This window comes from Anomaloglossus baeobatrachus, chromosome 11, assembly GCF_048569485.1.
Source record: "Anomaloglossus baeobatrachus isolate aAnoBae1 chromosome 11, aAnoBae1.hap1, whole genome shotgun sequence".
Taxonomy (NCBI): Eukaryota; Metazoa; Chordata; class Amphibia; order Anura; family Aromobatidae; genus Anomaloglossus; species Anomaloglossus baeobatrachus.
The window spans coordinates 191,824,441-191,968,619 of NC_134363.1; positions in this window are offsets into that span (position 1 = coordinate 191,824,441).

Below are 144,179 nucleotides of genomic sequence, written 5' to 3' on the forward strand. Positions count from 1 at the left end.
TATCTCCACGTACCAATTGCTCCAGAGCATCAGCGCTTCTTGCGCTTCGCCATAGGAGACGAACACCTTCAGTTCGCGGCACTGCCGTTCGGCCTGGCGACAGCCCCAAGGGTTTTCACCAAGGTCATGGCTACAGTAGTTGCGGTCCTCCACTCTCAGGGTCACTCAGTGATACCTTACTTAGACGATCTGCTGGTCAAGGCACCCTCTCAAGAGGCATGCCAACACAGCATCAACGTTACTCTGGAGATTCTCCAGAGTTTCGGGTGGATCATCAATTTTCCAAAGTCAAATTTGACACCGGTCCAATCGCTGACATATCTTGGCATGGAGTTTCATACTCTTCCAGCGATAGTGAAGCTTCCGCTGGACAAACAGCGTTCACTACAGACAGGGGTGCAATCTCTCCTTCAAGGTCGGTCACACCCCTTGAGGCGCCTCATGCACTTCCTGGGGAAGATGGTGGCAGCAATGGAAGCAGTCCCTTTCGCGCAGTTTCACCTGCGTCCACTTCAATGGGACATCCTACGCAAGTGGGACAGGATGCCGACGTCCCTAGACAGGAACGTCTCCCTCTCTCAGGCAACCAAAGCTTCCCTTCGGTGGTGGCTTCTTCCCACCTCATTATCGAAGGGGAAATCCTTCCTACCCCCATCCTGGGCGGTGGTCACGACGGACGCGAGTCTGTCAGGGTGGGGAGCAGTTTTTCTCCACCACAGGGCTCAGGGTACGTGGACTCAGCAAGAGTCCTCACTTCAGATCAATGTTCTGGAGATCAGGGCAGTGTATCTTGCCCTAAAAGCGTTCCAGCAGTGGCTGGAAGGCAAGCAGATCCGAATTCAGTCGGACAACTCCACAGCGGTGGCTTACATCAACCACCAAGGTGGGACACGCAGTCGGCAAGCCTTCCAGGAAGTCCGGCGGATTCTGCTGTGGGTGGAAGCCACAGCATCCACCATATCCGCAGTTCACATCCTGGGCGTAGAAAACTGGGAAGCAGACTTTCTCAGTCGCCAGGGCATGGACGCAGGGGAATGGTCCCTTCACCCGGACGTGTTTCAGGAGATCTGTTGCCGCTGGGGGATGCCGGACGTCGACCTAATGGCGTCACGGCACAACAACAAGGTCCCAACATTCATGGCTCGATCTCAAGATCACAGAGCTCTGGCGGCAGACGCCTTAGTTCAGGATTGGTCGCAGTTTCGTCTTCCTTATGTGTTTCCTCCTCTGGCACTGTTGCCCAGAGTGTTACGCAAGATCGGGGCCGACTGCCGCCGCGTCATCCTCGTCGCTCCAGACTGGCCGAGGAGGTCGTGGTACCCGGATCTGTGGCATCTCACGGTCGGCCAACCGTGGGCACTGCCAGACCGACCAGATTTGCTGTCTCAAGGGCCGTTTTTCCATCTGAATTCTGCGGCCCTCAACCTGACTATGTGGCCATTGAGTCCTGGATCCTAGCGTCTTCAGGATTATCTCAAGAGGTCATTGCCACTATGAGACAGGCTAGGAAACCAACGTCCGCCAAGATCTACCACAGGACGTGGAAAATATTCCTGTCGTGGTGCTCTGCTCAGGGGTTTTCTCCCTGGCCATTTGCCTTGCCCACTTTTCATCTCAATCAGGACATCTCCTTACCCTCGTTTTGTCCTCATCCAGTTCACCAATGTGAAAAGGATTTGCACTTGTTAGATCTGGTGAGAGCACTCAGACTCTACATTTCTCGTACGGCGCCCCTGCGCCGCTCGGATGCACTCTTTGTCCTTGTCGCTGGCCAGCGTAAAGGGACACAAGCTTCCAAGTCAACCCTGGCTCGGTGGATCAAGGAACCAATTCTCGAAGCTTACCGTTCCTCGGGGCTTCCGGTTCCCTCAGGACTGAAGGCCCATTCTACCAGGGCCGTGGGAGCGTCCTGGGCCTTGCGACACCAGGCTACGGCTCAGCAGGTGTGTCAGGCGGCTACCTGGTCGAGCCTGCACACTTTCACGAAACACTATCAGGTGCATACCTATGCTTCGGCAGATGCCAGCCTAGGTAGGCGAGTCCTTCAGGCGGCAGTTGCCCACCTGTAGGACGGAGCCGTTACGGCTCTATTATGAGGTATTATTTACCCACCCAGGGACTGCTTTTGGACGTCCCAATTGTCTGGGTCTCCCAATAAGGAGCGACAAAGAAAAAGGGAATTTTGTTTACTTACCGTAAATTCCTTTTCTTCTAGCTCCAATTGGGAGACCCAGCACCCGCCCCTGTTTTTGTATACACATGTTGTTCATGTTAAATGGTTTCAGTTCTCCGATATTCCTTCGGATTGAATTTACTTTAAACCAGTTTATAATTTTTTCCTCCTTCGGGCTTTTGCACCAAAACTGATGAGCCCGTGGCAGCACGGGGGGTGTATAGGCTGAAGGGGAGGGGCTTTACACTTTTAGTGTAATACTTTGTGTGGCCTCCGGAGGCATAGCTATACACCCAATTGTCTGGGTCTCCCAATTGGAGCTAGAAGAAAAGGAATTTACGGTAAGTAAACAAAATTCCCTTCTTATAATCCAGGTATTCATAGGACGGGAAACCATTACTGTCTGTGATCTGAAGCCACACGTGGTGCCCATTCATCCTGCACTGCACCCCACATGTACAATACAGCCCAACATATAAAATACAGCCACAATGCAGCCCCACATGTACAATGCAGCCCCGCATGTACAATGCAGCCCCACCGCGCCCCACATGTACAATACAGCCCCACCGCACCCCCACATGTACAATACAGCCCCACCTGTACAATACAGCCCCACCGCACCTCACATGTACAATACAGCCCCACCACGCCTCACATGTACAATACAGCCCCACCACACCCCCACATGTACAATACAGCCCCACCGCACCCCCTCATGTACAATACAGCCCCACCTGTACAATACAGCCCCACCTGTACAATACAGCCCCACCGCGCCTCACATGTACAATACAGCCCCACCGCGCCTCACATGTACAATACAGCCCCACCACACCCCCACATGTACAATACAGCCCCACCGCACCCCCACATGTACAATACTGCCCCACTGCACCCCCACATGTACAATACAGCCCCACCTGTACAATACAGCCCCACATGTACAATACAGCCCCACCGCACCCCACATGTACAATACAGCACCATCATTAGCCAGCACCATCTTGTCACAGATTACGCCTGCCGCAACAAACTTCATGCAGCAGAGACCAGAGCTCAACCCGTCATAGGAACGGGTCGAGTATGCGCTATGGGGGCCTCGTCCTGTGTGTGGGGGGGCATTGTGACTGTCATCTTCTGTGGGGGGATATTGTGACAGGTTGAACTATGGGAGGGGCTATTGTGACGGCCTCGTCTTGTGTGGGGGGGCCATTGTGACGGCCTCGTCTTGTGTGGGGGGGCCATTGTGACGGCCTCGTCTTGTGTGGGGGGGACATTGTGACGGCCTCGTCTTGTGTGGGGGGGACATTGTGACGGCCTCGTCTTGTGTGGGGGGGACATTGTGATGGCCTCGTCTTGTGGGGGGGGCATTGTGACGGACTCGTCCTGTGTGGGGGGGACATTCTGACTCTTCGTCCTGATTGGGGGGGCCATTGTGACTCCTCGTCCTGTGTGGGGGGGACATTCTGACTCTTCGTCCTGATTGGGGGGGCCATTGTGACTCCTCGTCCTGTGCGGGGGGGCCATTGTGACGGCTTCGTCCTGTGTGGGGGGGACATTCTGACTCTTCGTCCTGATTGGGGGGGCCATTGTGACTCCTCGTCCTGTGTGGGGGGGGGCATTGTGACTCCTCGTCCTGTGTGGGGGCGGGCCATTGTGACGGCCTTGTCTTGTGTGGGGGGGACATTGTGACGGCCTCGTCTTGTGTGGGGGGGACATTGTGACGGCCTCGTCCTGTGCGGGGGGGACATTGTGACGGACTCGTCCTGTGGGGGGGGGACATTGTGACGGACTCGTCCTGTGGGGGGGGCCATTGTGACGGACTCGTCCTGTGGGGGGGGGACATTGTGACGGCCTCGTCCTGTGCGGGGGTACATTGTGACGGCCTCGTCCTGTGTGGGGGGGACATTGTGACGGCCTCGTCCTGTGTGGGGGGGACATTGTGACGGCCTCGTCTTGTGGGGGGGGGGCATTGTGACGGCCTCGTCTTGTGGGGGGGGGGACATTGTGACGGCCTCGTCCTGTGTGGGGGGGCCATTGTGACGGACTCGTCCTGTGGGGGGGCCATTGTGACTCCTCATCCTGATTGGGGGGGCCATTGTGACTCCTCGTCCTGTGCGGGGGGTGACATTGTGACGGCCTTGTCCTGTGCGGGGGGGACATTGTGACGGCATCGTCCTGTGCGGGGGGGACATTGTGACGGCCTCGTCTTGTGGGGGGGCATTGTGACGGCCTCGTCTTGTGGGGGAGGGGCATTGTGACGGCCTCGTCTTGTGTGAGGGGGCCATTGTGACGGCCTCGTCCTGCGGGGGGGGGGCCATTGTGACGGACTCGTCCTGTGGGGGGGGACATTGTGACGGACTCGTCCTGTGGGGGGGGGGGAACTTGTGACGGACTCGTCTTGTGTGGGGGGGGCATTGTGACTCCTCGTCCTGTGTGGGGGGGCCATTGTGACGGCCTTGTCTTGTGTGGGGGGGACATTGTGACGGCCTCGTCTTGTGTGGGGGGGGGCATTGTGATGGCCTCGTCTTGTGTGTGGGGGGGCATTGTGACGGACTCGTCCTGTGGGGGGGGGACATTGTGACGGACTCATCCTGTGGGGGGGGCCATTATGACGGACTCGTCCTGTGTGTGGGGGGGACATTGTGACGGACTCGTCCTGTGGGGGGTCCATTGTGACGGACTCGTCCTGTGGGGGGGGACATTGTGACGGACTCGTCCTGCGGGGGGGGACATTGTGACGGATTCGTCCTGTGTAGGGGTGACATTGTGACGGACTCGTCCTGTGTGGGGGGGACATTGTGACGGACTCGTCCTGTGTGGGGGGGACATGGTGACGGCCTCGTCCTGTGCGGGGGGGACATTGTCACAGCCTCGTCCTGTGGGGGGGGGACATTGTGACGGCCTCGTCCTGTGTGGGGGGAACATTGTGACGGACTCGTCCTGTGTGGGGGGGACATTGTGATTGCCTCGTCCTGTGTGGACGCCTTGAAGCGATATCTTACTGTGTGAAAATGAACAGGCTTTCCTAGCAGCACTTTTCAATTTGGCGGCTAAAAAGTAAAAAAAACAACAAAGTGCACAGTTAGGGATGTGACTGAACGATAGAGAAATTTGCAGTCGCCCTTTGACATCAGGGACCGTCCTGCTGCGGCTGACCGGCAGTGGAGATTCCTCCTGGCTGCCTCCGGTACGGGTCACAGTTGTCCCTCTCATCCCTACAATGCAGGGAGAAGGAACTTCCAGGCCTGTTTAGTGGGAATCCACGACGACTGAGCCCGCAGCCGACGACTGAGCCCGCAGCCGACGACTGAGCCCGCAGCCGACGACTGAGCCCGCAGCCGACGACTGAGCCCGCAGCCGACGACTGAGCCCGCAGCCGACGACTGAGCCCACAGCCGACAACTGAGCCCGCAGCCACCTGTGACAGTTTCCATTTGTGCAGGTAGCATTCTGACTTTTACTGGTCCATAGTGGGACATGAGGATAGTGGTGGCATTTCTTGTGGCTCTTTGTCCTTTCCCTTTGGTGTAACTCATAGAGCAGCGTGCAGAGTCTGGCACATGAATATTGGCGGCCATGACACCTGAACCTGCCAGTCACAATACTGCTCCTGTTGCCTACCCTCAGGTTTTACAGCCACCATTATCCTCCTCCGTGATTGTGTCCTGCCCTCGTAGTGATCAGTAGCCGTCTGTATCTATTGCAGACAGTGAATTTGGACACAGAATGAATACGAGGAAATAATGAAGCTGTTCCAATGCCGCTCTGCAGCTGCCCACATCGCTGCATACCATCGGCCAGTTAGTACATTAAGGATTTGTCCTAGCGGGAGGCTTCCCAAATTATGTGCAGGCAGACATACCACTACAACAAACCGCAAAACAGCTTCCCAAATGATGTGCAGGTGGATATACCACTACAAAAAGCAAGGCAAAACAATAGCAATTAATTGATCTGAAGGAAAATCAAGTTTCTGCTTTTATCTCCATAAAATACATATCAGAGGGGTGAAGTTAAATGGATGCAGCTATGCCTGATGCTACCGATGTAGCAGAGTCAAACCCTGAATACACCGTCACCTGATGCTACAGATGATTTAGAGCTGAACCCTTTATACACTGATGTTACAGAGCTGACCCCTGAATACACCGTCGCCTGATGCTACAGATGTAGCAGGGCTGACCCCTGGACACACTGGCACCTGATGCTAAAGATGTAGCAGAGCTGACCTCTGGATACACTGCCACCTGATGCTACTGTGACGCCCCTGGACTAGTCAGGTCGTCACAGGGTACTGCACGCTCTTTATCTCTTAAGTGCAGGACTGGGACCAAAAGCACGTCGGGGTACTGTACCCTTGGTCGTGGAGAGGCTTCAAGCAACCCAGCAATTAACATGCGGAGGACAGGGCCTTTATGGACTGTCCCCACAAAGCTCAGAGGTCGGGGGCACTAGCGCAATGAGGGGGATAGGGCTTTCCAACCAAAGCAGCCCACTGAAATCCCAAGTGTGAACTCCTGAGAGCACAGCTCCTTCACACCAAAAAGTGGGGAGCGGGGCCCGGACAGCTTCAAGTTTATGGGCCACTTGGACTACTAAAATCTGTGCACAGAGGCAGGCTCCGGACCATAAGGCAGTGCTGCAGGGGACGGGCCCAGACGAGCTCCCCCAAGAGGGCAGCGGCACCCAGAGGCTTGGTTTACCACGCTGTCAGCGTCTGCTTTCCTTCTGAGTGAGTACCTGATCATCCCTTACCCCAACGAGCCTGTGCTCCCCCGCAATCCAGTTCCAACCATCCACAGTCCCGGGGCCTTCCCTACCCGTGAAGGGTAACGTCATCTGGTTGCCCCCATTCCATCACCCCGGGTACTCCCAACGGCAGCGGCGGTACTCCCTGTTACTGCACACCATGGGTGGCGTCACAAACTATTTAATCCCCCTGTAAATAACCCCCCATCACGTTTTCGAGTGACCCTCGAGCCACGAGCAGCGACACCCGGATCCGAGCGGTTCGACCGCTGCTGGGGCGGTACACTACAGATGTAACAGAGCTGACCCCCTGGACACACTGCCACCTGATGCTACAGATATAGCAGAGCTGACCCCTGGACACACTGCCACCTGATACTACAGAGATATAGCAGAACTGACCCCTGGATACACCATCGCCTGATGCTACAGATATAGCAGAGCTGACCTCTGGATACACCATCGCCTGATACTACAGATATAGCAGAGCTGACCCCTGGATACACCATCGCCTGATGCTACAGATATAGCAGAGCTGACCCCTGGATACACCGATGCCTGATGCTACAGATATAGCAGAGCTGACCCCTGGATACACCGATGCCTGATGCTGCAGATATAGCAGAGCTGACCCCTGGATACACCATCGCCTGATACTACAGATATAGCAGAGCTGACCTCTGGACACACTGCCACCTGATGCTACAGATATAGCAGAGCTGACCCCTGGACACACTGCCACCTGATACTACAGAGATATAGCAGAGCTGACCCCTGGATACACCGATGCCTGATGCTACAGATATAGCAGAACTGACCTCTGGATACACCATCGCCTGATACTACAGATATAGCAGAGCTGACCCCTGGATACACCGATGCCTGATGCTGCAGATATAGCAGAGCTGACCTCTGGATACACCATCGCCTGATACTACAGATATAGCAGAGCTGACCCCTGGACACACTGCCATCTGATGCTACAGTTATAGCAGAGCTGACCCCTGGACACACTGCCACCTGATACTACAGAGATATAGCAGAGCTGACCCCTGGATACACCGATGCCTGATGCTACAGATATAGCAGAACTGACCTCTGGATACACCATCGCCTGATGCTACAGATATAGCAGAGCTGCCCCCTGTATACACCGATGCCTGATGCTACAGATATAGCAGAGCTGACCCCTGTATACACCGATGCCTGATGCTGCAGATATAGCAGAGCTGACCCCTGGACACACTGCCACCTGATGCTACAGATATAGCAGAGCTGACCCCTGGATACACCGATGCCTGATGCTGCAGATATAGCAGAGCTGACCCCTGTATACACCGATGCCTGATGCTGCAGATATAGCAGAGCTGACCCCTGGACACACTGCCACCTGATACTACAGAGATATAGCAGAGCTGACCCCTGGATACACCATCGCCTGATGCTACAGATATAGCAGAGCTGACCCCTGGATACACCGATGCCTGATGCTTAAGATATAGCAGAGCTGACCCCTGGATACACCGATGCCTGATGCTGCAGATATAGCAGAGCTGACCCCTGGATACACCATCGCCTGATACTACAGATATAGCAGAGCTGCTCCCTGGATACACCGATGCCTGATGCTGCAGATATAGCAGAGCTGACCCCTGGATACACCATCGCCTGATACTACAGATATAGCAGAGCTGACCCCTGGATACACCGATGCCTGATGCTGCAGATATAGCAGAGCTGACCTCTGGATACACCATCGCCTGATACTACAGATATAGCAGAGCTGACCCCTGGACACACTGCCATCTGATGCTACAGTTATAGCAGAGCTGACCCCTGGACACACTGCCACCTGATACTACAGAGATATAGCAGAGCTGACCCCTGGATACACCGATGCCTGATGCTACAGATATAGCAGAACTGACCTCTGGATACACCATCGCCTGATGCTACAGATATAGCAGATCTGACCCCTGGACACACTGCCACCTGATGCTACAGATATAGCAGAGCTGACCCCTGGATACACCGATGCCTGATGCTGCAGATATAGCAGAGCTGACCCCTGTATACACCGATGCCTGATGCTGCAGATATAGCAGAGCTGACCCCTGGACACACTGCCACCTGATACTACAGAGATATAGCAGAGCTGACCCCTGGATACACCATCGCCTGATGCTACAGATATAGCAGAGCTGACCCCTGGATACACCGATGTCTGATGCTGCAGATATAGCAGAGCTGACCCCTGGACACACTGCCACCTGATGCTACAGAGATATAGCAGAGCTGACCCCTGGATACACCGATGCCTGATGCTACAGATGTAGCAGAGCTGCCCCCTGGATACACCGATGCTTGATGCTACAGATGTAGGAGAGCTGCCCTCTGGATACACCGATGCCTGATGCTACAGATGTAGCAGAGCTGCCCCCTGGATACACCGATGCCTGATGCTACAGATGTAGCAGAGCTGACCCCTGGATACACCGATGCCTGATGCTACAGATGTAGCAGAGCTGACTACTGGATACACCGATGCCTGATGCTACAGATGTAGCAGAGCTGCCCCCTGGATACACCGATGCCTGATGCTACAGATGTAGCAGAGCTGCCCCCTGTATACACCGATGCCTGATGCTACAGATGTAGCAGAGCTGACCCCTGGATACACCGATGCCTGATGCTACAGATGTAGCAGAGCTGCCCCCTGTATACACCGATGCCTGATGCTACAGATGTAGCAGAGCTGAGCCCTGGATACACCGATGCCTGATGCTACAGATGTAGCAGAGCTGACCCCTGGATACACCGATGCCTGATGCTACAGATGTAGCAGAGCTGCCCCCTGTATACACCGATGCCTGATGCTACAGATGTAGCAGAGCTGCCCCCTGGATACACCGATGCCTGATGATACAGATGTAGCAGAGCTGCCCCCTGTATACACCGATGCCTGATGCTACAGATGTAGCAGAGCTGCCCCCTGTATACACCGATGCCTGATGCTACAGATGTAGCAGAGCTGACCCCTGTATACACCGATGCCTGATGCTACAGATGTAGCAGAGCTGCCCCCTGTATACACCGATGCCTGATGCTACAGATGTAGCAGAGCTGACCCCTGGATACACCGATGCCTGATGCTACAGATGTAGCAGAGCTGCCCCCTGTATACACCGATGCCTGATGCTACAGATGTAGCAGAGCTGCCCCCTGGATACACCGATGCCTGATGATACAGATGTAGCAGAGCTGCCCCCTGTATACACCGATGCCTGATGCTACAGATGTAGCAGAGCTGCCCCCTGTATACACCGATGCCTGATGCTACAGATGTAGTAGAGCTGACCCCTGTATACACCGATGCCTGATGCTACAGATGTAGCAGAGCTGCCCCCTGTTTACACCGATGCCTGATGCTACAGATGTAGCAGAGCTTCCCCCTGTATACACTGATGCCTGATGCTACAGATATAGCAGAGCTGCCCTCTGTATACACTGATGCCTGATGCTACAGATGTAGTAGAGCTGACCCCTGGATACACTGATGCTACAGATGTAGTAGAGCTGCCCCCTGTATACACCGATGCCTGATGCTACAGATGTAGCAGAGCTGCCCCCTGTATACACCGATGCCTGATGCTACAGATGTAGCAGAGCTGCCCCCTGTATACACCGATGCCTGATGCTACTGATGTATACACCTGACCTCTAGATACACCAATTCTACAGATATAGCAGAGCTGACCCCTGGATACACCGATGCCTGATGCTACAGATGTAGCAGAGCTGACCCCTGGATACACCGATGCCTGATGCTACAGATGTAGCAGAGCTGCCCCCTGTATACACCGATGCCTGATGCTACTGATATAGCAGAGCTGACCTCTGGATACACCGATGCCTGATGCTACAGATATAGCAGAGCTGCCCCCTGTATACACTGATGCCTGATGCTACTGATATAGCAGAGCTGCCCCCTGTATACACCGATGCCTGATGCTACAGATGTAGCAGAGCTGCCCCCTGTATACACCGATGCCTGATGCTACTGATGTAGCAGAGCTGCCCCCTGTATACACCGATGCCTGATGCTACTGATATAGCAGAGCTGCCCCCTGTATACACCGATGCCTGATGCTACAGATGTAGCAGAGCTGACCCCTGTATACACCGATGCCTGATGCTACTGATGTATACACCTGACCTCTAGATACACCAATTCTACAGATATAGCAGAGCTGCCCCCTGTATACACCGATGCCTGATGCTACAGATATAGCAGAGCTGCCCCCTGTATACACTGATGCCTGATGCTACTGATATAGCAGAGCTGCCCCCTGTATACACCGATGCCTGATGCTACTGATATAGCAGAGCTGCCCCCTGTATACACCGATGCCTGATGCTACAGATGTAGCAGAGCTGCCCCCTGTATACACCGATGCCTGATGCTACTGATGTATACACCTGACCTCTAGATACACCAATTCTACAGATATAGCAGAGCTGACCCCTGGATACACCGATGCCTGATGCTACAGATGTAGCAGAGCTGCCCCCTGTATACACCGATGCCTGATGCTACTGATGTAGCAGAGCTGACCCCTGTATACACTGATGCCTGATGCTACTGATATAGCAGAGCTGACCCCTGGATACACCGATGCCTGATGCTACTGATGTAGCAGAGCTCCCCCCTGTATACACCGATGCCTGATGCTACAGATGTAGCAGAGCTGCCCCCTGTATACACCGATGCCTGATGCTACAGATGTAGCAGAGCTGCCCCCTGTATACACCGATGCCTGATGCTACAGATGTAGTAGAGCTGACCCCTGTATACACCGATGCCTGATGCTACAGATGTAGCAGAGCTGACCCCTGGATACACCGATGCCTGATGCTACAGATGTAGCAGAGCTGACCCCTGGATACACCGATGCCTGATGCTACTTATGTAAAACAAGAAGTAACAAGGCACTCCCAAAGTGTGATGAAAAAGTGTATTTATTGTGGTTGAAGAACGTTTTCGGTCCAAATTGGACCTTCCTCAGTAGCACTAAGCATAAAAATTAAAATATATACGAAGGAAGTGCCGTTTTCTTCTTCATATCTGATGCTACAGATGTAGCAGAGCTGCCCCCTGTATACACCGATGCCTGATGCTACAGATGTTGCAGAGCTGCCCCCTGTATACACTGATGCCTGATGCTACAGATATAGCAGAGCTGCCCCCTGGATACACCGATGCCTGATGCTACAGATGTAGCAGAGCTGACCCCTGGATACACCGATGCCTGATGCTACAGATGTAGCAGAGCTGCCCCCTGTATACACCGATGCCTGATGCTACAGATGTAGCAGAGCTGCCCCCTGGATACACCGATGCCTGATGATACAGATGTAGCAGAGCTGCCCCCTGTATACACCGATGCCTGATGCTACAGATGTAGCAGAGCTGCCCCCTGTATACACCGATGCCTGATGCTACAGATGTAGTAGAGCTGACCCCTGTATACACCGATGCCTGATGCTACAGATGTAGCAGAGCTGACCCCTGGATACACCGATGCCTGATGCTACAGATGTAGCAGAGCTTCCCCCTGTATACACTGATGCCTGATGCTACAGATATAGCAGAGCTGCCCTCTGTATACACTGATGCCTGATGCTACAGATGTAGTAGAGCTGCCCCCTGTATACACCGATGCCTGATGCTACAGATGTAGTAGAGCTGCCCCCTGTATACACCGATGCCTGATGCTACAGATGTAGCAGAGCTGCCCCCTGTATACACCGATGCCTGATGCTACAGATGTAGCAGAGCTGCCCCCTGTATACACCGATGCCTGATGCTACAGATGTAGCAGAGCTGCCCCCTGTATACACTGATGCCTGATGCTACAGATGTAGCAGAGCTGACCCCTGGATACACCGATGCCTGATGCTACAGATGTAGCAGAGCTGACCTCTGGATACACCGATGCCTGATGCTACTGATGTAGCAGAGCTGACCCCTGGATACACCGATGCCTGATGCTACTGATGTAGCAGAGCTGACCCCTGGATACACCGATGCCTGATGCTACAGATGTAGCAGAGCTGACCCCTGGATACACCGATGCCTGATGCTACAGATGTAGCAGAGCTGACCTCTGGATACACCGATGCCTGATGCTACAGATGTAGCAGAGCTGACCCCTGGATACACCGATGCCTGATGCTACAGATGTAGCAGAGCTGCCCCCTGTATACACCGATGCCTGATGCTACTGATATAGCAGAGCTGACCCCTGGATACACCGATGCCTGATGCTACTGATGTAGCAGAGCTGACCTCTGGATACACCGATGCCTGATGCTACAGATGTAGCAGAGCTGACCCCTGGATACACCGATGCCTGATGCTACAGATGTAGCAGAGCTGACCCCTGGATACACCGATGCCTGATGCTACAGATGTAGCAGAGCTGACCTCTGGATACACCGATGCCTGATGCTACTGATGTAGCAGAGCTGACCCCTGGATACACCGATGCCTGATGCTACTGATGTAGCAGACCTGACCCCTGGATACACCGATGCCTGATGCTACAGATGTAGCAGAGCTGACCCCTGGATACACCGATGCCTGATGCTACAGATGTAGCAGAGCTGACCTCTGGATACACCGATGCCTGATGCTACAGATGTAGCAGAGCTGACCCCTGGATACACCGATGCCTGATGCTACAGATGTAGCAGAGCTGCCCCCTGTATACACCGATGCCTGATGCTACTGATATAGCAGAGCTGACCCCTGGATACACCGATGCCTGATGCTACTGATGTAGCAGAGCTGACCTCTGGATACACCGATGCCTGATGCTACAGATGTAGCAGAGCTGACCCCTGGATACACCGATGCCTGATGCTACTTATGTAAAACAAGAAGTAACAAGGCACTCCCAAAGTGTGATGAAAAAGTGTATTTATTGTGCTTGAAGAACGTTTTCGGTCCAAATTGGACCTTCCTCAGTAGCACTAAGCATAAAAATTAAAATATATACGAAGGAAGTGCCGTTTTCTTCTTCATATCTGATGCTACAGATGTAGCAGAGCTGCCCCCTGTATACACCGATGCCTGATGCTACAGATGTTGCAGAGCTGCCCCCTGTATACACTGATGCCTGATGCTACAGATATAGCAGAGCTGCCCCCTGGATACACCGATGCCTGATGCTACAGATGTAGCAGAGCTGACCCCTGGATACACCGATGCCTGATGCTACAGATGTAGCAGAGCTGCCCCCTGTATACACCGATGCCTGATGCTACAGATGTAGCAGAGCTGCCCCCTGGATACACCGATGCCTGATGCTACAGATGTAGTAGAGCTGCCCCCTGTATACACCGATGCCTGATGCTACAGATGTAGCAGAGCTGCCCCCTGTATACACCGATGCCTGATGCTACAGATGTAGCAGAGCTTCCCCCTGTATACACTGATGCCTGATGCTACAGATATAGCAGAGCTGCCCTCTGTATACACTGATGCCTGATGCTACAGATGTAGCAGAGCTTCCCCCTGTATACACTGATGCCTGATGCTACAGATGTAGCAGAGCTGCCCTCTGTATACACTGATGCCTGATGCTACAGATGTAGTAGAGCTGCCCCCTGTATACACCGATGCCTGATGCTACAGATGTAGTAGAGCTGCCCCCTGTATACACCGATGCCTGATGCTACAGATGTAGCAGAGCTGCCCCCTGTATACACCGATGCCTGATGCTACAGATGTAGCAGAGCTGCCCCCTGTATACACTGATGCCTGATGCTACAGATGTAGCAGAGCTGACCCCTGGATACACCGATGCCTGATGCTACAGATGTAGCAGAGCTGCCCCCTGTATACACCGATGCCTGATGCTACTGATATAGCAGAGTTGACCTCTGGATACACCGATGCCTGATGCTACAGATATAGCAGAGCTGCCCCCTGTATACACCGATGCCTGATGCTACTGATATAGCAGAGCTGCCCCCTGTATACACCGATGCCTGATGCTACAGATGTAGCAGAGCTGCCCCCTGTATACACCGATGCCTGATGCTACTGATGTATACACCTGACCTCTAGATACACCAATTCTACAGATATAGCAGAGCTGACCCCTGGATACACCGATGCCTGATGCTACAGATGTAGCAGAGCTGCCCCCTGTATACACCGATGCCTGATGCTACTGATGTAGCAGAGCTGACCCCTGGATACACCGATGCCTGATGCTACAGATGTAGCAGAGCTGCCCCCTGTATACACTGATGCCTGATGCTACTGATATAGCAGAGCTGACCCCTGGATACACCGATGCCTGATGCTACTGATGTAGCAGAGCTCCCCCCTGTATACACCGATGCCTGATGCTACAGATGTAGCAGAGCTGCCCCCTGTATACACCGATGCCTGATGCTACTGATATAGCAGAGCTGACCCCTGGATACACCGATGCCTGATGCTACTGATGTAGCAGAGCTGACCTCTGGATACACCGATGCCTGATGCTACAGATGTAGCAGAGCTGACCCCTGGATACACCGATGCCTGATGCTACAGATGTAGCAGAGCTGACCCCTGGATACACCGATGCCTGATGCTACAGATGTAGCAGAGCTGACCTCTGGATACACCGATGCCTGATGCTACTGATGTAGCAGAGCTGACCCCTGGATACACCGATGCCTGATGCTACTGATGTAGCAGAGCTGACCCCTGGATACACCGATGCCTGATGCTACAGATGTAGCAGAGCTGACCCCTGGATACACCGATGCCTGATGCTACTGATGTAGCAGAGCTGACCTCTGGATACACCGATGCCTGATGCTACAGATGTAGCAGAGCTGACCCCTGGATACACCGATGCCTGATGCTACAGATGTAGCAGAGCTGCCCCCTGTATACACCGATGCCTGATGCTACAGATGTAGCAGAGCTGCCCCCTGTATACACCGATGCCTGATGCTACTGATGTATACACCTGACCTCTAGATACACCAATTCTACAGATATAGCAGAGCTGACCCCTGGATACACCGATGCCTGATGCTACAGATGTAGCAGAGCTGCCCCCTGTATACACCGATGCCTGATGCTACTGATGTAGCAGAGCTGACCCCTGGATACACCGATGCCTGATGCTACAGATGTAGCAGAGCTGCCCCCTGTATACACTGATGCCTGATGCTACTGATATAGCAGAGCTGACCCCTGGATACACCGATGCCTGATGCTACTGATGTAGCAGAGCTCCCCCCTGTATACACCGATGCCTGATGCTACAGATGTAGCAGAGCTGCCCCCTGTATACACCGATGCCTGATGCTACTGATATAGCAGAGCTGACCCCTGGATACACCGATGCCTGATGCTACTGATGTAGCAGAGCTGACCTCTGGATACACCGATGCCTGATGCTACAGATGTAGCAGAGCTGACCCCTGGATACACCGATGCCTGATGCTACAGATGTAGCAGAGCTGACCCCTGGATACACCGATGCCTGATGCTACAGATGTAGCAGAGCTGACCTCTGGATACACCGATGCCTGATGCTACTGATGTAGCAGAGCTGACCCCTGGATACACCGATGCCTGATGCTACTGATGTAGCAGAGCTGACCCCTGGATACACCGATGCCTGATGCTACAGATGTTGCAGAGCTGCCCCCTGGATACACCGATGCCTGATGCTACAGATGTAGCAGAGCTGACCTCTGGATACACCGATGCCTGATGCTACAGATGTAGCAGAGCTGACCCCTGGATACACCGATGCCTGATGCTACAGATGTTGCAGAGCTGCCCCCTGTATACACTGATGCCTGATGCTACAGATATAGCACTTAGCACTAAGCATAAAAATGAAAATATATACGAAGGAAGTGCCGTTTTCTTCTTCATATCTGATGCTACAGATGTAGCAGAGCTGCCCCCTGTATACACCGATGCCTGATGCTACAGATGTTGCAGAGCTGCCCCCTGTATACACTGATGCCTGATGCTACAGATGTTGCAGAGCTGCCCCCTGTATACACTGATGCCTGATGCTACAGATATAGCAGAGCTGCCCCCTGTATACACCGATGCCTGATGCTACAGATGTAGCAGAGCTGACCCCTGGATACACCAATTCTACAGATATAGAATTGTAGAATATATTCTACAGACCCCAGGATACATCGCTGCCTGATGCTACAGATGTAGCAGAGCTGGCCCCTGTATACACCGATGCCTGATGCTACAGATGTAGCACAGCTGGCCCCTGTATACACCGATGCCTGATGCTACATATGTAGCAGAGCTGCCCCCTGGATAAACCGCTGCAGGATGCTACAGATCTAGCAGAGCTGACCCCTGGATAAACCGCTGCAGGATGATACAGTGGCCAAGGGACCGTAATGGATATATACAGGTGTAATACCAGTATATCCTCTCCCCAGAGGACTATAATACTCCCTCTAGAGTTTAGTATTGGTGAATCCGATCATCCGGTCAGCAGACAGCTGTAACGTTACCATGGGACGGAAGGGTTTGTTTGGTGCAATGTGATGTGTAAACCCTGAACGCCATGAAGCACGTGACTGGTCCCTAAACCCCTGCCCAGCAATAGTCTCCACAGTCCATATATAAATCAGTTCAGCATCACGTTACATATTATCCATCCTCAGGGGCGCTGGATTGTTACACTAGTGTATGGCCACAGTGTCACCATTTATAATACACATTTCTAGGTGTAATATTTACACAGGACTATAAGATCACCGTATGACCGCAGTGTTTGTATGTGACTATGGGGCTGTAAGGAAGATATGTTTGGCTATGAAATTACCTTAGGACTATAGTACGGTTTATATGGTCCGGTGATCTCAGTATAGGACCGTAGTGTGGCTGTAGGGCTATAATGTGAGTATATATTATGTATGGTCCTGTGAGCTCAGTACAGCACAGTAATGGCAATGTGCGACTGTAAAGTCAATATACAGTTAGGTCCAGAAATCTTTGGACAGTGCCACAATTTTGGCGAGTTGGGCTCTGCATGCCACCACATTGGATTTGAAATGAAACCTCTACAACAGAATTCAAGTGCAGATTGTAACGTTTAATTTGAAGGTTTGAACAAAAATATCTGATAGAAATTGTAGGAATTGTCACATTTCTTTACAAAAACTCCACATTTTAGGAGGTCAAAAGTAATTGGACAAATAAACCAAACCCCAAAAAAATTTTTTAGTTTCAATATTTTGTTGCGAATCCTTTGGAGGCAATCACTGCCTTAAGTCTGGAACCCATGGACATCACCAAACGCTGGGTTTCCTCCTTCTTAATGCTTTGCCAGGCCTTTACAGCCCCAGCCTTCAGGTCTTGCTTGGTTGTGGGTCTTTCCGTCTTAAGTCTGGATTTGAGCAAGTGAAATGCATGCTCAATTGGGTTAAGATCTGGTGATTGACTTGGCCATTGCAGAATGTTCCACTTTTTTGCACTCATGAACTCCTGGGTAGCTTTGGCTGTATGCTTGGGGTCATTGTCCATCTGTACTATGAACCGCCGTCCGATCGACTTTGCGGCATTTGGCTGAATCTGGGCTGACAGTATATCCCGGTACACTTCAGAATTCATCCGGCTACTCTTGTCTGCTGTTATGTCATCAATAAACACAAGTGACCCAGTGCCATTGAAAGCCATGCATGCCCATGCCATCACGTTGCCTCCACCATGTTTTACAGAGGATGTGGTGTGCCTTGGATCATGTGCCGTTCCCTTTCTTCTCCAAACTTTTTTCTTCCCATCATTCTGGTACAGGTTGATCTTGGTCTCATCTGTCCATAGAATACTTTCCCAGAACTGAGCTGGCTTCATGAGGTGTTTTTCAGCAAATGTAACTCTGGCCTGTCTATTTTTGGAATTGATGAATGGTTTGCATCTAGATGTGAACCCTTTGTATTTACTTTCATGGAGTCTTCTCTTTACTGGTGACTTAGAGACAGATACACCTACTTCACTGAGAGTGTTCTGGACTTCAGTTGATGTTGTGAACGGGTTCTTCTTCACCACAGAAAGTATGCGGCGATCATCCACCACTGTTGTCATCCGTGGACGCCCAGGCCTTTTTGAGTTCCCAAGCTCACCAGTCAATTCCTTTTTCCTCAGAATGTACCCGACTGTTGATTTTGCTACTCCAAGCATGTCTGCTATCTCTCTGATGGATTTTTTCTTTTTTTTCAGCCTCAGGATGTTCTGCTTCACCTCAATTGAGAGTTCCTTAGACCGCATGTTGTCTGGTCACAGCAACAGCTTCCAAATGCAAAACCGCACACCTGTAATCAACCCCAGACCTTTTAACTACTTCATTGATTACAGGTTAACGAGGGAGACACCTTCAGAGTTAATTGCAGCCCTTAGAGTCCCTTGTCCAATTACTTTTGGTCCCTTGAAAAAGAGGAGGCTATGCATTACAGAGCTATGATTCCTAAACCCTTTCTCCGATTTGGATGTGAAAACTCTCATATTGCAGCTGGGAGTGTGCACTTTCAGCCCATATTATATATAGAATTGTATTTCTGAACATGTTTTTGTAAACAGCTAAAATAACAAAACTTGTGTCACTGTCCAAATATTTCTGTACCTAACTGTATGGGATATAAGACTAGAATATGGTCATTGTGGTCCTGTATTTTCAGTTTAGTTATATATGTGTAGGGCTGTAACGTTCACATAGGAGAGGACGGTTGTGACATTATTCTGGTCCGGTAAAAGGCTGTAATGGAGTATAAAGCCGCCATGTCAGTCCGGGACGATGTCGCCACCACATGATTACGGGTTGAAGACTATTTATCTCGTCTTCCTTCCTTTTTTTTTCCTCAGTGATGGCAGCATGGGGTAATTTCCTAATCAATCTGCCGGAGCCCATACACAGAATGCTGCTTTAAATATCTGCGACTTTGTGTAAATCTGTTCACAATCCTGTGCAATGTTCCATGTATACAGTGATTTCTGCCACTTCTTGTAATATTGTCAAAATAAATCTCTGCGGCTAAAACAGCAGGGGACGGAGATGTGAATGATCGGGAGGAAAGCAGCACGCCTCATGCAGAATATTTAAAGACAATATGTTTCTCTTATTTTCGGATGTGCACGTTCGGCTCTCCCTGCCTCTCGGATGAGACCTCGTGCTGAGCACCTCAAACATCTGGAAAAATATGGAAAACTTTTTTTCTCCTTTTTACCCCAGATGTTTTATACAGTAGACAAGGAGTGATAAAACAGATGTAGCACCCAGCGTAGAGAAGGGGTTTTGAAATGAGCTTTTGTTGATGAGATGACCCCTGTCCACAAGCTGCTTTAAAGGAAACCAATCACAAGGATTTTCCTATATAACATAGTGCCAGTATCCAACTGGCTTTATCAAGCTGACTCTCTATACATACAGTGCTATACTGGCTTTATCAGGCTGACTCTCTATACATACAGTGCTATACTGGCACTATCATGCTGATTCTATACATACAGTGCTATACTGGCACTATCAGGCTGATTCTATACATACAGTGCTATACTGGCACTATCAGGCTGATTCTATACATACAGTGCTATACTGGCGCTATCAGGCTGATTCTATACATACAGTGCTATACTGGCGCTATCAGGCTGATTCTATACATACAGTGCTATACTGGCACTATCATGCTGATTCTATACATACAGTGCTATACTGGCACTATCAGGCTGATTCTATACATACAATGCTATACTGGCACTATCAGGCGGATTCTATACATACAGTGCTATACTGGGACTATCAGGCTGAGTCTATACATACAGTGCTATACTGGCACTATCAGGCTGATTCTATACATACAGTGCTATACTGGCACTATCAGGCTGATTCTATACATACAGTGCTATACTGGCACTATCAGGTTGGTTCTATACATACAGTGCTATACTGGCACTATCAGGCTGACTCTCTATACATACAGTGCTATACTGGCACTATCAGGCTGAGTCTATACATACAGTGCTATACTGGGACTATCAGGCTGAGTCTATACATACAGTGCTATACTGGCACTATCAGGCTGATTCTATACATACAGTGCTATACTGGCACTATCAGGTTGATTCTATACATACAGTGCTATACTGGCACTATCAGGCTGAGTCTATACATACAGTGCTACACTGGCGCTATCAGGCTGAGTCTATACATACAGTGCTATACTGGCACTATCAGGCTGATTCTATACATACAGTGCTATACTGGCACTATCAGGCTGATTCTATACATACAGTGCTATACTGGCACTATCAGGCTGAGTCTATACATACAGTGCTATACTGACACTATCAGGCTGAGTCTATACATACAGTGCTATACTGGCACTATCAGGCTGATTCTATACATACAGTGCTATACTGGCACTATCAGGCTGATTCTATACATACAGTGCTATACTGGCACTATCAGGCTGAGTCTATACATACAGTGCTATACTGACACTATCAGGCTGATTCTATACATACAGTGCTATACTGGCGCTATCAGGCTGATTCTATACATACAGTGCTATACTGGCACTATCAGGCTGATTCTATACATACAGTGCTATACTGGCACTATCAGGCTGAGTCTATACATACAGTGCTATAGTGGCACTATCAGGCTGAGTCTATACATACAGTGCTATACTGGCGCTATCAGGCTGAGTCTATACATACAGTGCTATACTGGCACTATCAGGCTGATTCTATACATACAGTGCTATACTGGCGCTATCAGGCTGAGTCTATACATACAGTGCTATACTGGCACTATCAGGCTGATTCTATACATACAGTGCTATACTGGCGCTATCAGGCTGAGTCTATACATACAGTGCTATACTGGCACTATCAGGCTGATTCTATACATACAGTGCTATACTGGCACTATCAGGCTGAGTCTATACATACAGTGCTATACTGGCACTATCAGGCTGATTCTATACATACAGTGCTATACTGGCACTATCAGGCTGAGTCTATACATACAGTGCTATACTGGTGCTATCAGGCTGAGTCTATACATACAGTGCTATACTGGCACTATCAGGCTGATTCTATACATACAGTGCTATACTGGCACTATCAGGCTGATTCTATACATACAGTGCTATACTGGCGCTATCAGGCTGATTCTATACATACAGTGCTATACTAGCGCTATCAGGCTGAGTCTATACATACAGTGCTATACTGGCACTATCAGGCTGATTCTATACATACAGTGCTATACTGGCACTATCAGGCTGAGTCTATACATACAGTGCTATACTGGTGCTATCAGGCTGAGTCTATACATACAGTGCTATACTGGCGCTATCAGGCTGATTCTATACATACAGTGCTATACTGGCGCTATCAGGCTGATTCTATGCATACAGTGCTATACTGGCGCTATCAGGCTGATTCTATACAAACAGTGCTATACTGGCACTATCAGGCTGATTCTATACATACAGTGCTATACTGGCACTATCAGGCTGAGTCTATACATACAGTGCTATACTGGCACTATCAGGCTGATTCTATACATACAGTGCTATACTGGCGCTATCAGGCTGATTCTATACATACAGTGCTATACTGGCGCTATCAGGCTGATTCTATACATACAGTGCTATACTGGCGCTATCAGGCTGAGTATACATACAGTGCTATACTGGCACTATCAGGCTGATTCTATACATACAGTGCTATACTGGCGCTATCAGGCTGATTCTATACATACAGTGCTATACTGGCACTATCAGGCTGATTCTATACATACAGTGCTATACTGGTGCTATCAGGCTGATTCTATACATACAGTGCTATACTGGCACTATCAGGCTGAGTCTATACATACAGTGCTATACTGGCGCTATCAGGCTGATTCTATACATACAGTGCTATACTGGCGCTATCAGGCTGAGTCTATACATACAGTGCTATACTGGCGCTATCAGGCTGATTCTATACATACAGTGCTATACTGGCGCTATCAGGCTGATTCTATACATACAGTGCTATACTTGCACTATCAGGCTGATTCTATACATACAGTGCTATACTGGCACTATCAGGCTGAGTCTATACATACAGTGCTATACTGGCGCTATCAGGCTGATTCTATACATACAGTGCTATACTGGCGCTATCAGGCTGAGTCTATACATACAGTGCTATACTGGCGCTATCAGGCTGAGTCTATACATACAGTGCTATGCTGGCGCTATCAGGCTGTCTATACATACAGTGCTATACTGGCACTATCAGGCTGATTCTATACATACAGTGCTATACTGGCGCTATCAGGCTGAGTCTATACATACAGTGCTATGCTGGCGCTATCAGGCTGTCTATACATACAGTGCTATACTGGCGCTATCAGGCTGATTCTATACATACAGTGCTATACTGGCGCTATCAGGCTGAGTCTATACATACAGTGCTATACTGGCGCTATCAGGCTGAGTCTATACATACAGTGCTATACTGGCACTATCAGGCTGATTCTATACATACAGTGCTATACTGGTGCTATCAGGCTGAGTCTATACATACAGTGCTATACTGGCGCTATCAGGCTGATTCTATACATACAGTGCTATAGTGGCAGTATCAGGCTGATTCTATACATACAGTGCTATACTGGCGCTATCAGGCTGAGTCTATACATACAGTGCTATACTGGCACTATCAGGCTGATTCTATACATACAGTGCTATACTGGTGCTATCAGGCTGAGTCTATACATACAGTGCTATACTGGCGCTATCAGGCTGATTCTATACATACAGTGCTATAGTGGCAGTATCAGGCTGTGTCTATACATACAGTGCTATACTGGCACTATCAGGCTGATTCTATACATACAGTGCTATACTGGCACTATCAGGCTGATTCTATACATACAGTGCTATAGTGGCAGTATCAGGCTGATTCTATACATACAGTGCTATACTGGCGCTATCAGGCTGAGTCTATACATACAGTGCTATACTGGCACTATCAGGCTGATTCTATACATACAGTGCTATACTGGTGCTATCAGGCTGAGTCTATACATACAGTGCTATACTGGCGCTATCAGGCTGATTCTATACATACAGTGCTATAGTGGCAGTATCAGGCTGTGTCTATACATACAGTGCTATACTGGCGCTATCAGGCTGAGTCTATACAGTCATGGCCAAAAGTTTTGAGAATGACACCAAAATTATATTTTCACATGATCTGTTCCCTCTGGTGTTTAATTGTGTTTGTCTGATGTTTACGTCACATACAGAAATATAATTGCAATCATATTATGAGACCAGAAGGTTCTATTGACATTAGAATGAGTTAATGCAGCAAGTGAATATTTGCAGTGTTGACCCTTCTTCTTCAGGACCTCTGCATTCTCCCGGGCATGCTCTCAATCATCTTCTGGAGCAAATCCTGACTGATCGCCGTCCATTCTTGCATAAGCAATGCTTGCATTTTGCCAGAATTTGTTGGTTTTTGTTTGTCCACCCGTCTCTTGATGATTGCCCACAAGTTCTCAATGGGATTAAGATCTGGGGAGTTTCCAGGCCATGGACCCAAAATCTCTATGTTTTGTTCCATGAGCCATTTAGTGATCACCTTTGCTTTATGGCAAGGTGCTCCATCATGCTGGAAAAGGCATTGTTGGGCGCCAAACTGCTCTTGGACGGTTGGGAGAAGCTGCTCTTGGAGGACATTCTGGTACATTCTTTATTCATGGCGGTGTTTTTAGGCCAGACTTTGAGTGGTGCGATTCCCTTGGCTGAGAAGCAACCCCACACATGAATGGTTTCCGGATGCTTAACAGTTGGCATGAGACAAGACTGGTGCTAGCGCTCACCTCTTCTCCTAATAAGCTGTTCTCCAGATGTTCCAAACAATCGAAAAGGGGATTCATCTGAGAAATGACTTTACCCCAGTCCTCAGCTTTCTTCTTGATTGAAGGTTAAATTCATCTCCGTCTCCCATTGTAAACATTTTTAAGAGTTGTTTTACCAAAAAGCGGAATGGTTGTTCTTAATAATTTTACATAAAGAAAAAACTCCAGGGAAAAACCTGGTGGTGAAGACAGTAGATGTGCGGTTACCGCTCGATCACAATGATTAGGGTTCTCGGGGGTAACGTGTTGTTCCCTGGTTCACATGTAACTATTCTCAGCACAATGGAGCCCCCAGCGAGGATACCCCCGGATCTCCATCTGACATGCACCTTGGATTCTTGCTTTTTAAAAAGGTTTTTACCGGAACAGTTTCTTTCAGTTCTTAAAAGCTCACCTACTGGGAAACTTCAGTGTATGTTTAATGTGACACGAACAACGTGGAGCAGGGTGTTACAAGCAGTTTCTTTCCTATATGTGCCTGTGACTAATATCTGGCATGTAAGATCACCCGTCAGACTCAAATAAAATAAAGCGACCCCTACTGTCAGCCAAATGGAGAACAGCAGGAGAGCACCTCTTACTGCTGAATGGGAAGGAATGTTTTCACTTTATATATGGGTTGTCAAAGATAAGAAAAGCTGTAAGGTATGATGGAGCGGTGTGCACACTGGTTAGTGACGGATGCTCAGCACCACCGTACTGGATGAAATGCTAAGGGGTTGTCAGGGCCTTTACCATTGATGGCCTGTTCTTCGGAGAGGTCAGCAATGTCTGATCAGTGGAGGTGTGACACCTAGAACCCCTGCTCATCTGTAATCGGTGCTGTCTCCAGCCGGTACTGCCACATCTGTCCCCGATTCTAATCAATAGTGGGCGGAGGTGCAGTCCCCGGCTGCGTCCACTATCCCGTCAATGGATCTGTGTTGTGCAGCTGCGCAATTGAGAACTTGTGGCCGGTGGTGGCATCGGAAACAGCTGATCGGCGGGGTGTCGGGTGTCTCACCCCCACTAATCAGACATGACCTATCCTAAGGTCATCAATATTAAATACCTGGACAACACAATTAAAGGGAGTCTGTACCTCTCACTGTTGTGCATACTGTGCCTTCAGTATATGAAAAGCGTGTGGGTCCTGCTGACACAAGGGATCCTCCAATTTATTTCTATAAAAGTAGCATATTATATTGATGAACAAAATTGTATTAAAAGTTTCAATTTCGGTCCAAGATCTTCCACTGGCATGTAACTTCATGTTACAGGATCTCCTCTGTGATATTCCCACTAGTCAGCAGGGCCTGATATCCGTCACAAATTAACCTTCTTCTCCTTTTTCCTTCATTTTAACCCCTGGACTGGTGTTTGGCTATCGAAGTGATTGGATGTTGTCCGACTGTAGATCTGCATTACCTGTTCACATGCTCATGATGTAAAAGGTTTTATTGTTTCGCGACTGCCCCCGTATTCTCTTGTTTTTAGGCATTTTTGTTTTATATATATATATATATATATATATATATATATATATATATATATATATATATATATATATATATATATTATATATTTTATACACTAGTCTGACACGACGGCTTGAGAAGCTGCATGCTCGGAGTTTAGTGGGTGTTCTCTGTGAAGCTGGATGTGTTACCTGTAATTACACAAAGAAAATGCATCTACGGGGTCACCCCAGGAGTATAACCTGTGTGTGATGATCCCCCAGGAATATAACCTGTGTGTGATGATCCCCCAGGAATATAACCTGTGTGTGATGATCCCCCAGGAATATAACCTGTGTGTGATGATCCCCCAGGAATATAACCTGTGTGTGATGATCCCCCAGGAATATAACCTGTGTGTGATGATCCCCAGGAATATAACCTGTGTGTGATGAACCCCCAGGAATATAACCTGTGTGTGATGATCCACAGGAATATAACCTGTGTGTGATGATCCCCCAGGAATATAACCTGTGTGTGATGATCCCCCAGGAATATAACCTGTGTGTGATGATCCCCCAGGAGTATAACCTGTGTGTGATGATCCCCCAGGAATATAACCTGTGTGTGATGATCCCCCAGGAATATAACCTGTGTGTGATGATCCCCCAGGAATATAACCTGTGTGTGATGATCCCCCAGGAATATAACCTGTGTGTGATGAACCCCAGGAATATAACCTGTGTGTGATGATCCCCCAGGAATATAACCTGTGTGTGATGATCCCCCAGGAATATAACCTGTGTGTGATGATCCCCCAGGAATATAACCTGTGTGTGATGATCCCCCAGGAATATAACCTGTGTGTGATGATCCCCCAGGAATATAACCTGTGTGTGATGATCCCCCAGGAATATAACCTGTGTGTGATGAACCCCAGGAATATAACCTGTGTGTGATGATCCCCCAGGAATATAACCTGTGTGTGATGATCCCCCAGGAATATAACCTGTGTGTGATGATCCCCCAGGAATATAACCTGTGTGTGATGATCCCCCAGGAATATAACCTGTGTGTGATGATCCCCCAGGAATATAACCTGTGTGTGATGATCCCCCAGGAATATAACCTGTGTGTGATGATCCCCCAGGAATATAACCTGTGTGTGATGATCCCCAGGAATATAACCTGTGTGTGATGAACCCCAGGAGTATAACCTGTGTGTGATGATCCCCCAGGAATATAACCTGTGTGTGATGATCCCCCAGGAATATAACCTGTGTGTGATGATCCCCCAGGAATATAACCTGTGTGTGATGATCCCCAGGAATATAACCTGTGTGTGATGATCCCCAGGAATATAACCTGTGTGTGATGATCCCCCAGGAATATAACCTGTGTGTGATGATCCCCCAGGAATATAACCTGTGTGTGATGATCCCCAGGAATATAACCTGTGTGTGATGAACCCCAGGAATATAACCTGTGTGTGATGATCCCCCAGGAATATAACCTGTGTGTGATGATCCCCCAGGAATATAACCTGTGTGTGATGATCCCCAGGAATATAACCTGTGTGTGATGAACCCCAGGAGTATAACCTGTGTGTGATGATCCCCCAGGAATATAACCTGTGTGTGATGATCCCCCAGGAATATAACCTGTGTGTGATGATCCCCCAGGAATATAACCTGTGTGTGATGATCCCCCAGGAATATAACCTGTGTGTGATGATCCCCCAGGAATATAACCTGTGTGTGATGATCCCCAGGAATATAACCTGTGTGTGATGATCCCCAGGAATATAACCTGTGTGTGATGATCCCCAGGAATATAACCTGTGTGTGATGATCCCCAGGAATATAACCTGTGTGTGATGAACCCCAGGAATATAACCTGTGTGTGATGATCCCCAGGAATATAACCTGTGTGTGATGATCCCCAGGAATATAACCTGTGTGTGATGATCCCCAGGAATATAACCTGTGTGTGATGATCCCCAGGAATATAACCTGTGTGTGATGAACCCCAGGAATATAACCTGTGTGTGATGATCCCCAGGAATATAACCTGTGTGTGATGATCCCCCAGGAATATAACCTGTGTGTGATGATCCCCCAGGAGTATAACCTGTGTGTGATGATCCCCAGGAATATAACCTGTGTGTGATGATCCCCAGGAATATAACCTGTGTGTGATGATCCCCAGGAATATAACCTGTGTGTGATGATCCCCAGGAATATAACCTGTGTGTGATGATCCCCAGGAATATAACCTGTGTGTGATGATCCCCAGGAATATAACCTGTGTGTGATGAACCCCAGGAATATAACCTGTGTGTGATGAACCCCAGGAATATAACCTGTGTGTGATGATCCCCCAGGAATATAACCTGTGTGTGATGATCCCCAGGAATATAACCTGTGTGTGATGATCCCCAGGAATATAACCTGTGTGTGATGATCCCAAGGAATATAACCTGTGTGTGATGATCCCCCAGGAATATAACCTGTGTGTGATGATCCCCAGGAATATAACCTGTGTGTGATGATCCCCCAGGAATATAACCTGTGTGTGATGATCCCCAGGAATATAACCTGTGTGTGATGATCCCCCAGGAATATAACCTGTGTGTGATGATCCCCCAGGAATATAACCTGTGTGTGATGATCCCCAGGAATATAACCTGTGTGTGATGATCCCCAGGAATATAACCTGTGTGTGATGATCCCCAGGAATATAACCTGTGTGTGATGAACCCCAGGAGTATAACCTGTGTGTGATGATCCCCCAGGAATATAACCTGTGTGTGATGATCCCCAGGAATATAACCTGTGTGTGATGATCCCCAGGAATATAACCTGTGTGTGATGAACCCCAGGAATATAACCTGTGTGTGATGATCCCCCAGGAATATAACCTGTGTGTGATGATCCCCCCAGGAATATAACCTGTGTGTGATGATCCCCAGGAATATAACCTGTGTGTGATGATCCCCCAGGAATATAACCTGTGTGTGATGATCCCCAGGAATATAACCTGTGTGTGATGATCCCCAGGAATATAACCTGTGTGTGATGATCCCCAGGAATATAACCTGTGTGTGATGAACCCCAGGAGTATAACCTGTGTGTGATGATCCCCCAGGAATATAATCTGTGTGTGATGATCCCCAGGAATATAACCTGTGTGTGATGATCCCCAGGAATATAACCTGTGTGTGATGATCCCCAGGAATATAACCTGTGTGTGATCACTGATGATCCCCCAGGAATATAACCTGTGTGTGATGATCCCCAGGAATATAACCTGTGTGTGATGATCCCCAGGAATATAACCTGTGTGTGATGATCCCCAGGAATATAACCTGTGTGTGATGATCCCCAGGAATATAACCTGTGTGTGATGATCCTCAGGAATATAACCTGTGTGTGATGAACCCCAGGAATATAACCTGTGTGTGATGATCCCCAGGAATATAACCTGTGTGTGATGATCCCCAGGAATATAACCTGTGTGTGATGATCCCCAGGAATATAACCTATGTCTGATGATCCTCAGGAATATAACCTGTGTGTGATGATCCCCAGGAATATAACCTGTGTGTGATGATCCCCAGGAATATAACCTGTGTGTGATGATCCCCAGGAATATAACCTGTGTGTGATGATCCACAGGAATATAACCTGTGTGTGATGATCCCCAGGAATATAACCTGTGTGTGATGATCCACAGGAATATAACCTGTGTGTGATGATCCCCAGGAATATAACCTGTGTGTGATGATCCACAGGAATATAACCTGTGTGTGATGATCCCCAGGAATATAACCTGTGTGTGATGATCCCCAGGAATATAACCTGTGTGTGATGAACCCCAGGAGTATAACCTGTGTGTGATGATCCCCCAGGAATATAACCTGTGTGTGATGATCCCCCCAGGAATATAACCTGTGTGTGATGATCCACCAGGAATATAACCTGTGTGTGATGATCCCCAGGAATATAACCTGTGTGTGATGATCCCCAGGAATATAACCTGTGTGTGATGATCCCCAGGAATATAACCTGTGTGTGATGATCCCCCAGGAATATAACCTGTGTGTGATGATCCCCAGGAATATAACCTGTGTGTGATGATCCCCCAGGAATATAACCTGTGTGTGATGATCCCCCAGGAATATAACCTGTGTGTGATGATCCCCAGGAATATAACCTGTGTGTGATGATCCCCAGGAATATAACCTGTGTGTGATGATCCCCAGGAATATAACCTGTGTGTGATGATCCCCCAGGAATATAACCTGTGTGTGATGATCCCCAGGAATATAACCTGTGTGTGATGATCCCCCAGGAATATAACCTGTGTGTGATGATCCCCCAGGAATATAACCTGTGTGTGATGATCCCCAGGAATATAACCTGTGTGTGATGATCCCCAGGAATATAACCTGTGTGTGATGATCCCCAGGAATATAACCTGTGTGTGATGATCCCCAGGAATATAACCTGTGTGTGATGATCCCCCAGGAATATAACCTGTGTGTGATGATCCCCAGGAATATAACCTGTGTGTGATGATCCTCAGGAATATAACCTGTGTGTGATGAACCCCAGGAATATAACCTGTGTGTGATGATCCCCAGGAATATAACCTGTGTGTGATGAACCTGTAAAGTGTAAAAGTCTACACCGTGTGCAGAATTATTAGGCAAGTTGTATTTTAGAGGATTTTTTTATTATTGATCCACAACTATGTTCTCAATCAACCCAAAAGACTCATAAATATCAGCGCTTAATATTTTTGCAGTTGGAGGGGTTTTTAGATTAGATCTTAGGAGGATCTGTTTGTGCAGGTAACTATTACTGTGCAGAATTATTAGGCAACTTAATAAAAACCAAATCTATTCCCATCTCACTTGTTTATTTTCACCAGGTAACCAATATAACTGCACAACATTTAGAAATAAACATTTCTGACATGCAAAAACAAAACCCAAAAAAATGAGTGCCCAATATCGCCCCCTTTCTTTCTGATGACACTCAGCAGCGACCATCCATAGATCCTGTCATTGCTTGATCTGTTTACGATCCACATTGCCTCCAGACACCGCAGCCTCCAGACACCGCAGCCTCCAGACACTGCTCCCAGAGGTGGACTGTTTTCCCTCCCTGTAGATCTTACATTTTATGAGGGACCACAGGTTCTCTAGGGGGTTTAGATCAGGGGAACAAGGGGGCCATGTCATTATTTTTCATCTTTTAGACCTTTACTGGCCAGCCACGCTGTGGAGTAGTTGGATGCATGTGATGGAGCATTGTCCTGCATGAAAATCATGTTTTTCTTGAACGATGGCGACTTCTTCCTGTACCACTGCTTGAAGAAGTTGTCTTCCAGAAGCTGGCAGTAGGTCTGGGAGTTGAGCCTCACTCCATCCTGAGCCCGAAAAGGTCCCACAAGTTGATCTTTGCTGATCCCAGCCCATACCAGTGCCCACCTCCAGCTTGCTGGCGTCTGAGTGGGAGTGGAGCTCTCTTTACTGATCCAGCCTCTGGCCCATCCATCTGCCCATCAAGAGTCACTCTCATTTCTTCAGTCCATAAAACCTGTGAAGAATCAGTCTTCAGATATTTCTTGGCCCAGTCTTGAGGCTTTATCTCATGTTTCTTGGTCAGAGGTGGTGGTTTTCAGCCTTCCTTACCTTGGCCTGTCCCTGAGTATGGCGCACCTTGTGCTTTTTGATACTCCAGTAACGTTGCAGCTCTGAAATATGGCCAAACTGGTGGCAAATGGCGTCTTGGCAGCTTCACGCTTGATTCTCCTCAATTCATGGGCAGTTATTTTGCGCATTTTTTGCCCAGCACGCTTCTTGCCACCCTGTTGGCTATTTGCCATGAAACGCTTGATTGTTCGGTGATCACGCTTCAAAAGTTTGGCAATTTCAAGACGGCTGCATCCCTCTGCAAGACATCTCACAATTGTGGACTTTTCAGAGCCAGTCAAATCTCTCTTCTGACCCATTTTGCCAAAGGAAAGGAAGTTGCCTAATAATTAAGCCCCCCTTATATAGGGTGTTGATGTCATTACACCGCACCCCTCCTCATTACAGAGGTGCACATCACCGGATTTACTTCATTGGTAGTTGGCTCTCAGCCTATACAGCTTGGAGTAGGACGACGTGTATAACAAGCATCATGGGATCACAATACGCATTTGCCTAATAATTCTGCACACAGTGTATGCGGCCGGCGGTCAGACTATACATGGGATTGCTCGTAGTCCGTTATTCATGAAGACGCACAGATCTTCATGCTTTATAGATCGCTGATAAACACTTTATACATTTTACATGAGTTGAATCAAAATAAACAAACAGAATCAAAATATAAACAACAATATTTAAATTAAGAAGGCATATTATATTACACCAGGAGGCGGACAATGGAGGGTAGCATCCCAGTGATGGGTTTATTTCACCTTTCCGTGTAGGACCCATCTGTGCACGTCACTGTATCCCCTTAACCCGCCGGTATCACAGGCTAATAACTGTGGATATGACGTGGCTCGTGCCTCGGTGGGGAGACATTTCAGGCTGACTTATATCTCATGATCCAGAGTTATAGCGCGGTGAAGAGGGGACATCCCCGCGAGTGTGTCCAGACCCCACGAGTGTGTCCAGACCCTGCGAGTGTGCACAGGCCCCGAGACAGGTCAGCAGCACAAAGCACGCTCTCAGGATGAGGGGAGATATTTTATCCTCTTCACATAAATAACATTTGTCTATGGCATTCATTGCCGTTGATTGATGGAGATGTCGCAGTCGGCAATATTGCCAAATACAATATTCCCTCATGTGGAGAGGGTGAAGTTTATAAACTTCATGATTTATGTGGCTTTTTTTGAAGAGACATCCCAAAACTCTTAAGAAGTGAGTTAAATCCATGGCTGAAGTCTTCTGCTCTAGAGCGACACATTATATTTATTTTCCCATGAATTCACTGTGCCTCTCTGATGGGGGAAACTACATGTAAAGTCAATTCTTCTCCTCCGTGGATGCCTGCCACGTCCATAGCATTAGAGGCTGCTATAAACCCCTAATGATGCCTCATTCAGGTGTCTTTACAGTGCTATTGATTTTGGCTATTATCTGTTAAATGTTTTCATCCAGGTGGAAAGGACTTTGTAACCAATCAGCATCACTAGTCTTCCCAGCAATGCTAAGTGACTGGACAGGTGTCTGCTCCCAGTATTCCTCCCACTTGTCCATTCCAGCTGGATGCCAGGCCCAATATTTCATGCAATAAATGATAATAAGCAGCAGTACAGGTGATGACACCTGAGAGGGGGCGATCGGGATCCCATTATGTGTCAGATTAGTGGTAGAAGACGTCTCATCAGCTTCTGTTGCTTATGAAAGAAATGATTTATATAGCTTGATGCTAGATGCTGAGCGCATACATGTTGTATATTCATCAGATGCACGCAGTGCAGGGACTATAGGATTTACACATATACATATTTATACATCTCATGAGCTTGAAAGCTTTGGATGTGCAACAAACATAAAAAGCCGCCAACTGCATCCTCCACCCATTATAGCACCATTCACCTGTCATCTCTTGTTATTGAAAATAGTCATAAAGCTTGTGAACAAACACTCTTCAGCTACTGTAAAGCGGAGGGGGTTTTTATATATATATATATAGATATATATATATATATATATATATATATATATATATATATATATATCTGACTGTACAGAGCCTGATGTAAAGATGGAAGCAGATTTCAGCTCTGCATGTAGAAGTGCAGCTCTGCCACATAATACAGGCTGTAACTCCGGGTCAGTGCAGTCTATGGCTGAATACACATGTCCTGTAATCGGCCGTTACAAAAGATCCTGCAGAGATCCATTGGCAAAATTATTTCTGCCAGATACGTTTTTTAACATGAGCCTATGGAGAACGGATCCCTTAACGGATTGCTATTTAGTATCCATTTGAAGCGGATCCTGTAAGAAAAAAACAGATCCTTTCCAAATGCAAGAAAAATGGCGGCTAAATAGCAATCACATAAAGGATCCGTCCTCCATAGACTTCAATGTTAAAAAAGCAAATCTGGTAGACATCAGTTATTTAACAACAGACAAAAGTTGTTTTTGCAGAACTTTTTTCCCAACGGATCTCTGCAGGATCCGATCTAACACCTGGAACAAAAGGAACCTGAAGACCCACCTCTTCCGACAAGCCCACAACCTGCCGTAACCCTCAGTCTGATACAGCGCCGCACAATCAGCACTACCCTCACCTACTGTATCCTCCTCACCCATGCCTTGTAGACTGTGAGCCCTCGCGGGCAGGGACCTCTCTCCTCCTGTAACTGTCTGTGCCTTGTATTGTTTATGATTATTGTACTTGTCCCTATTATATACACCCCTTTCACATGTAAAGCGCCATGGAATAAATGGCGCTATAAATAATAATAATGATTACTAGACATGGGAACTCAACCTAAGTAATCTATGTAGCTAGACACCAGCAGAATAGTGAGTGCAGCTCTGGAGTATAATACAGGAGGTAACTCCGGATCAGTAATGTATGTACACAGTGACTGCACCAGCAGAATAGTGAGTGCAGCTCTGGAGTATAATACAAGAGGTAACTCCGGGTCAGTAATGTATGTACACAGTGAGTGCACCAGCAGAATAGTGAGTGCAGCTCTGGAATATAATACAGGAGGTAACTCCGGATCAGTAATGTATGTACACAGTGACTGCACCAGCAGAATAGTGAGTGCAGCTCTGGAGTATAATACAGGAGGTAACTCAGGATCAGTATTGTAATGTATGTACACAGTGAGTGCACCAGCAGAATAGTGAGTGCAGCTCTGGAGTATAATACAGGAGGTAACTCAGGATCAGTAATGTAATGTATGTACACAGTGACCACACCAGCAGAATAGTGAGTGCAGCTCTGGAGTATAATACAGGAGGTAACTCAGGATCAGTAATGTATGTACACAGTGACTACACCAGCAGCATAGTGAGTGCAGCTCTGGAGTATAATACAGGAGGTAACTCAGGATCAGTAATGTAATGTATGTACACAGTGACTGCACCAGCAGAATAGTGAGTGCAGCTCTGGAGTATAATACAAGAGGTAACTCCGGATCAGTAATGTATGTACACAGTGACTACACCAGCAGAATAGTGAGTGCAGCTCTGGAGTATAATACAGGATCAGTAATGTATGTACACAGTGCCTGCTGTTTATAGAGATTAATTTACATTAAACTGGTTCCATATAATGGATGTAATCGCCGTCTTCTCCGCGGCAGTGACTGACACAACATTTCTCGCTCTTTGATGACTGTGCTTGATTCGCTGTCTGATTTCCTGCTGACAAACAACACATTGTAGATTTATGAAAACACCAAAGTTTCCTTTCCCCAGTGTTTGTCAGCAGATTTCTTCCGAGGCTCCTGTCCCCCCTGCATTAGAGACCCCTCATTTCTGGGAGTCGTGTTGTCTGATAGACCCGGAGAACATAGTGTTTTTGTGGTGAAATGAGTTTGTTCCAGAAGCGAGTTTCCCTCAGGTCTCCTCTTCCTCATGTTTCGTTCCTCGCTCCCCGCTCTGCTTTTATGTCAGCCGGGCGATTCGCCTGAAAATCGGAGACAAATTGCAACAGAACCGTCAATAAGAGCTGCATTAATCTCGTCGGAAAGAGACAGCTCCTCGTCTCTGCGTGTTTTTTAAACTCCATCAAAGGCATGTTTTAGGTTTCAAAATAGGTTCCACTCATTCGATAATGAGGAATCTTCCCCGGCAAAGACGCTTTCTCGAGAATGGCTCATTCTTTCAAGGAGAGTTTCATATTTACACTTAAAAGCAATGCTGTAACCTCAAGGAGTGGAGAAAAAACTATGGCAAGAACAAAGACGTCCCTATTTGAATAGAAAGAGTGTTGCGAGAAATCATATTTCCTTCAGCTACATCATTATCTGCTAAAATAGGTCCTAGCTTTTAACCCATTGGGGAAAATGTCTGTGTGACGCTGTACAATGGGAACACATCCTCTGTAATCAGAGTGAGACTGAGTGTAGCGGGGGTCTAGCTCCTGCCTCAGCCCACCTGATCACACCCAGCACGCGGGTACTGGTGCCATGACCGGGCTCCATATGTGCACTCTGCTTCCAGTACCTCCTTCACCCTCCTGGGGAGATTTTCTACAATATCTTGAAAGTATCTGTTGCAATTTTTGCTCCTTTAGGCTACTTTCACACATCAGTTTTTTTCCATCAGGTACAATCCGGAAAAAAACGGGTTAAACGGTTCCGGTACCGCATCCGTTTTATCCCCATAGATTTGCATTGTTACCGGATTGTACCTGATGGCTTTGCGTTGCATCCGTTTTTTTCCGGATACGGCAAAATTAATCAAAGCAGCGGCCGGAGGCAACGTGTCTTGCAACGTTTTTTTGTCCGGCAAAAAAACCGCATCGCGCCGGATCCGGCGCGATACGGCGTGTTTTACAATGAAAGCCTATGGACGCCGGCGCAATGCGGTAAAAAATGGATGCGGCTACCAGATCCGTTTTTGTAAACTGTGCATGCACCAAATTAATTAAAAAAGCTGATCCTTCAAAAAACCGGACAAACCGGATGCAAAAACGGATGCAAACCGTATCCACCGGATCCGGTTTTGTACGCATCCGGCATAACGGATCCGTTAAAAACCGGATCCGGTGGATACGGTTTTACATTTTTTTTGCCGGATCCTTTGGATCAGGAAAAAAAAGGATGTGCCTGAATGCAGAAAACTGATGTGTGAAAGTAGCCTAATCCGGACAAGGATTTGTGAGGTCAGACCCTGATATGGGGAGAGACCGAGCTCACATTCTCCATTATTGGAGGTGGATCAGTCTGAGGTCCAGGCTCTTGTGAGACCAGTCAAGTTGTTCCACGCCAAATTCCCCCCACCACGCCACCGCCACCACGCCACTGCCACCACACCTATACAGACCTTGTGCTTATGGACACAGTCGTGTGGCATAGAGAAGGCCCGTCCCCAAACTGGAAGCTGCAATGACCATAATGTCTTGTGCGTAGCCTCATATAGGGACACGTCTGACACAGGACGGAGCCTCATATCCAGACATGTCTGACACAGGACGGAGCCTCATATCCAGACACGTCTGACACAGGGCGGAGCCTCATGTACGGACACGTCTGACACAGGACGGAGCCTCATATCCAGACACGTCTGACACAGGACGGAGCCTCATATCCGGACACGTCTGACACAGGACGGAGCCTCATATCCGGACACGTCTGACACAGGACGGAGCCTTATATCCAGACACGTCTGACACAGGACGGAGCCTCATATCCAGACATGTCTGACACAGGGCGGAGCCTCATGTACGGACACGTCTGACACAGGACGGAGCCTCATATCCAGACACGTCTGACACAGGACGGAGCCTCATATCCAGACACGTCTGACACAGGACGGAGCCTCATATCCGGACACGTCTGACACAGGACGGAGCCTCATATCCAGACATGTCTGACACAGGACGGAGCCTCATATCCAGACACGTCTGACACAGGACGGAGCCTCATATCCGGACACGTCTGACACAGGACGGAGCCTCATGTCCAGACACGTCTGACACAGGACGGAGCCTCATATCCAGACACGTCTGACACAGGACGGAGCCTCATATCCGGACACGTCTGACACAGGACGGAGCCTTATATCCAGACACGTCTGACACAGGACGGAGCCTCATATCCAGACATGTCTGACACAGGACGGAGCCTCATATCCAGACACGTCTGACACAGGACGGAGCCTCATATCCGGACACGTCTGACACAGGGCGGAGCCTCATATCCAGACATGTCTGACACAGGACGGAGCCTCATATCCAGACACGTCTGACACAGGATGGAGCCTTATATCCAGACATGTCTGACACAGGACGGAGCCTCATATCCAGACACGTCTGACACAGGACGGAGCCTCATATCCAGACACGTCTGACACAGGACGGAGCCTCATATCCGGACACGTCTGATACAGGGCGGAGCCTCATATCCAGACACGTCTGACACAGAACGGAGCCTCATATCCAGACACGTCTGACACAGGGCGGAGCCTCATATCCAGACATGTCTGACACAGGACGGAGCCTCATATCCGGACATGTCTGACACAGGACGGAGCCTCATATCCGGACACGTCTGATACAGGACGGAGCCTCATATCCGGACACATCTGATACAGGACGGAGCCTTATATCCAGACATGTCTGACACAGGACGGAGCCTCATGTACGGACACATCTGATACAGGACGGAGCCTCATATCCGGACACGTCTGACACAGGATGGAGCCTCATGTACGGACACATCTGATACAGGATGGAGCCTCATATCCAGACATGTCTGACACAGGACGGAGCCTCATGTACGGACACATCTGATACAGGACGGAGCCTCATATCCGGACACGTCTGACACAGGACGGAGCCTCATGTACGGACACATTAGACACAGGACGGAGCCTCATATCCGGACACGTCTGACACAGGACGGAGCCTCATATCCGGACACGTCTGACACAGGACCGAGCCTCATATCCAGACACGTCTGACACAGGACGGAGCCTCATATCCAGACACGTCTGATACAAGACGGAGCCTCATGTATGGACACGTCTGATACAGGACGGAGCCTCGTGTATGGACACGTCTGATACAGGACGGAGCCTCGTATACGGACAAATCTGATACAAGACGGAGCCTCATATCCGGACACGTCTGATACATGACGGAGCCTCATATCCGGACACGTCTGACACAGGACGGAGCCTCATGTATGGACACATCTGATACAGGACGGAGCCTCATATCCGGACACGTCTGACACAGGACGGAGCCTCGTGTATGGACACGTCTGATACAGGACGGAGCCTCGTGTATGGACACGTCTGATACAGGACGGAGCCTCGTGTACGGACACATCTGATACAGGACGGAGCCTCATGTACGGACACATCTGATACAGGACGGAGCCTCGTATACGGACACATCTGTGCAGGACGGAGCCTCATATCTGGACACGTCTGATACAGGACGGAGCCTCGTATCCGGACACGTCTGATACAGGACGGAGCCTCATGTATGGACACATCTGATACAAGACGGAGCCTCATATCCGGACACGTCTGATACATGACGGCGCTTCGTATCCGGACACGTCTGATACATGACGGAGCCTCGTATCCGGACACGTCTGATACAGGACAGAGCCTCATGTATGGACACATCTGATACAGGACGGAGCCTCATATCTGGACACGTCTGACACAGGACGAACTCTCCTATCCGGACACGTCTGATACAGGACGGAGTCTCGTGTATGGACACGTCTGATATAGGACGGAGCCTCGTGTACGGACACATCTGATACAGGACGGAGCCTCGTGTACGGACACATCTGATACAGGACGGAGCCTCGTGTACGGACACGTCTGATACAGGACGGAGCCTCATGTACGGACACGTCTGATACAGGACGAAGCCTCATATCCAGACACGTCTGACACAGGACGGAGCCTCATATCCGGACATGTCTGATACAGGACGGAGCCTCATGTACGGACACATCTGATACAGGACGGAGCCTCATATCCGGACATGTCTGACACAGGACGAAGCCTCATATCTGGACACGTCAGACACAGGACGGAGCCTCATATCCGGACACGTCTGATACAGGACGGAGCCTCAAGTACGGACACGTCTGATACAGGACGAAGCCTCATATCCAGACACGTCTGACACAGGACGGAGCCTCATATACGGACACATCTGATACAGGACGGAGCCTCATGTACGGACACATCTGATACAGGACGGAGCCTCATATCCGGACATGTCTGACACAGGACGAAGCCTCATATCTGGACACGTCAGACACAGGACGGAGCCTCATATCCGGACACGTCTGATACAGGACGGAGCCTCAAGTACGGACACGTCTGATACAGGACGGAGCCTCATATACGGACACGTCTGATGCAGGACGGAGCCTCATATACGGACACATCTGATACAGGACGGAGCCTCATGTACGGACACATCTGATACAGGACGGAGCCTCATATCCGGACATGTCTGACACAGGACGGAGCCTCGTATCTAGACACGTCTGATACAGGACGGAGCCTCATATCCGGACACGTCTGAGACAGGACGGAGCCTCATATCCGGACACGTCTGACACAGGACAGAGCCTCATATCGGGACACGTCTGATACAGGACGGAGCCTCATATCCGGACACGTCTGAGACAGGACGGAGCCTCATATCTAGACACGTCTGACACAGGACGGAGCCTCATATCGGGACACGTCTGATACAGGACGGAGCCTCATATCGGGACACGTCTGATACAGGACGGAGCCTCATATCCGGACACGTCTGAGACAGGACGGAGCCTCATATCCGGACACGTCTGAGACAGGACGGAGCCTCATGTACGGGACATGTCTGATACAGGACGGAGCCTCATGTACGGACACGTCTGACACAGGACGGAGCGTGATATCTGGACACGTCTGATACACGACTGTCGCCCAGCCCTCGTCATTTTTTGTGCTAGATCCAGGCCGGCACTAGTTGCACCTTTCTGGATTTTTCAGCATTGGGCAGGCCATATATTACCAATATTATAGTAGCAGTTATACTGCACATTACCATACAGAGGCGCATTGTTTTCTTCCAGTTATGTGATTACTTGGATAAACTGTAAGGCAGATACAAAAGCTGAATGAAGCAGTAAACTTCGGAACACGTTGTTATATAAAGAGCGACAAGAGCAGACTAATCAGATGCAGGATACATGACATAATGAGGATGGTAGTGATGCGGGCTCCGCAGGGACAGCATTGCACTTGGTCTGCTCCGGTTCAGCAGCACAACAGCTTAGACTCCCTGGAAACTGCTGTAAATTGTCGGCAGCTATTATAATGTGAGTGTTTACATTTGCAGTTGCTTCGGGGGCAAATTTCCACAATACTTTCCGAAATGAGATGCATGTAGCAGGGAGGACGTGAGCCTGCGGGGGTCTAATCCTCTGCTGGTTCCTGCAGTTCACAGCACAGAGCTTCTCTGGCGTCTCCGGGCTTTCTCTGTGTGTTATATCCTGATACCCGGTAAAGGCCTAATGAACGTGGTTCTCAGTCCTCGGTGCCCGGCTGCCACATCTGTGGTCATTTACCATACACAGTGTGCAGACCCGCAGTGTCAGTGCTAGTTCTCATATTAAGGGAACAGTCCTCTATGTGGAGGACGGCTCCGTGTCAGTCTATGCATGCTTCTGACCTGGTTTAGTTCTCAAAATTGTATGTCATGGTCAGTTCGTGGACCCCAACACCCTCTCCCATGTTTCCTAATGAAGAGCTGGTTATATTTTTAAATAATTTTTTAAGATAATATGAAGTTGTCGTATCTCGTATTTTTAATGATCTCACGAGACATGGTTTTCAGTATCAGTCAAAGTTTTGGACACACCTGTTCATGTAATGATTTTTCATGTTCTTATTGGAATGTGCACGTTATAGATTCAGACTGAAGGAAGCAAAACCAAGAAAGAAGAAACGGATATGAAAACAAGGAGTAAAGAAATGTCAGAACCCAGAATAAGTGTTAAACCTGTCTAGCCGTCTAAGTACCCATCTTATATTCTGATGATGACTTTGCACCCTCTTAGCCTTTTCTTAGTAGCTTCATCAGGTCGTTGCTTGGAATGACTTCCAGTACTCTTGAAGGATTTCTGGAGATACTAAGAACTTATCAGCTGGTTTGCTTTGATGGTGGAGGCCATGTCCTCTGACACAGCCTCCATCCCTCTCCTTGGTCACATTGCCCTTACATACCATGGAGGTACTTTGGGTCATTGTGCTCTTACACAAATGATGGTCCCACTAAGTGCAGACACGATAGGATGGCAGTCACCGTGGTTGCCATGTCAAATATAATATTGTGAATTTGGAATAAATCACCAATAATGTCACCAATAGATATTGTCTCTCCCCCCCCCATCCTTCCTCCCCTCCATCCTTCACAGTGGGCATCACACTTGTAGAATCCGTCCGCTCACCTTTTCTGTGTCTCACAACAAGGACATCATGGTTGGTTCTAAAAATCTGAAATTTTGACTCCCTTAATGCGGCTTCTCGCAGTCTCCTCCAGAGAGCTGATGTTCAGATATGTCTGCTCCTTGATGTCTGTGCACCATTTTTAAGGGCTGTTATCAGAGCTGCTGTCAGCGTTTTCTAACTCTGGTAACTCTGATGAACTTATCCTCAGCAGAAAAGGAATTTATTGGTCTTCCTTTCCCTTGAACCAGTTTCATCATAGCGATCGATGAATTTCATGACACTACTTGTGGATACCTTCAAGGTTATTGCTATTTACCAGACTGAATGATCTTCATGTCTTACAAATATACTATAGAGATAATCAGGTCAGCATTCCTGCAATGTGGTGCACATATCCTAGGGTGGCAACCCCACATGTCCATATAGAGAAAAGATCAGCGCCCAATGTAATCTTCAGTTATTGTTCTTTTATTCCATGCTTCAAAAATTCAAAGTGACGCATTTCAGCTTAGAAAATCAAGCCTCTCAAACATTATAGATATTGAGAAAGGCTTGTTGTTCTAAGCCAAAACGCATCATTTTGAATTTTTGAAACCTGTAATAAAAGAACAATAACTGAAGATTACAGTGAGTGCTGATCTTTTCTCTACATGTCTTACAATAAAGATGGCCTGTTTTATCTCTTACTTGAGTATTTCTTGCCATATTCTTAGAACACTTGGTGGCCACAAACCCTTTATAAAGGCCTTTGATTCTGCAAATCGGCTCTGGACGAGGTCACCTGTTGTGAATGTCATCCGAGGGGGTCATGGTTTGGAGCGCCCTCTGGTGGTCAGGACTGGGGTGAAGCTGACTGTGACTCAACAGGTGTGGGAGTTAATTGGGAGTCTGGGAAGCACAATTGCAGATCAGCCTGGGTTGTATAGAAGAGCAGTGTCTGCTGGCTGTGGCTGGTGATAGATGTTGTTCCTCCTTCTCTGAATTGGCTTGGAATTTGTCCTTCCATTTATCCTGTGCCTGTACCATTCCAGATAAGTTGCAAGTTCTTTGCTTTATTGCCTGATCCACACCTAAGGGTGTTTGTTTTTATTTTGCTTAAAGTCTGTTTTCTTGCAGGAGAGGAATTGTCTTTCTGTTTTGATGAGCATTGCAGTTCCCCCTCTGCAGGCCCCACTGAAAGAAAAGGGAGATTCCCCCTGTTCTATTTGATTATTTGCACTTTTGAATTTCTTGTGCTTTTTTTGGTATTTTGTTTCTCCCATTATTTTACAAGAGTACCTAATATAGTGGGGGAGAGTTCGTGTGGTCTCAGTATTTTTTTATTATCAGGAGATTAGTATTTTTTACAGGGTTTTTTGCTGGCTGCAGTCAGTTATCTGTCCTGTCCTGTTCGATCTAGGAAGTTGGGCCTCGGCTTTGCCAATCTATATTTCCTAACTGTGTATTGTGTTTTCTTACATCACCATTGGCTTTATATGTTGGGGGCTTGCTATTCCTTTGGGGAATGCTCTGAGGCAAGATAGGTTTCCTCATTTCTATCTGTGAGGTGTTGTAAGTTTCTCCAGCTGTGACGAGGCGTCTAGGTGTGTTTAGGAACGCTCCACGGCTGCTTCTAGTGTGGCCTGACAGATAGGGGATTGCGGTCAGCCCAGGTTCCAACTACTTTTGTGTTTTTCTGCTGATGGGATTTTTGTGACCGTCCATGGTGACCAGATCATAACAGTGACTTGTGCATTGATCTATTCCAAGTCATGATGTGATGAAGCTGCGGAGGGAAAAGGGGGTGTAAAGATGTCAACAATCAGGTGGTCACCAGGAGGAATCCGAGGTAACATTCTGGTCTGTGTCACATGTGTTTTTTTTCCTCCTTGTTCCCATATGTGCTCCTTTGTGGTATTGTTGCCTTCAGTGTAAAGCTAGACTATGGGCGTTTTCTTATTTTTGGAAATTACACTTCTTGCAGAACACAAGCTTTGGGTGTAGTATTTTTTCCCAATGTGCAAAATAAAATGGTGTGAAGAAAGGCCGGGTTATTACTCACTGCAGTGCGCTCATTCACATTGTTCTTATTAGGACAATGTATCTCCTTTTTAGATTGGGGTCAGAGCCGTTTCCACCTGGATAACGGGGAAGATGCACATTACCTTGTGACTATCTGCTGCTGTTTGTGCGGTTCTGGTCTCGTATCCTGGCGCAGGCCGTACAGTGGTCCCGGCCTATTTGTCCTCGTGCTTTGGGCAATGGCGGTGCATACATGTACATTGCTGATTCCTGCAGCCTTCACTCTTTATGAGCTGCTCTTGGGTTTTGTGCTGCTTGTGGCTGCCTTTCATGATAGTTTCTCGCTCCATTGTCTCCTGAGGTGCCTGTGTGGGCGTCAGGGAGCACTTGAAGGATTAGTTTTTATAAAACAAATCCTTATGTTCCTCCATGACCATATAAAACACCAGAATGAATGTACAGAGCGGGCAAAGCCTGTAAAATATGTGCACGGAGAGAAATTCTGTATGTAAAGAAAGAAGTTGTCGGGTCATGAAGGCTGGAGAACCATGACCCATGGCTATAATCCTACCTCATTACAACCTCTTCTCCTGTGCTGCACATGAGCTCTGAATTCCTCTACCTTGGACTAGCATGCTGACTATGCACCTGCTCAGTGATGGTAACCTTTCTGCTATGAGGTAGGTGCCTACAATTTCCCCTCTTTTTGACAAGCATGCAAAGTTCCCATAAGTATAGCGTGGTGATGTCCTCTGTGATCCTTTGCTTTCAGAGGACGCCTGATCTGCTTGTCTCCCGTTTTTCCATTCACTGCTTGGCTTTTCTCTGGGCGTCTCTACTGTATAGAGCTGCTCAGATTTCAGCCATGTTTACTGACACTGTCCGTGCGGCTCGCCAATCTCTCCGCCATCCTGATTGTGCCAGTGTTTCTTCTCTAGATGCCCAGTCTGATGAATGGAATGACTTTGCCATGTCCGTCTGATGATTCCTAATGAGAAATGTGTCTGAACAAGGCCTAAAACTCTGCTTAAGTTTCCCAACCCCGGCCCCCATAGCAGAGGATCTGAGGCCGGGACTGCAAGTCTAGAATGTCCATCCCAGACGCCATGTTTTCATGTACTTCCGCCAGTCTGTGTCCTGGTAAGGGCAGTCCTGGTCCCGCCTCAGTTTTCCATTAATATTTTAGCTATTTTTTGCCTTTCCCGTGGGTGACACACAATGTTCATAGCCGTGAGATTTACTGCACAATATTTTCCTGACCTCCCGGTGTTAACACTTACTCCTTAAGTGCGGCGTCCTCCGAGGAGAGCATGAGGCCGATCTACGCCGACATGTAGTAACCTGGAAATAAATGGGACAATATGTTTATTAGTCGCGGCATTTCAGATGAAGAGACCGTCTCCCAGTTGCGCTTCCAGGTGGCCAGTTCTGGTGCGGCCCTGCTGCCGGTGAGACTGAGCGGCCGCACGTCTCATCCCTCTGTCACCAGTGTTTACGCTCATTTATATGAATTACTAATGCAACTTGACACAATAAGGCCACAACCGTGAGAAGCAGAAGCCACTGCTCAAATATTAATGGGATAAAAGTAGTACAGGCCGTAACCTGCTCCTTTTATGTTATTAAGCGTGAATAATGGGCGTCCGTGCCCCACGAGTGCCGCTATCCGCAGAAGACGAGGAGATAGCCATCCGCTAATGGAAATTGATTGTGAAATATATTCATATTTAACGGCCTTTAATTAACTTTTCTTGTATGTTAAGTCCACAAACTTCATTATCCCATTAAAAACTATTGCAGGACGGAGCGAGGAGCCAGGCGGTGGCCCGCGGTGACCGTCACCGGCTGTCATGTCTCATGCAAGTCCAAAGCCCAGCACAAACCTTAACCCCAATTTAGCGCGGCTTTTATTGGCTGCGCGATTACAGCGGATGACATTGTTCTGTAATCCCTCGCAGTGGCGGCATGTGAAGCAGAACAGATTGTGTAATAACGCTGAATGTCATGAAGATGGTGGAAACTGAATTACACAAGTCCATATCCTAAATTAGTGTCGAGGCTCCTGGTCTGCGTGACTCCAAGAAGCCGCGTTGCCACGTAACACCACAAGTGCCACCAGATAAAGACCTTACATGTGTCGTGTGGATTCATCATTCTCGGCTGTGCTCAGCAATCGTACGGGTCTAACGAGTCCAAATCAAACGGAGAACGAGGAGTTCAGATTCTTAATGCCTTTCTAGCTGCACGCTGGAGGTAATAAGCGTAGCACAAGTTTACTGATTCTCTGAAGATCGGGCAAATGAGATTTATATCATTACTTGGAGTAGATACAGTGTTAAAGCTTAGGAAAACACACAAGTCGCTCGTACTGCTCTCTTCCAGGAGCTGACGGCGGCGTGTGATGTTTAGAGATATCACTCGGATAAAATACCAGCGCATATTAACGCCCTCCATCCAACCAGATCGGAAAATACCACACTGCGCACATGGTGTCCTCGTCGGTACAGAGCCGGTACTGGACGGTCGGGCGACATACGCAGCCGTCTACACATTGGCGCCTCTGGTTTGGTGCATGGTAGTTATATTTCTAGGGAATTTCATGGAACACAATCTTCAGTAAATATATATACGAATATAAATTTGCATTAAAGGAGAAATCTTACACAAAATATTCAACAAGATGGAATTTATGGTAAAAAAAAATTCACTCCGAATCTTAAAATGTTTAATCCTTGATCAGTTATTTATCTAGTTTTAAGGGTAATATAGAGGAATCCTTCCGTATTTTGCAATTTTAGAGTTAGACAAGTTTATGTACAAAAATGTACAAAAATACAACTAAAAGTTAAGCCAATTTCAGAGCTCCTTTTCCTACACAATTCTCCTCCCTTTGTTTCCTCCCCTCCCCCCTTCCTGGATAAAATGTTAAACTTCTATAGACTCGACTATAATTTGCTACTTATTTTGCATTTTGTCAACATAACTTGTAAAAATTGTATTTCACTTTACGTTATAAAAATCAATAAAGTATACACAATCTTCAGTAAAGTATTCACACCCCCAGATGACTCCTGCTCCACTCTCAGAAGCTGCAGCTGCATCTCCCTCCTCCCCAGTCTTCCATGTTCTGGATATATTTACTAACAAAGTTATTACAGGAAGCAAACGTGGGACCACAGCCTCGGGGAGGGGAGGGGGGGAGGCGTGAGCTGCCATTCCCAGAGATATATTGCATCATTTAGTTTCTTCACGTTATTGGTTTAGGTAAGACTAATAATGATGGATTGTGTGGTGTTTTCTGCCTTTATTTCATAGAAACGTTTATATTTAGTCGCAGTCTGCCGTCTGGACGCTGCTCCGATCGCCTGTGACCGCTCAGGACGATCATTATCATGTGCGGTCCTTGTCAGTGATGGCGGGTCCTATCATTAATGGCGGCTGCTCCCTCTGCTCACGCTTTATAAGTCTGCCATGTCTGTTTCCTAAAGCCACGAGCTGCTAACGATGTGACAACTGGAACAATTAAACATTTGTTTGTTTTTCTTTCATCAGATACTTCTCACAATCCAAAACAAACATTGATGCGAGTGTTGTCTGCGCGTTTGAGGGGAGCGCGGATTGTCATTCACGAGGGTAGAGGAGTCTACAGGCTGCATAATGACTACACCTGCTCATTCATCATGCCATGCTTCTCTGCCCTGAATACATGATATGCATGTGTCTAACATAAGAACAGCAAAAATATCACAATCTGGAAAGTCAGTGCCGCAAACATTTCCCAAACCTCATGTAGCACCGCAGCGAGCATCTGTAATAGCCTGGCCCCCCTATATAAGGCATATCTGGGGTAAGCGGCCAAGAAAATGTCCTCACACTGGGCTCATGTAACGCATGGACACAGATAGAGTACATGTACTGCACCAATGATGACCCCGATAACCACAATGTGCGATTCCTCCCTATGTGACGTCCCTTATGGAGCAGATCATTCTGATCGATTACATTATGATGGAAACTTCTCCACTTTTATATGTCAGGAAAATAAAGCAAGAAAATCAATCCATTTCCACAGCTAGCGCGATTCCAAGAAAGCACAGAGACATGGCGGCTCCCATCATGTAGTGAGCACGTATAGACATGGCGGCTCCCATCATGTAGTGAGCACGTATAGACATGGCGGCTCCCATCATGTAGTGAGCACATATAGACATGGCGGCTCCCATCATGTAGTCAGCACGTATAGACATGGCGGCTCCCATCATGTAGTGAGCACGTATAGACATGGCGGCTCCCATCATGTAGTGAGCACATATAGACATGGCGGCTCCCATCATGTAGTGAGCATGTATAGACATAGCGGCTCCCATCATGTAGTGAGCACATATAGACATGGCGGCTCCCATCATGTAGTGAGCATGTATAGACATGGCGGCTCCCATCATGTAGTGAGCACGTATAGACATGGCGGCTCCCATCATGTAGTGAGCATGTATAGACATAGCGGCTCCCATCATGTAGTGAGCACATATAGACATGGCGGCTCCCATCATGTAGTGAGCATGTATAGACATGGCGGCTCCCATCATGTAGTGAGCACGTATAGACATGGCGGCTCCCATCATGTAGTGAACATGTATAGACATGGCGGCTCCCATCATGTAGTGAGCATGTATAGACATGGCAGCTCCCATCATGTAGTGAGCATGTATAGACATGGCGGCTCCCATCATCTAGTGAGCACCTATAGACATGGCGGCTCCCATCATGTAGTGAGCATGTATAGACATGGCGGCTCCCATCATGTAGTGAGCACGTATAGATATGGCGGCTCCCACCATGTAGTGAGCACGTATAGACATGGCGGCTCCCATCATGTAGTGAGCACATATAGACATGGCGGCACCCATCATGTAGTGAGCACGTATAGACATGGCGGCTCCCATCATGTAGTGAGCACATATAGACATGGCGGCTCCCATCATGTAGTGAGCATGTATAGACATGGCGGCTCCCATCATGTAGTGAGCACGTATAGACATGGCGGCACCCATCATGTAGTGAGCATGTATAGACATGGCGGCTCCCATCATGTAGTGAGCACATATAGACATGGCGGCTCCCATCATGTAGTGAGCATGTATAGACTTGGCGGCTCCCATCATGTAGTGAGCACCTATAGACATGGCGGCTCTGAGCACGTATAGACATGGCGGCTCCCATCATGTAGTGAGCACGTATAGACATGGCGGCTCCCATCATGTAGTGAGCATGTATAGACATGGCGGCTCCCATCATGTAGTGAGCACGTATAGACATGGCGGCTCCCATCATGTAGTGAGCATGTATAGACATGGTGGCTCCCATCATGTAGTGAGCACGTATAGACATAGCGGCTCCCATCATGTAGTGAGCATGTATAGACATAGCGGCTCCCATCATGTAGTGAGCACGTATAGACATGGCGGCTCCCATCATGTAGTGAGCATGTATAGACATGGTGGCTCCCATCAGGTAGTGAGCACGTATAGACATGGCGGCTCCCATCATGTAGTGAGCACGTATAGATATGGCGGCTCCCACCATGTAGTGAGCACATATAGACATGGCGGCTCCCATCATGTAGTGAGCACATATAGACATGGCGGCACCCATCATGTAGTGAGCACGTATAGACATGGCGGCACCCATCATGTAGTGAGCACATATAGACATGGCGGCTCCCATCATGTAGTGAGCATGTATAGACATGGCGGCTCCCATCATGTAGTGAGCACCTATAGACATGGCGGCTCCCATCATGTAGTGAGCATGTATAGACATGGCGGCTCCCATCATGTAGTGAGCATGTATAGACTTGGCGGCTCCCATCATGTAGTGAGCACCTATAGACATGGCGGCTCTGAGCACGTATAGACATGGCGGCTCCCATCATGTAGTGAGCACGTATAGACATGGCGGCTCCCATCATGTAGTGAGCATGTATAGACATGGCGGCTCCCATCATGTAGTGAGCACGTATAGACATGGCGGCTCCCATCATGTAGTGAGCATGTATAGACATGGCGGCTCCCATCATGTAGTGAGCATGTATAGACATGGCGGCTCCCATCATGTAGTGAGCATGTATAGACATGGCGGCTCCCATCATGTAGTGAGCACGTATAGACATGGTGGATCCCATCATGTAGTGAGCATGTATAGACATAGCGGCTCCCATCATGTAGTGAGCATGTATAGACATAGCGGCTCCCATCATGTAGTGAGCACGTATAGACATGGCGGCTCCCATCATGTAGTGAGCATGTATAGACATGGTGGCTCCCATCAGGTAGTGAGCACGTATAGACATGGCGGCTCCCATCATGTAGTGAGCATGTATAGACATGGCGGCACCCATCATGTAGTGAGCATGTATAGACATGGCGGCTCCCATCATGTAGTGAGCACGTATAGACATGGCGGCTCCCATCATGTAGTGAGCACGTATAGATATGGCGGCTCCCACCATGTAGTGAGCACGTATAGACATAGCGGCTCCCATCATGTAGTGAGCATGTATAGACATAGCGGCTCCCATGTAGTGAGCATGTATAGACATAGCGGCTCCCATCATGTAGTGAGCATGTATAGACATGGCAGCTCCTATCATGTAGTGGGCATGTATAGATATGGCGGCTCCCATCATGTAGTGAGCACGTATAGACATGGTGGATCCCATCATGTAGTGAGCACGTATAGACATGGTGGATCCCATCATGTAGTGAGCACGTATAGACATGGTGGATCCCATCATGTAGTGAGCACGTATAGACATGGTGGCTCCCATCATGTAGTGAGCATGTATAGACATGGCGGCTCCCATCATGTAGTGAGCACGTATAGACATGGCGGCTCCCATCATGTAGTGAGCACGTATAGACATGGCGGCTCCCATCATGTAGTGAGCATGTATAGACATGGCGGCTCCCATCATGTAGTGAGCACGTATAGACATGGCGGCTCCCATCATGTAGTGAGCATGTATAGACATAGCGGCTCCCAACATGTAGTGGGCATGTATAGACATGGCGGCTCCCATCATGTAGTGAGCATGTATAGACATGGCGGCTCCCATCATGTAGTGAGCACGTATAGACATGGCGGCACCCATTATGTAGTGAGCACATATAGACATGGCAGCTCCCATCTTGTAGTGAGCACATATAGACATGGCGGCTCCCGTCATGTAGTGAGCATGTATAGACATGGCGGCTCCCGTCATGTAGTGAGCATGTATAGACATGGCGGCTCCCATCATGTAGTGAGCATGTATAGACATGGTGGCTCCCATCAGGTAGTGAGCACGTATAGACATGGCGGCTCCCATCATGTAGTGAGCACGTATAGACATGGCGGCTCCCATCATGTAGTGAGCATGTATAGACATGGCGGCTCCCATCATGTAGTGAGCACCTATAGACATGGCGGCTCCCATCATGTAGTGAGCACATATAGACATGGCGGCTCCCACCATATAGTGAGCATGTATAGACATGGCGGCTCCCATCATGTAGTGAGCATGTATAGACATAGCGGCTCCCATGTAGTGAGCATGTATAGACATAGCGGCTCCCATCATGTAGTGAGCATGTATAGACATGGCAGCTCCTATCATGTAGTGGGCATGTATAGATATGGCGGCTCCCATCATGTAGTGAGCACGTATAGACATGGTGGATCCCATCATGTAGTGAGCACGTATAGACATGGTGGATCCCATCATGTAGTGAGCACGTATAGACATGGTGGATCCCATCATGTAGTGAGCACGTATAGACATGGTGGCTCCCATCATGTAGTGAGCATGTATAGACATGGCGGCTCCCATCATGTAGTGAGCACGTATAGACATGGCGGCTCCCATCATGTAGTGAGCACGTATAGACATGGCGGCTCCCATCATGTAGTGAGCATGTATAGACATGGCGGCTCCCATCATGTAGTGAGCACGTATAGACATGGCGGCTCCCATCATGTAGTGAGCATGTATAGACATAGCGGCTCCCAACATGTAGTGGGCATGTATAGACATGGCGGCTCCCATCATGTAGTGAGCATGTATAGACATGGCGGCTCCCATCATGTAGTGAGCACGTATAGACATGGCGGCACCCATTATGTAGTGAGCACGTATAGACATGGCGGCACCCATTATGTAGTGAGCACATATAGACATGGCAGCTCCCATCTTGTAGTGAGCACATATAGACATGGCGGCTCCCGTCATGTAGTGAGCATGTATAGACATGGCGGCTCCCGTCATGTAGTGAGCATGTATAGACATGGCGGCTCCCATCATGTAGTGAGCATGTATAGACATGGTGGCTCCCATCAGGTAGTGAGCACGTATAGACATGGTGGCTCCCATCATGTAGTGAGCACGTATAGACATGGCGGCTCCCATCATGTAGTGAGCATGTATAGACATGGCGGCTCCCATCATGTAGTGAGCACCTATAGACATGGCGGCTCCCATCATGTAGTGAGCACATATAGACATGGCGGCTCCCACCATATAGTGAGCATGTATAGACATGGCGGCTCCCATCATGTAGTGAGCACATATAGACATGGCGACTCCCATCATGTAGTGAGCACGTATAGACATGGCGGCTCCCATCATGTAGTGAGCATGTATAGACATAGCGGCTCCCATGTAGTGAGCACGTATAGACATGGCGGCTCCCATCATGTAGTGAGCATGTATAGACATAGCGGCTCCCATCATGTAGTGAGCACGTATAGACATGGCGGCTCCCATCATGTAGTGAGCATGTATAGACATAGCGGCTCCCATGTAGTGAGCACGTATAGACATGGCGGCTCCCATCATGTAGTGAGCATGTATAGACATAGCGGCTCCCATCATGTAGTGAGCACGTATAGACATGGTGGCTCCCATCATGTAGTGAGCACATATAGACATGGCAGCTCCCATCATGTAGTGAGCATGTATAGACATGGCGGCTCCCATCATGTAGTGAGCACGTATTGACATGGCAGCTCCCATCATGTAGTGAGCACGTATAGACATGGCGGCTCCCATCATGTAGTGAGCACATATAGACATGGCGGCTCCCATCATGTAGTGGGCATGTATAGACATGGCGGCTCCCATCATGTAGTGAGCAGGTATAGACATGGTGGATCCCATCATGTAGTGAGCATGTATAGACATGGCAGCTCCTATCATGTAGTGGGCATGTATAGATATGGCGGCTCCCATCATGTAGTGAGCACGTATAGACATGGTGGATCCCATCATGTAGTGAGCACGTATAGACATGGTGGATCCCATCATGTAGTGAGCACGTATAGACATGGTGGCTCCCATCATGTAGTGAGCATGTATAGACATGGCGGCTCCCATCATGTAGTGAGCACGTATAGACATGGCGGCTCCCATCATGTAGTGAGCACGTATAGACATGGCGGCTCCCATCATGTAGTGAGCATGTATAGACATGGCGGCTCCCATCATGTAGTGAGCACGTATAGACATGGCAGCTCCTATCATGTAGTGGGCATGTATAGACATGGCGGCTCCCATCATGTAGTGAGCACGTATAGACATGGCGGCTCCCATCATGTAGTGAGCACGTATAGACATGGCAGCTCCTATCATGTAGTGAGCACATATAGACATGGCAGCTCCCATCTTGTAGTGAGCACATATAGACATGGCGGCTCCCGTCATGTAGTGAGCATGTATAGACATGGCGGCTCCCACCATATAGTGAGCATGTATAGACATGGCGGCTCCCGTCATGTAGTGAGCATGTATAGACATGGCGGCTCCCATCATGTAGTGAGCACATATAGACATGGCGACTCCCATCATGTAGTGAGCACGTATAGACATGGCGGCTCCCATCATGTAGTGAGCATGTATAGACATAGCGGCTCCCATGTAGTGAGCACGTATAGACATGGCGGCTCCCATCATGTAGTGAGCACGTATAGACATGGCGGCTCCCATCATGTAGTGAGCATGTATAGACATAGCGGCTCCCATCATGTAGTGAGCACGTATAGACATGGCGGCTCCCATCATGTAGTGAGCACGTATTGACATGGCAGCTCCCATCATGTAGTGAGCACGTATAGACATGGCGGCTCCCATCATGTAGTGAGCACATATAGACATGGCGGCTCCCATCATGTAGTGAGCACGTATAGACATGGTGACTCCCATCATGTAGTGAGCACGTATAGACATGGCGGCTCCCATCATGTAGTGAGCACATATAGACATGGCGGCTCCCATCATGTAGTGAGCACGTATAGACATGGTGACTCCCATCATGTAGTGAGCATGTATAGACATGGCGGCTCCCATCATGTAGTGAGCATGTATAGACATGGCGGCTCCCATCATGTAGTGAGCATGTATAGACATGGCAGCTCCTATCATGTAGTGAGCACGTATAGACATGGCGGCTCCCATCATGTAGTGAGCACATATAGACATGGCGGCTCCCATCATGTAGTGGGCATGTATAGACATGGCGGCTCCCATCATGTAGTGAGCAGGTATAGACATGGTGGATCCCATCATGTAGTGAGCATGTATAGACATGGCAGCTCCTATCATGTAGTGGGCATGTATAGATATGGCGGCTCCAATCATGTAGTGAGCACGTATAGACATGGTGGATCCCATCATGTAGTGAGCACGTATAGACATGGTGGCTCCCATCATGTAGTGAGCATGTATAGACATGGCGGCTCCCATCATGTAGTGAGCACGTATAGACATGGCGGCTCCCATCATGTAGTGAGCACGTATAGACATGGCGGCTCCCATCATGTAGTGAGCATGTATAGACATGGCGGCTCCCATCATGTAGTGAGCACGTATAGACATGGCAGCTCCCATCATGTAGTGGGCATGTATAGACATGGCGGCTCCCATCATGTAGTGAGCATGTATAGACATGGCGGCTCCCATCATGTAGTGAGCACGTATAGACATGGCGGCACCCATTATGTAGTGAGCACATATAGACATGGCAGCTCCCATCTTGTAGTGAGCACATATAGACATGGCGGCTCCCGTCATGTAGTGAGCATGTATAGACATGGCGGCTCCCACCATATAGTGAGCATGTATAGACATGGCGGCTCCCGTCATGTAGTGAGCATGTATAGACATGGCGGCTCCCATGTAGTGAGCACGTATAGACATGGCGGCTCCCATCATGTAGTGAGCACGTATAGACATGGCGGCTCCCATCATGTAGTGAGCATGTATAGACATAGCGGCTCCCATCATGTAGTGAGCATGTATAGACATAGCGGCTCCCATCATGTAGTGAGCACGTATAGACATGGCGGCTCCCATCATGTAGTGAGCACGTATAGACATGGCGGCTCCCATCATGTAGTGAGCACATATAGACATGGCGGCTCCCATCATGTAGTGGGCATGTATAGACATGGTGGATCCCATCATGTAGTGAGCAGGTATAGACATGGTGGATCCCATCATGTAGTGAGCACGTATAGACATGGCGGCTCCCATCATGTAGTGAGCATGTATAGACATAGCGGCTCCCATCATGTAGTGAGCACGTATAGACATGGCGGCTCCCATCATGTAGTGAGCATGTATAGACATGGCGGCTCCCATCAGGTAGTGAGCACGTATAGACATGGCGGCTCCCATCATGTAGTGAGCACGTATAGACATGGCGGCTCCCATCAGGTAGTGAGCATGTATAGACATGGCGGCTCCCATCATGTAGTGAGCACGTATAGACATGGCGGCTCCCATCATGTAGTGAGCACGTATAGACATGGTGGCTCCCATCAGGTAGTGAGCACGTATAGACATGGCGGCTCCCATCATGTAGTGAGCATGTATAGACATGGCGGCACCCATCATGTAGTGAGCATGTATAGACATGGCGGCTCCCATCATGTAGTGAGCACGTATAGACATGGCGGCTCCCATCATGTAGTGAGCACGTATAGATATGGCGGCTCCCACCATGTAGTGAGCACATATAGACATAGCGGCTCCCATCATGTAGTGAGCATGTATAGACATAGCGGCTCCCATGTAGTGAGCATGTATAGACATAGCGGCTCCCATCATGTAGTGAGCATGTATAGACATGGCAGCTCCTATCATGTAGTGGGCATGTATAGATATGGCGGCTCCCATCATGTAGTGAGCACGTATAGACATGGTGGATCCCATCATGTAGTGAGCACGTATAGACATGGTGGATCCCATCATGTAGTGAGCACGTATAGACATGGTGGATCCCATCATGTAGTGAGCACGTATAGACATGGTGGATCCCATCATGTAGTGAGCACGTATAGACATGGTGGATCCCATCATGTAGTGAGCACGTATAGACATGGCGGCTCCCATCATGTAGTGAGCACGTATAGACATGGCGGCTCCCATCATGTAGTGAGCATGTATAGACATGGCGGCTCCCATCATGTAGTGAGCACGTATAGACATGGCGGCTCCCATCATGTAGTGAGCATGTATAGACATAGCGGCTCCCAACATGTAGTGGGCATGTATAGACATGGCGGCTCCCATCATGTAGTGAGCATGTATAGACATGGCGGCTCCCATCATGTAGTGAGCACGTATAGACATGGCGGCACCCATTATGTAGTGAGCACATATAGACATGGCAGCTCCCATCTTGTAGTGAGCACATATAGACATGGCGGCTCCCGTCATGTAGTGAGCATGTATAGACATGGCGGCTCCCGTCATGTAGTGAGCATGTATAGACATGGCGGCTCCCATCATGTAGTGAGCACATATAGACATGGCGGCTCCCACCATATAGTGAGCATGTATAGACATGGCGGCTCCCATCATGTAGTGAGCACATATAGACATGGCGACTCCCATCATGTAGTGAGCACGTATAGACATGGCGGCTCCCATCATGTAGTGAGCATGTATAGACATAGCGGCTCCCATGTAGTGAGCACGTATAGACATGGCGGCTCCCATCATGTAGTGAGCATGTATAGACATAGCGGCTCCCATCATGTAGTGAGCACGTATAGACATGGCGGCTCCCATCATGTAGTGAGCATGTATAGACATAGCGGCTCCCATGTAGTGAGCACGTATAGACATGGCGGCTCCCATCATGTAGTGAGCATGTATAGACATAGCGGCTCCCATCATGTAGTGAGCACGTATAGACATGGTGGCTCCCATCATGTAGTGAGCACATATAGACATGGCAGCTCCCATCATGTAGTGAGCATGTATAGACATGGCGGCTCCCATCATGTAGTGAGCACGTATTGACATGGCAGCTCCCATCATGTAGTGAGCACGTATAGACATGGCGGCTCCCATCATGTAGTGAGCACATATAGACATGGCGGCTCCCATCATGTAGTGGGCATGTATAGACATGGCGGCTCCCATCATGTAGTGAGCAGGTATAGACATGGTGGATCCCATCATGTAGTGAGCATGTATAGACATGGCAGCTCCTATCATGTAGTGGGCATGTATAGATATGGCGGCTCCCATCATGTAGTGAGCACGTATAGACATGGTGGATCCCATCATGTAGTGAGCACGTATAGACATGGTGGATCCCATCATGTAGTGAGCACGTATAGACATGGTGGATCCCATCATGTAGTGAGCACGTATAGACATGGTGGCTCCCATCATGTAGTGAGCACGTATAGACATGGCGGCTCCCATCATGTAGTGAGCATGTATAGACATGGCGGCTCCCATCATGTAGTGAGCACGTATAGACATGGCAGCTCCTATCATGTAGTGGGCATGTATAGACATGGCGGCTCCCATCATGTAGTGAGCACGTATAGACATGGCGGCTCCCATCATGTAGTGAGCACGTATAGACATGGCAGCTCCTATCATGTAGTGAGCACATATAGACATGGCAGCTCCCATCTTGTAGTGAGCACATATAGACATGGCGGCTCCCGTCATGTAGTGAGCATGTATAGACATGGCGGCTCCCACCATATAGTGAGCATGTATAGACATGGCGGCTCCCGTCATGTAGTGAGCATGTATAGACATGGCGGCTCCCATCATGTAGTGAGCACATATAGACATGGCGACTCCCATCATGTAGTGAGCACGTATAGACATGGCGGCTCCCATCATGTAGTGAGCATGTATAGACATAGCGGCTCCCATGTAGTGAGCACGTATAGACATGGCGGCTCCCATCATGTAGTGAGCACGTATAGACATGGCGGCTCCCATCATCTAGTGAGCATGTATAGACATAGCGGCTCCCATCATGTAGTGAGCACGTATAGACATGGCGGCTCCCATCATGTAGTGAGCACGTATTGACATGGCAGCTCCCATCATGTAGTGAGCACGTATAGACATGGCGGCTCCCATCATGTAGTGAGCACATATAGACATGGCGGCTCCCATCATGTAGTGAGCACGTATAGACATGGTGACTCCCATCATGTAGTGAGCACGTATAGACATGGCGGCTCCCATCATGTAGTGAGCACATATAGACATGGCGGCTCCCATCATGTAGTGAGCACGTATAGACATGGTGACTCCCATCATGTAGTGAGCATGTATAGACATGGCGGCTCCCATCATGTAGTGAGCATGTATAGACATGGCGGCTCCCATCATGTAGTGAGCATGTATAGACATGGCAGCTCCTATCATGTAGTGAGCACGTATAGACATGGCGGCTCCCATCATGTAGTGAGCACATATAGACATGGCGGCTCCCATCATGTAGTGGGCATGTATAGACATGGCGGCTCCCATCATGTAGTGAGCAGGTATAGACATGGTGGATCCCATCATGTAGTGAGCATGTATAGACATGGCAGCTCCTATCATGTAGTGGGCATGTATAGATATGGCGGCTCCCATCATGTAGTGAGCACGTATAGACATGGTGGATCCCATCATGTAGTGAGCACGTATAGACATGGTGGCTCCCATCATGTAGTGAGCATGTATAGACATGGCGGCTCCCATCATGTAGTGAGCACGTATAGACATGGCGGCTCCCATCATGTAGTGAGCACGTATAGACATGGCGGCTCCCATCATGTAGTGAGCATGTATAGACATGGCGGCTCCCATCATGTAGTGAGCACGTATAGACATGGCAGCTCCCATCATGTAGTGGGCATGTATAGACATGGCGGCTCCCATCATGTAGTGAGCATGTATAGACATGGCGGCTCCCATCATGTAGTGAGCACGTATAGACATGGCGGCACCCATTATGTAGTGAGCACATATAGACATGGCAGCTCCCATCTTGTAGTGAGCACATATAGACATGGCGGCTCCCGTCATGTAGTGAGCATGTATAGACATGGCGGCTCCCACCATATAGTGAGCATGTATAGACATGGCGGCTCCCGTCATGTAGTGAGCATGTATAGACATGGCGGCTCCCATGTAGTGAGCACGTATAGACATGGCGGCTCCCATCATGTAGTGAGCACGTATAGACATGGCGGCTCCCATCATGTAGTGAGCATGTATAGACATAGCGGCTCCCATCATGTAGTGAGCATGTATAGACATAGCGGCTCCCATCATGTAGTGAGCACGTATAGACATGGCGGCTCCCATCATGTAGTGAGCACGTATAGACATGGCGGCTCCCATCATGTAGTGAGCACATATAGACATGGCGGCTCCCATCATGTAGTGGGCATGTATAGACATGGTGGATCCCATCATGTAGTGAGCAGGTATAGACATGGTGGATCCCATCATGTAGTGAGCACGTATAGACATGGCGGCTCCCATCATGTAGTGAGCAGGTATAGACATGGTGGATCCCATCATGTAGTGAGCACGTATAGACATGGCGGCTCCCATCATGTAGTGAGCATGTATAGACATGGCAGCTCCTATCATGTAGTGGGCATGAATAGATATGGCGGCTCCCATCATGTAGTGAGCACGCATAGACATGGTGGATCCCATCATGTAGTGAGCACGTATAGACATGGTGGATCCCATCATGTAGTGAGCACATATAGACATGGTGGCTCCCATCATGTAGTGAGCATGTATAGACATGGCGGCTCCCATCATGTAGTGAGCACGTATAGACATGGCGGCTCCCATCATGTAGTGAGCACGTATAGACATGGCGGCTCCCATCATGTAGTGAGCATGTATAGACATGGCGGCTCCCATCATGTAGTGAGCACGTATAGACATGGCAGCTCCTATCATGTAGTGGGCATGTATAGACATGACGGCTCCCATCATGTAGTGAGCATGTATAGACATGGCGGCTCCCATCATGTAGTGAGCACGTATAGACATGGCGGCACCCATTATGTAGTGAGCACATATAGACATGGCAGCTCCCATCTTGTAGTGAGCACATATAGACATGGCGGCTCCCGTCATGTAGTGAGCATGTATAGACATGGCGGCTCCCACCATATAGTGAGCATGTATAGACATGGCGGCTCCCGTCATGTAGTGAGCATGTATAGACATGGCGGCTCCCATCATGTAGTGAGCACATATAGACATGGCGACTCCCATCATGTAGTGAGCACGTATAGACATGGCGGCTCCCATCATGTAGTGAGCACCTATAGACATGGCGGCTCTGAGCACGTATAGACTTGGCGGCTCCCGTCATGTAGTGAGCATGTATAGACATGGCGGCTCCCATCATGTAGTGAGCATGTATAGACTTGGCGGCTCCCATCATGTAGTGAGCACCTATAGACATGGCGGCTCTGAGCACGTATAGACTTGGAGGCTCCCGTCATGTAGTGAGCATGTATAGACATGGCGGGTCCCATCATGTAGTGAGCACATATTGACATAGCGGCTCCCATCATGTAGTGAGCACGTATAGACATGGCGGCTCCCATCATGTAGTGAGCATGTATAGACTTGGCGGCTCCCATCATGTAGTGAGCACCTATAGACATGGCGGCTCTGAGCACGTATAGACTTGGCGGCTCCCGTCATGTAGTGAGCATGTATAGACATGGCGGCTCCCATCATGTCGTGAGCACATATTGACATAGCGGCTCCCATCATGTAGTGAGCACGTATAGACATGGCGGCTCCCATCATGTAGTGAGCACGTATAGACATGGCGGCTCCCACCATGTAGTGACCACGTATAGACTTGGCGGCTCCCGTCATGTAGTGACCACGTATAGACTTGGCGGCTCCCATCATGTAGTGAGCACATATGGACATAGCGGCTCCCATCATGTAGTGATACACATATAGACATGGCGGCTCCCATCATGTAGTGAGCATGTATAGACATGGCGGCTCCCATCATGTAGTGAGCACGTATAGACATGGTGGATCCCATCATGTAGTGAGCACGTATAGACATGGTGGCTCCCATCATGTAGTGAGCATGTATAGACATGGCGGCTCCCATCATGTAGTGAGCACGTATAGACATGGCGACTCCCATCATGTAGTGAGCATGTATAGACATGGTGGATCCCATCATGTAGTGAGCACGTATAGACATGGTGGATCCCATCATGTAGTGAGCACGTATAGACATGGTGGCTCCCGTCATGTAGTGAGCATGTATAGACATGGCGGCTCCCGTCATGTAGTGAGCATGTATAGACATGGCGGCTCCCATCATGTAGTGAGCACGTATAGACATGGCGGCTCCCGTCATGTAGTGAGCATGTATAGACATGGCGGCTCCCATCATGTAGTGAGCATGTATAGACATGGCGGCTCCCATCATGTAGTGAGCATGTATAGACATGGCGGCACCCATCATGTAGTGAGCATGTATAGACATGGCGGCACCCATCATGTAGTGAGCATGTATAGACTTGGCAGCTCCCATCATGTAGTGAGCACGTATAGACATGGCGGCACCCATTATGTAGTGAGCACGTATAGACATGGCGGCTCCCATCATGTAGTGAGCACGTATAGACATGGCGGCTCCCATCATGTAGTGAGCACATATAGACATGGCGGCTCCCATCATGTAGTGAGCACGTATAGACATGGCGGCTCCCATCATGTAGTGAGCACGTATAGACATGGCGGCTCCCATCATGTAGTGAGCACGTATAGACATGGCGGCTCCCATCATGTAGTGAGCACGTATAGACATGGTGGCTCCCATCATGTAGTGAGCACGTATAGACATGGTGGCTCCCATCATGTAGTGAGCACGTATAGACATGGCGGCTCCCATCATGTAGTGAGCACGTATAGACATGGCGGCTCCCATCATGTAGTGAGCATGTATAGACATGGCGGCTCCCATCATGTAGTGAGCATGTATAGACATGGCGTCTCCCATCATGTAGTGAGCACGTATAGACATGGCGGCTCCCATCATGTAGTGAGCACGTATAGACATGGCGGCTCCCATCATGTAGTGAGCTTGTATAGACATGGCGGCTCCCATCATGTAGTGAGCACGTATAGACATGGCGGCTCCCATCATGTAGTGAGCACGTATAGACATGGCGGCTCCCATCATGTAGTGAGCATGTATAGACATGGCGGCTCCCATCATGTAGTGGGCATGTATAGACATGGCGGCTCCCATCATGTAGTGAGCACGTATAGACATGGCGGCTCCCATCATGTAGTGAGCACGTATAGACATGGCGGCTCTGAGCATGTAGTGAGCACATATAGACATGGCGGCTCCCATCATGTAGTGAGCATGTATAGACATGGCGGCACCCATCATGTAGTGAGCACGTATAGACATAGCGGCTCCCATCATGTAGTGAGCATGTATAGACATGGCTCCCATCATGTAGTGAGCATGTATAAACATGGCGGCTCCCATCATGTAGTGAGCACGTATAGACATGGCTCCCATCATGTAGTGAGCATGTATAAACATGGCGGCTCCCACCATGTAGTGAGCATGTATAGACATGGTGGCTCCCATCATGTAGTGAGCACGTATAGACATGGCGGCTCCCACCATATAGTGAGCACGTATAGACATAGCGGCTCCCATCATGTAGTGAGCATGTATAGACATGGCGGCTCCCACCATATAGTGAGCACGTATAGACATGGCGGCACCCATCATTTAGTGAGCACGTATAGACATGGTGACTCCCATCATGTAGTGAGCACGTATAGAAATGGCGGCTCCCATCATGTAGTGAGCACATATAAACATGGCGGCTCCCATCATGTAGTGAGCATGTATAGACATGGCGGCTTCCATCATGTAGTGAGCATGTATAGACATGGCGGCTCCCATCATGTAGTGAGCATGTATAGACTTGGCGGCTTCCATCATGTAGTGAGCACCTATAGACATGGCGGCCCTGAGCACGTATAGACTTGGCGGCTCCCATCATGTAGTGAGCACGTATAGACATGGCGGCTCCCATCATGTAGTGAGCATGTATAGACATAGCGGCTCCCATCATGTAGTGAGCACGTATAGACATGGCGGCTCCCATCATGTAGTGAGCACGTATAGACATGGCGGCTCCCATCATGTAGTGAGCATGTATAGACATGGCGGCTCCCATCATGTAGTGAGCATGTATAGACATGGCGTCTCCCATCATGTAGTGAGCACGTATAGACATGGCGGCCCTGAGCACGTATAGACATGGCGGCTCCCATCATGTAGTGAGCACGTATAGACATGGCGGCTCCCATCATGTAGTGAGCACGTATAGACATGGCGGCTCCCATCATGTAGTGAGCTTCTATAGACATAGCGGCTCCCATCATGTAGTGAGCACGTATAGACATGGCGGCTCCCGTCATGTAGTGAGCACATATAGACATGGCGGCTCCCATCATGTAGTGAGCATGTATAGACATGGCGGCTCCCATCATGTAGTGAGCATGTATAGACATGGCGGCTCCCATCATGTAGTGAGCACATATAGACATGGCGGCTCCCATCATGTAGTGAGCATGTATAGACATGGCGGCTCCCATCATGTAGTGAGCATGTATAGACATGGCGGCTCCCGTCATGTAGTGAGCACGTATAGACATGGCGGCTCCCATCATGTAGTCAGCACGTATAGACATGGCGGCTCCCATCATGTAGTGAGCACGTATAGACATGGCGGCTCCCATCATGTAGTCAGCACGTATAGACATGGCGGCTCCCATCATGTAGTGAGCATGTATAGACATGGCGGCTCCCGTCATGTAGTGAGCACGTATAGACATGGCGGCTCCCATCATGTAGTGAGCATGTATAGACATGGCGGCTCCCGTCATGTAGTGAGCACGTATAGACATGGCGGCTCCCATCATGTAGTGAGCATGTATAGACATGGCGGCTCCCATCATGTAGTGAGCACATATAGACATGGCGGCTCCCATCATGTAGTGAGCATGTATAGACATGGCGGCTCCCATCATGTAGTGAGCATGTATAGACATGGCGGCTCCCGTCATGTAGTGAGCACGTATAGACATGGCGGCTCCCATCATGTAGTGAGCATGTATAGACATGGCGGCTCCCGTCATGTAGTGAGCACGTATAGACATGGCGGCTCCCATCATGTAGTCAGCACGTATAGACATGGCGGCTCCCATCATGTAGTGAGCATTTATAGACATGGCGGCTCCCGTCATGTAGTGAGCACGTATAGACATGGCGGCTCCCATCATGTAGTGAGCATGTATAGACATGGCGGCTCCCGTCATGTAGTGAGCACGTATAGACATGGCGGCTCCCATCATGTAGTGAGCATGTATAGACATGGCGGCTCCCATCATGTAGTGAGCATGTATAGACATGGCGGCTCCCATCATGTAGTGAGCACGTATAGACATGGCGGCTCCCATCATGTAGTGAGTACGTATAGACATGGCGGCTCCCGTCATGTAGTGAGCACGTATAGACATGGCGGCTCCCATCATGTAGTGAGCACGTATAGACATGGCGGCTCCCATCATGTAGTGAGCACGTATAGACATGGCGGCTCCCATCATGTAGTGAGCATGTATAGACATGGCGGCTCCCATCATGTAGTGAGCACGTATAGACATGGCGGCTCCCATCATGTAGTGAGCACGTATAGACATGGCGGCTCCCATCATGTAGTGAGCATGTATAGACATGGCGGCTCCCATCATGTAGTGAGCACGTATAGACATGGCGGCTCCCATCATGTAGTGAGCATGTATAGACATGGCGGCTCCCATCATGTAGTGAGCATGTATAGACATGGCGGCTCCCATCATGTAGTGAGCACGTATAGACATGGCGGCTCCCGTCATGTAGTGAGCACGTATAGACATGGCGGCTCCCGTCATGTAGTGAGCACGTATAGACATGGTGACTCCCATCATGTAGTGAGCATGTATAGACATGGCGGCTCCCATCATGTAGTGAGCACGTATAGACATAGCGGCTCCCATGTAGTGAGCATGTATAGACATGGCGGCTCCCATCATGTAGTGAGCACGTATAGACATGGCGGCTCCCATCATGTAGTGAGCATGTATAGACATGGCGGCTCCCATCATGTAGTGAGCACGTATAGACATGGCGGCTCCCATCATGTACTGAGCATGTATAGACATGGCGGCTCCCATCATGTAGTGAGCACGTATAGACATGGCGGCTCCCGTCATGTAGTGAGCACGTATAGACATGGCGGCTCCCATCATGTAGTGAGCACGTATAGACATGGCGGCTCCCATCATGTAGTGAGCACGTATAGACATGGCGGCTCCCATCATGTAGTGAGCATGTATAGACATGGCGGCTCCCATCATGTAGTGAGCACGTATAGACATGGCGGCTCCCATCATGTAGTGAGCATGTATAGACATGGCGGCTCCCATCATGTAGTGAGCATGTATAGACATGGCGGCTCCCATCATGTAGTGAGCATGTATAGACATGGCGGCTCCCATCATGTAGTGAGCATGTATAGACATGGCGGCTCCCATCATGTAGTGAGCACGTATAGACATGGCGGCTCCCATCATGTAGTGAGCATGTATAGATGTGGATACCTCTCGGCCGCTGTAGAATTTGCTGTCTCTTTGACATCCTAGGATAAGAATCTACATTTGTAGGGTGATTTCGCAGCCGCGTCCCGTCAGCTCCTTACTCCGCAGTAATCTGCTGCGTCCTCCTCTTTTTGTTGGGGCCGGAGATGTGGCCTCATTTTCTTGCTCCTTTCTTCCAGGGTCACATCTGGTGTCCCGGCCTCTTTTTATTCCTTTCTGCAGAGCAGACAGAATTCTACCATAGATGCTACAACCTCCATCACTGACATCCGCAGCGTATAATGATCTGTCCTCACCGGCAGAGACCTCATTAGTGACCCGCACCAAACCACAAAGAGTTAATGACACGTAAACTCCGATAATGAGTCATAGAGAACTGAGGGTGAAAAGATGGTGGTGCAGAGATGAAACCTCACACAAGCTGCAGGGTCTCTGCTGTGTCTGGGGGGTGTCTCTGCTGTGTGGGTAGTTTCTGTTGTGTTGGGTTCTCTGCTGTGTGCATGGTCTCTGCTGTGTGCATGGTCTCTGCTGTGTGCATGGTCTCTGCTGTGTGCATGGTCTCTGCTGTGTGCATGGTCTCTGCTGTGTGCATGATCTCTGCTGTGTGCATGGTTTGTGCTGTGTTGGGGTCTCTGCTGTGTGGATGGTCTCTGCTGTGTAGGTGGTCTCTGCTGTGTTGGGTTTACTGCTGTGTGGATGGTTTGTGCTGTGTTGGGGTCTCTGCTGTGTAGGTGGTCTCTGCTGTGTTGGGTTTACTGCTGTGTGGATGGTTTGTGCTGTGTTGGGGTCTCTGCTGTGTGGATGGTCTCTGCTGTGTGGATGGTCTCTGCTGTGTGGATGGTCTCTGCTGTGTGCATGGTCTCTGCTGTTTGGATGGTTTGTGCTGTGTTGGGGTCTCTGCTGTGTGGGTGGTCTCTGCTGTGTGGATGGTCTCTGCTGTGTGGATGGTCTCTGCTGTGCAGGTGGTCTCTGCTGTGTGGATGGTTTGTGCTGTGTTGGGGTCTCTGCTGTGTAGGTGGTCTCTGCTGTGTTGGGTTTACTGCTGTGTGGATGGTTTGTGCTGTGTTGGGGTCTCTGCTGTGTGGGTGGTCTCTGCTGTGTGGATGGTCTCTGCTGTGCAGGTGGTCTCTGCTGTGTGGATGGTTTGTGCTGTGTTGGGGTCTCTGCTGTGTGGGTGGTCTCTGCTGTGTGGATGGTCTCTGCTGTGCAGGTGGTCTCTGCTGTGTGGATGGTCTCTGCTGTGCAGGTGGTCTCTGCTGTGTGGATGGTCTCTGCTGTGTAGGTGGTTTCTGCTGTGTTGGGTTCACTGCTGTGTGGATGGTTTGTGCTGTGTTGGGGTCTCTGCTGTGTGGATGGTCTCTGCTGTGTGCATGGTCTCTGCTGTGTAGGGGGTCTCTGCTGTGTAGGTGGTCTCTGCTGTGTTGGGGTCTCTGCTGTGTTGGGGTCTCTGCTGTGTGTGGGGGTCTCTGCTGTGTGTGGGGGTCTCTGCTGTGTAGGCGGTCTCTGCTGTGTGGATGGTTTGTGCTGTGTTGGGGTCTCTGCTGTGTTGGGGTCTCTGCTGTGTTGGGGTCTCTGCTGTGTTGGGGTCTCTGCTGTGTGTGGGGGTCTCTGCTGTGTTCATGGTCTCTGCTGTGTAGGCGGTCTCTGCTGTGTGGATGGTTTGTGCTGTGTTGGGGTCTCTGCTGTGTGGTTGGTCTCTCCTGTGTGGATGGTTTGTGCTGTGTTGGGGTCTCTGCTGTGTTGGGGTCTCTGCTGTGTGGGTGGTCTCTGCTGTGTTGGGGTCTCTGCTGTGTGGATGGTTTGTGCTGTGTTGGGGTCTCTGCTGTGTAGGGGGTCTCTGCTGTGTAGGTGGTCTCTGCTGTGTGGATGGTTTGTGCTGTGTTGGGGTCTCTGCTGTGTGGGTGGTCTCTGCTGTGTTGGGGTCTCTGCTGTGTGGATGGTTTGTGCTGTGTTGGGGTCTCTGCTGTGTAGGGGGTCTCTGCTGTGTAGGTGGTCTCTGCTGTGTGGGGGTCTCTGCTGTGTTCATGGTCTCTGCTGTGTAGGGGGTCTCTGCTGTGTAGGTGGTCTCTGCTGTGTGGATGGTTTGTGCTGTGTTGGGGTCTCTGCTGTGTGGGTGGTCTCTGCTATGTGGGGAGCATTGGGACCAGTTGAGTTAAGGTCCCAGTTTCAGGCCCTGGCTCTCGCACACACTGATTCACCACTGTAGAGCCGGCACAAAGGATGGGGGCACAGTCTGACTGCAACCAATCACGGTCACAGAGGGTGGGCAGGGAAAGCAGTGAATATTCATGAGATTTAATGAGCGGACCCGGAAACAGAGTTACAGCCACACGGAAACTCAGTAAGCATAATTGTCATGCATTAATCCCCATTTTGCGTTTATCTGGGCGTCTGAACCCGAACAGTAACACGGACTTTTGCGTTCGCCCATCACAAACACTAGTCACCCACTTCTGGGCTGACTGGTTACCAGTAGGATGCCATGCTGTGCATACATGGCGCTACGCCTTTCTTGTATGGTCCCTAAGCTGTTTCCCCTGTAGCCAGTGACCACCGTTCTTGGGGTCCGGCCGGTTCCTCGTGTAACGTGTCATGTTCTTCTCTCTGGTCTGTTCCTTCTCTTGATCTCAGACTTGTCCTGGTATCTGCAGCTGGAGATGTTATATAGAGGGATGTCTGCGTATAGGAACGCTGTGATGAGCAGACGCAGCGCGACAGAAGCAGCCATTCTCATTGTGCCATAAGTTCATGTATATATTAATGAGTGACCCCCACCCCAGGGTAGTGCCTATAGGGCCACACGCCGGGGGATCGTACTGAGGTCACACGTCCTGCACATTTTAGGATGAAACCTGTTACATCTGAGTAAGAAAAGGTAAAAAATATCTGAAGTTTTCAGGCAGCTTTCCGCACAGTGTGACCGGTGCACAGACGTGCAGCTTTCCGCACAGTGTGACCGGTGCACAGACGTGCAGCTTTCCGCACAGTGTGACCGGCGCACAGACGTGCAGCTTTCCGCACAGTGTGACCGGCGCACAGACGTGCAGCTTTCCGCACAGTGTGACCGGTGCACAGACGTGCAGCTTTCCGCACAATGTGACCGGTGCACAGACGTGCAGCTTTCCTCACAGTGTGACCGGTGCACATATGTGCAGCTTTCCTCACAGTGTGACCGATGCACAGACGTGCAGCTTTCCGCACAGTGTGACTGGTGCACAGACGTGCAGCTTTCCGCACAGTGTGACCGGTGCACAGACGTGCAGCTTTCCTCACAGTGTGACCGGTGCACAGAAGTGCAGCTTTCCTCACAGTGTGACCGGTGCACAGATGTGCAGCTTTCCGCACAGTGTGACCGGTGCACAGACGTGCAGCTTTCCGCACAATGTGACCGGTGCACAGACGTGCAGCTTTCCTCACAGTGTGACCGGTGCACATATGTGCAGCTTTCCTCACAGTGTGACCGATGCACAGACGTGCAGCTTTCCGCACAGTGTGACTGGTGCACAGACGTGCAGCTTTCCGCACAGTGTGACCGGTGCACAGACGTGCAGCTTTCCTCACAGTGTGACCGGTGCACAGAAGTGCAGCTTTCCTCACAGTGTGACCGGTGCACAGATGTGCAGCTTTCCTCACAGTGTGACCGGTGCACAGACCTGCAGCTTTCCGCACAGTGTGACCGGTGCATAGACCTGCAGCTTTCCTCACAGTGTGACCGGTGCACAGACCTGCAGCTTTCCGCACAGTGTGACTGGTGCACAGACGTGCAGCTTTCCGCACAGTGTGACCGGTGCACAGACGTGCAGCTTTCCGCACAGTGTGACCGGTGCACAGACGTGCACCTTTCCGCACAGTGTGACCGGTGCACAGACGTGCAGCTTTCCGCACAGTGTGACCGGTGCACAGACCTGCAGCTTTCCGCACAGTGTGACCGGTGCACAGACGTGCAGCTTTCCGCACAGTGTGACCGGTGCACAGACGTGCAGCTTTCCGCACAGTGTGACCGGTGCACAGACGTGCAGCTTTCCTCACAGTGTGACCGGTGCACAGAAGTGCAGCTTTCCTCACAGTGTGACCGGTGCACAGAAGTGCAGCTTTCCTCACAGTGTGACCGGTGCACAGATGTGCAGCTTTCCTCACAGTGTGACCGGCTCACAGACCTGCAGCTTTCCGCACAGTGTGACCGGCGCACAGACGTGCAGCTTTCCGCACAGTGTGACCGGCGCACAGACGTGCATCTTTCCGCACAGTGTGACCGGTGCACAGACCTGCAGCTTTCCGCACAGTGTGACCGGCGCACAGACGTGCAGGTTTCCGCACAGTGTGACCGGCGCACAGACGTGCAGCTTTCCTCACAGTGTGACCGGCGCACAGACCTGCAGCTTTCTGCACAGTGTGACCGGTGTACAGACCTGCAGCTTTCCGCACAGTGTGACCGGCGCACAGACGTGCAGCTTTCCGCACAGTGTGACCGGCGCACAGACGTGCAGCTTTCCGCACAGTGTGACCGGCGCACAGACCTGCAGCTTTCCGCACAGTGTGACCGGCACACAGACCTGCAGCTTTCCGCACAGTGTGACCGGCGCACAGACGTGCAGCTTTCCGCACAGTGTGACCGGCGCACAGACCTGCAGCTTTCCGCACAGTGTGACCGGCGCACAGACCTGCAGCTTTCCGCACAGTGTGACCGGTGCACAGACCTGCAGCTTTCCGCACAGTGTGACCGGCACACAGACCTGCAGCTTTCCGCACAGTGTGACCGGCACACAGACCTGCAGCTTTCCGCACAGTGTGACCGGCGCACAGATGTGCAGCTTTCCGCACAGTGTGACCGGTGCACAGACCTGCAGCTTTCCGCACAGTGTGACTGGTGCACAGGCGTGCAGCTTTCCGCACAGTGTGACCGGCGCACAGACGTGCAGCTTTCCGCACAGTGTGACCGGTGCACAGACGTGCAGCTTTCCTCACAGTGTGACCGGCACACAGACATGCAGCTTTCCTCACAGTGTGACTGGCGCACAGACGTGCAGCTTTCCTCACAGTGTGACCGGCGCACAGACGTGCAGCTTTCCGCACAGTGTGACCGGTGCACAGACGTGCAGCTTTCCTCACAGTGTGACTGGCGCACAGACCTGCAGCTTAAAGCACAGTGTGACCGGTGCACAGACCTGCAGCTTTCCGCACAGTGTGACCGGCGCACAGACGTGCATCTTTCCGCACAGTGTGACCGGCGCACAGACGTGCAGCTTTCCGCACAGTGTGACCGGTGCACAGACGTGCAGCTTTCCTCACAGTGTGACCGGTGCACAGACCTGCAGCTTTCCGCACAGTGTGACCGGCACACAGACCTGCAGCTTTCCGCACAGTATGACCGGTGCACAGACGTGCAGCTTTCCGCACAGTGTGACCGGTGCACAGACGTGCAGCTTTCCTCACAGTGTGACCGGCGCACAGACGTGCAGCTTTCCTCACAGTGTGACCGGTGCACAGACGTGCAGCTTTCCGCACAGTGTGACCGGCGCACAGACGTGCAGCTTTCCGCACAGTGTGACCAGCGCACAGACCTGCAGCTTTCCACACAGTGTGACCGGCGCACAGACCTGCAGCTTTCCGCACAGTGTGACCGGCGCACAGACCTGCAGCTTTCCGCACAGTGTGACCGGTGCACAGACGTGCAGCTTTCCGCACAGTGTGACCGGCGCACAGACGTGCAGCTTTCCGCACAGTGTGACCGGTGCACAGACCTGCAGCTTTCCGCACAGTGTGACCGGCGCACAGTCATACAGCAGACGAGGGGCCGCTGCATCTGATGGCCCCTTATCAATGCCGACCTGCTTTACAGACCTCAGCGTCCATCGCTTTTCTGCTTCCATTAGGTCATGGCTTTGACTAGATGCTCCACATTGTCCATTGGCGTAAGAGCAAGTCCGACATCCACGTCCTTCCTCCTGTCCGGTTTTCTCCCATGCTTTACACTGCAGCATTTCTTCTTCTATGCTTTGTATGTAAGTACAAGCTCGGCGGGGATCAGTGCTTGGAAAGCTCATTTCCATTACAGCAAGAGCAGAATCTCTAATTTCCACGCGGTTAAACCCTCCGTGATCAGGTAAATGAGGCTTCATGACGGGCGCCTGGAGAGCGGCTGCGCACGCGTTCCGTACATCAGCAATACACTAATATCCTCCATTATTATCCCGCTTCCTCCTCTATAATTGGATACACTTGTCCTTTGCATTTTAACCCCTAGGGTGCCGGGAGAAGGCATTTGTTGTCGTGCTGCGTAGGGAATTTTTTTGTAATCTGTCGGCCACAATCCAGCGAGGATTATTATCCGTTCTTGCGTCGTCCGCTCCCGCACCATCGCGGCTGTGAAGCCTCATCTTCCACATACGGCGATCGCGAGTTTCCTGCCTTGTGAGGGGATTTACAGAAGGTTTTTGTAGATAAGTAAATGGGACAATTATCACTAAGGGGAACAATGTAGCGACATTACCCAGCGCCCTAGAAAGCAATTCACTCCATCGCTGCGGGTGTCGCCGCTCCCCCATTCCTATGTGGGGTTCATTGCGGTGTAATTACCTTTTCTGCATCGCGCGCCTTGTAAATCTACTGGGGTCATTTATCAGAATCATCCACCTGCAAATTTTCAAACAAAGCAATGACGAAAAAGAAACCTGCTGCCGCCCCCGTGCTCCGGGAAGCTTTCCTCTAATAGATGCAGTTTTTTGCTCAACGTTCCCCATGTTCCAGGCTGGAAGACTTTGATAAATTGATCCCTATGGCTCTTGTAATGTATAAATGTGCCATTGTATCCGGTGCTGTGAGAAGCTGCCGGAACAGCGATGGATACAATGATGATGTATTGCAAGATGCTGCGTGCGATTGCGACTCCAGTCACCGGCACAATTCACTTAATCCATGAAAGAATGCGCCTGTGCCCGGCTGCGGAGCGGTGGAGCTGGCACAGGCCGGGCACTTTGCTTTCCAGCCGTCCTGGCCACGCTGTGTCTGTAAAAAGCTGCTTCTCTTGGCGCATGGAAAGCCTCTGCCCGTCTGCCAGAATACCCACTGAGCCCATCTGCTTAAAGTTCCCTTTTTAATTCTATCTCCGGGATGCAGGCAGCAGGATTTCAGGCCCCGAGAGGAGCACGAGGACAAGTGCAAATGCAGCCACAGCAGACTCGCCCCCCGCATTCAGCCGAGAAACTTCCAGCAGGACTTGTTACTTCAGATTCTCTTGTTGACGGGACGGAGGGTCTCCGGGGTCGGAGTGACGGAGGGTCTCAGGGGACGGAGGGACGGAGGGTCTCAGGGGACGGAGGGTCTCAGGGGACGGAGGGACGGAGGGTCTCAGGGGACGGAGGGGCTGGAGTGCGGGACGCCTCATTCTCATTGCATCCGGCTCAGAACCACTTGGAATTTCCATTAACAAAAAAAGCATGAAATATATCCATATATCACCGCCGCCTGTCACCCCCACCTGTCACCTCCACCTATCACTCTCGTCTATCACGTCCACCTATCACCTATCGCTCCAGATTCCCGGCTTGTAAACGATTTGAGTTGACTTAAAATATAAGATGATCCCTGTGGATCGGGGGGTCAGCACCTGGGGGGATTCCTCTCAGGGTTACGCCATAGGATCACTTTTAGTGACAATCTTGCATGCATTATTTCTTGAGACAAACTTTTCTGCTCCTTTTACCTTCCTTGGGGTTTGGATTTCTATTTCCACTTGTATTTAATAAATTTCAAGAAAATCTTTTGTCTCCGATCCTACAAGATATAGAAAGGGGAAAAATAGATGCAACATATTTGTCACATTTAGGCTATGTGCGCACGTTGCGTACAGTTCACTGCAGAAATTTCTGCAGCGATCTGAAGAGCACATGTGCGCTTTAAATCGCTGCAGAAATGTCCGTAGTGAGCGCCGATTCCATGCGCTCTGCCTGCAGCTCCTCCCATAGACAGAGCAGGAGCTGCCGGCAAAGCGCACGGAAGAAGTGACATGTCACTTCTTTTTGCGCAGCGCTTCGGCAGTAGCCGAAGCGCTGCGCTCTAAAACGCCACGTGCGCACGGCCCCTGCACAATCTCCATAGACTGTGCAGGGGACGCAGGACGCATGCAGTTACGCTGCGCTACAAAGGGCAGCGTAACTGCATGAATTTACGCAACGTGCGCACAGAGCCTTATTGAGCATAGACTGCACCAGACACCACACACATCACACCATCAAAGTGCTGTCATAGTAGCCATGAAGCCCCTGTGCAGCCATGAAGCCCCTGTGCAGCCATGAGGCCCCTGTGCAGCCATGAGGCCCCTGTGCAGCCATGAGGCCCCTGTGCAGCCATGAGGCCCCTGTGCGGCCATGATGCCCCTGTGCGGCCATGATGCCCCTGTGCAGCCATGAGGCCCCTGTGCAGCCATGAGGCCCCTGTGCAGCCATGAGGCCCCTGTGCAGCCATAAGGCCCCTGTGCAGCCATGAAGCCCCTGTGCAGCCATGAAGCCCCTGTGCAGCCATGAGGCCCCTGTGCAGCCATGAGGCCCCTGTGCAGCCATGAGGCCCCTGTGCAGCCATGAAGCCCCTGTGCAGCCATGAGGCTCCTGTGCAGCCATGAGGCCCCTGTGCAGCCATCATGCCTCTATAAAAGCCACTGAGCTTTGCAGGAAACCACAGATATATGAAAAAGAGGAAAGCGACAGAGGTTCGACTGTAAATGACGTTTGGTCACATTGTAAAATGACGGCCTGCACGGGTATGAGGCACAGACTCCTAGCAATAGTGCCATGAACCTCGGTGCCTCACGTCTTGCCCGGCTCCCCGTATGGCAACGCCTGGGTCTCGCCGCTCTCTGGTCTTGGTGTGCTCCCCGGCTTGTAGCATTGTGACAGCCTCCCATGTCTATCCTACATGAATCTCTCATTCGGACCTTCAGTGCGGTGATTTCGGGGGTTTTATTTTGGAGAATCTAACGTTCAGACACCTGAGTGACGGCCTCTGCGGTGGCTATAATGACCCCAGTCTGTAGCTAACAGGATTCATCCATGGCTGAATAGATGATATTTCTAATATTTTGGCAGATCAGGGTCTTTGCTTAATATCCCCTCTTATAGCTCAGTCTCGGGGTCTTGTTTATAAGCCGCGTCCCCTTATTCTGGATGCACGCCCCGGCTCTCGCCTCCAGAATTGTGTATTTTTCCTCCAGAGCAGACGACTCTTCATGGGGACTCGGGGGACAGAAATCTGTTCTCATCTGGAGAGATCCCAGCTTTAATAAACTTCTTGACACTTCGTAAGCAGCAATAATAATAATAGTAATAATAATGCTACACGTAATGGAGAAGATGAGCAATTACTGACAACCACATGAGGTAATTAGTAACTCAGTGTAACATACTGATTAGCAGCCGTTCCCCTATGTAACAGCAAAACTCCCGCAATCACTGATTGTGCTGGAAATGAGAAACCGTACTAATATTATCATAATGTCTAAGTATCTGCAGTGACATGTAACATGCGGCTCATACACAGTATTAGCAGTGACATGTAACATGCGGCTCATACACAGTATCAGCAGTGACATGTAACATGCGGCTCATACACAGTATCAGCAGTGACATGTAACATGCGGCTCATACCCAGTATCAGCAGTGACATGTAACATGCGGCTCATACACAGTATCTGCAGTGACATGTAACATGCGGCTCATACCCAGTATCAGCAGTGACATGTAACATGCGGCTCATACCCAGTATCAGCAGTGACATGTAACATGCGGCTCATACACAGTATCTGCAGTGACATGTAACATGCGGCTCATACACAGTATCCTCAGTGACATGTAACATGCGGCTCATACACAGTATCCTCAGTGACATGTAACATGCGGCTCATACACAGTATCTGCAGTGACATGTAACATGCGGCTCATACACAGTATCAGCAGTGACATGTAACATGCGGCTCATACACAGTATCAGCAGTGACATGTAACATGCGGCTCCTAGCCAGTATCAGCAGTGACATGTAACATGCGGCTCATACACAGTATTAGCAGTGACATGTAACATGCGGCTCATACCCAGTATCAGCAGTGACATGTAACATGCGGCTCATACACAGTATCAGCAGTGACATGTAACATGCGGCTCATACACAGTATCAGCAGTGACATGTAACATGCGGCTCCTAGCCAGTATCAGCAGTGACATGTAACATGCGGCTCATACACAGTATTAGCAGTGACATGTAACATGCGGCTCATACCCAGTATCAGCAGTGACATGTAACATGCGGCTCATACACAGTATCAGCAGTGACATGTAACATGCGGCTCCTAGCCAGTATCAGCAGTGACTTGTAACATGCGGCTCATACACAGTATCAGCAGTGACATGTAACATGCGGCTCATACCCAGTATCAGCAGTGACATGTAACATGCGGCTCCTAGCCAGTATCAGCAGTGACATGTAACATGTGGCTCATAAACAGTATCAGCAGTGACATGTAACATGCGGCTCATACCCAGTATCCTCAGTGACATGTAACATGCGGCTCATACACAGTATCAGCAGTGACATGTAACATGCGGCTCATACCCAGTGTCAGCAGTGACATGTAACATGCGGCTCCTAGCCAGTATCAGCAGTGACATGTAACATGCGGCTCATACACAGTATCAGCAGTGACATGTAACATGCGGCTCATACCCAGTATCAGCAGTGACATGTAACATGCAGCTCATACACAGTATCAGCAGTGACATGCGGCTCATACCCAGTATCAGCAGTGACATGTAACATGCGGCTCATACCCAGTATCAGCAGTGACATGTAACATGCGGCTCATACCCAGTATCCTCAGTGACATGTAACATGCGGCTCATACACAGTATCTGCAGTGACATGTAACATGCGGCTCATACACAGTATCAGCAGTGACATGTAACATGCGGCTCATACACAGTATCTGCAGTGACATGTAACATGCGGCTCATACACAGTATTAGCAGTGACATGTAACATGCGGCTCATACACAGTATCAGCAGTGACATGTAACATGCGGCTCATACACAGTATCAGCAGTGACATGTAACATGCGGCTCATACACAGTATCAGCAGTGACATGTAACATGCGGCTCCTAGCCAGTATCAGCAGTGACATGTAACATGCGGCTCATACACAGTATTAGCAGTGACATGTAACATGCGGCTCATACCCAGTATCAGCAGTGACATGTAACATGCGGCTCATACACAGTATCAGCAGTGACATGTAACATGCGGCTCCTAGCCAGTATCAGCAGTGACTTGTAACATGCGGCTCATACACAGTATCAGCAGTGACATGTAACATGCGGCTCATACCCAGTATCAGCAGTGACATGTAACATGCGGCTCCTAGCCAGTATCAGCAGTGACATGTAACATGTGGCTCATAAACAGTATCAGCAGTGACATGTAACATGCGGCTCATACCCAGTATCCTCAGTGACATGTAACATGCGGCTCATACACAGTATCAGCAGTGACATGTAACATGCGGCTCATACCCAGTGTCAGCAGTGACATGTAACATGCGGCTCCTAGCCAGTATCAGCAGTGACATGTAACATGCGGCTCATACACAGTATCAGCAGTGACATGTAACATGCGGCTCATACCCAGTATCAGCAGTGACATGTAACATGCAGCTCATACACAGTATCAGCAGTGACATGCGGCTCATACCCAGTATCAGCAGTGACATGTAACATGCGGCTCATACCCAGTATCAGCAGTGACATGTAACATGCGGCTCATACCCAGTATCCTCAGTGACATGTAACATGCGGCTCCTAGCCAGTATTAGCAGTGACATGTAACATGCGGCTCCTAGCCAGTATCAGCAGTGACATGTACCATGCGGCTCCTAGCCAGTATCAGCAGTGACATGTAACATGCGGCTCCTAGCTAGTATCAGCAGTGACATGTAACATGCGGCTCCTAGCCAGTATCCTCAGTGACATGTAACATGTGGCTCATACCCAGTATCAGCAGTAACATGTAACATGCGGCTCATACACAGTATCAGCAGTGACATGTAACATGCGGCTCATACCCAGTATCAGCAGTGACATGTAACATGCGGCTCATACACAGTATCCTCAGTGACATGTAACATGCGGCTCATACCCAGTATCAGCAGTGACATGTAACATGCGGCTCATACCCAGTATCAGCAGTGACATGTAACATGCGGCTCCTAGCCAGTATCAGCAGTGACATGTAACATGCGGCTCCTAGCCAGTATCAGCAGTGACATGTAACATGTGGCTCATACACAGTATCAGCAGTGACATGTAACATGCGGCTCCTAGCCAGTATCAGCAGTGACATGTAACATGTGGCTCATACACAGTATCAGCAGTGACATGTAACATGCGGCTCATACCCAGTATCCTCAATGACATGTAACATGCAGCTCATACCCAGTATCAGCAGTGACATGTAACATGCGGCTCCTAGCCAGTATCAGCAGTGACATGTAACATGCGGCTCCTAGCCAGTATCAGCAGTGACATGTAACATGCGGCTCCTAGCCAGTATCAGCAGTGACGTGTAACATGCGGCTCCTAGCCAGTATCCTCAGTGACATGTAACATTCGGCTCCTAGCCAGTATCAGCAGTGACATGTAACATGCGGCTCCTAGCCAGTATCAGCAGTGACATGTAACATGCGGCTCCTAGCCAGTATCAGCAGTGACATGTAACATGCGGCTCCTAGCCAGTATCAGCAGTGACAGGTAACATGCGGCTCCTAGCCAGTATCAGCAGTGACATGTAACATGCGGCTCCTAGCCAGTATCAGCAGTGACATGTAACATGCGGCTCCTAGCCAGTATCAGCAGTGACATGTAACATGCGGCTCCTAGCCAGTATCAGCAGTGACATGTAACATGCGGCTCATACACAGTATCAGCAGTGACATGTAACATGCGGCTCATACACAGTATCAGCAGTGACATGTAACATGCGGCTCCTAGCCAGTATCAGCAGTGACATGTAACATGCGGCTCATACCCAGTATCAGCAGTGACATGTAACATGCGGCTCATACACAGTATCAGCAGTGACATGTAACATGCGGCTCCTAGCCAGTATCAGCAGTGACATGTAACATGCGGCTCCTAGCCAGTATCCTCAGTGACATGTAACATGTGGCTCATACCCAGTATCAGCAGTGACATGTAACATGCGGCTCCTAGCCAGTATCAGCAGTGACATGTAACATGCGGCTCATACCCAGTATTCTCAGTGACATGTAACATGCGGGTCATACCCAGTATCAGCAGTGACATGTAACATGCGGCTCATACACAGTATCAGCAGTGACGTGTAACATGCGGCTCATACCCAGTATCAGCAGTGACATGTAACATGCGGCTCATACCCAGTATCAGCAGTGACATGTAACATGTGGCTCATACACAGTATCAGCAGTGACATGTAACATGCGGCTCATACACAGTATCAGCAGTGACATGTAACATGCGGCTCCTAGCCAGTATCAGCAGTGACATGTAACATGCGGCTCATACCCAGTATCAGCAGTGACATGTAACATGTGGCTCATACACAGTATCAGCAGTGACATGTAACATGCGGCTCATACCCAGTATCAGCAGTGACATGTAACATGTGGCTCATACACAGTATCAGCAGTGACATGTAACATGCGGCTCCTAGCCAGTATCAGCAGTGACATGTAACATGCGGCTCATGCACAGTATCAGCGGTGACATGTAACATGCGGCTCATACACAGTATCAGCAGTGACATGTAACATGCGGCTCCTAGCCAGTATCAGCAGTGACCTGTAACATGCGGCTCCTAGCCAGTATCAGCAGTGACATGTAACATGCGGCTCCTAGCCAGTATCAGCAGTGACGTGTAACATGCGGCTCCTAGCCAGTATCCTCAGTGACATGTAACATTCGGCTCCTAGCCAGTATCAGCAGTGACATGTAACATGCGGCTCCTAGCCAGTATCAGCAGTGACATGTAACATGCGGCTCCTAGCCAGTATCAGCAGTGACAGGTAACATGCGGCTCCTAGCCAGTATCAGCAGTGACATGTAACATGCGGCTCCTAGCCAGTATCAGCAGTGACATGTAACATGCGGCTCCTAGCCAGTATCAGCAGTGACATGTAACATGCGGCTCCTAGCCAGTATCAGCAGTGACATGTAACATGCGGCTCATACACAGTATCAGCAGTGACATGTAACATGCGGCTCATACACAGTATCAGCAGTGACATGTAACATGCGGCTCCTAGCCAGTATCAGCAGTGACATGTAACATGCGGCTCCTAGCCAGTATCAGCAGTGACATGTAACATGCGGCTCATACCCAGTATCAGCAGTGACATGTAACATGCGGCTCCTAGCCAGTATCAGCAGTGACATGTAACATGCGGCTCCTAGCCAGTATTCTCAGTGACATGTAACATGCGGCTCCTAGCCAGTATCAGCAGTGACATGTAACATGCGGCTCCTAGCCAGTATCAGCAGTGACATGTAACATGCGGCTCATACCCAGTATTCTCAGTGACATGTAACATGCGGCTCATACCCAGTATTCTCAGTGACATGTAACATGCGGCTCCTAGCCAGTATTCTCAGTGACATGTAACATGTGGCTCATACCCAGTATCAGCAGTGACATGTAACATGCGGCTCCTAGCCAGTATCAGCAGTGACATGTAACATGCGGCTCATACCCAGTATTCTCAGTGACATGTAACATGCGGGTCATACCCAGTATCAGCAGTGACATGTAACATGTGGCTCATACACAGTATCAGCAGTGACATGTAACATGCGGCTCATACACAGTATCAGCAGTGACATGTAACATGCGGCTCCTAGCCAGTATCAGCAGTGACATGTAACATGCGGCTCATACACAGTATCAGCGGTGACATGTAACATGCGGCTCATACACAGTATCAGCAGTGACATGTAACATGCGGCTCCTAGCCAGTATCAGCAGTGACCTGTAACATGCGGCTCCTAGCCAGTATCAGCAGTGACATGTAACATGCGGCTCCTAGCCAGTATCAGCAGTGACCTGTAACATGCGGCTCCTAGCCAGTATCAGCAGTGACATGTAACATGCGGCTCCTAGCCAGTATCAGCAGTGACATGTAACATGCGGCTCCTAGCCAGTATCAGCAGTGACATGTAACATGCGGCTCCTAGCCAGTATCAGCAGTGACATGTAACATGCGGCTCCTAGCCAGTATCAGCAGTGACATGTAACATGCGGCTCATACCCAGTATCAGCAGTGACCTGTAACATGCGGCTCCTAGCCAGTATCAGCAGTGACATGTAACATGCGGCTCATACACAGTATCAGCAGTGACATGTAACATGCGGCTCCTAGCCAGTATCAGCAGTGACATGTAACATGCGGCTCCTAGCCAGTATCAGCAGTGACGTGTAACATGCGGCTCATACCCAGTATCAGCAGTGACATGTAACATGCGGCTCATAGCCAGTATCAGCAGTGACGTGTAACATGCGGCTCATAGCCAGTATCAGCAGTGACATGTAACATGCGGCTCATACCCAGTATCAGCAGTGACATGTAACATGCGGCTCATACCCAGTATCAGCAGTGACATGTAACATGCGGCTCATACCCAGTATCAGCAGTGACATGTAACATGCGGCTCATACCCAGTATCAGCAGTGACGTGTAACATGCGGCTCATACCCAGTATCAGCAGTGACATGTAACATGCGGCTCCTAGCCAGTATCAGCAGTGACATGTAACATGCGGCTCCTAGCCAGTATCAGCAGTGACATGTAACATGCGGCTCCTAGCCAGTATCAGCAGTGACGTGTAACATGCGGCTCATACCCAGTATCAGCAGTGACATGTAACATGCGGCTCCTAGCCAGTATCAGCAGTGACATGTAACATGCGGCTCCTAGCCAGTATCAGCAGTGACATGTAACATGCGGCTCATACCCAGTATCAGCAGTGACATGTAACATGCGGCTCATACCCAGTATCAGCAGTGACATGTAACATGCGGCTCCCAGCCAGTATCAGCAGTGACATGTAACATGCGGCTCCTAGCCAGTATCAGCAGTGACGTGTAACATGCGGCTCATACCCAGTATCAGCAGTGACATGTAACATGCGGCTCCCAGCCAGTATCAGCAGTGACATGTAACATGCGGCTCATACCCAGTATCAGCAGTGACATGTAACATGCGGCTCCTAGCCAGTATCAGCAGTGACGTGTAACATGCGGCTCATACCCAGTATCAGCAGTGACATGTAACATGCGGCTCCCAGCCAGTATCCGCAGTGACGTGTAACATCCCGTTTCTGGAGGGGCACTTGTGGTGATCAGTGATGGTACGGAGTTGTGTTTTTGGACTTTTCTGATCATGTAAGTCCAGGGTGACGGGAGCTGGTGACGGGAGCTGTATCTGTCCTCCGCTGCTGTACCCTGGGAATATGCTGCATTACATGTTAGTGAATAGATATTTTCATCCCAATTATTATCAGCCGCAGGGTGTGATCCGTATTAGGGGAGCTCTCGCCCCTCCGGGCTGATGGTGCCTCTGGAGTGGTGGGGCGCTAACTCCACAGCTCCAGATGGAGAACACAAACGCCTCAGATATTTATTTCATCCGAAAACAAATTTGCTCCATAGAAACTGCTAATAAAACAGATGAAGCAGAAGGTAAAAGCTGAGTGTAAATTGATTTATTCTGAGCTCAGGATGTGCGCAGGAAATATCACACAAGACAGAAACACAGGAACTAGTGACGGGTGGGAGGAGCGTACATGACATCATGGCGGCTATACGTGTGGAGACTAAAGTGACGGCAGAGAACAGGGAACAGTCGCAGCAGTCACTCACTAGACCATGGCTGACGGGGCAGTGGTCCCGGCTGCGTGTACATGGCTTTAGCTTATGTTTATTATTTAGCAGCCTTCGGATTGATTGCGAGCATTGTTGACTTGATGGATGAACACTCTGTGGATCGATCTTGTGCAGCCTAGATAGATGCAGCAGGGTCTTCTCCACCTATATAGGTCCACCAGGATCTTCTCTGCCTAGATAGGTCCAGCAGGGTCTTCTCTGCCTAGATAGGTCCAGCAGGGTCTTCTCTGCCTAGATAGATGCAGCAGGGTCTTCTCCACCTATATAGGTCCACCAGGATCTTCTCTGCCTAGATAGGTCCAGCAGGGTCTTCTCTGCCTAGATAGGTCCAGCAGGGTCTTCTCTGCCTAGATAGGTCCAGCAGGGTCTTCTCTGCCTAGATAGGTCCAGCAGGGTCTTCTCTGCCTAGATAGGTCCAGTAGGGTCTTTTCCGCCTAGATAGGTCCAGCGGGGTCTTCTCCGCATAGATAGGTCCAGCAGGGTCTTCTTCGCCTAGATAGGTCCACCAGGATCTTCTCCGCCTCGATAGGTCCAGCAGGGTCTTCTCTGCCTAGATAGGTCCAGCAGGGTCTTCTCTGCCTAGATAGGTCCAGCGGGGTCTTTTCCGCCTAGATAGGTCCAGTGGGGTCTTTTCCGCCTAGATAGCTCCAGTGGGGTCTTTTCCGCCTAGATAGCTCCAGTGGGGTCTTTTCCGCCTAGATAGGTCCAGTGGGGTCTTCTCCGCCTAGATAGGTCCAGCGGGGTCTTCTCCGCCTAGATAGGTCCAGTGGGGTCTTCTCCGCCTAGATAGGTCCAGCGGGGTCTTCTCCGCCTAGATAGGTCCAGTGGGGTCTTCTCCGCCTAGATAGGTCCAGTGGGGTCTTCTCTGCCTAGATAGATCCACCATGGTCTTCTCTGCCATTTTCTTGATTGTATCAAGCCATTTTGGTTGCTGGTTTTCGTCTTCTTTTTCTATCTTTCCGGCCAGGATGTTCTTCTCCAGTGATTGATCTCTTTGTACGATGTGTAGACGAGTCGTGGGTTGGTGATCTTTGCTTCCAGTGTAGTGTCTGGCTTGATTTCTTCTAGAATTGATTATTTTGTTCTTCTTGCCATCCATGGTGTTGATAACATCCTCAGCTCCACATTTCGAAGGTGTTAATTCTTCTGTCTTGTTTCTCCATCGTCCAGGTTTCACATCCATGGTGAGTAGAGAAAAGACCAGACTATGTAGGAGCTTTGCCTTCATCACCAGTGAAATGTTTCTGGATTTGAGGACCTTGGCCAGTGACTTTATTGTTGATTTGCTCATAGCTATTGTCCTATTGATTTCCGTTGTGGTCGCTGCATCTTCAGTGATCATTCATCCGAGGGGGTTGAAGTCCTTTACATCTTCCAGTTTGTGGCCGTCCATCTCAGATGTGTCGCGGTCGCACCTGGCAGGAGTCAGTTTCATTGTCTTCTTTGTGTTGCGTCCCATGCTTGAGCTTTCCATCTTGACCCTCCATTATACGTTCTTCCATCTATACCTACTGCTATCAATGTTGTATCGTCTGCGTATATAAGATTGTTGTTGATTCCTCCAGCAAATTTGATTCTTTTTTTTTCGGCAAGTCCAGCCTTCCTGACAATATCTTCTGCATAGTGATTGAAGAGATTGTGGCCGGATGCCACCTTGTCGGACGCCTCGCTCTCCTCTGGACCACGCCGGGTCACGCGCTCCACTCTGACTTAGAAGCAGCAAAATGAAAATATGTGCTCAGGGTACTTCAAGATAATGTGATAGTGATGAGCAGCTTCTGTATTTATCACATTATCTGCAAATTTACCATCTGAAAAATCTCCAAAGCAGTAGCTACTCGGCGTCTCCCTACTGTGAACCGCGCTGTGCACTGCTGTGCAATCTGGGGTGGGTGTCTGCCTTTCTACAGGAAGTGAAGTGGGGTCTTTATCTCCATACAGGAAGTGGAGGGTGCGTCGATATCGCCTTAAAGAAGGGGAGACCAGATCTTTATCTCCTAACAGGAAGTAGGTGGCAATCCGTTATCTCATTACAGGAAGTGGGGGGACAGGCCATTATCTGATTACAGGAAGTAGGTGGCAATCCGTTATCACATTACAGGAAGTGGGAGGGAAGGTTGTTATCTCCTTACAGGAAGTGGAGGGTAGGTCTCTATGTCCTTACAGGAAATAGGGAACAAACCATTATCTCCTTACAGGAAGTGAGGAGCGCTTCTTTATTTCCTTACAGGAAGTGGAGGGGCAGGCCATTATCTCCTTACAGGAAGTGGAGGGGCAGGCCATTATCTCCTTACAGGAAGTGGAGGGGCAGGCCATTATCTCCTTACAGGAAGTGGAGGGGCAGGCCATTATCTCCTTACAGGAAGTGGGGGGACAGGCCATTATCTCATTACAGGAAGTAGGTGGCAATCCGTTATCTCATTACAGGAAGTGGGAGGGAAGATTGTTATCTCCTTACAGGAAGTGGAGGGGAAGGCCATTATCTCCTTACAGGAAGTGGAGGCGCAGGCCATTATCTCCTTACAGGAAGTGGAGGGGCAGGCCATTATCTCATTACAGGAAGTGGAGGGGCAGGCCATTATCTCATTACAGGAAGTGGAGGGGCAGGCCATTATCTCCTTACAGGAAGTGGAGGGGCATGCCATTATCTCATTACAGGAAGTGGAGGGGCAGGCCATTATCTCATTACAGGAAGTTGAGGGGCAGGCCATTATCTCATTACAGGAAGTGGAGGGGCAGACCATTATCTCATTACAGGAAGTGGAGGGGAAAGCCATTATCTCCTTACAGGAAGTGGAGGGGCAGGCCATTATCTCATTACAGGAAGTGGAGGGGCATGCCATTATCTCATTACAGGAAGTGGAGGGGCAGGCCATTATCTCCTTACAGGAAGTGGAGGGGCAGGCCATTATCTCATTACAGGAAGTGGAGGGGAAGGCCATTATCTCCTTACAGGAAGTGGAGGGGCAGGCCATTATCTCATTACAGGAAGTGGAGGGGCAGGCCATTATCTCCTTACAGGAAGTGGAGGGGCAGGCCATTATCTCCTTACAGGAAGTGGAGGGGCAGGCCATTATCTAATTACAGGAAGTGGAGGGGCAGGCCATTATCTCCTTACAGGAAGTGGAGGGGCAGGCCATTATCTCATTACAGGAAGTGGCGGGGCAGGCCATTATCTCCTTACAGGAAGTGGAGGGGCAGGCCATTATCTCCTTACAGGAAATGGAGGGGCAGGCCATTATCTCATTACAGGAAGTGGAGGGGCAGGCCATTATCTCATTACAGGAAGTGGAGGGGAAGGCCATTATCTCATTACAGGAAGTGGAGGGGAAGGCCATTATCTCCTTACAGGAAGTGGAGGGGAAGGCCATTATCTCCTTACAGGAAGTGGAGGGGAAGGCCATTATCTCATTACAGGAAGTGGGGGGGCAGGCCATTATCTCATTACAGGAAGTGGAGGGGCAGGCCATTATCTCAGTACAGGAAGTGGAGGGGCAGGCCATTATCTCAGTACAGGAAGTGGAGGGGCAGGCCATTATGTCATTACAGGAAGTGGGGGGGAGGTTGTTATGTCCTTACAGGAAGTGGAGGGTGGGTCTTTATCGCTTTACAGGAAGTTGGGAGTAGGTCGTTATCTCATTACAGGAAGTGGGGGGGCAGGCCATTATCTCATTACAGGAAGTGGGGGGGCAGGCCATTATCTCCTTACAGGAAGTGGGGGGCAGGCCATTATCTCATTACAGGAAGTGGGGGGCAGGCCATTATCTCATTACAGGAAGTGGGGGGCAGGCCATTATCTCATTACAGGAAGTGGGGGGCAGGCCATTATCTCATTACAGGAAGTGGGGGGCAGGCCATTATCGCATTACAGGAAGTGGGGGGCAGGCCATTATCTCATTACAGGAAGTGGCGGGGCAGGATGTTATCTTCTTACAGGAAATAGGGAATGGATCGTTATCTCCTTACAGGATGTAGAGGGGCAGGTTGTTAGCTCCTTACAGGAAGTGGAGGGTGGGTCTTTATCGCTTTACAGGAAGTTGGGAGCAGGTCGTTATCTCCTTACAGGAAGTGGAGGGGCAGGTTGTTATAGGGGCAGGCTGTGAGCTCCTTACAGGAATTAGGGGGCAGGTCATGATCTCATTACAGGAAGTGGGGAGTGGATCATTATCTCCTAACAGGAAGTAGGAGGCAATCCGTTATCTCATTACAGGAAGTGGGGGAAGGTTGTCATCTCCTTGCAGACGTAGCTGGCAGGTTGTCTCTGGTGGCGGTGGGTGCTTGTCTTTATGCAGGAGGATGGGACGGTTTCTTGGCTTCTGCTCTTCTGTCTATCACGCTGCATACAGCCATAACTCGAGCCTCCAGCTCAAGGCACAGGCCCAGTCTTTACTTGCAGGAGCCATGAATGTGTGTCTGGCAATCGACCAGAGGGCGGCAGGACGCTGCTATTCTACAGATTTTGTGTGAAATGACCAGGACAGTTTATAGCAGGAGGATGATGTGATGATTAGGTCTGGCTGCTGCCCTGTCCGTTCCCCGCTCACATTTTCTAGAACAATCTATGGAGAGTGACTCCAGCTCACCGGTGCTGTGTATTGGAGTCAGAGGTAGTATGACGGCCTCCTCCTGTCTCATTAGATGCCCCTTCTGCTGCCTTGTTTTCCCCTATACTTTACATTGCTGCTCTGCTCCATTAGGACACAACAGTTATCAGTGACTCTCACTTATTTGTGTTTTGTCCGTTGGTGCCTGAAGCAATTGGAAATCAATATAATTAATCTTTTCAGAAGTTGGCTGGTGTCCTGTTCCTCCCCATGCTTTGCAGTGCAACACTTCTCCATTAGTATACAGCAACTGTCTCTTATGCGGGCTTTACACGAGACGACGGATCATGCGATGAATCGTCGTGGTCACAGTTTTCGTGACGCACATCCGGCATCGTTCACGACGTCGTTTCGTGTGACACCTCCGAGCGATGCAGAATCGCTCACAAATCGTGAGTCGTGTACTCGTCGCTTAGTTTTAAAAAATTGTTTATTTAACATGGCGCTGGTTGTTCATCGTACCCGGGGCAGCACATGTCGCTCCGTGTGACACCCCGGGAACGATGAACTGCAGCTTGCCTGCGTCCCGCAGCACCCACCGGCAATGCGGAAGGAAGGAGGTGGGCGGGATGTTACGTCCCGCTCATCTCCGCCCCTCCGCTTCTATTGGCCGGCCGCTGTGTCACGTCACTGTGACGCCGATCGTCCCTCCCCCTTCAGGAAGAGGATGTCCACCGCCCACAGCGAGGTCGTTCAGCAGATAAGTAGTGTGACGGTGGTTTAACGACTTTGTGCGACACGAGCAGCGATTTGCCCGCGACGCACAAACGACGGGGGCGGGTACGATCGAAAAGCCCGCATTAGTGGCTGAGGCAATCTGAACCTCCTGCTTTATTAAAGACTCATGCTGCTTTTTTTCCCCTCTCTTACCATGCTTTACACTGCAGCTTTGATTCTTTAGGATATATGTTTCTTATCAGTGACTTTAACGTACCTGCAGTATATATTGATGTCCGAGGTAGTATTAAAGGGGTTTTCTGGGCCCAGCAATTGTGAACCCAAACCCTTATTGCCCTGATAATAAGCATCTTTCCAGTGTTTGTACTGCAGGGAATCTGCAACGCTCTGCGGCTGCAGAAACATCACCTGATGCTCTTCCTGCGACTTTCTGATCCCGCAAATGTATGGCCGCTGTTCTATTCTTCTGGATCCAGTCATATGCACAATCTGCTATACAGGGGCAGGCCATAGTCCGGCACTGTGATGGGGACTGAGGTGACACTAATCATTGGGCAGTCACCAGCATCGGTCTAGACAAGCACTGGGCCAGTGATGTCAGTCTTTGCAGGGGGTTTGGGTACAACTAGCGATGGGTGAACCTGAACTGTAAAGTTCGGGTTCCGTACTGAACACATAGTGATCGTGTACACAATCCTGAACACAAGCTTTCCTGGGCAGCTCGTGGATACAGTTCAGGTCCAGGGGCTGTAATAACAAGCACATTATTAAAAAACATTATGATTATACTTACAGGTCCTGCAGACCCGCTCAGCCGCTGTCTCCCGTCCGCTTCTGCTTCCGGGTCCGATCATTAACTTCCGGGGCTATTCACTGCACTGCTGTCACTCGGCAGTCTTCGGCTGTTTTCCTTAGCTCTGGCCTGAATGGTCGCCCGGGTCCTGCTCTGCCCTTATCTATAAAAAAAAAAAACAAAGAGAAAAATACTGTATGAAAAATACCCTGACTATAAATAAATAAATTGCAAGTGCTTAATAACAGGGTACTTAGTATATACATTTTTGCAAAAAGTTAAGAAGCCGTCCCACCTCGTCACGGTGCACCCATCTGGGACAGTTCCGAACCAACTAAAGGTAAAAACATTTTCTATACCTGACTTGTGTCATATCAAAACTCCAATGTGAATGGTAACAAGTGGTCAGCGGGGTCCAGACTAAATCCACTGCAAAGTGGGAAGCAAAATGATTGCCCAGTCTCAGTATAAGGAGGGCTGCGCCCCCATCTTGCACTGAAGCAAGAAAACAGACGAAAAACACCAAAAGAAACTGAGCTGTACAAATATTCAGTAAACATGCAACATTACAAGCATGTGAATTTGCTGCAGCTCAGTTTCTTTTGGTGTTTTTTGTCTGTTTTCTTGCATGAACTCGTTACTGCAGCAGATACTGAAGAGGAACGAACCTCAGGAAAGTTCCTTCATGGAGAAATAAGCAGCTGCAAGGTTTCCTTCACACAAAGTGTTAATCCTGCCTAGAAAGTCTGTAATGGGGCGATCAATATATCCCCACTCCAGGGGCAGGATTCATGGCCGCTATTATCGGAGGGATGGTCGCAGCGTGTTCCATCCTGAGGAGCAGGCTGACCTTACAGCAGCCGCCTGTAAAGCGCACGCTCCTTGCTTCTTCCTTCCGATGGCAATGTGGCATTCAGCCGGGAATGTTCATGGAGATAAAACAGCAGTAAATCTGCGCGATGCTCTGCTGCTCTGCAGTTATTGCTCCAAAACAAAAATTAATCAAAGCGGCTATTTCTGCGATGCCGGGAGCAGCGGAGGTGCCAGAGTTCAACCCAACTATTTCTGCTTATTAAATATGAACTGAGGCGACAACAGCTCAAAAGTATCAAATCAGGAATCTATGGGCAAGATGGCGGAGAAGAAGATGGGGCACATACTGAGATATGGTGACCGTGGATAAGCCGCAGAGAAGATGGGGCACATACTGAGATATGGTGACCGTGGATAAGCCGCAGAGAAGATGGGGCACATACTGAGATATGGTGACCGTGGATAAGCCGCAGAGAAGATGGGGCACATACTGAGATATGGTGACCGTGGATAAGCCGCAGAGAAGATGGGGCACATACTGAGATATGGTGACCGTGGATAAGCCGCAGAGAAGATGGGGCACATACTGAGATATGGTGACCGTGGATAAGCCGCAGAGAAGATGGGGCACATACTGAGACATGGTGACTAGGGCTAAACCACACAGAAGATGGGGCACATACTGGGACATGGTGACTAGGGCTGACCACAGAAAAGTTGGGGCACATACTGGGACAAGGTGACTAGGGCTGATCCAAAGAGAAGATGGGGCACACACTGGGACAAGGTGACTAGGGCTGATCCAAAGAGAAGATGGGGCACATACTGGGACAAGGTGACTAGGGCTGATCCAAAGAGAAGATGGGGCACATACTGGGACAAGGTGACTAGGGCTGATCCAAAGAGAAGATGGGGCACATACTGGGACAAGGTGACTAGGGCTGATCCAAAGAGAAGATGGGGCACATACTGGGACAAGGTGACTAGGGCTGATCCACAGAGAAGATAGGGCACATACTGAGACATAGTGACAAGGGCTGATCCAAAGAGAAGATGGGGCACATACTGGGACATGGTGACTAGGGCTAAACCACAGAGAAGATGGGGCACATACTGAGACATAGTGACAAGGGCTGATCCACAGAGAAGATGGGGCACATACTGAGACATAGTGACAAGGGCTGATCCACAGAGAAGATGGGGCACATACTGAGACATAGTGACAAGGGCTGATCCACAGAGAAGATGGGGAACATACTGGGACATAGTGACAAGAGATAATTCAAAAATATTTCCCGGATCCGTACATTCCTTTCCCAAGAAGCTGCAAAAACCCTAGTACATGCCCTTATTATATCCCGCCTGGATTATTGGAACCTCCTGCTCTGTGGCCTCCCTTCTAACAGTCTCGCACCCCTGCAATCTATTCTAAACTATGCTGCCCGGCTAATCCATCTGTCCCCCCGCTACTCCCCGACCTCTCCTCTCTGCCAATCCCTTCACTGGCTTCCCATTGCCCAACGACTCCAGTTCAAAACACTAACCATGACATACAAAGCCATCCACAACCTGTCTCCCCCTACATCTGTGACCTAGTCTCCCGGTACTTGTGGAGACACGGGGCTCAGTGGGTGCTCTTGTCCGCTGACCCAGCTGCCTTTAGAAAGACAGCGTGGCTCAGGGCTCATCCCAACTGAACGCACGACCTCCTTAACTGTGGGCGGAACACTATTCAGACAACACAGGGTGAGGGAATCACAATATTAAGACTTTATTGGATCCCCAAAATATTAACGGCACATAACCAGCAAAACACACAAATGTAACAGGCAACAGAGTCTCACCCTTCCGCTGCTCACCAGGGATTTAGAATGTCCGTGCCTCAGAGGTTCCAGGGCTATTTACTCCAATCCAGCAGCACCCCGCTTTTGGCGGGCACCCACCGAGAATGGAATAACGCCAGATTTAGGAAGCTGGCTGAGGTCTGCAAAGTCTGTACCAGGTGACTGGATTGTCCCAACCTGGGTTTTCCCCTTAAGTAGTCTCTGGTTTGATGATATAATCCTGGCAGCCGGAGTCGAAATCCCTAGACTGTGAATATGGTCTCCAATCGGAACCAGAGTCCCTAGATTGAAGCCACAAGGTATCCTGATCCTCTAGCCAGCTCCTAAGAGCTTAGTCTGGATCATGCACATCCATCAACCACTGGTGACTTAAAGAAATCCCTTTTATAGCCATAACCTTCCCTTAGGATAAACTGTGCCCTTATCGGATTGGTTGTACAAGATTGCTTCTCTTATTGGATGAATTTCAAACTGCATGGATAATGTTCATTTAAATGGTGTGGATAGAAAGACTGAGGATATCTACATATGGTCTGGAATGCACAGACTAGACAATGGTCACTAAGGTAATTTACATTAGATTAGCAATACACAACTACATTACAATGAATGCTCAGAGGGTCTGGTCCCAAACAATAGTTTAGCAAACATGAGTTAACACACAGAAGAACAATAAGTCTGGCTGAATTTTAAGAAACTTTAACCCATGCTAGGCATTGGGTGTCCATGTCGTCACAGTACTTATCTGCACGTAACCTCCGATCCTCATAAGATCTCCTTCTCTACTCCCCTCTCATCTCCTCTTCCCACAATCGCGTACAAGATTTCTCCCGTGCCTCCCCCATACTCTGGAATGCTCTGCCTCAACACATCAGACTCTCGCCTACCTTGACAAGCGTCAAAAGGAACCTGAAGACCCACCTCTTCCGACAAACCTACAACCTGCCGTAACCCTCAGTCTTATACAGCGCAGCACAATCAGCTCTACCCTCACCTACTGTATCCTCACCCATCCCTTGTAGACTGTGAGCCCTCGCGGGCAGGGACCTCTCTCCTTCTGTACCTGTCTGTGTCTTGTATTGTTTGATTATTGTACTTGTCCTTATTATGTATACCCCTTTCACATGTAAAGTGCCATGGTATTGATGGCGCTATAATAATAATACTAATACTATTCTGTGGAGAAGATGCGGCACATACTGGGACATGGTGACTAGGGCTGATCCACACAGAAGATGGGGCACATACTGGGACATGGTGACTAGGGCTGATCCACACAGAAGATGGGGCACATACTGAGACATGGTGACTAGGGCTGATCCACACAGAAGATGGGGCACACACTGGGACATGGTGAGTAGGGCTGATCCACACAGAAGATGGGGCACATACTGTGACATGGTGACTAGTGCTGATCCACACAGAAGATGGGGCACACACTGGGACATGGTGACTAGGGCTGATCCACACAGAAGATGGGGCACATACTGGGACATAGTGACTAGGGCTGATCCACACAGAAGATGGGGCACATACTGTGACATGGTGACTAGGCCTGATCCACACAGAAGATGGGGCACACACTGGGACATGGTGACTAGAGCTGATCCACACAGAAGATGGGGCACACACTGGGACATGGTGACTAGGGCTGATCCACACAGAAGATGGGGCACACACTGGGACATGGTGACTAGGGCTGATCCACACAGAAGATGGGGCACACACTGGGACATGGTGACTAGTGCTGATCCACACAGAAGATGGGGCACATACTGGGACATGGTGACTAGGGCTGATCCACACAGAAGATGGGGCACATACTGGGACATGGTGACTAGGGCTGATCCACACAGAAGATGGGGCACATACTGGGACATGGTGACTAGGGCTGATCCACACAGAAGATGGGGCATACACTGGGACATGGTGACTAGGGCTGATCCACACAGAAGATGGGGCACACACTGGGACATGGTGACTAGGCCTGATCCACACAGAAGATGGGGCACATACTGGGACATGGTGACTAGTGCTGATCCACACAGAAGATGGGGCACACACTGAGACATGGTGACTAGGCCTGATCCACACAGAAGATGGGGCACATACTGGGACATGGTGACTAGGGCTGATCCACACAGAAGATGGGGCACATACTGGGACATGGTGACTAGGGCTGATCCACACAGAAGATGGGGCACACACTGGGACATGGTGACTAGGGCTGATCCACACAGAAGATGGGGCACATACTGGGACATGGTGACTAGGGCTGATCCACACAGAAGATGGGGCACATACTGGGACATGGTGACTAGGGCTGATCCACACAGAAGATGGGGAACATACTGGGACATGGTGACTAGGGCTGATCCACACAGAAGATGGGGCACACACTGGGACATGGTGACTAGTGCTGATCCACACAGAAGATGGGGCACATACTGGGACATGGTGACTAGGGCTGATCCACACAGAAGATGGGGCACATACTGGGACATGGTGACTAGGGCTGATCCACACAGAAGATGGGGCACACACTGGGACATGGTGACTAGTGCTGATCCACACAGAAGATGGGGCACATACTGGGACATGGTGACTAGGGCTGATCCACACAGAAGATGGGGCACACACTGGGACATGGTGACTAGTGCTGATCCACACAGAAGATGGGGCACATACTGGGACATGGTGACTAGGGCTGATCCACACAGAAGATGGGGCACATACTGGGACATGGTGACTAGGGCTGATCCACACAGAAGATGGGGCACATACTGGGACATGGTGACTAGGGCTGATCCACACAGAAGATGGGGCACATACTGGGACATGGTGACTAGGGCTGATCCACACAGAAGATGGGGCACATACTGGGACATGGTGACTAGTGCTGATCCACACAGAAGATGGGGCACACACTGGGACATGGTGACTAGGGCTGATCCACACAGAAGATGGGGCACACACTGGGACATGGTGACTAGTGCTGATCCACACAGAAGATGGGGCACACACTGGGACATGGTGACTAGGGCTGATCCACACAGAAGATGGGGCACACACTGGGACATGGTGACTAGGGCTGATCCACACAGAAGATGGGGCACATACTGGGACATGGTGACTAGTGCTGATCCACACAGAAGATGCGGCACATACTGGGACATGGTGACTAGGGCTGATCCACACAGAAGATGGGGCATACACTGGGACATGGTGACTAGGGCTGATCCACACAGAAGATGGGGCATACACTGGGACATGGTGACTAGGGCTGATCCACACAGAAGATGGGGCACACACTGGGACATGGTGACTAGTGCTGATCCACACAGAAGATGGGGCACATACTGAGACATGGTGACTAGGGCTGATCCACACAGAAGATGGGGCACACACTGAGACATGGTGACTAGTGCTGATCCACACAGAAGATGGGGCACACACTGAGACATGGTGACTAGTGCTGATCCACACAGAAGATGGGGCACACACTGGGACATGGTGACTAGGGCTGATCCACACAGAAGATGGGGCACATACTGTGACATGGTGACTAGGGCTGATCCACACAGAAGATGGGGCACACACTGGGACATGGTGACTAGTGCTGATCCACACAGAAGATGGGGCACACACTGAGACATGGTGACTAGTGCTGATCCACACAGAAGATGGGGCACATACTGGGACATGGTGACTAGGGCTGATCCACACAGAAGATGGGGCACACACTGGGACATGGTGACTAGTGCTGATCCACACAGAAGCTGGGGCACATACTGAGACATGGTGACTAGGGCTGATCCACACAGAAGATGGGGCACACACTGAGACATGGTGACTAGTGCTGATCCACACAGAAGATGGGGCACACACTGGGACATGGTGACTAGGGCTGATCCACACAGAAGATGGGGCACATACTGTGACATGGTGACTAGGGCTGATCCACACAGAAGATGGGGCACACACTGGGACATGGTGACTAGTGCTGATCCACACAGAAGATGGGGCACATACTGAGACATGGTGACTAGTGCTGATCCACACAGAAGATGGGGCACACACTGGGACATGGTGACTAGGGCTGATCCACACAGAAGATGGGGCACATACTGTGACATGGTGACTAGGGCTGATCCACACAGAAGATGGGGCACACACTGGGACATGGTGACTAGTGCTGATCCACACAGAAGATGGGGCACATACTGGGACATGGTGACTAGGGCTGATCCACACAGAAGATGGGGCACACACTGAGACATGGTGACTAGTGCTGATCCACACAGAAGATGGGGCACATACTGGGACATGGTGACTAGGGCTGATCCACACAGAAGATGGGGCACACACTGAGACATGGTGACTAGGGCTGATCCACACAGAAGATGGGGCACATACTGGGACATGGTGACTAGGGCTGATCCACACAGAAGATGGGGCACACACTGGGACATGGTGACTAGGGCTGATCCACACAGAAGATGGGGCACATACTGGGACATGGTGACTAGGGCTGATCCACACAGAAGATGGGGCACATACTGGGACATGGTGACTAGGGCTGATCCACACAGAAGATGGGGCACACACTGGGACATGGTGACTAGGGCTGATCCACACAGAAGATGGGGCACATACTGGGACATGGTGACTAGGGCTGATCCACACAGAAGATGGGGCACATACTGGGACATGGTGACTAGGGCTGATCCACACAGAAGATGGGGAACATACTGGGACATGGTGACTAGGGCTGATCCACACAGAAGATGGGGCACATACTGAGACATGGTGACTAGTGCTGATCCACACAGAAGATGGGGCACATACTGGGACATGGTGACTAGGGCTGATCCACACAGAAGATGGGGCACACACTGGGACATGGTGACTAGGGCTGATCCACACAGAAGATGAGGCACACACTGGGACATGGTGACTAGGGCTGATCCACACAGAAGATGGGGCACACACTGGGACATGGTGACTAGGGCTGATCCACACAGAAGATGGGGCACATACTGGGACATGGTGACTAGGGCTGATCCACACAGAAGATGCGGCACATACTGAGACATGGTGACTAGTGCTGATCCACACAGAAGATGGGGCACATACTGAGACATGGTGACTAGGGCTGATCCACACAGAAGATGGGGCACACACTGGAACATGGTGACTAGTGCTGATCCACACAGAAGATGGGGCACACACTGGGACATGGTGACTAGGGCTGATCCACACAGAAGATGGGGCACACACTGGGACATGGTGACTAGTGCTGATCCACACAGAAGATGGGGCACACACTGGGACATGGTGACTAGGGCTGATCCACACAGAAGATGGGGCACATACTGAGACATGGTGACTAGGGCTGATCCACACAGAAGATGCGGCACATACTGGGACATGGTGACTAGTGCTGATCCACACAGAAGATGGGGCACACACTGGGACATGGTGACTAGAGCTGATCCACACAGAAGATGCGGCACACACTGGGACATGGTGACTAGTGCTGATCCACACAGAAGATGGGGCACATACTGGGACATGGTGACTAGGGCTGATCCACACAGAAGATGGGGCACATACTGGGACATGGTGACTAGTGCTGATCCACACAGAAGATGGGGCACATACTGGGACATGGTGACTAGTGCTGATCCACACAGAAGATGGGGCACATACTGGGACATGGTGACTAGGGCTGATCCACACAGAAGATGGGGCACATACTGGGACATGGTGACTAGTGCTGATCCACACAGAAGATGCGGCACATACTGGGACATGGTGACTAGTGCTGATCCACACAGAAGATGGGGCACATACTGGGACATGGTGACTAGGGCTGATCCACACAGAAGATGGGGCACACACTGGAACATGGTGACTAGTGCTGATCCACACAGAAGATGGGGCACACACTGGGACATGGTGACTAGGGCTGATCCACACAGAAGATGGGGCACACACTGGGACATGGTGACTAGTGCTGATCCACACAGAAGATGGGGCACACACTGGGACATGGTGACTAGGGCTGATCCACACAGAAGATGGGGCACACACTGGGACATGGTGACTAGTACTGATCCACACAGAAGATGGGGCACACACTGGGACATGGTGACTAGGGCTGATCCACACAGAAGATGGGGCACACACTGGGACATGGTGACTAGGGCTGATCCACACAGAAGATGGGGCACATACTGGGACATGGTGACCAGGGCTGATCCACATAGAAGATGGGGCACATACTGGGACATGGTGACTAGGGCTGATCCACACAGAAGATGGGGCACATACTGGGACATGGTGACTAGTGCTGATCCACACAGAAGATGGGGCACATACTGGGACATGGTGACTAGGGCTGATCCACACAGAAGATGCGGCACATACTGGGACATGGTGACTAGGGCTTATCCACACAGAAGATGCGGCACATACTGGGACATGGTGACTAGGGCTGATCCACACAGAAGATGGGGCACACACTGGGACATGGTGACTAGGGCTGATCCACACAGAAGATGGGGCACACACTGGGACATGGTGACTAGGGCTGATCCACACAGAAGATGCGGCACATACTGGGACATGGTGACTAGGGCTTATCCACACAGAAGATGCGGCACATACTGGGACATGGTGACTAGGGCTGATCCACACAGAAGATGGAGCACACACTGGGACATGGTGACTAGTGCTGATCCACACAGAAGATGGGGCACACACTGGGACATGGTGACTAGGGCTAAACCACACAGAAGATGGGGCACACACTGGGACATGGTGACTAGGGCTGATCCACACAGAAGATGGGGCACACACTGGGACATGGTGACTAGGGCTGATCCACACAGAAGATGGGGCACACACTGGGACATGGTGACTAGTGCTGATCCACACAGAAGATGGGGCACATACTGGGACATGGTGACTAGTGCTGATCCACACAGAAGATGGGGCACACACTGAGACATGGTGACTAGGGCTGATCCACACAGAAGATGGGGCACATACTGGGACATGGTGATTAGGGCTGATCCACACAGAAGATGGGGCACACACTGAGACATGGTGACTAGGGCTGATCCACACAGAAGATGCGGCACATACTGGGACATGGTGACTAGGGCTGATCCACACAGAAGATGGGGCACATACTGGGACATGGTGACTAGGGCTGATCCACACAGAAGATGGGGCACATACTGGGACATGGTGACTAGGGCTGATCCACACAGAAGATGAGGCACACACTGGGACATGGTGACTAGTGCTGATCCACACAGAAGATGGGGCACATACTGGGACATGGTGACTAGGGCTGATCCACACAGAAGATGGGGCACATACTGGGACATGGTGACTAGGGCTGATCCACACAGAAGATGGGGCACATACTGGGACATGGTGACTAGGGCTGATCCACACAGCAGATGCGGCACATACTGGGACATGGTGACTAGGGCTTATCCACACAGAAGATGCGGCACATACTGGGACATGGTGACTAGGGCTGATCCACACAGAAGATGGGGCACACACTGGGACATGGTGACTAGGGCTGATCCACACAGAAGATGGGGCACACACTGGGACATGGTGACTAGGGCTGATCCACACAGAAGATGCGGCACATACTGGGACATGGTGACTAGGGCTTATCCACACAGAAGATGCGGCACATACTGGGACATGGTGACTAGGGCTGATCCACACAGAAGATGGGGCACACACTGGGACATGGTGACTAGTGCTGATCCACACAGAAGATGGGGCACACACTGGGACATGGTGACTAGGGCTGATCCACACAGAAGATGGGGCACACACTGGGACATGGTGACTAGGGCTGATCCACACAGAAGATGGGGCACACACTGGGACATGGTGACTAGTGCTGATCCACACAGAAGATGGGGCACATACTGGGACATGGTGACTAGTGCTGATCCACACAGAAGATGGGGCACACACTGAGACATGGTGACTAGGGCTGATCCACACAGAAGATGGGGCACATACTGGGACATGGTGATTAGGGCTGATCCACACAGAAGATGGGGCACACACTGAGACATGGTGACTAGGGCTGATCCACACAGAAGATGCGGCACATACTGGGACATGGTGACTAGGGCTGATCCACACAGAAGATGGGGCACACACTGAGACATGGTGACTAGGGCTGATCCACACAGAAGATGGGGCACATACTGGGACATGGTGACTAGGGCTGATCCACACAGAAGATGGGGCACATACTGGGACATGGTGACTAGGGCTGATCCACACAGAAGATGGGGCACATACTGGGACATGGTGACTAGGGCTGATCCACACAGAAGATGAGGCACACACTGGGACATGGTGACTAGTGCTGATCCACACAGAAGATGGGGCACATACTGGGACATGGTGACTAGGGCTGATCCACACAGAAGATGGGGCACATACTGGGACATGGTGACTAGGGCTGATCCACACAGAAGATGGGGCACACACTGGGACATGGTGACTAGGGCTGATCCACACAGAAGATGAGGCACACACTGGGACATGGTGACTAGTGCTGATCCACACAGAAGATGGGGCACATACTGGGACATGGTGACTAGGCCTGATCCACTCAGAAGATGGGGCACATACTGGGACATGGTGACTAGGGCTGATCCACACAGAAGATGGGGCACACACTGGGACATGGTGACTAGGGCTGATCCACACAGAAGATGGGGCACATACTGGGACATGGTGACTAGTGCTGATCCACACAGAAGATGCGGCACATACTGGGACATGGTGACTAGGGCTGATCCACACAGAAGATGGGGCACACACTGGGACATGGTGACTAGGGCTGATCCACACAGAAGATGGGGCACATACTGGGACATGGTGACTAGGGCTGATCCACACAGAAGATGGGGCACATACTGGGACATGGTGACTAGTGCTGATCCACACAGAAGATGCGGCACACACTGGGACATGGTGACTAGTGCTGATCCACACAGAAGATGGGGCACACACTGGGACATGGTGACTAGGGCTGATCCACACAGAAGATGGGGCACATACTGGGACATGGTGACTAGGGCTGATCCACACAGAAGATGGGGCACACACTGGGACATGGTGACTAGGGCTGATCCACACAGAAGATGGGGCACACACTGGGACATGGTGACTAGGGCTGATCCACACAGAAGATGGGGCACACACTGGGACATGGTGACTAGGGCTGATCCACACAGAAGATGGGGCACATACTGGGACATGGTGACTAGGGCTGATCCACACAGAAGATGGGGCACACACTGGGACATGGTGACTAGGGCTGATCCACACAGAAGATGGGGCACATACTGAGACATGGTGACTAGTGCTGATCCACACAGAAGATGGGGCACACACTGGGACATGGTGACTAGGGCTGATCCACACAGAAGATGGGGCACACACTGGGACATGGTGACTAGGGCTGATCCACACAGAAGATGGGGCACATACTGGGACATGGTGACTAGGGCTGATCCACACAGAAGATGGGGCACACACTGGGACATGGTGACTAGGGCTGATCCACACAGAAGATGAGGCACACACTGGGACATGGTGACTAGGGCTGATCCACACAGAAGATGGGGCACACACTGGGACATGGTGACTAGGGCTGATCCACACAGAAGATGGGGCACACACTGGGACATGGTGACTAGGGCTGATCCACACAGAAGATGAGGCACATACTGGGACATGGTGACTAGGGCTGATCCACACAGAAGATGGGGCACATACTGGGACATGGTGACTAGGGCTGATCCACACAGAAGATGAGGCACACACTGGGACATGGTGACTAGGGCTGATCCACACAGAAGATGGGGCACATACTGGGACATGGTGACTAGGGCTGATCCACACAGAAGATGGGGCACACACTGGGACATGGTGACTAGGGCTGATCCACACAGAAGATGGGGCACACACTGGGACATGGTGACTAGGGCTGATCCACACAGAAGATGGGGCACATACTGGGACATGGTGACTAGGGCTGATCCACACAGAAGATGGGGCACATACTGGGACATGGTGACTAGTGCTGATCCACACAGAAGATGCGGCACATACTGAGACATGGTGACTAGGGCTGATCCACACAGAAGATGCGGCACATACTGAGACATGGTGACTAGGGCTGATCCACACAGAAGATGGGGCACACACTGGGACATGGTGACTAGGGCTGATCCACACAGAAGATGGGGCACATACTGGGACATGGTGACTAGTGCTGATCCACACAGAAGATGGGGCACATACTGGGACATGGTGACTAGTGCTGATCCACACAGAAGATGGGGCACATACTGGGACATGGTGACTAGGGCTGATCCACACAGAAGATGGGGCACACACTGGGACATGGTGACTAGAGCTGATCCACACAGAAGATGGGGCACACACTGGGACATGGTGACTAGAGCTGATCCACACAGAAGATGGGGCACACACTGGGACATGGTGACTAGTGCTGATCCACACAGAAGATGGGGCACACACTGGGACATGGTGACTAGGGCTGATCCACACAGAAGATGGGGCACACACTGGGACATGGTGACTAGTGCTGATCCACACAGAAGATGGGGCACACACTGGGACATGGTGACTAGGGCTGATCCACACAGAAGATGGGGCATACACTGGGACATGGTGACTAGGGCTGATCCACACAGAAGATGGGGCACATACTGGGACATGTTGACTAGGGCTGATCCACACAGAAGATGGGGCACATACTGAGACATGGTGACTAGTGCTGATCCACACAGAAGATGGGGCACACACTGGGACATGGTGACTAGGGCTGATCCACACAGAAGATGGGGCACATACTGGGACATGGTGACTAGTGCTGATCCACACAGAAGATGGGGCACATACTGGGACATGGTGACTAGGGCTGATCCACACAGAAGATGGGGCACACACTGGGACATGGTGACTAGGGCTGATCCACACAGAAGATGGGGCACATACTGAGACATGGTGACTAGTGCTGATCCACACAGAAGATGGGGCACACACTGGGACATGGTGACTAGGGCTGATCCACACAGAAGATGGGGCACACACTGGGACATGGTGACTAGTGCTGATCCACACAGAAGATGGGGCACACACTGGGACATGGTGACTAGTGCTGATCCACACAGAAGATGGGGCACACACTGGGACATGGTGACTAGGGCTGATCCACACAGAAGATGGGGCACATACTGAGACATGGTGACTAGTGCTGATCCACACAGAAGATGGGGCACACACTGGGACATGGTGACTAGGGCTGATCCACACAGAAGATGGGGCACACACTGGGACATGGTGACTAGTGCTGATCCACACAGAAGATGGGGCACACACTGGGACATGGTGACTAGGGCTGATCCACACAGAAGATGGGGCATACACTGGGACATGGTGACTAGGGCTGATCCACACAGAAGATGGGGCACATACTGGGACATGTTGACTAGGGCTGATCCACACAGAAGATGGGGCACACACTGAGACATGGTGACTAGTGCTGATCCACACAGAAGATGGGGCACATACTGAGACATGGTGACTAGTGCTGATCCACACAGAAGATGGGGCACATACTGGGACATGGTGACTAGTGCTGATCCACACAGAAGATGGGGCACACACTGGGACATGGTGACTAGTGCTGATCCACACAGAAGATGGGGCACATACTGGGACATGGTGACTAGTGCTGATCCACACAGAAGATGGGGCACATACTGGGACATGGTGACTAGTGCTGATCCACACAGAAGATGGGGCATACACTGGGACATGGTGACTAGTGCTGATCCACACAGAAGATGGGGCACACACTGGGACATGGTGACTAGTGCTGATCCACACAGAAGATGGGGCACATACTGGGACATGGTGACTAGTGCTGATCCACACAGAAGATGGGGCATACACTGGGACATGGTGACTAGTGCTGATCCACACAGAAGATGGGGCACACACTGGGACATGGTGACTAGGGCTGATCCACACAGAAGATGGGGCACATACTGGGACATGGTGACTAGGGCTGATCCACACAGAAGATGGGGCATACACTGGGACATGGTGACTAGGGCTGATCCACACAGAAGATGGGGCACACACTGGGACATGGTGACTAGGGATGATCCACACAGAAGATGGGGCACATACTGGGACATGGTGACTAGGCCTGATCCACACAGAAGATGGGGCACATACTGGGACATGGTGACTAGTGCTGATCCACACAGAAGATGGGGCACATACTGGGACATGGTGACTAGGGCTGATCCACACAGAAGATGCGGCACATACTGGGACATGGTGACTAGGGCTGATCCACACAGAAGATGCGGCACATACTGGGACATGGTGACTAGTGCTGATCCACACAGAAGATGGGGCACATACTGGGACATGGTGACTAGTACTGATCCACACAGAAGATGGGGCATACACTGAGACATGGTGACTAGTGCTGATCCACACAGAAGATGGGGCACATACTGGGACATGGTGACTAGGGCTGATCCACACAGAAGATGGGGCACATACTGGGACATGGTGACTAGGGCTGATCCACACAGAAGATGGGGCACACACTGGGACATGGTGACTAGTGCTGATCCACACAGAAGATGGGGCATACACTGAGACATGGTGACTAGTGCTGATCCACACAGAAGATGGGGCACATACTGGGACATGGTGACTAGGGCTGATCCACACAGAAGATGGGGCACACACTGGGACATGGTGACTAGTGCTGATCCACACAGAAGATGGGGCACATACTGGGACATGGTGACTAGGCCTGATCCACACAGAAGATGCGGCACATACTGGGACATGGTGACTAGGGCTGATCCACACAGAAGATGGGGCACATACTGGGACATGGTGACTAGGGCTGATCCACACAGAAGATGGGGCATACACTGGGACATGGTGACTAGTGCTGATCCACACAGAAGATGGGGCACACACTGGGACATGGTGACTAGGGCTGATCCACACAGAAGATGGGGCACACACTGGCACATGGTGACTAGGGCTGATCCACACAGAAGATGGGGCACATACTGGGACATGGTGACTAGGGCTGATCCACACAGAAGATGGGGCACATACTGGGACATGGTGACTAGTGCTGATCCACACAGAAGATGGGGCATACATTGGGACATGGTGACTAGGGCTTATCCACACAGAAGATGGGGCACATACTGGGACATGGTGACTAGGGCTGATCCACACAGAAGATGGGGCACATACTGGGACATGGTGACTAGGGCTGATCCATACAGAAGATGGGGCACACACTGGGACATGGTGACTAGGGCTGATCCACACAGAAGATGGGGCACATACTGGGACATGGTGACTAGGCCTGATCCACACAGAAGATGGGGCACACACTGGGACATGGTGACTAGGGCTGATCCATACAGAAGATGGGGCACACACTGGGACATGGTGACTAGGGCTGATCCATACAGAAGATGGGGCACACACTGGGACATGGTGACTAGGGCTGATCCATACAGAAGATGGGGCACACACTGAGACATGGTGACTAGGGCTGATCCATACAGAAGATGGGGCACACACTGGGACATGGTGACTAGGGCTGATCCATACAGAAGATGGGGCACACACTGGGACATGGTGACTAGGGCTGATCCATACAGAAGATGGGGCACACACTGGGACATGGTGACTAGGGCTGATCCACACAGAAGATGGGGCACATACTGGGACATGGTGACTAGGCCTGATCCACACAGAAGATGGGGCACACACTGGGACATGGTGACTAGGGCTGATCCATACAGAAGATGGGGCACACACTGGGACATGGTGACTAGGGCTGATCCATACAGAAGATGGGGCACACACTGGGACATGGTGACTAGGGCTGATCCATACAGAAGATGGGGCACACACTGAGACATGGTGACTAGGGCTGATCCATACAGAAGATGGGGCACACACTGGGACATGGTGACTAGGGCTGATCCATACAGAAGATGGGGCACACACTGGGACATGGTGACTAGGGCTGATCCATACAGAAGATGGGGCACACACTGGGACATGGTGACTAGGGCTGATCCACACAGAAGATGGGGCACATACTGGGACATGGTGACTAGGCCTGATCCACACAGAAGATGGGGCACACACTGGGACATGGTGACTAGGGCTGATCCATACAGAAGATGGGGCACACACTGGGACATGGTGACTAGGGCTGATCCATACAGAAGATGGGGCACACACTGGGACATGGTGACTAGGGCTGATCCATACAGAAGATGGGGCACACACTGAGACATGGTGACTAGGGCTGATCCATACAGAAGATGGGGCACACACTGGGACATGGTGACTAGGGCTGATCCATACAGAAGATGGGGCACACACTGGGACATGGTGACTAGGGCTGATCCATACAGAAGATGGGGCACACACTGGGACATGGTGACTAGGGCTGATCCATACAGAAGATGGGGCACACACTGGGACATGGTGACTAGGGCTGATCCATACAGAAGATGGGGCACACACTGGGACATGGTGACTAGGGCTGATCCACACAGAAGATGGGGCACACACTGAGACATGGTGACTAGGGCTGATCCACACAGAAGATGGGGCATACACTGGGACATGGTGACTAGGGCTGATCCACACAGAAGATGGGGCACACACTGGGACATGGTGACTAGGGCTGATCCACACAGAAGATGGGGCACATACTGGGACATGGTGACTAGGCCTGATCCACACAGAAGATGGGGCACACACTGGGACATGGTGACTAGGGCTGATCCACACAGAAGATGGGGCACATACTGAGACATGGTGACTAGGGCTGATCCACACAGAAGATGGGGCACATACTGAGACATGGTGACTAGGGCTGATCCACACAGAAGATGGGGCACACACTGGGACATGGTGACTAGGGCTGATCCACACAGAAGATGGGGCACATACTGGGACATAGTGACTAGTGCTGATCCACACAGAAGATGGGGCACATACTGGGACATGGTGACTAGGGCTGATCCACACAGAAGATGGGGCACATACTGGGACATGGTGACTAGGGCTGATCCACACAGAAGATGGGGCACATACTGGGACATGGTGACTAGGGCTGATCCACACAGAAGATGGGGCACATACTGGGACATGGTGACTAGGGATGATCCACACAGAAGATGGGGCACATACTGGGACATGGTGACTAGGGCTGATCCACACAGAAGATGGGGCACATACTGGGACATGGTGACTAGGGCTGATCCACACAGAAGATGGGGCACATACTGGGACATGGTGACTAGGGCTGATCCACACAGAAGATGGGGCACATACTGGGACATGGTGACTAGGGATGATCCACACAGAAGATGGGGCACATACTGAGACATGGTGACTAGGGCTGATCCACACAGAAGATGGGGCACACACTGAGACATGGTGACTAGGGCTGATCCACACAGAAGATGGGGCACACACTGGGACATGGTGACTAGGGCTGATCCACACAGAAGATGGGGCACATACTGCGACATGGTGACTAGGGCTGATCCACACAGAAGATGGGGCACATACTGGGACATGGTGACTAGTGCTGATCCACACAGAAGATGGGGCACACACTGGGACATGGTGACTAGTGCTGATCCACACAGAAGATGGGGCACACACTGGGACATGGTGACTAGTGCTGATCCACACAGAAGATGGGGCACACACTGAGACATGGTGACTAGGGCTGATCCACACAGAAGATGGGGCACACACTGGGACATGGTGACTAGGGCTGATCCATACAGAAGATGGGGCACACACTGAGACATGGTGACTAGGGCTGATCCACACAGAAGATGGGGCACACACTGGGACATGGTGACTAGGCCTGATTCACACAGAAGATGGGGCACACACTGGGACATGGTGACTAGTGCTGATCCACACAGAAGATGGGGCACACACTGGGACATGGTGACTAGTGCTGATCCACACAGAAGATGGGGCACATACTGGGACATGGTGACTAGGGCTGATCCACACAGAAGATGGGGCACACACTGGGACATGGTGACTAGGGCTGATCCACACAGAAGATGGGGCACACACTGGGACATGGTGACTAGGCCTGATCCACACAGAAGATGGGGCATACACTGAGACATGGTGACTAGGGCTGATCCACACAGAAGATGGGGCACACACTGGGACATGGTGACTAGTGCTGATCCACACAGAAGATGGGGCACATACTGCGACATGGTGACTAGGGCTGATCCACACAGAAGATGGGGCACATACTGGGACATGGTGACTAGGGCTGATCCACACAGAAGATGGGGCACACACTGAGACATGGTGACTAGTGCTGATCCACACAGAAGATGGGGCACACACTGGGACATGGTGACTAGGGCTGATCCACACAGAAGATGGGGCATACACTGGGACATGGTGACTAGGGCTGATCCACACAGAAGATGGGGCACACACTGGGACATGGTGACTAGGGCTGATCCACACAGAAGATGGGGCACATACTGGGACATGGTGACTAGGGCTGATCCACACAGAAGATGGGGCACACACTGCGACATGGTGACTAGGGCTGATCCACACAGACGATGGGGCACACACTGGGACATGGTGACTAGGGCTGATCCACACAGAAGATGGGGCACACACTGGGACATGGTGACTAGGGCTGATCCACACAGAAGATGGGGCACATACTGGGACATGGTGACTAGTGCTGATCCACACAGAAGATGGGGCACACACTGCGACATGGTGACTAGGGCTGATCCACACAGAAGATGCGGCACATACTGGGACATGGTGACTAGGGCTGATCCACACAGAAGATGGGGCACACACTGGGACATGGTGACTAGTGCTGATCCACACAGAAGATGGGGCACATACTGGGACATGGTGACTAGTGCTGATCCACACAGAAGATGGGGCACATACTGGGACATGGTGACTAGGGCTGATCCACACAGAAGATGGGGCACACACTGGGACATGGTGACTAGGGCTGATCCACACAGAAGATGGGGCACACACTGGGACATGGTGACTAGGCCTGATCCACACAGAAGATGGGGCATACACTGAGACATGGTGACTAGGGCTGATCCACACAGAAGATGGGGCACACACTGGGACATGGTGACTAGTGCTGATCCACACAGAAGATGGGGCACATACTGCGACATGGTGACTAGGGCTGATCCACACAGAAGATGGGGCACATACTGGGACATGGTGACTAGGGCTGATCCACACAGAAGATGGGGCACACACTGAGACATGGTGACTAGGGCTGATCCACACAGAAGATGGGGCACATACTGGGACATGGTGACTGGGGCTGATCCACACAGAAGATGGGGCACACACTGGGACATGGTGACTAGGGCTGATCCACACAGAAGATGGGGCATACACTGGGACATGGTGACTAGGGCTGATCCACACAGAAGATGGGGCACACACTGGGACATGGTGACTAGGGCTGATCCACACAGAAGATGGGGCACATACTGGGACATGGTGACTAGGGCTGATCCACACAGAAGATGGGGCACACACTGCGACATGGTGACTAGGGCTGATCCACACAGACGATGGGGCACACACTGGGACATGGTGACTAGGGCTGATCCACACAGAAGATGGGGCACACACTGGGACATGGTGACTAGGGCTGATCCACACAGAAGATGGGGCACATACTGGGACATGGTGACTAGTGCTGATCCACACAGAAGATGGGGCACACACTGCGACATGGTGACTAGGGCTGATCCACACAGAAGATGCGGCACATACTGGGACATGGTGACTAGGGCTGATCCACACAGAAGATGGGGCACACACTGGGACATGGTGACTAGTGCTGATCCACACAGAAGATGGGGCACACACTGAGACATGGTGACTAGTGCTGATCCACACAGAAGATGGGGCACACACTGGGACATGGTGACTAGTGCTGATCCACACAGAAGATGGGGCACATACTGGGACATGGTGACTAGGGCTGATCCACACAGTAGATGGGGCATACACTGGGACATGGTGACTAGGCCTGATTCACACAGAAGATGGGGCACACACTGAGACATGGTGACTAGGGCTGATCCACACAGAAGATGGGGCACACACTGAGACATGGTGACTAGGGCTGATCCACACAGAAGATGGGGCACACACTGGGACATGGTGACTAGGCCTGATTCACACAGAAGATGGGGCACACACTGGGACATGGTGACTAGTGCTGATCCACACAGAAGATGGGGCACACACTGGGACATGGTGACTAGTGCTGATCCACACAGAAGATGGGGCACATACTGGGACATGGTGACTAGGGCTGATCCACACAGAAGATGGGGCACATACTGGGAAATGGTGACTAGTGCTGATCCACACAGAAGATGGGGCACATACTGAGACATGGTGACTAGGGCTGATCCACACAGAAGATGGGGCACATACTGGGACATGGTGACTAGGGCTGATCCACACAGAAGATGGGGCACACACTGGGACATGGTGACTAGGGCTGATCCACACAAGATGGGGCACATACTGGGACATGGTGACTAGGGCTGATCCACACAGAAGATGGGGCACATACTGAGACATGGTGACTAGTGCTGATCCACACAGAAGATGGGGCACACACTGGGACATGGTGACTAGTGCTGATCCACACAGAAGATGGGGCACACACTGGGACATGGTGACTAGTGCTGATCCACACAGAAGATGGGGCACACACTGGGACATGGTGACTAGTGCTGATCCACACAGAAGATGGGGCACACACTGGGACATGGTGACTAGTGCTGATCCACACAGAAGATGGGGCACATACTGGGACATGGTGACTAGGGCTGATCCACACAGAAGATGGGGCACATACTGAGACATGGTGACTAGGGCTGATCCACACAGAAGATGGGGCACATACTGGGACATGGTGACTAGGGATGATCCACACAGAAGATGGGGCACATACTGGGACATGGTGACTAGTGCTGATCCACACAGAAGATGGGGCACATACTGGGACATGGTGACTAGGGCTGATCCACACAGAAGATGGGGCACATACTGGGACATGGTGACTAGTGCTGATCCACACAGAAGATGGGGCACACACTGGGACATGGTGACTAGTGCTGATCCACACAGAAGATGGGGCACACACTGGGACATGGTGACTAGGGCTGATCCACACAGAAGATGGGGCACATACTGGGACATGGTGACTAGTGCTGATCCACACAGAAGATGGGGCACACACTGGGACATGGTGACTAGTGCTGATCCACACAGAAGATGGGGCACATACTGGGACATGGTGACTAGGGCTGATCCACACAGAAGATGGGGCACATACTGGGACATGGTGACTAGTGCTGATCCATACAGAAGATGGGGCACACACTGGGACATGGTGACTAGGGCTGATCCACACAGAAGATGGGGCACATACTGAGACATGGTGACTAGGGCTGATCTACACAGAAGATGAGGCACACACTGGGACATGGTGACTAGTGCTGATCCACACAGAAGATGGGGCACATACTGAGACATGGTGACTAGGGCTGATCTACACAGAAGATGGGGCACACACTGGGACATGGTGACTAGTGCTGATCCACACAGAAGATGAGGCACACACTGGGACATGGTGACTAGGGCTGATCCACACAGAAGATGGGGCATACACTGGGACATGGTGACTAGGGCTGATCCACACAGAAGATGGGGCACACACTGGGACATGGTGACTAGGGCTGATCCACACAGAAGATGGGGCACATACTGGGACATGGTGACTAGGCCTGATCCACACAGAAGATGGGGCACACACTGGGACATGGTGACTAGGGCTGATCCACACAGAAGATGGGGCACACACTGGGACATGGTGACTAGGGCTGATCCACACAGAAGATGGGGCACATACTGAGACATGGTGACTAGGGCTGATCCACACAGAAGATGGGGCACATACTGAGACATGGTGACTAGGGCTGATCCACACAGAAGATGGGGCACACACTGGGACATGGTAACTAGGGCTGATCCACACAGAAGATGGGGCACACACTGGGACATGGTGACTAGGCCTGATCCACACAGAAGATGGGGCACACACTGGGACATGGTGACTAGGGCTGATCCACACAGAAGATGGGGCACATACTGGGACATGGTGACTAGGGCTGATCCACACAGAAGATGGGGCACACACTGAGACATGGTGACTAGTGCTGATCCATACAGAAGATGGGGCACATACTGGGACATGGTGACTAGTGCTGATCCGCACAGAAGATGGGGCACACACTGGGACATGGTGACTAGGGCTGATCCACACAGAAGATGGGGCACATACTGGGACATGGTGACTAGTGCTGATCCATACAGAAGATGGGGCACACACTGGGACATGGTGACTAGGGCTGATCCACACAGAAGATGGGGCACATACTGAGACATGGTGACTAGGGCTGATCTACACAGAAGATGAGGCACACACTGGGACATGGTGACTAGTGCTGATCCACACAGAAGATGGGGCACATACTGAGACATGGTGACTAGGGCTGATCTACACAGAAGATGGGGCACACACTGGGACATGGTGACTAGTGCTGATCCACACAGAAGATGAGGCACACACTGGGACATGGTGACTAGGGCTGATCCACACAGAAGATGGGGCATACACTGGGACATGGTGACTAGTGCTGATCCACACAGAAGATGAGGCACACACTGGGACATGGTGACTAGGGCTGATCCACACAGAAGATGGGGCATACACTGGGACATGGTGACTAGGGCTGATCCACACAGAAGATGAGGCACACACTGGGACATGGTGACTAGGGCTGATCCACACAGAAGATGGGGCACACACTGGGACATGGTGACTAGGGCTGATCCACACAGAAGATGGGGCACACACTGGGACATGGTGACTAGGGCTGATCCACACAGAAGATGGGGCACATACTGGGACATGGTGACTAGGCCTGATCCACACAGAAGATGGGGCACACACTGGGACATGGTGACTAGGGCTGATCCACACAGAAGATGGGGCACATACTGAGACATGGTGACTAGGGCTGATCCACACAGAAGATGGGGCACATACTGAGACATGGTGACTAGGGCTGATCCACACAGAAGATGGGGCACACACTGGGACATGGTAACTAGGGCTGATCCACACAGAAGATGGGGCACACACTGGGACATGGTGACTAGGCCTGATCCACACAGAAGATGGGGCACACACTGGGACATGGTGACTAGGGCTGATCCACACAGAAGATGGGGCACATACTGGGACATGGTGACTAGGGCTGATCCACACAGAAGATGGGGCACACACTGAGACATGGTGACTAGTGCTGATCCATACAGAAGATGGGGCACATACTGGGACATGGTGACTAGTGCTGATCCGCACAGAAGATGGGGCACACACTGGGACATGGTGACTAGGGCTGATCCACACAGAAGATGGGGCACATACTGCGACATGGTGACTAGGGCTGATCCACACAGAAGATGGGGCACATACTGGGACATGGTGACTAGGGCTGATCCACACAGAAGATGGGGCACACACTGAGACATGGTGACTAGGGCTGATCCACACAGAAGATGGGGCACACACAGGGACATGGTGACTAGGGCTGATCCACACAGAAGATGGGGCACATACTGCGACATGGTGACTAGGGCTGATCCACACAGAAGATGGGGCACATACTGGGACATGGTGACTAGGGCTGATCCACACAGAAGATGGGGCACACACTGGGACATAGTGACTAGTGCTGATCCACACAGAAGATGGGGCACACACTGGGACATGGTGACTAGTGCTGATCCACACAGAAGATGGGGCACACACTGAGACATGGTGACTAGGGCTGATCCACACAGAAGATGGGGCACACACTGGGACATGGTGACTAGGCCTGATTCACACAGAAGATGGGGCACACACTGGGACATGGTGACTAGTGCTGATCCACACAGAAGATGGGGCACACACTGGGACATGGTGACTAGGGCTGATCCACACAGAAGATGGGGCACACACTGAGACATGGTGACTAGGGCTGATCCACACAGAAGATGGGGCACACACTGGGACATGGTGACTAGGGCTGATCCACACAGAAGATGGGGCACATACTGCGACATGGTGACTAGGGCTGATCCACACAGAAGATGGGGCACATACTGGGACATGGTGACTAGGGCTGATCCACACAGAAGATGGGGCACACACTGAGACACGGTGACTAGGGCTGATCCACACAGAAGATGGGGCACATACTGGGACATGGTGACTAGGGCTGATCCACACAGAAGATGGGGCACACACTGAGACACGGTGACTAGGGCTGATCCACACAGAAGATGGGGCACATACTGGGACATGGTGACTAGTGCTGATCCACACAGAAGATGGGGCACATACTGGGACATGGTGACTAGGGCTGATCCACACAGAAGATGGGGCACATACTGGGACATGGTGACTAGGGCTGATCCACAAAGAAGATGGGGCACACACTGAGACATGGTGACTAGGGCTGATCCACACAGAAGATGGGGCACACACTGGGACATGGTGACTAGGCCTGATCCACACAGAAGATGGGGCACACACTGGGACATGGTGACTAGGGCTGATCCACACAGAAGATGGGGCACATACTGCGACATGGTGACTAGGGCTGATCCACACAGAAGATGGGGCACATACTGGGACATGGTGACTAGGGCTGATCCACACAGAAGATGGGGCACACACTGGGACATGGTGACTAGTGCTGATCCACACAGAAGATGGGGCACATACTGGGACATGGTGACTAGGCCTGATCCACTCAGAAGATGGGGCACATACTGGGACATGGTGACTAGTGCTGATCCACACAGAAGATGGGGCACATACTGGGACATGGTGACTAGGCCTGATCCACACAGAAGATGGGGCACATACTGGGACATGGTGACTAGGGCTGATCCACACAGAAGATGGGGCACATACTGGGACATGGTGACTAGTGCTGATCCACACAGAAGATGGGGCACATACTGAGACATGGTGACTAGGGCTGATCCACACAGAAGATGAGGCACACACTGGGACATGGTGACTAGGGCTGATCCACACAGAAGATGGGGCATACACTGGGACATGGTGACTAGGGCTGATCCACACAGAAGATGGGGCACACACTGGGACATGGTGACTAGGGCTGATCCACACAGAAGATGGGGCACATACTGGGACATGGTGACTAGGCCTGATCCACACAGAAGATGGGGCACACACTGGGACATGGTGACTAGGGCTGTTCCACACAGAAGATGGGGCACATACTGAGACATGGTGACTAGGGCTGATCCACACAGAAGATGGGGCACATACTGAGATATGGTGACTAGGGCTGATCCACACAGAAGATGGGGCACACACTGGGACATGGTGACTAGGGCTGATCCACACAAGATGGGGCACATACTGGGACATGGTGACTAGTGCTGATCCACACAGAAGATGGGGCACACACTGGGACATGGTGACTAGGGCTGATCCACACAGAAGATGGGGCACATACTGGGACATAGTGACTAGTGCTGATCCACACAGAAGATGGGGCACACACTGGGACATGGTGACTAGGGCTGATCCACACAGAAGATGGGGCACACACTGGGACATGGTGACTAGGCCTGATCCACACAGAAGATGGGGCACACACTGGGACATGGTGACTAGGGCTGATCCACAGAGAAGATGGGGCACATACTGGGACATGGTGACTAGGGCTGATCCACACAGAAGATGGGGCACACACTGAGACATGGTGACTAGTGCTGATCCATACAGAAGATGGGGCACATACTGGGACATGGTGACTAGTGCTGATCCGCACAGAAGATGGGGCACACACTGGGACATGGTGACTAGGGCTGATCCACACAGAAGATGGGGCACATACTGCGACATGGTGACTAGGGCTGATCCACACAGAAGATGGGGCACACACAGGGACATGGTGACTAGGGCTGATCCACACAGAAGATGGGGCACATACTGCGACATGGTGACTAGGGATGATCCACACAGAAGATGGGGCACATACTGGGACATGGTGACTAGGGCTGATCCACACAGAAGATGGGGCACACACTGAGACATGGTGACTAGGGCTGATCCACACAGAAGATGGGGCACACACTGAGACATGGTGACTAGGGCTGATCCACACAGAAGATGGGGCACACACAGGGACATGGTGACTAGGGCTGATCCACACAGAAGATGGGGCACATACTGCGACATGGTGACTAGGGCTGATCCACACAGAAGATGGGGCACATACTGGGACATGGTGACTAGGGCTGATCCACACAGAAGATGGGGCACACACTGGGACATAGTGACTAGTGCTGATCCACACAGAAGATGGGGCACACACTGGGACATGGTGACTAGTGCTGATCCACACAGAAGATGGGGCACACACTGAGACATGGTGACTAGGGCTGATCCATACAGAAGATGGGGCACACACTGAGACATGGTGACTAGGGCTGATCCACACAGAAGATGGGGCACACACTGGGACATGGTGACTAGGCCTGATTCACACAGAAGATGGGGCACACACTGGGACATGGTGACTAGTGCTGATCCACACAGAAGATGGGGCACACACTGGGACATGGTGACTAGGGCTGATCCACACAGAAGATGGGGCACACACTGAGACATGGTGACTAGGGCTGATCCACACAGAAGATGGGGCACACACTGGGACATGGTGACTAGGGCTGATCCACACAGAAGATGGGGCACATACTGGGACATGGTGACTAGGGCTGATCCACACAGAAGATGGGGCACACACTGAGACACGGTGACTAGGGCTGATCCACACAGAAGATGGGGCACATACTGGGACATGGTGACTAGGGCTGATCCACACAGAAGATGGGGCACACACTGAGACACGGTGACTAGGGCTGATCCACACAGAAGATGGGGCACACACTGGGACATGGTGACTAGGGCTGATCCACACAGAAGATGGGGCACACACTGGGACATGGTGACTAGGCCTGATCCACACAGAAGATGGGGCACACACTGGGACATGGTGACTAGGGCTGATCCACACAGAAGATGGGGCACATACTGGGACATGGTGACTAGGGCTGATCCACACAGAAGATGGGGCACATACTGGGACATGGTGACTAGGGCTGATCCACACAGAAGATGGGGCACACACTGGGACATGGTGACTAGTGCTGATCCACACAGAAGATGGGGCACACACTGGGACATGGTGACTAGTGCTGATCCACACAGAAGATGGGGCACACACTGAGACATGGTGACTAGGGCTGATCCATACAGAAGATGGGGCACACACTGAGACATGGTGACTAGGGCTGATCCACACAGAAGATGGGGCACACACTGGGACATGGTGACTAGTGCTGATCCACACAGAAGATGGGGCACATACTGGGACATGGTGACTAGGCCTGATCCACTCAGAAGATGGGGCACACACTGGGACATGGTGACTAGTGCTGATCCACACAGAAGATGGGGCACATACTGGGACATGGTGACTAGGCCTGATCCACACAGAAGATGGGGCACATACTGGGACATGGTGACTAGGGCTGATCCACACAGAAGATGGGGCACACACTGAGACATGGTGACTAGTGCTGATCCACACAGAAGATGGGGCACACACTGGGACATGGTGACTAGGGCTGATCCACACAGAAGATGGGGCATACACTGGGACATGGTGACTAGGCCTGATCCATACAGAAGATGGGGCACACACTGAGACATGGTGACTAGGGCTGATCCACACAGAAGATGGGGCACATACTGAGACATGGTGACTAGTGCTGATCCACACAGAAGATGGGGCACATACTGGGACATGGTGACTAGTGCTGATCCACACAGAAGATGGGGCACACACTGGGACATGGTGACTAGGGCTGATCCACACAGAAGATGGGGCACACACTGGGACATGGTGACTAGGGCTGATCCACACAGAAGATGGGGCATACACTGAGACATGGTGACTAGGGCTGATCTACACAGAAGATGGGGCACATACTGGGACATGGTGACTAGTGCTGATCCACACAGAAGATGGGGCACATACTGGGACATGGTGACTAGGGCTGATCCACACAGAAGATGGGGCATACACTGGGACATGGTGACTAGTGCTGATCCACACAGAGGATGGGGCACACACTGAGACATGGTGACTAGGGCTGATCCATACAGAAGATGGGGCACACACTGAGACATGGTGACTAGGGCTGATCCACACAGAAGATGGGGCACACACTGGGACATGGTGACTAGTGCTGATCCACACAGAAGATGGGGCACATACTGGGACATGGTGACTAGGCCTGATCCACTCAGAAGATGGGGCACACACTGGGACATGGTGACTAGTGCTGATCCACACAGAAGATGGGGCACATACTGGGACATGGTGACTAGGCCTGATCCACACAGAAGATGGGGCACATACTGGGACATGGTGACTAGGGCTGATCCACACAGAAGATGGGGCACACACTGAGACATGGTGACTAGTGCTGATCCACACAGAAGATGGGGCACACACTGGGACATGGTGACTAGGGCTGATCCACACAGAAGATGGGGCATACACTGGGACATGGTGACTAGGCCTGATCCATACAGAAGATGGGGCACACACTGAGACATGGTGACTAGGGCTGATCCACACAGAAGATGGGGCACATACTGAGACATGGTGACTAGTGCTGATCCACACAGAAGATGGGGCACATACTGGGACATGGTGACTAGTGCTGATCCACACAGAAGATGGGGCACACACTGGGACATGGTGACTAGGGCTGATCCACACAGAAGATGGGGCACACACTGGGACATGGTGACTAGGGCTGATCCACACAGAAGATGGGGCATACACTGAGACATGGTGACTAGTGCTGATCCACACAGAAGATGGGGCACACACTGGGACATGGTGACTAGGGCTGATCCACACAGAAGATGGGGCATACACTGAGACATGGTGACTAGTGCTGATCCACACAGAAGATGGGGCACACACTGGGACATGGTGACTAGGGCTGATCCACACAGAAGATGGGGCATACACTGGGACATGGTGACTAGTGCTGATCCACACAGAGGATGGGGCACACACTGGGACATGGTGACTAGTGCTGATCCACACAGAAGATGGGGCACACACTGGGACATGGTGACTAGGGCTGATCCACACAGAAGATGGGGCACACACTGGGACATGGTGACTAGGGCTGATCCACACAGAAGATGGGGCACATACTGGGACATGGTGACTAGGGCTGATCCACACAGAAGATGGGGCACACACTGGGACATGGTGACTAGGCCTGATCCACACAGAAGATGGGGCACACACTGGGACATGGTGACTAGGGCTGATCCACACAGAAGATGGGGCACATACTGGGACATGGTGACTAGGGCTGATCCACACAGAAGATGGGGCACACACTGGGACATGGTGACTAGTGCTGATCCACACAGAAGATGGGGCACACACTGGGACATGGTGACTAGTGCTGATCCACACAGAAGATGGGGCACACACTGAGACATGGTGACTAGGGCTGATCCATACAGAAGATGGGGCACACACTGAGACATGGTGACTAGGGCTGATCCACACAGAAGATGGGGAACACACTGGGACATGGTGACTAGTGCTGATCCACACAGAAGATGGGGCACATACTGGGACATGGTGACTAGGCCTGATCCACACAGAAGATGGGGCACACACTGGGACATGGTGACTAGTGCTGATCCACACAGAAGATGGGGCACACACTGGGACATGGTGACTAGGCCTGATCCACACAGAAGATGGGGCACATACTGGGACATGGTGACTAGGGCTGATCCACACAGAAGATGGGGCACATACTGGGACATGGTGACTAGGCCTGATCCACACAGAAGATGGGGCACATACTGGGACATGGTGACTAGGGCTGATCCACACAGAAGATGGGGCACACACTGAGACATGGTGACTAGTGCTGATCCACACAGAAGATGGGGCACACACTGGGACATGGTGACTAGGGCTGATCCACACAGAAGATGGGGCATACACTGGGACATGGTGACTAGGCCTGATCCACACAGAAGATGGGGCACATACTGGGACATGGTGACTAGGGCTGATCCACACAGAAGATGGGGCACATACTGGGACATGGTGACTAGGGCTGATCCACACAGAAGATGGGGCACATACTGGGACATGGTGACTAGAGCTGATCCACACAGAAGATGGGGCACATACTGGGACATGGTGACTAGTGCTGATCCACACAGAAGATGGGGCACACACTGGGACATGGTGACTAGGGCTGATCCACACAGAAGATGGGGCACATACTGGGACATGGTGACTAGAGCTGATCCACACAGAAGATGGGGCACATACTGGGACATGGTGACTAGGGCTGATCCACACAGAAGATGGGGCACACACTGAGACATGGTGACTAGGGCTGATCCACACAGAAGATGGGGCACATACTGGGACATGGTGACTAGGGCTGATCCACACAGAAGATGGGGCACATACTGGGACATGGTGACTAGTGCTGATCCACACAGAAGATGGAGCACACACTGGGACATGGTGACTAGGGCTGATCCACACAGAAGATGGGGCACACACTGGGACATGGTGACTAGGGCTGATCCACACAGAAGATGGGGCACATACTGGGACATGGTGACTAGGGCTGATCCACACAGAAGATGGGGCACACACTGGGACATGGTGACTAGAGCTGATCCACACAGAAGATGGGGCACATACTGGGACATGGTGACTAGTGCTGATCCACACAGAAGATGGGGCACACACTGGGACATGGTGACTAGTGCTGATCCATACAGAAGATGGGGCACATACTGGGACATGGTGACTAGGGCTGATCCACACAGAAGATGGGGCACATACTGGGACATGGTGACTAGAGCTGATCCACACAGAAGATGGGGCACATACTGGGACATGGTGACTAGTGCTGATCCACACAGAAGATGGGGCACATACTGGGACATGGTGACTAGTGCTGATCCACACAGAAGATGGGGCACATACTGGGACATGGTGACTAGGGCTGATCCACACAGAAGATGGGGCACATACTGGGACATGGTGACTAGGGCTGATCCACACAGAAGATGGGGCACATACTGGGACATGGTGACTAGTGCTGATCCACACAGAAGATGGGGCACATACTGGGACATGGTGACTAGTGCTGATCCACACAGAAGATGGGGCATACACTGGGACATGGTGACTAGAGCTGATCCACACAGAAGATGGGGCACATACTGGGACATGGTGACTAGGGCTGATCCACACAGAAGATGGGGCACACACTGGGACATGGTGACTAGAGCTGATCCACACAGAAGATGGGGCACACACTGGGACATGGTGACTAGGGCTGATCCACACAGAAGATGGGGCACACACTGGGACATGGTGACTAGGGCTGATCCACACAGAAGATGGGGCACATACTGGGACATGGTGATTAGGGCTGATCCACACAGAAGATGGGGCACACACTGGGACATGGTGACTAGTGCTGATCCACACAGAAGATGGGGCATACACTGGGACATGGTGACTAGGGCTGATCCACACAGAAGATGGGGCACATACTGGGACATGGTGACTAGTGCTGATCCACACAGAAGATGGGGCACATACTGGGACATGGTGACTAGGGCTGATCCACACAGAAGATGGGGCACATACTGGGACATGGTGACTAGGGCTGATCCACACAGAAGATGGGGCACATACTGGGACATGGTGACTAGTGCTGATCCACACAGAAGATGGGGCACATACTGGGACATGGTGACTAGTGCTGATCCACACAGAAGATGGGGCACATACTGGGACATGGTGACTAGTGCTGATCCACACAGAAGATGGGGCACATACTGGGACATGGTGACTAGTGCTGATCCACACAGAAGATGGGGCACATACTGGGACATGGTGACTAGGGCTGATCCACACAGAAGATGGGGCACATACTGGGACATGGTGACTAGTGCTGATCCACACAGAAGATGGGGCACATACTGGGACATGGTGACTAGTGCTGATCCACACAGAAGATGGGGCACATACTGGGACATGGTGACTAGTGCTGATCCACACAGAAGATGGGGCACATACTGGGACATGGTGACTAGTGCTGATCCACACAGAAGATGGGGCACATACTGGGACATGGTGACTAGTGCTGATCCACACAGAAGATGGGGCACACACTGAGACATGGTGACTAGAGCTGATCCACACAGAAGATGGGGCACATACTGGGACATGGTGACTAGTGCTGATCCATACAGAAGATGGGGCACACACTGAGACATGGTGACTAGGGCTGATCCACACAGAAGATGGGGCACACACTGGGACATGGTGACTAGAGCTGATCCACACAGAAGATGGGGCACATACTGGGACATGGTGACTAGTGCTGATCCACACAGAAGATGGGGCACATACTGAGACTTGGTCACCGGGCTGATTTGTGGAAATGATGGGCCACATACTTCGATATGGTGACCACAGATAATTTGCAGATAAGACGGGGCAACTACTGAAAATGAAAGAATAAGAAGCGGGTGTGCAACATGTGTGAAATTGATGGGATGAAACTGAGAAATGGAGACTCAGGGGAGCTGTCTACCTGGTAGGGCTTGAGGAATGGAAGGACTAAAGGGGGCTTTACATGGTAGCGATATCGCTAGCAATTTCTAGTGATAGCGAGCATGTAAGTACCCGCCCTCGTCGCGCATGCGATTGTTTGTGATCGCTGCCGTAGTGAACATTATCGCTACGCAGCGTCACACATACTTACCTGGTCGGCGGCGTTGCTGTGACTGCCGAACAATCCCTCCTTCAAGGGGGAGGGACGTTCGGCATCACAGCGACGTCACCGCAACGTCACTAAGCGGCCGGCCAATGAAAGCGGAGGGGCGGAGCTGAGCGTGATGTAAACATCCCGCCCACCTCCTTCCTTCCGCATTGGGGTCGGCGGCAGTTAAGGAGACGGTCCTCGCTCCTGCGGTGTCACACATAGCGATGTGTGCTGCCGCATGAGCGATGAACCACAACGCTAAACAACCCTTACCGATTTTTGACTTTGGGACGACCTCTCCATGGTGAACGATTTTCACCATTTTTGAGGTCGCCTAAGGTCGCTGGTAAGTATTACACGCTGCGATATTGTTAATGACGCCGGATGTGCGTCACTAACAACGTGACCCCGACGATAAAACATTAACGATATCGTAGCGTGTAAAGCCCCCTTTAGTTTCTGCTCCACCTGCTGAACTTAAACAGTTAAGCAAGGAACTTGAGTAAAAAGCAAAAAAAGCTGCAGTCACACGTGCCCCTCAGGATTTGTGCCCGCACTTCTGCAACTATGGAGATACGACTAACATGACTGCATTTAGAGGCAGATACAGGGAGCGGATTCAGTAAAACAATTGGGCTGGTTTATTTAGACTTCATAAACCATTCAGGATAACTAAACCAAAAGCAGTCTGTTCCAGCACAAAGTGAAAATATGAAAGCAAATCGTCCATACACTAGTGCAGGTTAGTGTCCAGCTCTAGTCATTAGCATGGAATAACACACGGGAGGTCTTCATACCTCCACACACAGACCCTGAATGAGACAACTGGTCTCCATTGTATTTGCCGTACCACGCCCCAGGGTGGGGATATGTGAGTAGCCAGTTCCACCCATCTCTCTGACTGCTCATAAAGCTGGCCCTTGTCAGCCATGTTAACCCTCTCATAACTATACATACTGGAGCTAGCTTCCGGCTTACATCACAGAGGATAACCACATCTTGATGACTTGTCAATATCGAAGTAGACAACCTCTTTAGTGAAAATATTGTCTGTTTTACCTCACAGAGGAGGGTGTAGACTCACAATTGTAGAGGTCTGTACAGATGTTTTGGCCTCGGGAAGTTTGCAGGACTGTGTTCACTCACCGACTGCAAGCAGAGATCTTGGTGGTTGTTATTCTGTTAAAAATGAAGAGAAGGTTTCATCAGCCAATCATTGAGCTTCATTTACTTCCTATGACAGTTCTTCCTTTCCAGGCTTGGAGATCTAGTAATTCTTATAAGACCCTCTGATGATAGGCGTTCGTAGCCACCTTCCTGGGTCTCCACGCTCCCCTCTGCACCCGGTTGGGCTGTTTTTGCACGTCTTGAGAATCCCCCCACGTCGTCAGCTATCCTCCTTCTTCTTATTTTTTAAGAAATGAACGGTAAATAAAACTGTCAGGTCCTGTCTGCCATTCTCCAAGAGAAAAACACGTTTCTGGAGATGCGGTGGCATAATTGAGCGAATAGCGAAATTAATATTTCATTCAGCTGTCTATCTCCGGCTCCTCTTCATGTCGGCAGTCAGGCAGGTGGAGCTGCCTGGTCGTCATTCTTACCTGATGCCTGAAATCAGTGTGTTCATTAGGTCCGGTGTGATACGCTGTGTACTAATGTCACAGCAGAGAGTAAGTGGATGTGATGACGTCCGGCTCGCCAGCTCCTGCAGTGTAACAGCTAAATTACACCTTTCATGCTTGTTACTGAGGTCAAGTTACTCTCCTCTCCATCGTGTAGACGCTCGGATTGTCGTGCCAGGTTCCTGCTGTCAGATCTCTCATCAATGCAATGTGCACGTGGCTGCGAGACCAGAACAGCTCAGCCTCCACAAACATTAGTGTGGTCGGCCTCCAGATGTTGAATCGATAAAAGTTGGTGCAATTTGCAGGACCAGGTCCATCAATCATGAAGCCTGGCCGCTGGTCAAGAGCCCTGACAATCGCCTCCTTCTTTTGATAAACTGGACTGGTGCCAGATCACATGTACATCACACAGGAACGATGACAATGCGCCAGTCCGGCCAATCACACAGGAACGATGACCATGCGCCAGTCCGGCTAATCACACAGGAAAGATGACAATGCGCCAGTCCGGCTAATCACACAGGAACGATGACAATGGGGCAGTTCGGCTAATCACACAGGAACGATGACAATGCGCCAGTCTGGCCAATCACACAGGAACGATGACAATGCGCCAGTCCGGCTAATTACACAGGAACGATGACAATGCGCCAGTCCGGCTAATCACACAAGAACGATGACAATGCGCCAGTCCGGCTAATTACACAGGAACGATGACCATGCGCCAGTCCGGCTAATCACACAGGAAAGATGACAATGCGCCAGTCCGGCTAATCACACAGGAACGATGACAATGCGCCAGTTCGGCTAATCACACAGGAACGATGACAATGCGCCAGTCTGGCCAATCACACAGGAAGGATGACAATGCGCCAGTCTGGCCAATCACCAAGAAACAATGACAATGCGCCAGTCCGGCCAATCACCAAGAAACAATGACATTGCGCCAGTCCGGCCAATTACACAGGAACGATGACAATGCGTCAGTCCGGCCAATCACCAAGAAACGATGACAATGCGCCAGTCCAGTCAATCACCAAGAAACGATGACAATGCGCCAGTGCAGCCAATCACCAAGAAACGATGATAATGTGCCAGTCCGGTCAATCGCCAAGAAACGATGACAATGCGCCAGTGCGGCCAATCACCAAGAAATGATGACAATGCGCCAATCACACAGGAACGGTGACAATGCGCCAATCACACAGGAACGATGACTATGCGCCAGTCCGGCTAATTACACAGGAACGATGACAATGCGCCAGTCCGGCCAATCACACAGGAACGATGACAATGCGCCAGTCCGGCTAATCACACAAGAACGATGACAATGCGCCAGTACGGCCAATCACACAGGAACGATGACCATGCACCAGTCCAGCTAATCACACAGGAATGATGACAATGCGCCACTCCGGCTAATCACACAGGAACGATCACAATGCGCCAGTGCGGCCAATCACACAGGAACGATCACAATGCGCCAGTCTGGCCAATCACACAGGAAGGATGACAATGCACCAGTCCGGCCAATCACCAAGAAACAATGGCAATGCGCCAGTCCGGCCAATTACACAGGAACGATGACAATGCGTCAGTCCGGCCAATCACCAAGAAACGATGACAATGCGCCAGTCCGGTCAATCACCAAGAAACGATGACAATGCGCCAGTGCGGCCAATCACCAAGAAACGATGACAATGCACCAGTCCGGTCAATCGCCAAGAAACGATGACAATGCGCCAGTGCGGCCAATCACCAAGAAACGATGACAATGCGCCAGTCCGGTCAATCACCTAGAAACGATGACAATGCGCCAGTGCGGCCAATCACCAAGAAACGATGACAATGCACCAGTCCGGTCAATCGCCAAGAAACGATGACAATGCGCCAGTGCGGCCAATCACCAAGAAAAGATGACAATGCGCCAGTCCGGCCAATCACACAGGAACGGTGACAATGCGCCAATCACACAGGAACGATGACAATGCGCCAGTCCGGCCAATCACACAGGAACGATGACAATGCGCCAGTCCGGCCAATCACACAGGAATGATGACAATGCGCCAGTCCGGCTAATCACACAGGAACGATGACCATGCGCCAGTCCGGCTAATCACACAGGAAAGATGACAATGCGCCAGTCCGGCTAATCACACAGGAACGATGACAATGCACCAGTCCGGCTAATCACACAGGAACGATGACAATGCGCCAGTCCGGCTAATCACACAGGAACGATGACAATGCGCCAGTCCAGCTAATTACACAGGAACGATGACAATGCGCCAGTCCGGCTAATCACACAGGAACGATGACAATGCGCCAGTCCGGCCAATCACACAGGAACGATGACAATGCGCCAGTCTGGCCAATCACACAGGATCGATGACAATGCCCCAGTCCGGCTAATCACACAAGAACAATGACAATGCATCAGTCCGGCCAATCACACAGGAACGATGACCATGCGCCAGTCCGGCTAATCACACAGGAATTATGACAATGCGCCAGTCCGGCCAATCACACAGGAACGATGACCATGCGCCAGTCCGGCTAATCACACAGGAATTATGACAATGCGCCAGTGCGGCCAATCATACAGAAACGATGACAATGCGCCAGTCTGGCCAATCACACAAGAACGATGACAATGCGCCAGTCTGGCCAATCACTCAGGAACGATCACAATGCGCCAGTCCGGTTAATCACACAGGAACGATCACAATGCGCCAGTCCGGCTAATCACACAGGAACGATCACAATGCGCCAGTCTGGCGAATCACACAGGAAGGATGACAATGCACCAGTCCGGCTAATCACACAGGAACGATGACCATGCGCCAGTCCGGCCAATCACACAGGAAGGATGACAATGCACCAGTCCGGCTAATCACACAGGAACGATGACAATGCGCCAGTCTGGCTAATCACACAGGAACGATGACAATGCGCCAGTCCGGCAAATCACCAAGAAATTATGACAATGCGCCAGTCCGGCTAATCACACAGGAACGATGACAATGCGCCAGTCCGGCCAATCACACAGGAACGATGACAATGCGCCAGTCCAGCCAATCATACAGGAACGATGACCATGCGCCAGTCCCGCTAATCACACAGGAACGATGACAATGCGCCAGTCCGGCTAATCACACAGGAACGATGACCATGCGCCAGTCCGGCCAATTCTCCAGCTATTCCTCTGTTATCATCCATTGTAATCATTGCTCTCGTCCCTGTGTGGAGATCGGCCCTCAGCTGCTGGGCCATTGAGCAGAGTCTATACCTGATACCCAGATAGTTAGACCCAACCTGCAAAATCAGAAGCCCCGATTCATTACGCCGTCTTAATTTATGCCACTGTTTATTGTAAATAATGATGAATTTGGCTTCGCCCCGTCCTACCTGTTGTTGCCACTTTTCCTAGCATTGGTGGAGTGGACCTGGACCAGGACAGGCATAAAAAGGCAACGGTGTGAACATTTTGCAACATTTCAATCAGTTTTACACTAGATTCCTGGTCTGCACTGCGTGATACATCGGGCCCCCTGGAGTGCACTGCGTGATATATCGGGCCCCCTGGAGTTCACTGCGTGATATATCGGGCCCCCTGGAGTACACTGCGTGATACATCGGGCCCCCTGGTGTGCACTGCGTGATACATCGGGCCCCCTGGAGTGCACTGCGTGATATATCGGGGCCCCCTGGAGTGCACTGCGTGATATATCTGGGCTCCCTGGAGTGCACTGCGTGATATATCTGGGCCCCCTGGAGTGCACTGCGTGATACACCGGGCCCCCTGGAGTGCACTGCGTGATACATCGGGTCCCCTGGTGTGCACTGCGTGATACATCGGGCCCCCTGGAGTGCACTGCGTGATATATCGGGGCCCCCTGGAGTGCACTGTGTGATATATCTGCCCCCCTGGAGTGCACTGCGTGATATATCTTGGCCCCCTGTAGTACACTGCGTGATACATCGGGCCCCCTGGTGTGCACTGCGTGATACATCGGGTCCCCTGGAGTACACTGCGTGAAACATCGGGCCCCCTGGAGTGCACTGCGTGATATATCGGGCCCCCTGGAGTGCACTGTGTGATATATCGGGCCCCCTGGAATGCACTGCGTGATACATCGGGCCCCCTGGAGTACACTGCGTGATACATCGGGCCCCCTGGAGTGCACTGCGTGATACATCGGGCCCCCTGGAGTGCACTGCGTGATACATCGGGCCCCCTGGAGTGCACTGCGTGATACATCGGGCCCCCTGGAGTGCACTGCGTGATACATCGGGCCCCCTGGAGTGCACTGCGTGAAACATCGGGCCCCCTGGTGTGCACTGCGTGATACATCGGGTCCCCTGGTGTGCACTGCGTGATACATCGGGTCCCCTGGAGTACACTGCGTGAAACATCGGGCCCCCTGGAGTGCACTGCGTGATATATCGGGCCCCCTGGAGTGCACTGCGTGATATATCGGGCCCCCTGGAGTGCACTGCGTGATATATCGGGCCCCCTGGAGTACACTGCGTGATACATCGGGCCCCCTGGAATGCACTGCGTGATACATCGGGCCCCCTGGAGTACACTGCGTGATACATCGGGCCCCCTGGAGTGCACTGCGTGATACATCGGGCCCCCTGGAGTGCACTGCGTGATACATCTGGCCCCCTGGAGTACACTGCGTGATACATCGGGCCCCCTGGAGTGCGCTGCGTGATACATCGGGCCCCCTGGAGTGCGCTGCGTGATATATCGGGGCCCCCTGGAGTGCACTGCGTGATATATCGGGGCCCCCTGGAGTGCACTGCGTGATACATCGGCCCCCCTGGAGTGCACTGCGTGATACATCGGGCCCCCTGGAGTGCACTGCGTGATACATCGGGCCCCCTGGAGTGCACTGCGTGATACATCGGGCCCCCTGGAGTGCACTGCGTGATACATCGGGCCCCCTGGAGTGCACTGCGTGATACATCGGGCCCCCTGGAGTGCACTGCGTGATACATCGGGCCCCTGGAGTGCACTGCGTGATACATCGGGCCCCCTGGAGTGCACTGCGTGATACATCGGGCCCCCTGGAGTGCACTGCGTGATATATCGGGGCCCCCTGGTGTGCACTGCGTGATACATCGGGCCCCCTGGAGTGCACTGCGTGATACATCGGGCCCCCTGGAGTGCACTGCGTGATATATCGGGGCCCCCTGGTGTGCACTGCGTGATACATCGGGCCCCCTGGAGTGCACTGCGTGATACATCGGGCCCCCTGGAGTGCACTGCGTGATACATCGGGCCCCCTGGAGTGCACTGCGTGATACATCGGGCCCCCTGGAGTGCACTGCGTGATATATCAGGGCCCCCTGGTGTGCACTGCATGATATATCGGGGCCCCCTGGAGTGCACTGTGTGATATATCGGCCCCCTGGAGTGCACTGCGTGATACATCGGGCCCCCTGGAGTGCACTGCGTGATACATCGGGCCCCCTGGAGTACACTGCGTGATACATCGGGCCCCCTGGAGTACACTGCGTGATACATCGGGCCCCCTGGAGTACACTGCGTGATACATTGGGCCCCCTGGAGTGCACTGCGTGATACATCGGGCCCCCTGGAGTACACTGCGTGATACATCGGGCCCCCTGGAGTGCACTGCGTGATACATTGGGCCCCCTGGAGTGCACTGCGTGATACATCGGGCCCCCTGGAGTGCGCTGCGTGATATATAGGGGCCCCCTGGAGTGCACTGCGTGATATATCGGGGCCCCCTGGAGTGCACTGCGTGATACATCGGCCCCCCTGGAGTGCACTGCGTGATACATCGGGCCCCCTGGAGTGCACTGCGTGATACATCGGGCCCCTTGGAGTGCACTGCGTGATACATCGGGCCCCCTGGAGTGCACTGCGTGATACATCGGTCCCCCTGGAGTGCACTGCGTGATACATCGGGCCCCCTGGAGTGCACTGCGTGATACATCGGGCCCCCTGGAGTGCACTGCGTGATACATCGGGCCCCCTGGTGTGCACTGCGTGATACATCGGGCCCCCTGGAGTGCACTGCGTGATACATCGGGCCCCCTGGAGTGCACTGCGTGATACATCGGGCCCCCTGGAGTGCACTGCGTGATACATCGGGCCCCCTGGAGTGCACTGCGTGATACATCGGGCCCCCTGGTGTCTGCACTGTAGAAGTTACTTGGAGCGATGCTATAACCATGTGCACAGATCTTTAGCATGTAGATGTGAGTAATGAAGACTTCCATTCACCAACAGAGAGAAGACGTCTTGAAATCATAAGGAATGGACACATCACATGTTAGATTCTATAATGATTACACTTTAGTGCATAAAGCCCCGGTTTTGTCCTGAATCCAGCACTGCCGATCTCTGCCGATCTCTGCCGATCTCTGCCGTCTCTGCCATTACACCCTTGAAGAAAATAGGAAAATCATTCCCGATCCTGCAGACATTATTTTCTCGGCTTCCACTGAGGCCACTTAATTATCTGATGAATTTCCCTTGGAAAATATCTGCAGAATATTCACGAGATGGAGCGGAGAATGTTCCCGGCTTGCTGACAGAAGCTTTATGGGGACAGAGCATTATCCTCGTCTATTTACCAGGCATTGGGGATTGATCATCAAACATTGCAAAATGAGCAGAACACTGAAAGTGAAGCCTGCTGCCTGTATGCCGGGGAAGAGGTTTCCAAAATATCACGGCACAAGTCCACTGTATGAAATCACTGTCTGACCAGTTACATGTCACCAGGGCCCCTCATATGCAGAGAATAAAGGGGCCACACGGCTGGTCTTAGACAAGATGCTGAGAGGAGTTTAGCCCAAAAAATTGTCATTGCATAAACTGAAAGGACATCTCCACTTTTGCACACTAGGTGTCAGAAGTGATTAGAATCTTTTATATTAGTGTAGAGATCCATTACTCTGCTCTGTCAGGGAATGTGCACACGATCAGGGCCCGCTGCATCCGGGACGTGGCTGGTCCTGACCTGCGGGGCCACGAGTCTCCTCCACAGGAGACCACAGCTGCTCGTACCCATGATCCGGGCTCGGGCAGTCGCAGTCTCTCGCTGTGAGCCCTGATATAACTAGACTTTCCCTTTTTCTGGATGATTAGTTATGGTCATAAGTAGTTCTATAAATGTCTCCAGGCCGCTACGTGTCCTGAGAGATAGAAGAATTACAGCCCCCGCACACTGTACATGCAATCAGAGCTATTCACCAGGTATTGTCACAGATCCGTTACACTGTTCTACACAAGCAAATTGCCTCTTCTTGCTGCATCGTTCTGTAATTTTTCATTACCATCAATGTGAATGCAATTCATCAGCCTTCAAGATGGCGTTTAATTAATGTATTTATGCTATAGGGAATGTAGAAATATAATGCTATCACTGGCAATGAGGGAACTTTTATTTAACGCTAAGTTACCTCCAGTATTATACCCCAGAGCTGCACTCACTATTCTGCTGGTGCAGTCACTGTGTACATACATTACTGATCCTGAGTTACCTCCTGTATTATACTCCAGAGCTGCACTCACTATTTTGCTGGTGCAGTCACTGTGTACATACATTACATTACTAATCCTGAGTTACATCCTGTATTCTACTCCAGAGCTGCACTCACTATTTTGCTGGTGCAGTCACTGTGTACATACATTACATTACTAATCCTGAGTTACATCCTGTATTCTACTCCAGAGCTGCACTCACTATTTTGCTGGTACAGTCACTGTGTACATACATTACTGATCCTGAGCTACCTCCTGGATTATACTACAGAGCTGCACTCACTATTCTGCTGGTGCAGTGACTGTGTGCATACATTACATTACTGACCCTGAGCTACCTCCTGTATTATACTCCAGAGCTGCACTCACTATTCTGCTGGTGCAGTCGCTGTGTACATACATTAGATTACTGATCCTGAGTTACCTCCTGTATTATACTCCAGAGCTGTACTCACTATTCTGCTGGTGCAGTCACTGTGTACATACATTACATTACTGATCCTGAGTTACCTCCTGTATTATACTTCAGAGCTGCACTCACTATTCTGCTGGTGCAGTCACTGTGTACATACATTACATTACTGATCCTGTATTTCTGCTCTGAAGTTGGAGTGCTGTAATTGTGACATACATAATTTATTGACAAACTGACGCTAATTCACATGAAGATTATATATTTTTTTAATGAAAAATATAAATGAAGAGAGAAGAGTAAAATCTTCTAAGCCTTGTGTTCTTCTAATATGTGATAGTTGGATGTGAGCCCTGATGGCCGCCATTGCCTGTGGGCGCCTGTCCTGCGCTGCTCTAGTGTCATCCACATGTGTGGTTTTCTGTCCGTTGTGTCGTGTTGTAGAGGAATCTGGTGATTGTTGGTCGCGGTTTCTCGGCAGATGAGTGGTGGAGCCGCGGCTGGTTATGACTCTGGAGCGTCTCCTCCACTAATGAGCGTCTCTCGTTCCCTCCACCGCGCTCTGTGTGATCCGTCTTCTTCCCTCGTTACTATGAGGTGGAGTTTTGGGGCTTGATCAGCGGCTCGTGAGGACGGGAGGAATCGCACTCAACGGGAGAGAATATTTCACTGAAATGAGTTGGGTTAATGGCTCGGCTTCTCTGTCATGCAAGAAAGAATAACAGCAAATTAATTCAGAACGTACAAGACGGATGATATGGAGCATAAAGAGCATGAAAGTGCGGCTACCGGACTGTGCTGGAGAGCAAAGAACGGGCCCTGAGCACCGGCAGACCCGGACCAGCCTGCAAGAGGCGAATAGTGATCCGAGTGTTTAAAGGGGATCTCCACCTACAGATGTGTCCAGCTTTACCTTGGTGCAGGATTTCGGAGCTTCAATTTCATGCAATATAAATTCAGTGCATTATTGCAGCAGCCACTGAATAGAAAGCCAAACTTACCAATACCGGGTGACCAGTACACTGCAAGAGCAGACGCGCCGAGCACAGGCGCAAGATACCGATGACCAGTCACACAGAGACGTGCGGTGCTCACAGACTATTAGATCTGCAGGGCTGGCCAGCACTAAATAAGTGCACCCCACACATCTACAACAATATTACAGCAGGTCCTGGCTGCCAAGAAGGAAATATGCACAAGATATTGGTTATTTTCTCCAACATACACAAGATCAAGACCCACATCACCCCTGTGCATGGAGCCGCCCCCAGAGCTGTGATGTGGGGTTCAGGTTCTTCTCAATAAATTTGTTTTTATTTATTTCAAACTGCTTAAACCAATCCTATAAACAGCCTTTCCGGTATAAAGAAAACAATGCAGCACTCCAACCAGTCCGTGTAACTGCGGGGTCCGCCCACTCAGCTCCATTGCAGGATGAGCACAGCTCTGGAGGTCTGCTACCTCCAAACACAGAATACTCAGTGAATCCAGAGCCCTTCATTTTACCTCCTGGACCACACCCTAGGGTAGAGATATGTGAACAGCCGTCACACCCATCTCTGACTGTTCAGAAAACCCGGTGATTGTCATTGCCGATTAACACTCCCAGCACATAACAGACTGGAGCCTACATCCGGATTTCACATCATTGAAGCAATCCTTCCAGGATTTTACCATTTTTTGCCGTTACAATGTACCCTCATGACTGAGGCTGCAGGCTGTTACAATGTACCCTCTGATATAAGGGTAAGTTCACACAGTGCGTTTTTCGCGGCATTTTTGCTCGTTTTTCGGGTGCGTTTTTGCTCAGAAAACTGCATGATTTTGCTTCCCCAGCAAAGTTTGAGTTTTCATTTTTGTTATCTGCACACAGCGGGGGTTTTTTTAGCTGCGTTTTTGTGGTGACCACAAAAATGCAGCATGTCAATTATATTTGCATTTTTCACTGCATTTTCCACCCATTTGAGATGTTCAAAAACGCAATGAAAACAGCAAATTGCAAGTATAGCTGCGTTTTAGTGCGTTTTTATTACTAAAAAAGCAGCTATAAACGTAAGGGGTGGGCAATAAAGTGACATGTACAGGAAGAGGATTCCTTCTGTCAGCAAACACAGAAGCGTGAATCTTCCCGGTACCGTCACTGCTGCGTCCACCTCCCATCCTGTGCATGTCGGCTCCCGTGTGGCGTCATGTCTGGGCGGGAGGTGGAGGCAGCTGCGAAAATAAAAGTGAACAGTAGAAGAAAAAATGTCATACTCACCTGTCTGCAGACTCCCGGTGCCATACCCGCTCCCAGCTCCTCTCCCGGTACCGCTGCTCCCGCTGTGTGCAGACGGCCAGGACACCTCCGATAGCTGCAGGACCTGGCGCTGATCACCTGATGCGGTCACCTGACGCATCAGCTGATCGTAAGTCTCGCGGTGACGCCGGAGCCCGGCCGGCTTAACCTGTCAGCGGATGCCGTCAGGAGACTTCATCCCTGATTACCGGCAGCTCCTGCAGCGATCGGACGGGATCAGACTCCGCTCCATAATCGGCTTTTATACAATCAGCTGATGTGTGATGATTCACATCCTAGAACCTGACACATCATCTGATCGCTTTGCCTTCCAGCAAACCGATCAGATGATATTGGATCCGGATTGGACGGCGCGGGACCCTTGACCCAGGATTACTGCGGAGGGGGGTTCTTTATTTCAATAAAGATGGAGTCACTAATTGTGTTGTGTTTTATTTCTAATAAAAATATTTTTCTGTGTGTTGTGTTTTTTTTTTTATCTTTACTAGAAATTCATGGGGGCCATGCCTAATATTGGCGAGACACCATGAATTTCGGGCTTAGGGCCAGCTGATAATATACAGCTAGCCCTAACCCCATTATTACCCAGCGAGCCACCCGTCACCAGGGCAGCTGGAAGAGTTGGATACAGCGCCAGAAGATGGCGCTTCTATGAAAGCGCCATTTTCTGGGGTGGCTGCGGACTGCAATTCGCAGCGGGGGTGCCCAGAAAGCATGGGCACCCTGCACTGTGGATTCCAATCCCCAGCTGCCTAGTTGTACCTGGCTGGACTCAAAAATTGGGCGAAGCCCACGTAATTTTTTTTTTCATTATTTCATGAAATTCATGAAATAAAAAAAAAAAAAGTGCTTCCCTATATTTTTGGTTCCCAGCTGGGTACAAATAGGCAGCTGGGGGTTGGGGGCAGCCCGTACCTGCCTGCTGTACCTGGCTAGCATACAAAAATATGGCGGAGCCCACGTAATTTTTTTGGGGGGCAAAAACTCCTGCATACAGTCCTGGATGGAGGATGCTGAGCCTTGTAGTTCTGCAGCTGCTGTCTGCTCTCCTGCATACACTATTGGATGGAGTATGCTAAGCCTTGTAGGTCTGCTCCCCCTGCCTCTCCCTCCAGCATACAGTCCTGTATGGAGCATGCTGAGCCTTGTAGTTCTGCAGCTGTCTGCTCTCCTGCATACACTAGTGGAGAATGAAGAACATATTGAAGAAGGAAATGAAATCAGACCTTGTGAACAGTGAACAAAAACGCAGCAAAACGCAGCAAAAAACGCATGCGTTTTGCTGCGTTTTTGCTCACTGCGTTTTTTTTATCAGTGAACATTGCCATTAAAGATTGTTGAAAAAAAAAAAAAAGGTCTGATGTCATTTCCTTCTTCCATATGTTCTTCATTCTCCACTAGTGTATGCAGGAGAGCAGACAGCTGCAGAACTACAGAACTACAAGGCTCAGCATGCTCCATACAGGACTGTATGCTGGAGGGAGAGTCGGGTAAGCAGACCTACAAGGCTCAGCATGCTCCATCCACTAGTGGATTTAGGAGAGCATACAGCAGTTGCAGAACTACAAGGCTCAGCATCCTCCATCCAATAGTTTATGCAGGAGAGCAGACAGCAGCTGTCAAACTACAAGGCTCAACATCCTCCTTCCAGGACTGTATGCAGGATTTCTTTGCCCCCCCAAACAAAAAAAATGACGTGGGCTTCGCCATATTTTTGTATGCTAGCCAGGTACAGCAGGCAGGTACGGGCTGCCCCCAACCCCCAGCTGCCTATTTGTACCCGGCTGGGAACCAAAAATATAGGGAAGCCCTTTTTTTTTTTTTATTTCATGAATTTCATGAAATAGTTAAAAAAAAAATGACGTGGGCTTCGCCCAATTTTTGAGTCCAGCCAGGTACAACTAGGCAGCTGGGGATTGGAATCCACAGTGCAGGGTGCCCATGCTTTCTGGGCACCCCCGCTGCGAATTGCAGTCCGCAGCCACCCCAGAAAATGGCGCTTTCATAGAAGCGTCATCTTCTGGCGCTGTATCCAACTCTTTCAGCTGCCCTGGTGACGGGTGGCTCGCTGGGTAATAATAGGGTTAGGGCTAGCTGTATATTATCAGCTGGCCCTAAGCCCGAAATTCATGGTGTCACCCCAATATTAGACATGGCCACCATGAATTTCTAGTAAAGATAAAAAAAACACAACCCACAGAAAAATATTTTTATTAGAAATAAAACACAACACAATTAGTGACTCCATCTTTATTGAAATAAAGAACCCCCCTCCACAGTAATCCTGGGTCAAGGGTCCCGAGCCGTCCAATCCGGATCCAATATCATCTGATCGGTTTGCTGGAAGGCAAAGCGATCAGATGATGTGTCAGGTTCTAGGATGTGAATCATCACACATCAGCTGATTGTATAAAAGCTGATTATACAATCAGCTGATGCAACAGTATAAAAAAAAAAAAAAAGAATACTCACTTATGTGCTGATTACCGGCAGCTCCTGGAGCGGAGTTTGATCCCGTCTGATCGCTGCAGGAGCTGCCGTTAATCAGGGATGAAGTCTCCTGACGGCATCCGCTGATGGGTTAAGCTGGCCGGACGCCGGCGTCACCGCGAGACTTGCGATCAGATGATGCATCAGGTGACCGCATCAGGTGATCCATCACCTGGTCCTGCAGATGTCGGAGGTGTCCGGGAGCACACAGCGGGAGCGGCGGTACCGGGAGAGGAGCTGGGAGCGGACATGGCACCGGGAGTCTGCAGACAGGTGAGTATGACATTTTTTTTCCTACTGTTCACTTTTGTTTTCGCAGCTGCCTCCACCTCCCGCCCAGACATGGCGCCGCACGGCAGCATACATGCACAGGACGGGAGGTGGACGCGGCGGTGACGGTACCGGGAGGATTCACGCTTCTGTGTTTACTGACAGAAGGAATCCTCTTTCTGTACACGTCACTTTACTGCCCACCCCTTGCGTTTATAGCTGCGTTTTTAGTCATAGAAACACACTAAAACACAGCTATATTTGCAATTTGCTGTTTTCATTGCGTTTTTGAACATCTCATTGAACTCAATGGGTGGAAAACGCAGTGAAAAATGCAAAAATAATTGACATGCTGCATTTTTGTGGGCACCACAAAAATGCAGCTAAAAAAACCGCTGTGTGCAGACACCAAAAATGAAAACTCATAAACTTTGCTGGGGAAGCAAAGTCATGCAGTTTTCTGAGCAAAAACTCACCCGAAAAACGCACTGTGTGAACTTACTCTAAGGCTGCAGACTGTTACATTGTATCCTCTGGTCTGAGGCTGCAGGCTGTTACATTGTACCCTCCGGTCTGAGGCTGCAGCCTGTTACATTGTATCCTCCGGTGTGAGGCTGCAGACTGTTACATTGTACCCTCCGGTCTGAGGCTGCAGGCTGTTACATTGTACCCTCTGGTCTGAGGCTGCAGGCTGTTACATTGTATCCTCCGGTCTGAGGCTGCAGGCTGTTACATTGTACCCTCCGGTCTGAGGCTGCAGGCTGTTACATTGTACCCTCCGGTCTGAGGCTGCAGCCTGTTACATTGTATCCTCCGGTGTGAGGCTGCAGGCTGTTACATTGTATCCTCCGGTCTGAGGCTGCAGCCTGTTACATTGTATCCTCCGGTCTGAGGCTGCAGGCTGTTACATTGTATCCTCCGGTCTGCGGCGGCAGACTGTTACATTGTACCCTCCGGTCTGAGGCTGCAGGCTGTTACATTGTACCCTCTGGTCTGAGGCTGCAGGCTGTTACATTGTACCCTCCGGTCTGAGGCTGCAGACTGTTACATTGTACCCTCCGGTGTGAGGCTGCAGACTGTTACATTGTACCCTCCGGTCTGAGGCTGCAGCCTGTTACATTGTATCCTCCGGTCTGAGGCTGCAGACTGTTACATTGTACCCTCCGGTCTGAGGCTGCAGGCTGTTACATTGTACCCTCCAGTCTGAGGCTGCAGGCTGTTACATTGTACCCTCCGGTCTGAGGCTGCAGGCTGTTACATTGTACCCTCCGGTCTGAGGCTGCAGACTGTTACATTGTATCCTCCGGTCTGCGGCTGCAGACTGTTACATTGTACCCTCCGGTCTGAGGCTGCAGGCTGTTACATTGTACCCTCTGGTCTGAGGCTGCAGGCTGTTACATTGTACCCTCCGGTCTGAGGCTGCAGCCTGTTACATTGTACCCTCCGGTCTGAGGCTGCAGGCTGTTACATTGTACCCTCCGGTCTGCGGCTGCAGACTGTTACATTGTACCCTCCGGTCTGAGGCTGCAGGCTGTTACATTGTACCCTCTGGTCTGAGGCTGCAGGCTGTTACATTGTACCCTCCGGTCTGAGGCTGCAGCCTGTTACATTGTACCCTCCGGTCTGAGGCTGCAGGCTGTTACATTGTACCCTCCGGTCTGAGGCTGCAGGCTGTTACATTGTACCCTCCGGTCTGAGGCTGCAGGCTGTTACATTGTACCCTCCGGTCTGAGGCTGCAGACTGTTACATTGTATCCTCCGGTCTGCGGCTGCAGACTGTTACATTGTATCTTCCGGTCTGAGGCTGCAGGCTGTTACAATGTATCCTCCGGTCTGAGGCTGCAGACTGTTACATTGTATCCTCCGGTCTGAGGCTGCAGCCTGTTACAATGTATCCTCCGGTCTGAGGCTGCAGGCTGTTACATTGTACCCTCCGGTCTGAGGCTGCAGGCTGTTACATTGTACTCTGGTCTGAGGCTGCAGGCTGTTACATTGTACCCTCCGGTCTGAGGCTGCAGGCTGTTACATTGTACCCTCCGGTCTGAGGCTGCAGCCTGTTACATTGTACCCTCCGGTCTGAGGCTGCAGCCTGTTACATTGTATCCTCCGGTCTGAGGCTGCAGCCTGTTACATTGTATCCTCCGGTCTGAGGCTGCAGGCTGTTACATTGTACCCTCTGGTCTGAGGCTGCAGGCTGTTACATTGTACCCTCCGGTCTAAGGCTGCAGACTGTTACATTGTACCCTCCGGTCTGAGGCTGCAGACTGTTACATTGTACCATCCGGTCTGAGGCTGCAGGCTGTTACATTGTATCCTCCGGTCTGAGGCTGCAGGCTGTTACATTGTATCCTCCGGTCTGAGGCTGCAGGCTGTTACATTGTATCCTCCGGTCTGAGGCTGCAGGCTGTTACATTGTACCCTCCGGTCTGAGGCTGCAGACTGTTACATTGTACCCTCCGGTCTGAGGCTGCAGCCTGTTACATTGTATCCTCCGGTCTGAGGCTGCAGGCTGTTACATTGTATCCTCCGGTCTGAGGCTGCAGGCTGTTACATTGTATCCTCCGGTCTGAGGCTGCAGCCTGTTACATTGTATCCTCCGGTCTGAGGCTGCAGACTGTTACATTGTACCCTCCGGTCTGAGGCTGCAGCCTGTTACATTGTATCCTCCGGTCTGAGGCTGCAGGCTGTTACATTGTACCCTCCGGTCTGAGGCTGCAGGCTGTTACATTGTACCCTCCGGTCTGAGGCTGCAGGCTGTTACATTGTGTCCTCCGGTCTGAGGCTGCAGGCTGTTACATTGTACCCTCTGGTCTGAGGCTGCAGGCTTTTACATTGTACCCTCCGGTCTAAGGCTGCAGACTGTTACATTGTACCCTCCGGTCTGAGGCTGCAGCCTGTTACATTGTACCCTCCGGTCTGAGGCTGCAGGCTGTTACATTGTATCCTCCGGTCTGAGGCTGCAGGCTGTTACATTGTATCCTCCGGTCTGAGGCTGCAGGCTGTTACATTGTACCCTCCGGTCTGAGGCTGCAGCCTGTTACATTGTACCCTCCGGTCTGAGGCTGCAGGCTGTTACATTGTACCCTCCGGTCTGAGGCTGCAGCCTGTTACATTGTACCCTCCGGTCTGAGGCTGCAGGCTGTTACATTGTACCCTCCGGTCTGAGGCTGCAGGCTGTTACATTGTACTCTGGTCTGAGGCTGCAGGCTGTTACATTGTATCCTCCGGTCTGAGGCTGCAGGCTGTTACATTGTACCCTCCGGTCTGAGGCTGCAGCCTGTTACATTGTACCCTCCGGTCTGAGGCTGCAGGCTGTTACATTGTACCCTTCGGTCTGAGGCTGCAGCCTGTTACATTGTACCCTCTGGTCTGAGGCTGCAGGCTGTTACATTGTACCCTCCGGTCTGAGGCTGCAGCCTGTTACATTGTACCCTCCAGTCTGAGGCTGCAGGCTGTTACATTGTACCCTCCGGTCTGAGGCTGCAGGCTGTTACATTGTACTCTGGTCTGAGGCTGCAGGCTGTTACATTGTATCCTCCGGTCTGAGGCTGCAGACTGTTACATTGTACCCTCCGGTCTGAGGCTGCAGCCTGTTACATTGTACCCTCTGGTCTGAGGCTGCAGGCTGTTACATTGTACCCTCCGGTCTGAGGCTGCAGGCTGTTACATTGTACTTTCCGGGCTGAGGCTGCAGACTGTTACATTGTACCCTCCGGTCTGAGGCTGCAGCCTGTTACATTGTATCCTCCGGTCTGAGGCTGCAAGCTGTTACATTGTATCCTCCGGTCTGAGGCTGCAGGCTGTTACATTGTATCCTCCGGTCTGAGGCTGCAGCCTGTTACATTGTATCCTCCGGTCTGAGGCTGCAGCCTGTTACATTGTATCCTCCGGTCTGAGGCTGCAGGCTGTTACATTGTATCCTCCGGTCTGAGGCTGCAGGCTGTTACATTGTACCCTCCGGTCTGAGGCTGCAGCCTTTTACATTGTATCCTCCGGTCTGAGGCTGCAGGCTGTTACATTGTACCCTCCGGTCTGAGGCTGCAGCCTGTTACATTGTACCCTCCGGTCTGATGCTGCAGACTGTTACATTGTACCCTCCGGTCTGAGGCTGCAGGCTGTTACATTGTATCCTCCAGTCTGAGGCTGCAGGCTGTTACATTGTACCCTCCGGTCTGAGGCTGCAGCCTGTTACATTGTACCCTCCGGTCTGAGGCTGCAGGCTGTTACATTGTACCCTCCGGTCTGAGGCTGCAGCCTGTTACATTGTATCCTCCGGTCTGAGGCTGCAGGCTGTTACATTGTACCCTCCGGTCTGAGGCTGCAGGCTGTTACATTGTACTCTGGTCTGAGGCTGCAGGCTGTTACATTGTATCCTCCGGTCTGAGGCTGCAGGCTGTTACATTGTACCCTCCGGTCTGAGGCTGCAGGCTGTTACATTGTACCCTCCGGTCTGAGGCTGCAGCCTGTTACATTGTATCCTCCGGTCTGAGGCTGCAAGCTGTTACATTGTATCCTCCGGTCTGAGGCTGCAGGCTGTTACATTGTATCCTCCGGTCTGAGGCTGCAGCCTGTTACATTGTATCCTCCGGTCTGAGGCTGCAGCCTTTTACATTGTATCCTCCGGTCTGAGGCTGCAGGCTGTTACATTGTATCCTCCGGTCTGAGGCTGCAGGCTGTTACATTGTACCCTCCGGTCTGAGGCTGCAGCCTTTTACATTGTATCCTCCGGTCTGAGGCTGCAGGCTGTTACATTGTACCCTCCGGTCTGAGGCTGCAGCCTGTTACATTGTACCCTCCGGTCTGATGCTGCAGACTGTTACATTGTACCCTCCGGTCTGAGGCTGCAGCCTGTTACATTGTACCCTCCGGTCTGAGGCTGCAGGCTGTTACATTGTATCCTCCAGTCTGAGGCTGGAGGCTGTTACATTGTACCCTCCGGTCTGAGGCTGCAGCCTGTTACATTGTACCCTCCGGTCTGAGGCTGCAGGCTGTTACATTGTACTCTGGTCTGAGGCTGCAGGCTGTTACATTGTATCCTCCGGTCTGAGGCTGCAGGCTGTTATATTGTATCCTCCGGTCTGAGGCTGCAGGCTGTTACATTGTATCCTCCGGTCTGAGGCTGCAGGCTGTTACATTGTACCCTCCGGTCTGAGGCTGCAGGCTGTTACATTGTATCCTCCGGTCTGAGGCTGCAGGCTGTTACATTGTATCCTCCGGTCTGAGGCTGCAGGCTGTTACATTGTATCCTCCGGTCTGAGGCTGCAGCCTGTTACATTGTACCCTCCGGTCTGAGGCTGCAGGCTGTTACATTGTATCCTCCGGTCTGAGGCTGCAGGCTGTTACATTGTACCCTCCGGTCTGAGGCTGCAGCCTGTTACATTGTATCCTCCGGTCTGAGGCTGCAGCCTGTTACATTGTATCCTCCAGTCTGAGGCTGCAGCCTGTTACATTGTACCCTCCGGTCTGAGGCTGCAGACTGTTACATTGTACTCTGGTCTGAGGCTGCAGACTGTTACATTGTACCCTCTGGTCTGAGGCTGCAGCCTGTTACATTGTACCCTCCGGTCTGAGGCTGCAGCCTGTTACATTGTACCCTCCGGTCTGAGGCTGCAGCCTGTTACATTGTATCCTCCGGTCTGAGGCTGCAGGCTGTTACATTGTACCCTCCGGTCTGAGGCTGCAGGCTGTTACATTGTACCCTCCGGTCTGAGGCTGCAGGCTGTTACATTGTGTCCTCCGGTCTGAGGCTGCAGGCTGTTACATTGTACCCTCTGGTCTGAGGCTGCAGGCTTTTACATTGTACCCTCCGGTCTAAGGCTGCAGACTGTTACATTGTACCCTCCGGTCTGAGGCTGCAGCCTGTTACATTGTACCCTCCGGTCTGAGGCTGCAGGCTGTTACATTGTATCCTCCGGTCTGAGGCTGCAGGCTGTTACATTGTATCCTCCGGTCTGAGGCTGCAGGCTGTTACATTGTACCCTCCGGTCTGAGGCTGCAGCCTGTTACATTGTACCCTCCGGTCTGAGGCTGCAGGCTGTTACATTGTACCCTCCGGTC